This window comes from Heterodontus francisci, chromosome 17 (genome assembly GCF_036365525.1).
Source record: "Heterodontus francisci isolate sHetFra1 chromosome 17, sHetFra1.hap1, whole genome shotgun sequence".
Classification (NCBI taxonomy): Eukaryota; Metazoa; Chordata; class Chondrichthyes; order Heterodontiformes; family Heterodontidae; genus Heterodontus; species Heterodontus francisci.
This window is the reverse complement of record NC_090387.1, coordinates 1,259,570-1,403,748: the sequence shown is the minus strand read 5'-3', so window position 1 is coordinate 1,403,748 and position 144,179 is coordinate 1,259,570. Positions and strand designations below refer to the sequence as shown.

The 144,179-nt window shown below is 47.0% G+C and overlaps 1 protein-coding gene across 1 annotated transcript; it reads left to right on the top strand.

Annotated features, from left to right (window-relative positions):
* Positions 1–22,856: 22,856 nt before the first annotated feature.
* Positions 22,857–129,693, top strand: cdh15 (cadherin 15, type 1, M-cadherin (myotubule)). Its single transcript, XM_068049854.1, has 14 exons — positions 22,857–22,934; positions 70,466–70,636; positions 71,948–72,100; positions 72,180–72,324; positions 91,342–91,499; positions 98,614–98,742; positions 100,298–100,483; positions 106,603–106,856; positions 114,660–114,802; positions 116,175–116,411; positions 121,182–121,421; positions 125,754–125,890; positions 127,459–127,626; positions 128,930–129,693. The coding sequence occupies exons 1-14, from the start codon at positions 22,860–22,862 to the stop codon at positions 129,128–129,130; spliced, it is 2,397 nt and encodes a 798-aa protein (XP_067905955.1). The 5' UTR covers positions 22,857–22,859; the 3' UTR covers positions 129,131–129,693.
* Positions 129,694–144,179: the final 14,486 nt, after the last annotated feature.

Here is a 144,179-nt window from a genome sequence, read left to right as displayed (position 1 = left end):
TAAATCTATGCCCCCTGGTTATTGACCCCTCCGCTAAGGGAAAAGGTTTCTTCCTATCTAACCTATCAATACCTCTCATAATCTTATACACCTCAATCAGGTCCCCCCTCAGCCTTCTCTGCTCGAAGGAAAACAACCTAGCCTATTCAGTCTCTCTTCATTGCTGAAATGCTCCAGCCCGGGCAACATCCTGGTGAATCTCCTCTGCACCCTCTCCAGTGCAATCACATCCTTCCTATAGTGTGGTGACCAGAACTGTACACAGTACTCCAGCTGTGGCCTAACTAGCATTTTATACAGCTCCATCATAACCTTATATTCTATGCCTCGGCTAATAAAGGCAAGTATCCCATATGCCTTCCTAACCACCTTATCTACCTGTACTGCTGCCGTCAGTGATCTATGGACAAGTACACCAAGGTCCCTCTGATCCTCTGTACTTCCTAGGGTCCTACCATCCATTGTATATTCCCTTGCCTTGTTAGTCCTCCCAAAATGCATCACCTCACACCCCTCAGGATTAAATTCCATTTGCCACTGCTCCGCCCATCTTACCAGCCCATCTATATTGTCCTGTAATCTAAGGCTTTCCTGCTCACTATTTCCTGCTCACTATTTACGACACCAATTTTCATGTCATCTGCGAACTTACTGATCATACCTCCTATATTCACGTCTAAATCATTAATTTGAGAGTGAGAATGGAGAGTTAATAGTAGATAATGAGGAAATGGCGGATGAAATGAACACATATTTTGCTTCTGTCTTCACTATAGATTATACAAAATTCTGCCAGTAATAGCTGTAAATCAGCAGGTGGAAGGAAGAGAGGAACTTGGTGAAATTACAATCACCAGGGAAGCGGAGCTGGCCAAACTGATGGAGCTGCGGGCTGACTAGGCCCCGGGTCTTGATGGACTTCATCCTAGGGTCTTAAAAGAGGTGGCTAATGAGGTAGTAGATGTGTTGGTGTTAATTTTTCAAAATTCACCAGATCCTGGAATGGTTCCATCAAATTGGGAAGTAACAAATAGAACACCTCTATTCAAGAAGTGAGGGAGGAGGCAGAAAACAGGTAACTATAGGCCTGTTAGCTTGATGTCTGTCATTGGGAAGGTGTTAGAATCGATTATTAAGGAGATTATAGCAGGGCACTTAGAAAAACTCAAGGTAATCGGAAATAGTCTGCATGGTTTTGGTTCGAGTCATACCCAGCACAAAGGAAGATGGTTGTGGTTATTGGAGGTCAATCATCTGAGCTCCAGGATATCACTGTAGGAGTTCCTCAGGGTATTGTCCTAGGCCTAACCATCTTCAGCTGCTTCATCAATAAACTTCCTTCAATCATAAGGTCAGAAGTGGGGATGTTAGCTGATGATTGCACAATGTTCAGCACCATTCGTGACTTCTCAAATACTGAAGCAGTCCGTGTAGAAATGCAGCAAGACCGGGACAATATCCAGGCTTGGGCTGATAAGTGGCAAGTAACATTTGCACCACACAAGTGCCAGGAAATGACCATCTCCAACAAAAGAGAATCTAACCATCTCCCCTTGACATTCAATGGCATTACCATCGCTGAATCCCCCACTATCAACATCCTAGGGGTTACCATTGACCAGAAACTGAACTGGACTAGCCATATAAATACTGTGGCCAACATCCCCAGCATATACGCCCTACTGAGCCAGCGGCGCTTGAGATGGCTTGGCCATGTGAGCCGCATGGAAGATGGCAGGATCCCCAAGGACACATTGTACAGCGAGCTCATCACTGGTATCAGACCCACCAGCCGTCCATGTCTCTGCTTTAAAGATGTCTGCAAACGCGACATGAAGTCTTGTGACATTGATCACAAGTTGTGGGAGTCAGTTGCCAGCGATCGCCAGAGCTGGTGGGCAGCCATAAAGGCGGGGCTAAAGTGTGGCGAGTCAAAGAGACTTAGCAGTTGGCAGGAAAAACGACAGAAGCGCAAGGAGAGATCCAACTGTGTAACAGCCCCGACAACCAATTTAACTGCAGCACCTGTGGAAGAGTCTGTCACTCTAGAATTGGCCTTTATAGCCTCTCCAGGCGCTGCTTCACAAACCACTGACCACCTTCAGGCGCTTACCCATTGTCTCTCGAGACAAGGAGGCCAAAGAAGAAGAAGAGCAAGAGCAGGTCAGAGGCTAGGAATCCACCACCTGCAAGTTCCCCTCCAAGTCACACACCATCCTGACTTTGAACTATATTGCCATTTTTATTTATTTATTTTTATTTAGAGATACAGCACTGAAACAGGCCCTTCGGCCCACCGAGTCTGTGCCGACCATCAACCACCCATTTATACTAATCCTACACTAATTCTATATTCCTACCATATCCCCACCTGTCCCTATATTTTCCCTACCACCTACCTATACTAGGGGCAATTTATAATGGCCAATTTACCTGTCAACCTGCAAGTCTTTGGCATGTGGGAGGAAACCGGAGCACCCGGAGGAAACCCACGCAAACACAGGGAGAACTTGCAAACTCCACACAGGCAGTACCCAGAATTGAACCCGGGTTCCTTCACTGTCGCTGGGTCAAAATCCTGGAACTCCCTTCCTAACAGCACTATGGGTATACCTACCTCACATGGACTGCAGCGGTTCAAGAAGGCAGCTCACCACCACCTTCTCAAGGGCAATTAGGGATGGGCAATAAATGCTGGCCTGGCCAGTGACACCTCCATCTCATGAATGAATTAAAGAAAAGGGAAATCATGTTTAACCAATTTATTGGAGTTCTTTGAAGGAGTAACGTGTGCTGTGGATAAAGGGGAGCCTATTGACGTACTGTACTTGGATTTCCAGAAGGCATTTGACAAGGTGCCACATAAAAGGTTATTGTGCAAAGTAGGAGCTCATGGTGTCAGGGGTAACATATTAACATGGATAGAAGATTGGCTGGCTGGCAGAAAACAGAGAGTATACATAAATAGGTCCTTTTCTGATTGGCAGGATGTGCCGAATGGAGTCCCGCAGGGCTCTGTGCTGGGCCTCAACTTTTTACAATTTATATCAATGACTTAGATGAGGGGAGCGATGACATGGTAGCTAAATTTGCAGATGACACAAAGATAGGAAAGTATGTTGTGAAGAGGACATAAGGAGGTTCCAAATTGACATAGATAGGTTGAGTGAGTGGGCAAAAATCTGGCAGATGGAATATAATGTGGGAAAATGTGAAGTTGTTCACTTTGGCAGGAAGAATAAAAAAGCAGAGTATTACTTAAACAGAGAACGACTGCAGAATTCTGAAGTGCAGAGGGATCTAGGTGTTCTAGTGCATGAGTCACAAAAAGTTAGTATGCAGGTACAGCAAGAAATAAAGAAGACTAATGGAATACTATCCTTTATTACGAGAGGAGTTGAAAATAAAAGTAAGGATGTTATGCTTCAGTTATACAGGGCATTGGTGAGACCACATCTCGAATACTGTGTGCAGTTTTGGGCTCCTTATTTAAGGAATGATGTAAATGTGTTGGAGGCAGTTCAGAGAAGGTTTACTAGATTGATACCCGGAATGAGTGGGTTGTCTTGAGGAAAGGTTGGACAGACTGGGCTTGTTTTCACTGGAGTTTAGAAGAGTGAGGGGAGACTTGATTGCAGTTTATAAGATCCTGAACAGTCTTGACAAGGTAGATGTGGAAAGGATGTTTCCTCTTGTGGGTGAGTCCAGAACTCGGGAACACTGTTTTAAAATTAGGGGTCACCATTTTATGACAGAGATGAGGAGAAATGTTTTCTCTCAGAGGGTTGTGAGACTTTGGAACTCTCTGCCTCAGAAGGTGGTGGAGGCGAAGTCATTGAATATTTTTAAGGTGGAAGTAGATAGATTCTTGTTAGGCAAGAGAATCAAAGGGTATCGGGGTAGATGGGAGTGTAGAATTCGAGATACAATCAGATCAGCCATGATCTTATTGAATGGTGGAACATGCTAGAGGGGCTGAATGGCCTACTTCACTCTAATTCATATGTTCGTATTCACTTTATATGCAGATTAATTGCCCCAATGTCCCTGGTTGAGTCAATAATTTTGTCCGTGGTACAACATGTCAGTCGGTGCCTATCCCAGCAATCCAGAGAGTGATGACCATGTGGAACTTGCTTTCAAATGGACAAGTTGAGATGCAGTAAAATGGAAACTAGACAGTCAGACTGAGCCAGACAGACTGACTGAGCCAGACAGACTGACTGAGCCAGACAGTCAGACTGAGCCAGACAGACTGACTGAGCCAGACAGTCAGACTGAGCCAGACAGACTGAGCCAGACAGTCAGACTGAATCAGGCAGTCAGACTGAGCCAGACAGACTGAGCCAGGCAGTCAGACTGAGCCAGGCAGTCAGACTGAGCCAGACAGACTGAGCCAGACAGTCAGACTGAGCCAGACAGACTGAGCCAGACAGTCAGACTGAGTCAGACAGTCAGACTGAGCCAGACAGTCAGACTGAGCCAGACAGACTGACTGAGCCAGACAGTCAGACTGAGCCAGACAGTCAAACTGAGCCAGACAGACAGACTGAGCCAGACAGACTGAGCCAGACAGTGTAGTGCTGCCACCTCCTGGCCAGGGCCAGCTGAGAGCCGGGGCTGTGAGGTTCCAGCACAGCCTGTGGACAGGAGATGGTTTTGGAGAATTACATCATGTAAAGGGAGCCCGTGTTGGGGTGAGGAGTGGGAGGTGGTGGGGGGTGGGGGAGGAGGCAGGGTGTCAAGGGGGAGTGGAGGAGTGGGAGGGAGGAGGCAGGGTGTCGAGGGGGAGTGGAGGAGTGGGAGGGAGGAGGCAGGGTGTCGAAGGGGAGTGGAGGGGTTCGAGGGAGGAGGCAGGGTGTCGAGGGGGAGTGGAGGAGTGGGAGGGAGGAGGCAGGGTGTCGAGGGGGAGTGGAGGGGTTCGAGGGTGGAGGCAGGGTGTCGAGGGGGAGTGGAGGAGTGGGAGGGAGGAGGCAGGGTGTCGTGGGGGAGTGGAGGAGTGGGGGGGAGGAGGCAGGGTGTCGAGGGGGAGTGGAGGGGTTCGAGGGAGGAGGCAGGGTGTCGAGGGGGAGTGGAGTGGTTGGAGGGAGGAGGCACGGTGTCGAGGGGGAGTGGAGGGGTTCGAGGGAGGAGGCAGGGTGTCGAGGGGGAGTGGAGGAGTGGGAGGGAGGAGGCAGGGTGTCGAGGGGGAGTGGAGGGGTTCGAGAGAGGAGGCAGGCTGTCGAGGGGGAGTGGAGGAGTGGGAGGGACGAGGCAGCGTGTCGAGGGGGTGGAGGAGTGGGAGGGAGGAGGCAGGGTGTCGAGGGGAGTGGAGGAGTGGGGGGGCGGAGGCAGGGTGTCGAGGGGGAGTGGAGGGGTTCGAGGGAGGAGGCAGGGTGTCGAGGGGGAGTGGAGGGGTTGGAGGGAGGAGGCACGGTGTCGAGGGGGAGTAGAGGGTTTCGAGGGAGGAGGCAGGGTGTCGGGGGGGAGTGGAGGAGTGGAAGGGAGGAGGCAGGGTGTCGAGAGGGAGTGGAGGGGTTCGAGGGAGGAGGCAGGGTGTCGAGGGGGAGTGGGAGGGAGGAGGCAGGGTGTCGAGGGGGAGTGGAGGAGTGGGAGGGAGGAGGCAGGGTGTCGAGGGGGAGTGGAGGTGGGAGGGAGGAGGCAGGGTGTCGAGGGGGAGTGGAGGGATTCGAGGGAGGAGGCAGGGTGTCGAGGGGTTCGAGGGAGGAGTGGGAGGGAGGAGGCAGGGTGTTGAGGGGGAGTGGAGGAGTGGGAGGGAGGAGGCAGGGTGTCGAGGGGGAGTGGAGGGGTTCGAGGGAGGAGGCAGGGTGTCGAGGGGGAGTGGAGGAGTGGGAGGGAGGAGGCAGGGTGTCGAGGGAGAGTGGAGGAGTGGGAGGGAGGAGGCAGGGTGTCGAGGGGGAGTGGAGGGGTTCGAGGGAGGAGGCAGGGTGTCGAGGGGGAGTGGAGGGGTTGGAGGGAGGAGGCACGTTGTCGAGGGGGAGTGGAGGAGTGGGAGGGAGGAGGCAGGGTGTTGACGGGGAGTGGAGGGGTTGGAGGGAGGAGGGAGGGTGTCGAGGGGGAGTGGAGGAGTGGGAGGGAGGAGGCAGAGTGTTGAGGGGGAGTGGAGGGGTTGGAGGGAGGAGGCAGGGTGTCGAGGGGGAGTGGAGGGGTTGGAGGGAGGAGGCAGGGTGTCGAGGGGGAGTGGAGGGGTTGGAGGGAGGAGGCAGGGTGTAGAGGGGGAGTGGAGGGGTTGGAGGGAGGAGGCAGGGTGTCGAGGGGGAGTGGAGGGGTTGGAGGGAGGAGGCAGGGTGTCGAGGGGGAGTGGAGGGGTTGGAGGGAGGAGGCAGGGTGTAGAGGGGGAGTGGAGGGGTTGGAGGGAGGAGGCAGGGTGTCGAGGGGGAGTGGAGGGGTTGGAGGGAGGAGGCAGGGTGTAGAGGGGGAGTGGAGGGGTTGGAGGGAGGAGGCAGGGTGTCGAGGGGGAGTGGAGGGGTTGAGGGGAAGCAGAGGGTAAATTGCTGACCTTATGTCGAGTATCGGCTCCAGTGAGCAGTAGTGACATGTGCTGATATTCTGTCAGTTTACAGTGAGGACGAGAGGGGCCGTCCTGCCATTGTGTCACTGCTCATATTTTGATAAATAGCAGCATGTGGGAGAAACAAAATCCTGTAAAGCACAAGCAGTGGGATTGTCTAGACAGCTGCATCCACGTCATTGAACCTTGCGCTTTTGTGAGCAGTCTCACCAGCTCTCTCAGATCAGTGAGCTGTCTGACGAAAGAGGCTCTCCTGGGAGGAAGGGGACTTTGTCAACGTGACTCCAGGCTGCCCCTGGTTTGAGCTGCTCTCCTGCCCAGTCACTGGCACCTGCCAAGTGTGTGGAGGGGTTGGGGATGTCGGACTGGTGCAGGAGAGATGCAATATCTATTGCCAGGCCAGTGACATCACTGAAGCCCCTTGAGCCTGTTGCACAGCAACAGAAGGAGGTCATTCAGCCCTTCGAGATGGTTCTGTCATTCAGTTAGATCATAGCTGATCTGTGACACAGTCCCAATTACAAACCTTTGCTCCTTATCCCTTGATTCTGTCACCAAACAGAAACTCTCCTGGCCCAACCCTCACTTTTATATATATGATGATTTTAAATTTATACCCAGTAGTTACCAATTTATCAATCAGTGGGAGTACATTTTCCTCATTTATTGATCAGAACTCTTCATCAGTTTGGTCTTTTCTCTCACATCTACTCTTATTCATATTTGCTGCAATGAAAATATTCTCAGTTACTTTACTCACTTCTCAGTTCTAAGGCCTCCCTTTCCTCGGATCCACTCAATGACCCTCTCCCTGTTCATGGCACTGACATCTCACAATAAGGCAACCAAAACTGGGCAGACAATTCAAACCTAATTAGTGATTGTCGAGGTTTACAAAACCTCTTTACATGAATACCCTATACGTTATTTACATTAACACCCTATACATTATTTACATTAACCCACCCCATTGGGTTGTTCCCTTTTTATTCTTCCTACCAAAATGTAACAGCTAATGGTTATCTGACATCTACCAGTCCAATCGTAAACATAGAAACAGAGAAAATAGGAGCAGGATCAGGCCATTCAGCCCTTCGGACCTGCTCCACCATTCAAAAAAGATCATGGCTGATGGTCTAATTCAGTACCCTGTTTCCACTTTCTCCCCATATCCCTTGATCCCTTTGACATTAAGAAATATATCAATCACGATCTTGAATATATTTAATGACTTGTCCTCCACTGCCTTCTGCGGTAGAGAATTCCACAGGTTCGCCACCCTCTGAGTGAAGAAACTTCTCCTCATCTCGGTTCTAAATGGCACATCCTGAGACTGTGACCCCTGGTTCTGGACTCACCAGCCCTTGGGAACATCCTCCCTGCATCTAGCCTGTCCAGTCCTGTTAGAATTTTAGAGGTTTCTATGAGATCCCCTCTCATTCCTCTAAACTCCAGTGAATATAGGCCTGGTCGACCCAATCTCTCCTCATATGTCAATCCTGCCATCCCAGGAATCGTTAATCCTGTCTACAATTTCCTGAAGACACAACAGTCCTGCACACAGTTAACCGCACTCCTTGTTTTTGTGTTGTTTGTACATTAAACACTGCCTCCTGGAAGCAAGTAGAGATCACTCAGACATTGAAAAAAGCAGCAGTCCCAACACTAACCCCTGGAGCTCACTGCTGTGTACGTCTCTCCTGACTGAAAAATATCCATAATCACTACTCTGTTTCTGTCCTTTAACCAACTTCCTATCCATCCTGCCACATTCCCATTAATATTGTTAACCTTAATTTATCAACAAGCCTCTTGTGCATTTTTTTATTCATTCATGGGATGTGGGCGTCACTGGCCACACCAGCATTTATTGCCCATCCCTAATTGCCCTTGAGAAGGTGGTGGTGAGCTGCCTTCTTGAACCGCTGCAGTCCATGTGAGGTAGGTACACCCACAGTGCTGTTAGGAAGGGAGTTCCAGGATTTTGACCCAGCGACAGTGAAGGAACGGCGATATAGTTCCAAGTCAGGATGGTGTGTGACTTGGAGGGGAACTTGCAGGTGGTGATGTTCCCATGCATCTGCTGCCCTTGTCCTTCCAGTTGGTAGAGTTCGCGGGTTTGGAAGTTGCTATCTAAGGAGCCTTGGTGCGTTGCTACAGTGCATCTTGCAGATGGTACACACTGCTGTCACTGTGCGTCGGCGGTGGAGGGAGTGAATGTTTGTAGATGGGGTGCCAGTCAAGCGGGCTGCTTTGTCCTGGATGGTGTCGAGCTTCTTGAGTATTGTTGGAGCTGCACCCATCCAGGCAAGTGGAGAGTATTCCATCACACTCCTGACTTGTGCCTTGTAGATGGTGGACAGGCTTTGGGGAGTCAGGAGGTGAGTTACTCGCCGCAGGATTCCTAGCCTCTGACCTGCTCTTGTAGCCACGGTATTTATATGGCTACTCCAGTTCAGTTTCTGGTCAATGGTAACCCCTAGGATGTTGATAGTGGGAGATTCAGCGATGGTAATGCCATTGAATGTCATGGGGAGATGGTTAGATTCTCTCTTGTTGGAGATGGTCATTGCCTGGCACTTGTGTGGCGCAAATGTTACTTGCCACTTATCAGCCCAAGCCTGGATATTGTCCAGGTCTTTCTGCATTTCTACACGGACTGCTTCAGTATCTGAGGAGTCACGAATGGTGCTGAACATTGTGCAATCATCAGCGAACATCTCCATTTCTGACCTTATGATTGAATGTAGGTCATTGATGAAGCAGCTGAAGATGGTTGGGCCCAGGACAGTACCCTGAGGAACTCCTGCAGTGATGTCCTGGAGCTCAGATGATTGACCTCCAACAACCACAACCATCTTCCTTTGCACTAGGTATGACTCCAACCAGCAGAGAGTTTTCCCCCTGATTCCCATTGACTTCAGTTTTGCTAGGGCTCCTTGATGCCACACTCGGTCAAATGCTGCCTTGATGTCAAGGGCAGTCACTCTCGCCCCACCTCTTGAGTTCAGCTCTTTTGTCCATGTTTGAACCAAGGCTGTAATGAGGTCAGGAGCTGAGTGGCCCTGGCGGAACCCAAACTGAGTGTCACTGAGCAGGTTATTGCTAAGTAAGTGCTGCTTGATGGCACTGTTGATGACACCTTCCTTCACTTTACTGATGATTGAGAGTAGACTGATGGGGCGGTAATTGGCCGGGCTGGACTTGTCCTGCTTTTTGTGTACAGGACATACCTGGGCAATTTTCCACATTGCCGGGTAGATGCCAGTGTTGTAGCTGTACTGGAACAGGGGTGCGGCATGTTCTGGAACACAGGTCTCCAGTACTATTTCTGGAATGTTGTCAGGGCCCATAGCTTTTGCAGTATCCAGTGCCTTCAGTCATTTCTTGATATCATGTGGAGTGAATCGAATTGGCTGAAGTCTGGCATCTCTGATGCTGGGGACTTCAGGAGGGGGCCAAGATGAATCATCAACTCGGCACTTCTGGCTGAAGATTGTTGCAAATGCTTCAGCCTTATCTTTCGCACTGATGTGCTGGGCTCCCCCATCATTGAGGATGGGGATATTTGTGGAGCCACCTCCTCCAGTTAGTTGTTTAATTGTCCACCACCATTCACGACTGGATGTGGCAGGACTGCAGAGCTTAGATCTGATCCGTTAGTTATGGGATCGCTTAGCTCTGTCTATCGCATGCTGCTTACGCAGTTTGGCACGCAGATAGTCCTGTGTTGTAGATTCACCAGGTTGACACCTCATTTTGAGGTGTGCCTGGTGCTGCTCCTGGCATGCCCTCCTGCACTCTTCATTGAACCAGGGTTGGTCTTCTGGCTTGATGGTAATGGTAGAGTGGGGGATATGCCGGGCCATGAGGTTACAGATTGTGGTCGAGTACAATTCTGATGCTGCTGATGGCCCACAGCACCTCATGGATGCCCAGATTTGCATTGCTTGATCTGTTTGAAATCTATCCCATTTAGCACGGTGATAGTGCCACACAACACGATGGACGGTATCCTCAATGTGAAGGCGGGACTTCGTCTCCACAGGGACTGTGCGGTGGTCACTCCTACCAATACTGTCATGGACAGAAGCATCTGCAGCAGGCAGATTGGTGAGGACAAGGTCAAGTATATTTTTCCCTCGTGTTGGTTCCCCCACCACCTGCCGCAGACCCAGTCTAGCAGCTATGTCCTTTAGGACTCGGCCAGCTCGGTCAGTAGTGGTGCTACCGAGCCACTCTTGGTGATGGACATTGAAGTCCCCCACCCAGAGTACATTTTGTGCCCTTGCCACCCTCAGTGCTTCCTCCAAGTGCTGTTCAACATGGTGGAGTACTGACTCATCAGCTGAAGGAGGGCGATAGGTGGTAATCAGTAGGAGGTTTCCTTGCCCATGTTTGACCTGATGCCATGAGACTTCATGGGGTCCGGAGTCGATGTTGAGGCCTCCCAGGGCAACTCCCTCCCTACTGTATACCACTGTGCCACCACCTCTGGTGGGTCTGTCCTGCCAGTGGGACAGGACATACCCGGGGATGGTGATGTCAGTGTCTGGGACATTGTCTGTAAGGTATGATTCTGTGAGTATGACTATGTCAGACTGTTGCCTGACTAGTCTGTGGGACAGCTCTCCCAACTTTGGCACAAGCCCCCAGATGTTAGTAAGGAGGACTTTGCAGGGTCGACAGGGCTGGGTTTGCCGTTGTCGTTTCCGGTGCCTAGGTCGATGCCGGGTGGTCCATCCGGTTTCATTCCTTTTTATTAACTTTGTAGCAGTTCGGTCCAACTGAGTGGCTTGCTAGGCGATTTCAGAGGGCATGTAAGAGTTAATCCCATTGCTGTGGGTCTGGAGTCACATGTAGGCCAGACCAGGTAAGGACAGCAGATTTCCTTCCCAGTGAACCAGATGGGTTTTTACAACAATCGACAATGGTTTCATGGCCATCATTAGACCAGCTTTTAATTCCAGATTTATTAATTAAATTCAAATTCCACCCTCTGCTGTGGTGGGATTTGAACCCATGTCCCCAGAGCAATACCCTGGGTCTCTGGGTTACTAGTCCAGTGACAATACCACTACTCCACCGCCTCCCCTCACTTTATTCAAAGCGTTTTGTAAGTCTATATACACAATATCCAGTGCATTTACTTTCTCCATACACAGATGGAATTCTCTGTTTGGCTGTTCCCTACTACCTCAGTTTAGATTATCCCCTCGACGCAGACTGGGAGCTGCACCTGGGACTGTCCACCGTAACTAAACCAGTAAGCCATCAGATACATGGCAGCACGTGCAGTTATATAAAGGCAGAGTCAACCAGCAGTATGAGAACTGGGTCACAACCTCGTATCCACACTGACCTGAAGTGAGAGGGGAAAGGTTTAGGGGGGATATGCGTGGAAAGTTCTTTACGCAGAGGGTGGTGGGTGCCTGGAACGCGTTGCCAGAGGAGGTGGTAGACGCGGGCACGATAGCGTCTTTTAAGATGTATCTAGACAGATACATGAATGGGCAGGAAGCAAAGAGATACAGACCCTTAGAAAATAGGCGTCATGTTTAGATAGAGGATCTGGATCGGCGCAGGCTTGGAGGGCCGAAGGGCCTGTTCCTGTGCTGTAACTTTCTTTGTTCTTTGTTCTTCAGTGGTGCAGAGGAGGATCAATCCCCCAGTATCACAGTGACAGAGTTATAGGAGATGTGAAAAACTTTAATTGGTCAGGAGGGAACTGGGAGAGGAGATGATCGAGGTCGACAGTGAATGGAAATCTGGAGGAAAACTTCAAGTTCAAAGAAATAGCATGGAAGAAAATGGGACAGTACTAATGTCAATGAGTGAGAATTTCTATCAGGACGAGATAAAGGCAATCTCAGCCCTGTAATCCCTGTGTAACTAGTATCTCTCACCCTGTAATCCCTGTGTAACTAGTATCTCTCACCCTGTAATCCCTGTGTAACTAGTACCTCTCACCCTGTAATCCCTGTGTAACTAGTATCTCTCACCCTGTAATCCCTGTGTAACTAGTATCTCTCACCCTGTAATCCCTGTGTAACTAGTATCTCTCACTCTGTAATCCCTGTGTAACTAGTATCTCTCTGTAATCCCTGTGTAACTAGTATCTCTCACCCTGTATTCCCTGTGTAACTAGTATCTCTCAGCCCTGTAATCCCTGTGTAACTGGTATCTCTCACTCTGTAATCCCTGTGTAACTGGTATCTCTCACTCTGTAATCCCTGTGTAACTAGTACCTCTCTGTAATCCCTGTGTAACTAGTATCTCTCACCCTGTAATCCCTGTGTAACTAGTATCTCTCACTCTGTAATCCCTGTGTAACTAGTATCTCTCTGTAATCCCTGTGTAACTAGTATCTCTCACCCTGTATTCCCTGTGTAACTAGTATCTCTCAGCCCTGTAATCCCTGTGTAACTGGTATCTCTCACTCTGTAATCCCTGTGTAACTGGTATCTCTCACTCTGTAATCCCTGTGTAACTAGTACCTCTCTGTAATCCCTGTGTAACTAGTATCTCTCACCCTGTAATCCCTGTGTAACCAGTACCTCTCACCCTGTAATCACTGTGTAACCAGTACCTCTCACCCTGTAATCACTGTGTAACTAGCACCTCTCACCCTGTAATCACTGTGTAACTAGTATCTCTCTGTAATCCCTGTGTAACTAGTATCTCTCACCCTGTAATCCCTGTGTAACTAGCACCTCTCACCCTGTAATCACTGTGTAACTAGTATCTCTCACCCTGTAATCCCTGTGTAACTAGTATCTCTCACCCTGTAATCCCTGTGTAACCAGTACCTCTCACCCTGTAATCACTGTGTAACTAGTATCTCTCACCCTGTAATCCCTGTGTAACTAGTATCTCTCACCCTGTAATCCCTGTGTAACTAGTATCTCTCACCCTGTAATCCCTGTGTAACTAGCACCTCTCACCCTGTAATCACTGTGTAACTAGTATCTCTCACCCTGTAATCCCTGTGTAACTAGTATCTCTCACCCTGTAATCCCTGTGTAACCAGTACCTCTCACCCTGTAATCACTGTGTAACTAGTATCTCTCACCCTGTAATCCCTGTGTAACTAGTATCTCTCACCCTGTAATCCCTGTGTAACCAGTACCTCTCACCCTGTAATCACTGTGTAACCAGTACCTCTCACCCTGTAATCACTGTGTAACTAGCATCTCTCTGTAATCACTGTGTAACTAGTATCTCTCACCCTGTAATCCCTGTGTAACTAGTACCTCTCACCCTGTAATCACTGTGTAACTAGTATCTCTCTGTAATCACTGTGTAACTAGTATCTCTCACCCTGTAATCCCTGTGTAACTAGTACCTCTCACCCTGTAATCACTGTGTAACTAGTATCTCTCACCCTGTAATCCCTGTGTAACTAGTATCTCTCACCCTGTAATCCCTGTGTAACTAGTATCTCTCACCCTGTAATCCCTGTGTAACTAGCACCTCTCACCCTGTAATCACTGTGTAACTAGTATCTCTCACTCTGTAATCCCTGTGTAACTAGTACCTCTCTGTAATCCCTGTGTAACTAGTATCTCTCACCCTGTAATCCCTGTGTAACCAGTACCTCTCACCCTGTAATCACTGTGTAACCAGTACCTCTCACCCTGTAATCACTGTGTAACTAGTATCTCTCACCCTGTAATCCCTGTGTAACTAGTATCTCTCACCCTGTAATCCCTGTGTAACCAGTACCTCTCACCCTGTAATCACTGTGTAACTAGTATCTCTCACCCTGTAATCCCTGTGTGACTAGTATCTCTCTGTAATCACTGTGTAACTAGTATCTCTCACCCTGTAATCCCTGTGTAACTAGCACCTCTCACCCTGTAATCACTGTGTAACTAGTATCTCTCTGTAATCACTGTGTAACTAGTATCTCTCACCCTGTAATCCCTGTGTAACTAGTACCTCTCTGTAATCCCTGTGTAACTAGTATCTCTCACCCTGTAATCCCTGTGTAACCAGTACCTCTCACCCTGTAATCACTGTGTAACCAGTACCTCTCACCCTGTAATCACTGTGTAACTAGCACCTCTCACCCTGTAATCACTGTGTAACTAGTATCTCTCTGTAATCCCTGTGTAACTAGTATCTCTCACCCTGTAATCCCTGTGTAACTAGCACCTCTCACCCTGTAATCACTGTGTAACTAGTATCTCTCACCCTGTAATCCCTGTGTAACTAGTATCTCTCACCCTGTAATCCCTGTGTAACCAGTACCTCTCACCCTGTAATCACTGTGTAACTAGTATCTCTCACCCTGTAATCCCTGTGTAACTAGTATCTCTCACCCTGTAATCCCTGTGTAACTAGTATCTCTCACCCTGTAATCCCTGTGTAACCAGTACCTCTCACCCTGTAATCACTGTGTAACCAGTACCTCTCACCCTGTAATCACTGTGTAACCAGTACCTCTCACCCTGTAATCACTGTGTAACCAGTACCTCTCACCCTGTAATCACTGTGTAACTAGCACCTCTCTGTAATCACTGTGTAACTAGTATCTCTCACCCTGTAATCACTGTGTAACTAGCATCTCTCTGTAATCACTGTGTAACTAGTATCTCTCACCCTGTAATCCCTGTGTAACTAGTACCTCTCACCCTGTAATCACTGTGTAACTAGTATCTCTCTGTAATCACTGTGTAACTAGTATCTCTCACCCTGTAATCCCTGTGTAACTAGTACCTCTCACCCTGTAATCACTGTGTAACTAGTATCTCTCTGTAATCACTGTGTAACTAGTATCTCTCACCCTGTAATCCCTGTGTAACTAGTACCTCTCACCCTGTAATCACTGTGTAACTAGTATCTCTCACCCTGTAATCCCTGTGTAACTAGTATCTCTCTGTAATCCCTGTGTAACTAGTACCTCACCCTGTAATCACTGTGTAACTAGTATCTCTCACCCTGTAATCCCTGTGTAACTAGTATCTCTCACCCTGTAATCCCTGTGTAACTAGTACCTCTCACCCTGTAATCACTGTGTAACTAGTATCTCTCACCCTGTAATCCCTGTGTAACTAGTACCTCTCACCCTGTAATCACTGTGTAACTAGTATCTCTCACCCTGTAATCCCTGTGTAACTAGTATCTCTCTGTAATCCCTGTGTAACCAGTACCTCTCACCCTGTAATCCCTGTGTAACTAGTATCTCTCACCCTGTAATCCCTGTGTAACTAGTATCTCTCACCCTGTAATCCCTGTGTAACTAGTACCTCTCACCCTGTAATCACTGTGTAACTAGTATCTCTCACCCTGTAATCCCTGTGTAACTAGTACCTCTCACCCTGTAATCACTGTGTAACTAGTATCTCTCACCCTGTAATCCCTGTGTAACTAGTATCTCTCACCCTGTAATCCCTGTGTAACTAGTACCTCTCACCCTGTAATCACTGTGTAACTAGTATCTCTCACCCTGTAATCCCTGTGTAACTAGTACCTCTCACCCTGTAATCCCTGTGTAACTAGTACCTCTCACCCTGTAATCACTGTGTAACTAGTATCTCTCACCCTGTAATCCCTGTGTAACTAGTACCTCTCACCCTGTAATCACTGTGTAACTAGTATCTCTCACCCTGTAATCCCTGTGTAACTAGTACCTCTCACCCTGTAATCCCTGTGTAACTAGTATCTCTCACCCTGTAATCCCTGTGTAACTAGTATCTCTCTGTAATCCCTGTGTAACCAGTACCTCTCACCCTGTAATCCCTGTGTAACTAGTATCTCTCTGTAATCCCTGTGTAACTAGTATCTCTCACCCTGTAACCCCTGTGTAACTAGTATCTCTCACCCTGTAATCCCTGTGTAACTAGTACCTCTCACCCTGTAATCCCTGTGTAACTAGTATCTCTCTGTAATCCCTGTGTAACTAGTATCTCTCACCCTGTAATCCCTGTGTAACTCGTATCTCTCTGTAATCCCTGTGTAACTAGTACCTCTCACCCTGTAACCCCTGTGTAACTAGTACCTCTCACCCTGTAATCCCTGTGTAACTAGTACCTCTCTGTAATCCCTGTGTAACTAGTATCTCTCTGTAATCCCTGTGTAACTAGTATCTCTCACCCTGTAATCCCTGTGTAACTAGTACCTCTCACCCTGTAATCCCTGTGTAACTAGTACCTCTCTGTAATCCCTGTGTAACTAGTATCTCTCTGTAATCCCTGTGTAACTAGTATCTCTCACCCTGTAATCCCTGTGTAACTAGTATCTCTCACCCTTAATCCCTGTGTAACCAGTACCTCTCACCCTGTAATCCCTGTGTAACTAGTATCTCTCACCCTGTAATCCCTGTGTAACTAGTACCTCTCACCCTGTAATCCCTGTGTAACTAGTATCTCTCACCCTGTAATCCCTGTGTAACCAGTACCTCTCACCCTGTAATCCCTGTGTAACTAGTATCTCTCTGTAATCCCTGTGTAACTAGTATCTCTCACCCTGTAATCCCTGTGTAACTAGTACCTCTCACCCTGTAATCACTGTGTAACTAGTATCTCTCTGTAATCCCTGTGTAACTAGTATCTCTCACCCTGTAATCCCTGTGTAACTAGTACCTCTCACCCTGTAATCACTGTGTAACTAGTATCTCTCTGTAATCCCTGTGTAACTAGTACCTCTCACCCTGTAATCCCTGTGTAACTAGTACCTCTCACCCTGTAATCCCTGTGTAACTAGTACCTCTCACCCTGTAATCCCTGTGTAACTAGTACCTCTCTGTAATCCCTGTGTAACTAGTATCTCTCTGTAATCCCTGTGTAACTAGTATCTCTCACCCTGTAATCCCTGTGTAACTCGTATCTCTCTGTAATCCCTGTGTAACTAGTACCTCTCACCCTGTAACCCCTGTGTAACTAGTACCTCTCTGTAATCCCTGTGTAACTAGTATCTCTCACCCTGTAATCCCTGTGTAACTAGTACCTCTCACCCTGTAATCCCTGTGTAACTAGTACCTCTCTGTAATCCCTGTGTAACTAGTATCTCTCTGTAATCCTGTGTAACTAGTATCTCTCACCCTGTAATCCCTGTGTAACTAGTATCTCTCACCCTTAATCCCTGTGTAACCAGTACCTCTCACCCTGTAATCCCTGTGTAACTAGTATCTCTCACCCTGTAATCCCTGTGTAACTAGTACCTCTCACCCTGTAATCCCTGTGTAACTAGTATCTCTCACCCTGTAATCCCTGTGTAACCAGTACCTCTCACCCTGTAATCCCTGTGTAACTAGTACCTCTCACCCTGTAATCCCTGTGTAACTAGTACCTCTCACCCTGTAATCACTGTGTAACTAGTATCTCTCTGTAATCCCTGTGTAACTAGTACCTCTCACCCTGTAATCCCTGTGTAACTAGTACCTCTCACCCTGTAATCCCTGTGTAACTAGTACCTCTCACCCTGTAATCCCTGTGTAACTAGTACCTCTCTGTAATCCCTGTGTAACTAGTATCTCTCTGTAATCCCTGTGTAACTAGTATCTCTCACCCTGTAACCCCTGTGTGACTAGTATCTCTCACCCTGTAATCCCTGTGTAACTAGTACCTCTCACCCTGTAATCCCTGTGTAACTAGTACCTCTCTGTAATCCCTGTGTAACTAGTATCTCTCTGTAATCCCTGTGTAACTAGTATCTCTCACCCTGTAATCCCTGTGTAACTAGTATCTCTCACCCTTAATCCCTGTGTAACCAGTACCTCTCACCCTGTAATCCCTGTGTAACTAGTATCTCTCACCCTTAATCCCTGTGTAACCAGTACCTCTCACCCTGTAATCCCTGTGTAACTAGTATCTCTCACCCTGTAATCCCTGTGTAACTAGTACCTCTCACCCTGTAATCCCTGTGTAACTAGTATCTCTCACCCTGTAATCCCTGTGTAACCAGTACCTCTCACCCTGTAATCCCTGTGTAACTAGTACCTCTCACCCTGTAATCCCTGTGTAACTAGTACCTCTCACCCTGTAATCACTGTGTAACTAGTATCTCTCTGTAATCCCTGTGTAACTAGTACCTCTCACCCTGTAAACCCTGTGTAACTAGTACCTCTCTGTAATCCCTGTGTAACTAGTATCACTCACCCTGTAATCCCTGTGTAACTAGTATCTCTCTGTAATCCCTGTGTAACTAGTACCTCTCACCCTGTAATCCCTGTGTAACTAGTATCTCTCACCCTGTAATCCCTGTGTAACTAGTATCTCTCTGTAATCCCTGTGTAACTAGTACCTCTCACCCTGTAATCCCTGTGTAACTAGTATCTCTCTGTAATCCCTGTGTAACTAGTACCTCTCACCCTGTAATCCCTGTGTAACTAGTACCTCTCACCCTGTAATCCCTGTGTAACTAGTATCTCTCTGTAATCACTGTGTAACTAGTATCTCTCTGTAATCCCTGTGTAACTAGTACCTCTCACCCTGTAATCCCTGTGTAACTAGTATCTCTCTGTAATCCCTGTGTAACTAGTACCTCTCACCCTGTAATCCCTGTGTAACTAGTATCTCTCACCCTGTAATCCCTGTGTAACTAGTATCTCTCTGTAATCCCTGTGTAACTAGTACCTCTCACCCTGTAATCCCTGTGTAACTAGTATCTCTCACCCTGTAATCCCTGTGTAACTAGTATCTCTCTGTAATCCCTGTGTAACTAGTACCTCTCACTTTGTAACCCCTGTGTAACTAGTATCTCTCTGTAATCCCTGTGTAACTAATACCTCTCACCCTGTAATCCCTGTGTAACTAGTATCTCTCTGTAATCCCTGTGTAACTAATACCTCTCACCCTGTAACCCCTGTGTAACTAGTATCTCTCTGTAATCCCTGTGTAACTAATACCTCTCACCCTGTAATCCCTGTGTAACTAGTATCTCTCTCTCTGTAACCCCTGTGTAACTAGTATCTCTCTGTAATCCCTGTGTAACTAATACCTCTCACCCTGTAATCCCTGTGTAACTAGTATCTCTCTGTAATCCCTGTGTAACTAATACCTCTCACCCTGTAATCCCTGTGTAACTAGTATCTCTCTCTCTGTAACCCCTGTGTAACTAGTATCTCTCTGTAATCCCTGTGTAACTAGTATCTCTCTGTAATCCCTGTGTAACTAATACCTCTCACCCTGTAATCCCTGTGTAACTAGTATCTCTCTGTAATCCCTGTGTAACTAGTACCTCTCACTTTGTAACCCCTGTGTAACTAGTATCTCTCTGTAATCCCTGTGTAACTAATACCTCTCACCCTGTAATCCCTGTGTAACTAGTATCTCTCTGTAATCCCTGTGTAACTAATACCTCTCACCCTGTAATCCCTGTGTAACTAGTATCTCTCTCTCTGTAACCCCTGTGTAACTAGTATCTCTCTGTAATCCCTGTGTAACTAATACCTCTCACCCTGTAATCCCTGTGTAACTAGTATCTCTCTGTAATCCCTGTGTAACTAATACCTCTCACCCTGTAATCCCTGTGTAACTAGTATCTCTCTGTAATCCCTGTGTAACTAATACCTCTCACCCTGTAATCCTGTGTAACTAGTATCTCTCTGTAATCCCTGTGTAACTAGTACCTCTCACCCTGTAACCCCTGTGTAACTAGTATCTCTCTGTAATCCCTGTGTAACTAATACCTCTCACCCTGTAACCCCTGTGTAACTAGTATCTCTCTGTAATCCCTGTGTAACTAATGCCTCTCACCCTGTAATCCCTGTGTAACTAGTATCTCTCTCTCTGTAACCCCTGTGTAACTAGTATCTCTCTGTAATCCCTGTGTAACTAGTATCTCTCTGTAATCCCTGTGTAACTAGTACCTCTCACCCTGTAATCCCTGTGTAACTAGTATCTCTCTGTAATCCCTGTGTAACTAGTACCTCTCACCCTGTAATCCCTGTGTAACCAGTACCTCTCACCCTGTAATCACTGTGTAACTAGTATCTCTCTGTAATCACTGTGTAACTAGTATCTCTCACCCTGTAATCACTGTGTAACTAGTATCTCTCTGTAATCACTGTGTAACTAGTACCTCTCACCCTGTAATCCCTGTGTAACTAGTACCTCTCACCCTGTAATCACTGTGTAACTAGTATCTCTCTGTAATCACTGTGTAACTAGTATCTCTCACCCTGTAATCACTGTGTAACTAGTATCTCTCTGTAATCCCTGTGTAACTAGTACCTCTCACCCTGTAATCCCTGTGTAACTAGTACCTCTCACCCTGTAATCACTGTGTAACTAGTATCTCTCTGTAATCACTGTGTAACTAGTATCTCTCACCCTGTAATCACTGTGTAACTAGTATCTCTCTGTAATCACTGTGTAACTAGTATCTCTCACCCTGTAATCACTGTGTAACTAGTATCTCTCTGTAATCCCTGTGTAACTAGTACCTCTCACCCTGTAATCCCTGTGTAACTAGTACCTCTCACCCTGTAATCACTGTGTAACTAGTATCTCTCTGTAATCACTGTGTAACTAGTATCTCTCACCCTGTAATCCCTGTGTAACTAGTATCTCTCTGTAATCCCTGTGTAACTAGTACCTCTCACCCTGTAATCCCTGTGTAACTAGTACCTCTCACCCTGTAATCACTGTGTAACTAGTATCTCTCTGTAATCCCTGTGTAACTAGTATCTCTCTGTAATCACTGTGTAACTAGTATCTCCCTGTAATCCCTGTGTAACTAGTATCTCTCTGTAATCCCTGTGTAACTAGTACCTCTCACCCTGTAACCCCTGTGTAACTAGTATCTCTCTGTAATCCCTGTGTAACTAATACCTCTCACCCTGTAATCCCTGTGTAACTAGTATCTCTCTCTCTGTAACCCCTGTGTAACTAGTATCTCTCTGTAATCCCTGTGTAACTAGTATCTCTCTGTAATCCCTGTGTAACTAGTACCTCTCACCCTGTAATCCCTGTGTAACTAGTATCTCTCTGTAATCCCTGTGTAACTAGTACCTCTCACCCTGTAATCCCTGTGTAACTAGTATCTCTCTGTAATCCCTGTGTAACTAATACCTCTCACCCTGTAATCCCTGTGTAACTAGTATCTCTCTGTAATCACTGTGTAACTAGTACCTCTCACCCTGTAATCCCTGTGTAACTAGTACCTCTCACCCTGTAATCCCTGTGTAACTAGTATCTCTCTGTAATCCCTGTGTAACTAGTACCTCTCACCCTCTAAACTCTCGTCCACATATTTTGAATTGGTTCTGGGCAGGTGGACACCGCTGGAAATGCTGACATTCATTGTCCATCCTAAGGGACAGTTAAGAGTCAGCTACATTGCTGCGAGTCTGGACTCATATATTGTCCCAAACTGGGTAAGGACGGCAGATTTTCTTCCCTAAAGGGCATTAGTGAACTAGGTGGGTTTTTTCTAATAATCCGATAGCTTCATGATCAATTTTGCTAATTCCAGATTTCTACTTCCAGATTTTTGAGACTGAATTCAAATTCTCAGACTATCACAGTAAGGTTTGAACTTGTGCTCTCTGGATTATTAGTCCAGTAAAGAATGATTACACTGACAGATCAGATTTATAACAATTCCTTGAGCAACTTAGTACAAACTCTCATCAGTCCAGCAAACAGTAAATTCAGTGAGCAGTCACATTCCACCCTGGCCCCTCCTGGACAAAGCCAAGCATCCCTTTAACTCCTGCTGTTATGTGATTTCACTGTGTGGATACTGAGAATTGCAACTTAAAGGACAAGCTGTCTGACCCACTGTCCATTACCAGTTCTGTTTTCCTTTTAGATTTCATTCTACGTCTTTCCTTTTTCTTGATTTTCAGAAGTTCCCTGTTTGTGTTTGTGCAGCCTGATACCCTTGATATTCTTGTAATATCCAATGACGCCTCGTTTATATATATATTAATTTACACAAGACGATGACCATGTTTTACCCTCAGAAGTTTCAGTCAACAGTTGTTGGTCTCAGGATAGTTAATCATCAGTAACTGTGTCACTTCCAATTTGAGCATTAATAATTACAACAAACTAATCGTTCTGTTCAAGTTAAAATATCACAATCTGAGTGACTTGTTCGATGCCTGAATTGAGTGGGGAGGTTGGAGCTGGGGGCAGGGTGTGCACAGGTCCAGCAGCTTTGATGGGAGCAGCTGTTTTCCGTCTGTCTTTCTCTCCACAGTTGCTCTGTGTCAGGACACTAATATTTCAGTCTGCCTCTCACTCTCTCCTAAGCACATGTGCCGTCAGTCAATTGGTTTTCCTGGACCCTATGTAGCTCATCAGCTGTCAGTTAATTGGCATCCCAGAGGCAGCAGTCTCACACAGACCAGCTCCCACTCACTATATTTCTGTGGGGCTTTCTGTCGCACTCTTCGATGTTCCGTCTCTTCAGCTTTGGGATGTGGACTGAAACCAGCAGTCTTCTGCTGACTGTGGTTGCACTTCTGCAGGTATGTGTTGCATGTGCGTGTAAACACGTGTGTGTTAAAGAGTATGTGTGTTAAGGAACATTTGCTAAAGTGTGTGAGTTAAGGGCGGTGGGTGGGGTGCGTTTGGCGTTTGTGTGTGTTCACCGATCACCCCTGTGCTCGCTGACCTACTCCCGTTCAAACAATGTCTTGATTTTAAAATTCTCATCCTTGATTTCAAATCTCTCCATGGCCTCGTCCTCTCCCTATCTCTGTGATCTCCTCCAACATTACAACCCTCAGCAATCTGCACTCCTCGAATTCTGGCCTGTTGAACATCCCCGATTTTAATCACTCCACCATTGGTGGCCGCGCCTTTAGCTGCCTAGACTCTAAACTCTGGAATACCCTCCCTAAATCTCTAAAACTCTGGAATACCCTCCCTAAATCTCTAAAACTCTGGAATACCCTCTCTAAATCTCTAAAACTCTGGAATACCATCTCTAAAACTCTGGAATACCCTCCCTAAATCTCTAAAACTCTGAAATACCCTCTCTAAATCTCTAAAACTCTGGAATACCCTCTCTAAATCTCTAAAACTCTGGAATACCCTCCCTAAATCTCTAAAACTCTGGAATACCCTCCCTAAATCTCTAAAACTCTGGAATACCCTCCCTAAATCTCTAAAACTCTGGAATACCCTCTCTAAATCTCTAAAACTCTGGAATACCATCTCTAAAACTCTGGAATACCCTCCCTAAATCTCTAAAACTCTGAAATACCCTCTCTAAATCTCTAAAACTCTGGAATACCCTCTCTAAATCTCTAAAACTCTGGAATACCCTCTCTAAATCTCTAAAACTCTGGAATACCCTCCCTAAATCTCTAAAACTCTGGAATACCCTCCCTAAATCTCTAAAACTCTGGAATGCCCTCCCTAAATCTCTAAAACTCTGGAATACCCTCCCTAAATCTCTCCCGTCTCCACCTCGCTTTCCTCCTTGAACACACTCCTTAAAACCTACCACTTTGACCAAGCTTTTGGTCATCTGACCTAATAGCTCCTTCTGTGGCTCAATGTCATACTTTATTTTATAATGCTGTTTTATTAGATTAAATGTGACACATAAATATGAATTGTATGTGTGAGTGAGTGTGTTTAGGGGTGTGTGAGTTTGGTTTAAGAGTTTGTGTGTGTGTTTAGGGGTGTGAGTGTATATTTAGGGGTTTGTGTGACTTTTTTATTCTTTCATGGGATGTGGGCATCACTGGCGAGGCCAGCATTTGTTGCCCATCCCTAATTGCCCTTGAACTGAGTGGCTTGCTCGGCCATTGTGCATGTGTGTTTAGGGGTCTGTGTGTGTGTGTGTGTGTGTGTAGCATGGTCATACTTGTGTCAGATATTAAGTTTGCATCAGGTGATGTGGATTGAGTCCCTGGTAGTGTTTGTGATTGTGTTTGGACAGATCGATCACAGTCACACTTCACCCTGTGGGTGGAAAGTAACTTTGTACAATAGTGTAAACTGGCAGAGAGTGAGTCAGCAGACAGTTTTCATCTCTCCTCAATTTTATTTCCATTGACTTCAATAGAAGCAAGAATCGAGAGATTCTTTTCGAAATGCAAACTCCAACTCCTGTGCTCCGACACAAATCTCGAGACAGATTGAATGCAGTCACTGGGACTGGGCAGGACATGGAAATACAAAATATTTGGGAAAGATCAGCCTCCTGCACACTGCGGAACTGCCAGTGAAAGTGTGAGCCCAGGATCTGGCTCCATATAACAGGCAGACTGTGAATACAGGATCCTGCTCAGTTTTAAGAACATAGGAATAAGGCCATTCAGCCCCTTGAGACTCCTGCTATTCAATTAGACCATGGCTGATTTGTATCTTAATTCCATTTACCTGCCTTGGTTCTGTGACCCTCAACATCCTTGTGTAATATAAACAATCTCAGTTTTGAAATTTTAAATTGACCCCCAGCCTTAGCTTTTAGGGGAGAGAGTTCCAGATTTCCGCTCCCCTTTGTGTGAAGAAGTGCTTCCTGACATCACCCCGAATGTCCTGGCTCGAAATTTAAGGTTCTGCCCCTTGTTCTGAACTCCCCCCCCACCCCCCCCCCCTCACCCCGCCCCCGCTCCCCTCACCCAGAGGAAATAGTTTCTGTCTATCTACCCTATAAAATCCTTCAATCATTTTAAACACCTCAATCTCTTAATCTTCTGTACTCACAGGAATACAAGCCTAGTTTAAGAACATAACAAAAGATCATAGGAAATAGGAGCAGGAGTCGGCCATTCGGCCCCTTGAGCCTGTTCCACCATTCACTAAGATCATGGCTGATCTGATAGTGGCCAAAATTCCATTTGCCTTCCTAATTATTTGCTGTACCTGCATGCTAATGTTTTGTGATTCATGTACAAGGACACCCAGGTTCTGCAGTCTCTTTCCATTTAACTAATATTCTGTTTTTTTATTCTTCCTGCCGAAGTGGACAACCTCACATTTTCCCACATTATACTCCATCTGCCAAATGTTTGCCCACTCACTTAACCTATTTATATCTCTTTGCAGACATTTTATGGCCTCCTCACAACTTGCTTTCTTACCTGTCTTTGTATCGTCCACAAATTTGGCTACAATACACTCGGTCCCTTCATCCAAGTCATTAATATAGATTGCAAATAGTTGAGGCCCCAGCACTGATGCTGTGGCAGTCCACTAGTTAAGGTCTGACATCCTGAAAATGACCCATTTATCCCGATTCTCTGTTTCCAAGAGGATTTGAGTACAGGAGTAGTGAAGTCTTGCTTCAATTGTATGGAACCTTGGTTAGACTGCACTTGGAATACAGTGTGCAGTTTTGGTCCCCTTACCTTAGGAAGGATATTATTGCCATAGAGGGAGTGCAACGAAGATTCACCAGACTTGTTCCCGGGATGGCGGGACTGACCTATGAAGAGAGATTGGGGAAACTGGGCCTGTATTCTCTAGAGTTTTGAAGAATGAGAGGTGATCTCATTGAAACCTGCAAAATAATTAAAGGGATAGACAGGGTAGATGCAGCTAAGATGTTTCCCCTGGTTGGGGAGTCTAGAACCAGGGGACACAATTTCAAAATAAGGGGGAAGCCACTTAGGACAGAGATGAGGAGAAATTTCTTTACTCAGAGGGTTGTGAATCTTTGGAATTCTCTATCCCAGAGGACTGTGGAAGCTCAGTCATTGAGTATGTTTAAAGTAGAGTTTGACAGATTTCTAAATACAAATGATGTAAGGGGATATGGGGATAGTGTGGGAAAAAGGCATTGAAGTGGATGATCAGCCATGATCATATTGAATGGCGGGGCAGGCTCGATGGGCTGAATGGCCTACTCCTGCTCCTATGTTCCTGTTAGTTAGCCAATCATCAATCCATGCTAATATATTACCCCCACACAATGATCTCATCTTATTTAGTAACCTTTTATATGGCACCTTTTGGAAATCCAAATACACTACATCTACTGGTTCCCCTTTATCTACCCTGCTTGTTAGATCCTCAAAGAACGCTAATAAATCTGTCAAACACAATTTCCTTTCATAAAACCATGTTGACTCTGCTTGATTGTATTATGAATTTCTAAATGTCCTGCTACTACTACATTAATAATGTATCCAGCATTTTCCCAATGACAGATGTTAGGCTAACTGGCTTATAGTTTCCTGCTTTCTGTCACCCCCCTCCACCCACCCACCCCCCCCCCCCCCCCCCCCCGCCCCTTTCCTTGAATAGTGGTGTTACATTTGTGATTTTCCATCCTCTGGGACGTTTCCAGAATCTAGGGAATTTTGGAAATTTACAACAATGCATCCACTATCTCTACAGTCATTTCTTTTAAGACCCCAGGATGCAGACCATCAGGTCCAGGGAACCTGTCAGCCTTTAGTCCCATTAGTTTTCTCAGTACTTTCTCTCTAGTGATATTGATTATTTTAAGTTCCTCCCTCCCTTTTGCCTCTTGATTTTCTGCTATTCTTGGGATACTTTTTGTGTCTTCTACTGTGAAGACAGAGACAAAATATTTTTTCAAAGTCTTTGCCATTTTCTTGTTTCCCAGTCTCATCCTCTAAGGGAGCAACACTTACTTTAGCTACTCTCTTGCTTTATATATACTCGTAGAAGCTTTTACTGTCTGTTTTTATATTTCTTGCTAGTTTACTCGCAGACTCTAATTTTTCCCTCTTTTTTTCCGTCATCCTCTGCTGGTTTCTAAAATTTTCCCAATTTTCTGGCCTGCCACTAATCTTCACAGCATTGTATGCCTTTTCTTTCAATTTGATACCATCCTTAACTTCCTTAGTTAGCCACAGATGATGCAACCTTCTCACAGAGTCTTTCTTTATCAATGGAATATATCTTTGTTGAGAGTTATGAAATATCTCCTTAAGATGTCTGCCATTGCTTCTCTACTGTCTCTCTATGAAGAGAGACTGGATAGACTAGGATTGTTTTCCTTAGAGCAGAGAGGCTGAGGGGGGACCTGATTGAGGTATACAAAATTATGAGGGGCATAGATAGGTTAGATAGGAAGAAACTTTTTCCCTTAGCGGAGGTGTCAATAACCAGGGGGCATAGATTTAAGGTAAGGGGCAGGAGGTTTACAGGGGATTTGAGGAATTTTGTTTCACTCAGAGGGTGGTTGGAATCTGGAACACACTGCCTGAAGGGGTGGTAGAGGCAGGAACCCTCAACATTTAAGACGTATTTAGGTGAGAACTTGAAATGCCATAGCATACAAGGCTACGGGCCAAGTGCTGGAAAATGGGATTAGAATAGATCGGCTTGATGGCCGGCACAGGCATGGTGGGCCGAAGGGCCTGTTACTGTGCATATGACTCTATGACTTTTTAACTTATTTTCCCAGTCTACTTTAGCCAACTCTGTCTTCATACCCTTGTAATTGCCTTTATTTAAGTTTAAGACACTAGTTTCAGACCCAGACTTCTCATCCTCACACTGAATGTGAAATTCTATAATGTTGTGATCGCTCTTGCCTAGAGGATCCTTTACTACGAGGTAATTTATTAATCCAGTCTCATTACACATTACCAGGTCTAAAATAGCCTGCTCCCAGGTGTGTTCCAGAACATATTGTTCTAAGAAACTATCCCTAATACGCTGTATGAACTCATCCGCCAGGCTACCTTTGCTAATTTGATTCATCCAATCCCTACGAAGATTAAAATCACCCATGAATATTACAGTACCTTTCCTGCAAACCCCCATTATTTCTTGATTTATATTCTGATAGGAGGCCTATAAACTACTCCCGCCAGTGACTTCTCTCCTTGCTATTTCTTATCCCCACCCACACTGATTCTACATCTTTGATCTTCTGAGCTAAGATCATATCTCACTACTGTACTGATCTCATCCTTTATTAACAGAGCTACCACACCTCCTTTTCCTATCTTACTATCCTTCCGATATGTCAAATAGCCTTGAATATTTAGTTCCCAGCTTTGGTCACCTTGCAACCACGTGTCTGTAATGGCTATCATATCATACCTATTTATTTCTATTTGTTGTATCAATTCATCCATCTTGTTACGAATGCTGCATCATTCAGATAAGGAGCATTTAATTCTGTCTTTTTACCATTTTTTCCTACTCTGATTTGCTGGTGCACTCTTACGTTTGTACATTCTGTCCCTTCCTGTCACACTCTGGTTATCATTGCCTATTTCACTATCCTGCACTATTGCCTTGTCTTTTTTCATTAACTTTCTAAATTTCCCCTCACCTGAATCCTCGCCCTGACTATTTAGTTTAAAGCCCTCTCTACCACCCTAGTAATACAATTCTCCAGGACACTGGTCCCAGTGTGATTCAGGTGAAGCCCGTCCCAACAGAACAGCTCCCTCTTTCCCCAGCACTGGTGCCAGTGCCCCATGAATCAAAACCCATTTCTCCCACACAAATCTTTAAGCCACGCATTCAACTCTCTAATCTTATTTACCCTATGCCAATTTGCTCGTGGCTCAGGTAGTTTATGCAAAAGCAAAATAATTCAGATGCTGGAAATCTGAAATAAAAACAGTAACTGCTGGAAATACTCAGCAGGTCAGGCAGCATCTGTGGAGAGAGAAGCAGAGTTAATGTTTCAAGTGGATGGTCTTTCAACAATGAAAAGTTAGAGATGTAATAGGTTTTAAGTAAGTGAAAGGGGGAGGATGGGAAAAACAGCAAAATGGAAGATCTGTGATAGGGTGGAAGGCAGGCGAGATTAAATGACAAAAGGGTTCATATATTTCCTCTTGTGGGTGAGTGTTGCCCTTTTAGGACAGAGATGAGGAGAAATTTTTTCTCTCAGAGAGCTGTGCAACTTTGGAACTCTCTGCCTCAGAATGTGGTGGAAGCGGGGTCATTGAATATTTTGAAGGTGGAGGTAGATAGTTTCTTGTTAGGCAAAGGAATCAAAGGTTATCGAGGGAGTAGATGGGAGTGTGGAATTCGAGACACAAACAGATCAACTATGATCTTATGAATGGTGGAGCAGGCTAGAAGGGCCGAATGGCCTACTTCTGCTCCTAATTCATATGTTTGTATGTTCGTAGATGGTGCAAAGCCAAAGGGAGTGGTAATGGGACAGGTAAATAAAAAAAGATGTGCCTAGAAGACATGTGAATGGCAGAACGATCAACAGTTGCTATCCAGAAGCAAAAAAAAAGTAAAAGAGAGAAAAACCAAAACCAAAAATAGGAAACAAAATGAGGGAACAGGTTACAATCTGAAATTGTTGAGTCCAGAAAGCTGTAAAGTGTCTAATCGAAAGATGAGGTACTGTTCCTTGAGCTTGCGTGAGCTTCAGTGGAATAGTACAGGAGGCCAAGGACAGAGAAATCTGAGAGCAAGGAGCAGAATTAAAATGACAGGTGACCAGAAGCTTTGGGTCATGCTCGCAGAATGAACGGAGTGTTCCACAAAGCAGTCAGCTGATCTGCATCTGGTCTCCTCAATTACAGGGGAGGCGGTGGTGTAGTGGTATTATCACTGGACTAGTAACCCAGAGACCCAGGGTATTGCTCTGGGGACATGGGTTCGAATCTCACCACAGCAGAAGGTGTAATTTGAATTTAATAAATCTGGAATTAAAAGCTGGTCTAATGTTGGCCATGAAACCATTGTCAATTGTTGTAAAAACCCATCTGGTTCACTAATGTCTTTTAGGGAAGGAAATCTGCTGTCCTTACCTGGTCTGGCCTACATGTGACTCCAGACCCACAGCAATGTGGTTAACTCTTACATGCCCTCTGAAATGGCCTAGCAAGCCACTCAGTTGTACCTAACCGCTATGAAGTCAACCTCACATGGACTGCAGCGGTTCAAGAAGGCAGCTCACCACCAACTTCTCAAGGGCAATTAGGGCTGGGCAATAAATGCTGGCCTGGCCAGCGACGCCCAGATCCCATGAATGAATTTTTTAAAAAAAGAGCAGACTGCATTGTGAGCAATGAATTTTTAAAAAATCCTTTCAGGGGATGTGGGCATCACTGGCGAGGCCAGCATTTGTTGCCCATCCCTAACTGCCCTTGAACTGAGTGTCTTGCTCGGCCATTTCAGAGGGCAGTTCAGAGTCAACCACATTGCTGTGGGTCTGGAGTCACATGTAGGCCAGACCAGGTAAGGACAGCAGATTTCCTTCCCGAAAGGACATTAGTGAAACAGATGGGTTTTTTCAACAATCAATCACAGAATCACAGAATAATACTGTGCAGAAGAGGCCCTTCGGCCCATCGAGTCTGCACCGATGCATTAAAACACCTGACCTGTCTACCTAATCCCATTTGCCAGCACTTGGCCCATAGCCTTGAATGTTATGACGTGCCAAGTGCTCATCCAGGTACTTTTTAAAGGATGTGAGGCAACCCACCTCTACCACCCTCCCAGTCAGGGCATTCCAGACCGTCACCACCCTCTGCGTAAAGAAGTTCTTCCTCAAATCCCCGTTAAACCTCCCACCCCTTACCTTAAACTTGTGTCCCCTCGTAACTGACCCTTCAACTAAGGGGAACAGCTGCTCCCTATCCACCCTGTCCATGCCCCTCATAATCTTGTACACCTCGATCTGGTCACCCCTCGGTCTTCTCTGCTCCAGCGAAAACAACCCAAGCCTATCCAACCTCTCTTCATAGCTTAAATATTCCATCCCAGGCAACATCCTGGTGAATCGCCTCTGCACCCCCTCCAGTGCAATCACATCCTTCCAATAATGTGGCGACCAGAATTGCACACAGTACTCCAGCTGTGGCCTTACCAAAGTTCTGTACAACTTCAACATGACCTCACTGCTTTTGTAATCTATGCCTCGATTGATAAAGGCAAGTGTCCCATATGCCTTTTTCACCACCCTATTAACCTGCCCTTCTGCCTTCAGAGATCTATGGACAAACACGCCAAGGTCCCTTTGTTCCTCGGAACTTCCCAGTATCAGGCCATTCATTGAATACTTCCGTGTCACATTACTCCTTCCAAAGTGTATCACCTCACACTTTTCAGCGTTAAATTCCATCTGCCACTTTTCTGCCCATTTGACCATCCCGTCTATATCTTCCTGTAACCCAAGAGACTCAACCTCACTGTTAAGCACTCGGCCAATCTTTGTGTCATCCGCGAACTTACTGATCCTACCCCCCACATAGTCATCTATGTCATTTATATAAATGACAAACAATAGGGGACCCAGCACAGATCCCTGTGGTACACCACTGGACACTGGCTTCCAGTCACTAAAACAGCCGTCTGTCATCACTCTCTGTCTCCTACAGCTAAGCCAATTTTGAATCCACCTTATCAGGTTTCCCTGTATCCCATGTGCATTTGTTTTCTTGATAAGTCTCCCATGTGGGACCTTGTCAAAGGTTTTGCTGAAATCCATGTAAACTACATCAACTGCACTACCCTCATCTACACACCTGGTCACAAGCTCAAAAAATTCAATCAAATTTGTTAGGCATGACCTCCCTCTGACAAAGCCATGCTGACTATTCCTAATCAAATTTTGCCTCTCCAAGTGGAGATAGATTCTCTCCTTCAGAATTTTCTCCAATAGTTTCCCTACCACTGATGTGAGACTCACTGGTCTATCGTTCCCTGGCTTATCTCTACAACCTTTCTTAAATAGTGGGACCACATTAGCTGTTCTCCAGTCCTCTGGCACCTCCCCCGTGGCCAGAGAGGAATTAAAAATTTGGGTCAGAGCCCCTGCAATCTCCACCCTCACCTCCCACAGCATCCTGGGACACAAATCGTCTGGACCTGGAGATTTGTCCACTTTTAAGCCTGCCAAAACCTCCAATACCTTGTCACTCCCTATGACAATTTGCTCAAGAACCTCACAGTCTCTCTCTGAGTTCCATATCTACATCCTCATTCTCTTGGGTGAAGACAGATGTGAAGTATTCGTTCAGCACCCTACCAGTGTCCTCTGGCTCCACCCACAGATTTCCCCCTTGGTCCCTAATGGGTCCTACTCTTTCCCTGGTTATCCTCTTCCCATTGATATACTTATAGAATATCTTGGGATTTTCCCTACTTTTACCAGCCAGAGCTTTCTCATATCCCCTCTTTGCTCTCCTAATTGCTTTCTTAAGCTCCATCCGACACTTTCTGTACTCCACTAATGCTTCTGTTGATTTGCTCTCAATGATAATTTCATGGCAGCAAAACTGAGATCAGCTTTCAATTCCAGATTTTTACTAATTAACTGAATTTATTAAGTAATTGAATTTAAATTCCACCAGCTGCCTGAGTGGGATTTGAACCCATGTCACCAGGGCATTAGCCTGGGGCTCTGGATTACTTGTCCAGTGACATTACCACGATGCCATCATCTCCCCTTTAGTGTACTAAATTGAAAGTAAATGTAAATCCATGTTTCACCGAGCAGCAGTGTTTGAGGCCTTGGATGATGAAGAGGGAGGAGGTAAAAGGGAAGATGTTGCATCTCCTGCATTTGCCTGGAAAGGCGCCAGCGGAAGGGAAGGGAATGTTGGGGGTGATTGAGCAGTGGACTCGGACATTACGGAGGGAACAGTCCATTTGGAATTCTGAAAGGGGAGGGGAAGATGTGTTTGGTGGTTGCATCACGTCAGAGGCAGCAGAAATGGCAGAGGCCACTGAATATGAAGGCTGGTGGGGTGGAAGGCGAGGACAAGGAGAAGGGATGGGGTGAGTGCAAAAGTGCAGGAAATGTGATGGGTCGAGTGCCCCATCAATTACAATGGGGGGGGGGGATCCTCAGCTGAGCAAAAAGGAAGACATATTGGAAGCATTAGTATGGATGGTGACATTGTCAGAACAGATGCAATGGAGTATTTCCTGCATTTTCAGTTTTTTATTCCTATTTTATGCAATCTGCCTCAATTTAATCCTTTTAGCCTCTTTACATTTAAAGAATGTTTAAATGTCTGCAAAGTCTCCATGTTCTGTTTTCAACCTTCATCCTCAACTGTTAATGAGCCTCTTGGTCTGTGTCTGTCATAACAGCTGCAAAGTTAAATATCACATCAACTGGTGGTGGCTCCCAGGGGATAGTCTTGGAATCATTCCTCACCATCACTCCTCATCACCACTCCTCATCGTCACTCCTCACCGTCATCCTCACCATCACTCCTCACCGTCATCCTCACCATCACTCCTCACCGTCATCCTCACCATCACTCCTCACCATCACTCCTCACCGTCATCCTCACAGTGGCGCAGTGGTTAGCACCGCAGCCTCACAGCTCCAGCGACCCGGGTTCAATTCCGGGTACTGCCTGTGTGGAGTTTGCAAGTTCTCCCTGTGTCTGCGTGGGTTTTCTCCGGGTGCTCCGGTTTCCTCCCACATGCCAAAGACTTGCAGGTTGATAGGTAAATTGGCCATTAGAAATTGCCCTTAGTATAGGTAGGTGGTAGGGAAATATATAGAGGGATAGGTGGGGATGTGATAGGAATATGGGATTAGTGTAGGATTAGTGTAAACGGGTGGTTGATGGTCGGCACAGACTCGGTGGGCCGAAGGGCCTGTTTCAGTGCTGTATCTCTAAAACTAAAAACTAAAACATCACTCCTCACCGTCACTCCTCACCGTCATCCTCACCATCACTCCTCACCGTCACTCCTCACCGTCATCCTCATCACCACTCCGCACTGTCACTCCTCATTGTCACTCCTCACCATTGCTCCTCACCACCACTCCTCACCGTCACTCCTCACCGTCATCCTCACCATCACTCCTCATCACCACTCCTCATCACCACTCCTCACCGTCACTCCTCACCGTCACTCCTCACCGTCACTCCTCACCGTCATCCTCACCGTCATCCTCACCATCACTCCTCATCACCACTCCTCATCACCACTCCTCATCACCACTCCTCACCGTCATCCTCACCGTCATCCTCACCATCACTCCTCATCACCACTCCTCATCACCACTCCTCATCACCACTCCTCATCACCACTCTTCACCATCACTCCTCACCGTCACTCCTCACCGTCACTCCTCACTGTCACTCCTCATCGTCACTCCTCACCATCACTCCTTACCATTATCCTCACCATTATCCTCATCATCACTCCTCATCACCACTCCTCATCATCACTCCTCATCATCACTCCTCATCCTCACTCCTCATCCTCACTCCTCACCATCACTCCTCACCATCACTCCTCACCATTACTCCTCATCACCACTCCTCATTGTCACTCCGCACCGTCACTCCTCACCATCGCTATCAATCATTTGGAAAGAGGCATCAAGAGTACTCTCAATTTAGCTAATGGTGTGATGTTGTGCGGGTGAGTTAGGAATGTCGAGTAGATGAATAAGGTGCCAGTGATCTGGATTCACTGGGGGAATGGGTCTAAATGTGTGCGACAGCTGCCTGCAATGTGGATTAATGCTCTGTGATGCATTTGGGACTGGGTAATTCCAGGTTTTGCAATGAGACTGCAGAACAAGAGAGGGTGTCACTGCCAAAATATCCATGTTCCAAAGTCAGGAGGCCACAGGAGAAGCCAATGGGATATCGGGTGTGTAGCTCACACAGTTCAATATGAAACATGCTTTATATAGGGCCTCAGAATTCTGTTTCCAGTTTACATCCCCTCACATTGCGAAGGACTTTGGGGCTGTGGAGGAGATCGAGAAAAGGGAAACCAAAATTATACCGGAGTTTCTGGAGTCTCAGTCTCCGTGCTCTCTCTCTCTCTCTCCCTCCCTCCCTCCCTCTCTCTCTCTGGGCTTTCAGTCTCCATCTTCTCTGGACCTGTGACTTTGTGGGGATTTGATTGAGGTTTTGAAAGTAACAAAGGGAATAGATTGAATTCAGCTGGAACAGGATGGGAGGACTTTGGCTATCTGTATAAAATACAGAAACATAATAACACACTGATGGTGCACATAGACTTCACTGTGACAGCATGGGACAGGTTTGGTCAATCATATGTTCCCAACCCAAACAGCACCAGTAACCAAAAAACCAGCCAAGCAATTACAATAAACTAACCAACAAGCAACCATAAAACCAAGGCTTACAGCACAGGCCAAGACCATTCGGCCCATCATGTCAATTCTGGCTTTTCGCTATAGCAAGCTAAAATAAATCCTTTTGTCCTGTTACCTTCCTCTGGTCAAATACTTATCCAAATTTCCCTTAAAAAATGCAATGATCTCTGCCTAAAATACCATTATGGCAAAGTATTCCATACTCCAACACCTTCCAAGTAAAGAATGTTCTCCTAACCTCTCTCCACACTCTCCATTGTTGACTCCACCACCAGAGGGAATATTCTTTTCCTATTCACACCATCAAAATACTTCATAAAAAATTCAAACACCTCTATTAATTCTCTGCGCATTGACCAGAAACTTAACTGGACCAGTTATCTAAATGTTGTGACTACAAGAGCAGGTCATAGGCTGGGAATCCCGAGGCGAGTAACTCACCTCCTGACTCCCCAAAGCCTGTCCACCATCTGCAAGGCACAAGTCAGGAGTGTGATGGAATACTCTCCACTTGCCTGGATGGGTGCAGCTCCAACAACACTCAAGAAGCTCGACACCATCCAGGACAAAGCAGCCCACTCGATTGGCACCCCATCCACCATCTTCATATGAACATACGAATTAGGCCTTTCGAGCCTGCTCTGCGATTCAATAAACTCATGGCTGAACTGATTACCCACATTTCCATCCACCCCCGATAACCTTCCATCCCCTTGCTTATCAAGAATCTATCTCCCTCGGCCTTAAAAATATTCAAAGACTCTGCTTCCACAGCCTTCTGAGGAAGAGAATTCCAAAGACTCACAACTCTCAGAGAAAACATTTCTCCTCATTTCTGTCTTAAATGGGCGACCCCTTATTTTTTAAACAGTAACCCCGAGTTCTAGATTCTTCCACAAGAGGAAACATCCTTTCCACATCCACCCTGTCAAGACCCCTCAGGATCTTATATGTTTCAATCAAGTCGCCTCTTACTCTTCTAAACTCCAGCGGATACAAGCCTAGCCTGTCCAATCTTTCCTCATAAGACAACCTGCCCATTCCAGTAAACCTTTTCCCTAAGACAGATGTTAAGCTAACTGGTCTGCAGTTTCTAGCTTTCTGTCTTCCTCCCTTATTGAATAAAGGAATTACATTCGCTATTTTCCGATCTAACGGAACCTTTCCCGAATCTAGGGAATTTTGGAAAATTAAAACTAACGCAAGTTCCCCTCCAAGCCACACACCATCCTGACTTGGAACTATATCGCCGTTCCTTCACTGTCGCTGGGTCAAAATCCTGGAACTCCCTTCCTAACAGCACTGTGGGTGTACCTACCTCACATAGTGGTTCAGGAAGGCAGCTCACCACCACTTTCTCAAGGGCAATTAGGGATGGGAAATAAATGCTGGCCTGGCCAGCGATACCCACTTCCCACGAACAAATTTTTAAAAAAGCCTTTTCTGCTCCAGTGGGAACAGTCCCAGTACCTCCAGTCTCTTTTTAAAAAAATTCATTCATGGGATGTGGGCGTCGCTGGCCAGGCCAGCATTTATTACCCATCACTAATTGTCCTTGACAACTGAGTGGCTTGAAATATTGAAAATGCTGGTCCCTTTAATTAAACAGGACTCATTTCCGTGTTAATAGAGAGCAGGTGATGCTCATTATAGTTTTGCTGGGTTTTTGCCCTGTGGGTGAGTTCCTCTGGACAGGGAGTTAGTTCAGAAGGGAAGAGTAGGAACTGATATTTGGACTGAACTATGAATTGATAACAAAACAGTTGTGTATCGGGGATTGTCATCAGCTTCCTCATTTTGGTGAATAGCTATTTGCTTGTTTAACATGGCTTGCTAGGCTGTTCCAGAGGGCAGTTAAGAGTCAACCACTGTGGTCTGGAGTCACATGTCGGCCAGACCAGGTAAGGACAGCAGATTTCCTTCCCTAAAGGATATTAGTGAACCAGATGGGTTTTTGCAACAATCAATGATAGTCTCAGTAATGATGTCATGAAACTAGTTTTCAATTCCAGCTTTTTTATGAATTAATTGAATTTAAGTTTCACCAGCTGCTATGGTGGGATTTGAACCAATGTCCCCAGGACACTAGCCTGGGCCTCTGGATTACTAGTTCAGCAACATTACCACGATCATCACCTCAATCAACATCACAAAAAACAGATAGTCTGGTCATTGTCACGTTGCTGTTTGTGGGATCTTGCTGTGTGGAAATTGTCTGCTGTGTTTCCTACATTAAAACAGTGACAACACTTCAAACGTACATCATTGGCTGTAAAGTGCTTTGAGATGGCCAGTGGTTGTAAAAGGTGCTACATAAATGCAAGTTTTTTTTTTCTATTTAAAACTACTGGAAATGCTCAGAACCATTTTAATGTTTAATGGATGTGCTCTAAGGTACTGCATTACTATTTAAAATAATTAAGAAATTCTAATATTTGGAAATAATCTCTGGCCTTTGCTAAGGTTTATCTCCTTCCTGCTCAGTGATCCCCATCTGTCCTCAAATTCTGACTCTGGGGTGCAGTTCCTTTGGTAGCTTCAGCCAAAAAGCCATTTTTGTGTGTGAACCCACACCCTGAACATCAGTTGCCACTAAACTGGCCCAGTTAATTCACATTTGTACATTTTTGCCTCTCCAGCCCAGGTCCATAGCTTCCTGCCACATTTAGTATCACCAGCTTACAACATACACCAAGTACCCGGGATCCCGCTGGTCTCTGTAAGGCAGTGTCCCAATAAGCTCTGCATTTCATAGAATCTTCCAGCACAATAGGTCATTTGGCCCCTCTTTGGTAAAGCTATCCAATTAGTCCCGCTCCCCACTGCTCTTTCCCCATTCCCTATAAATCTTTACCTTCAAGTATTTATTCAATTCCCTTTTTGAAAGTTACTATTGAATCTGCTTCCACTGTCCTTTCAGGCAGCGCGTTCCAGATCACAACCTGTGTTCAAAAAAAAAATCTCCTCATTCCCCTTACAAACATACGAATTAGGAGCGGGAGGAGGCCACTCGGCCCCTCGAGCAGGCTCCGCCATTCAACAAGATCATCACTGATCTAAAAGTAACCTCAACTCCACATTCCCACCTACCCCCAAGAACCTTTCACCCCCTTGCTTATCAAGAACCCTTTTCTTCCTCAAAAGGCAGTGGAAGCAGAGTCTTTGAATATTTTTAAGGCAGAGGGAGATAGATTCTTGATAAGCAAGGGGGGTGAAAGGGTATTGGGGGTAGGTGGGAATGTGGAGTAATCAGTTCAGCCATGAACTTATTGAATTGCAGGGGGAATTTAGGGAGTTCGGTAGAAAGTTAAAAGACAGGACCTCTGGGGTTGTAATCTCGGGATTACTCCCTGTGCCACGTGCCAGTGAGGCTAGAAATAGGAAGATAGTGCAGCTAAACACATGGCTGAACAGCTGGTGTAGAAGGGAGGGTTTCAGATATCTGGATCATTGGGATCTATTCAGGGACAGATGGGACCTGTACAAGAAGGACGGGTTGCATCTAAACTGGAGGGGCACTAATATCCCGGCTGCAAGGTTTGCTAGCGTCACTCGGGAGGGTTTAAACTAGTGTGGCAGGGGGGTGGGAACCAGAGCAATAGGACAGCTAGTGAAATAAATGAGGAGGACATAGTAAATAAGGCCAGTAAGACTAAGAGGAAGAGCAGGCAGGGAGATGTTGCGGAGCACAGCGGGACTGGTGGTCTGAAGTGCATTTGTTTCAATGCGAGAAGTATAACAGGTAAGGCAGATGAACTTAGAGCTTGGATTAGTACTTGGAAATATGATGTTGTTGCTATTACAGAGACTTGGTTGAGGGAAGGACAGGATTGGCAGCTAAATGTTCCAGGATTTAGAAGCTTCAGGCGGGATAGAGGGGGATGTAAAAGGGGTGGGGGAGTTGCATTACAGGTTAAGGAGAATATCACAGCTGTACTGCGGGAGGACGCCTCGGAGGGGTCATGCAGCGAGGCAATATGGGTGGAGCTCAGGAATAGGAAGGGTGCAGTCACGATGTTGGGGGTTCACTACAGGCCTCCCAACAGCCAGCGGGAGGTAGAGGAGCAAATATGTAGACAGATTTTGGAAAGATGTAAAGGTAACAGGGTTGTAGTGGTGGGTGATTTTAACTTCCCCAATATTGACTGGGACTCACTTAGTGCTAGGGGCTTGGATGGGGCAGAATTTGTAAGGAGCATCCAGGATGGCTTCTTGAAACAATATGTAGATAGTCCAACTAGGGATGGGGCCGTACTGGACCTGGTATTGCGGAATGAGCCCTGCCAGGTGGTCAAAGTTTCAGTAGGGGAGCATTTCGGGAACAGTGACCATAATTCCATAAGTTTTAAGGTACTTGTGGATAAGGATAAGAGTAGTCCTCGGGTGAAGGTGCTAAATTGGGGGAAGGCTAATTATAACAATATTAGGCACGAACTGAAGAATTTAGATTGGGGGCAGCTGTTTGAGGGTAAATCAACATCTGACATGTGGGAGTCTTTCAAACGTCAGTTGATTAGAATCCAGGACCAGCATGTTCCTGTGAGGAAGAAGGATAAGTTTGGCAAGTTTCGGGAACCTTGGATAACGCGGGATATTGTGAGCCTAGTCAAAAAGAAAAAGGAAGCATTTGTAAGTGCTGGAAGGCTAGGAACAGACGAATCCCTTGAGGAATATAAAGACAGTAGGAAGGAACTTAAGCAAGGAGTCAGGAGGGTGAAAAGGGGTCATGAAAAGTCATTGGCAAACAGGATTAAGGATAATCCCAAGGCTTTTTATACATATATAAAGAGCAAGAGGGTAACTAGGGAAAGGGTTGGCCCGCTCAAGGACAGAGCAGGGAATCTATGTGTGGAGCCAGAGGAAATGGGCGAGGTACTAAATGAGTACTTTGTATCAGTATTCACCAAAGAGAAGGACTTGGTGGATGATGAGTCTAGGGAAGGGAGTGTAGATAGTCTCAGTCATCTCATTATCAAAAAGGAGGAGGTGTTGGGCGTCTTGCAAAGCATTAAGGTGGATAAGTCCCCAGGGCCTGATGGGATCTACCCTAGAATACTGAGGGAGGAAAGGGAAGAAATTGCTGGGGCCTTGACAGAAATCTTTGCATCCTCATTGGCTACAGGTGAGGTCCCAGAGGATTGGAGAATAGCCAATGTTGTTCCTTTGTTTAAGAAGGGTAGCAAGGATAATCCAGGAAATTATAGGCTGGTGAGCCTTACGTCAGTGGTAGGGAAATTATTAGAGAGGATTCTTCGGGACAGGATTTACTCCCATTTGGAATCAAACGAACTTATTAGCGAGAGGCAGCATGGTTTTGTGAAGGGGAGGTCGTGTCTCACTAATTTGATTGAGTTTTTTGAGGAAGTGATGAAGATGATTGATGAAGGAAGGGCAGTGGATGTTATCTATATGGACTTCAGTAAAGCCTTTGACAAGGTCCCTCATGGCAGACTGGTACAAAAGGTGAAGTCACATGGGATCAGAGGTGAGCTGGCAAGATGGATACAGAACTGGCTCGGTCACAGAAGACAGAGGGTAGCAGTGGAAGGGTGCTTTTTTGAATGGAGGGATGTGACTAGTGGTGTTCCGCAGTGATCAGTGCTGGGACCTTTGCTGTTTGTAGTATATATAAATGATTTGGAGGAAAATGTAGCTGGTCTGATTAGTAAGTTTGCAGACGACACAAAGGTTGGTGGAGTTGCGGATAGTGATGAGGATTGTCAGAGGATACAGCAGGATATAGATCGGTTGGAGACTTGGGCGGAGAAATGGCAGATGGAGTTTAATCCGGACAAATGTGAGGTAATGCATTTTGGAAGGTCTAATGCAGGTGGGAAGTATACAGTAAATGGCAGAACCCTTAGGAGTATTGACAGGCAGAGAGATCTGGGCGTACAGGTCCACAGGTCACTGAAAGTGGCAACGCAGGTGGATAAGGTAGTCAAGAAGGCATACGGCATGCTTGCCTTCATCGGTCGGGGCATAGAGTATAAAAATTGGCAAGTCATGCTGCAGCTGTACAGAACTTTAGTTAGGCCACACTTAGAATATTGTGTGCAATTCTGGTCGCCACACTACCAGAAGGACGTGGAGGCTTTGGAGAGGGTACAGAAGAGGTTTACCAGGATGTTGCCTGGTCTGGAGGGCACCAGCTATGAGGAGAGGTTGGATAAACTCGGATTGTTTTCACTGGAACGACAGAGGTGGAGGGGCGACATGATAGAGGTTTACAAAGTTATGAGCGGCATGGACAGAGTGGATAGTCAGAAGCTTTTTCCCAGGGTGGAAGAGTCAGTTACTAGGGGACATAGGTTTAAGGTGCGAGGGGCAAAGTTTAGAGGGGATGTGCGAGGCAAGTTCTTTACACAGAGGGTGGTGAGTGCCTGGAACTTGCTGCCGGGGGAGGTGGTGGAAGCAGGTACGATAGCGATGTTTAAGAGGCGTCTTGACAAATACATGAATAGGATGGGAATAGAGGGATACGGTCCCCGGAAGTGCAGAAGGTGTTAGTTTAGGCAGGCATCAAGATCTGCGCAGGCTTGGAGGGCCGAATGGCCTGTTCCTGTGCTGTACTGTTCTTTGTTCTTTGAATGGCGGAGCAGGCTCGAGGGGCCGAGTGGCCTACTCCTGCTCCTAATTCATATGTTTGTTTGGTTCTTTTACCAATTATTTTAACTCTGTCTTCTGGTTACTGACCTTCCTGCCACTGGAAACAATTTCTCCTTATTTACTATATCAAACCCCTCTTAATCCAAAATGCCTCAATTAAATCTCCCTTTAACCTTCTCTGCTCTCAAGACGCAATCCCAGCTTCTTCAGTCTCTCCACGTAACTGAAGTCCACCATCCCTGATAACATTCTAGTGAATCTCCTCCACACTCTCTCCAAGGCCTTGACATCCTTCCTAAAGTGTGGTGACCAGAATTGGACACAATCCTCCAGCTGAGGCCTAACCAGAGATTTATAAAGGTTTAATATAACTTCCTTGCTTTTGTACTCTCCGCCTCTGTTGATAAAGCCAAGGATCCCTCTATGCTTTTTTTAAACGGCCTTTTTAACTTGTCCTGCCACCTTCAAAGATTTGTGTACATACACCCCGAGGTGTCTCTGTTCCTGAACCCCCTTTAAAATTGTACCATTATTGTATATTGTCTCTCCTCATTCTTCCTTCCAAAACGTATCACTGCTCTGGATTAAATTTCATCTGCCATGTGTCTGCCTATTCCACCAGCCTGTCTCTTCATCTAAAAATAAGGAGTCGCCCATTTAAGACAGAGATGAGGAGACATTTTTTCTCTGAGGGTTGTGAGTCTTTGGAATTCTCTTCCTCAAAAGGCGGTCTTTGAATATTTTTAAGGCAGAGGTAGATAGATTCTTGATAAGGGGGTGAAAGGTTATTGGGGGTTGGCGGGAATGTGGAGTCGAGGTTACAGTCGGATCAGCCATGGTCTTGTTGAATGTCGGAGCAGGCTCGAGGGGCTGAGTGGCCTATTCCTGCTGCTAATTCATATGTTTGTTTGTCCTCCTGCAGTGTGTTAGTATTCTCTTCATTGTTAACTGCATTCCCATCAGCTTCTCTCAGTTTGCGCTGATAAGACTGAAGCTTCTACAGCAATCGAGGCAGATTAAGACCAAGAGGTTTGTGATATCAGGACCCTGTTGTGTATTATGTTCCAATGACAGTCGGCAGCCCCTCACAGTGGGGTGTACCACAGGCAGCACAAACAGTCTGTGCGTGAATCTCTCATGGAAAGTGGAGAATGTCAGCTGGCGACAAGCTGCCCTCTTGTATTTCTCAGTGTGTGGCACAGCGTGATATTCTTATCTTACAGCCTGTGGGAGATGGCCTGATTCCACATCTAAAAATACTGAACTCTGATCAAAAGAAGTCATCTTAAACTAAATTTAAAACATTTATTATTGCTTTGTGTTCAGATACACGTTGCCCCTATTTCTAATGAGTAGCACACTCCCTCCTGTACAATGTGAAATGTCCTAGGTATCTAACATATGAGTCCCACATCACTAACTAATTTCACTGTACCCTTGTGTGTCTCCTTAAACACGACACCCATCTCTCAGTCCAACAAGGCCTGTGTTTTCAACTTTCCACCTTATATTTTAATATATTTTTACTGCTAGTATAAGGTGACCTGAGTAACAACAACTTATATTTATATAGCACCCTTTAACAGTAAAACATCCCAAGGCGTTTCACAGAAGCGAAATTATAAAGCAAAATTTGACACTGAGCCACATAAGGAGATATTAGGGACGATGACCAAAAGATTGGTCAACAAGGTTGGTTTTAGGGAGCGTCTTAAAGGAGGAGAGAGAGATAGAGGTGAAGTTTAAGGAGGGAATTCCAGAGCTGAGGACTAAGACAGCTGAAGATACAGCTGACAATGGTGGAGCGATTAACATCAGGGATGTACAAGAGTGTTGATAACATTCCTGTGAACTGCCTTAGGATATTGACTATTTTAAAAGTGCTATATAAATGCAATTGTTAAACAATTGGCAGAGCAGAGAGATCTCAAAGGCTTGTAGGAAGGAGATGATTACAGAGACGAGGAGGGATTTGAAAACAAATTTGAGAATTTTAAAATTACATTGGGAAACAATGTAAGTCAGTGAGCACAGGGATGATGGGTGAACAGAACTTGGCATGAGTTAGAACATGGAAAATGGACACTGGCGTTTTGGATACGCTGAAGTTTACGGTGAGAAGAATATGGGAGCCTCGCCAGGGGAGCTTTGGAATAGTTGAATCTGGAGGTAACAAAGACATAGATGAAGGTTTCAGCAGTAGATGAGCAGAGGCAGAGTTGGGGTCAGGTGATGTTAGAGCTGGAAGTAGGCAGTCTTGGTGTTGGAGAGTATATGGGGCTAGAAGCTCAAATTGAGCATTCGGTTCTGATGGATTTAAACTGTCTGTGGTTTATGTTTATTGTTTAATGTTACATCAAAATTGTGAGAAATACAACTTTGCAGCAATTTTAATTTTCACAAACAGTAACAAGCTCAGTAGGAGCCAGTGTGAACTCTGTGTGTGGAATGGGGCCAAGTTTAATGAATGGGAGGTTAATCTGCTTTTAATTTGATGTGTCGCTGTCAGGAGCTGGAGTCTTGGACTGTGGGAGAGGCAGATTGAAACAGGAATTCATGTTTGTGGAAACAGGAAATGTTTGAGCAGAAACTATTACTCAAAAAGAGAGACGCATTAAGAGAGAGAAGGACACACTGCACAATAAATGTAAGAGATTAACCATCCCCGGAACCACAGCCATCCTTTCTCTTTAGACCATGCCCCAATTCTGGGGGCACAAACTGGAACACAAACACCTCACCTTGACTGTTGCATTCACGGTCTCCAATCTGCTCACTCTGATTCACCTGTCCAACAACCCATGTTATCTGTGCTGTGAGATATGGAGATGAGGAGGAATTTCTTCTCTCATAGGGTTGTTAATATTTGGGGAATTCTCGACTGCAGAGAGCACTGGAGGCTTGGTCATTGAATATATTCAAGGCTGAGTTAGACAGATTTTTGATCTACGAGGGAGTTGAGGGTTATTGGGGCCTGACAGGAAAGTGGAGTTAAGGCCACAGTTAGATCAGCCATGATCTTATTGAGTGGAGGAGCAGGCTCAAGGGGCCGAATGGCCTAGTCCTGCTCCTATTTCTTACGATCTTATGATCTTATCAAGTGAGTTATTCCAGTTTGGGAGGGGTCCTTTCTGGGCAGACACATAGCAGGAGATGAGCAGAGGATTCAGAAGACTTGCTGTGGTGGTCTTTAGCTGTCAACTAAACTAGCGAAACTCAGTGACTCCAGTGGAGTTGGCTGGATTTGTCCACATGCTCGGGGCTTCTTCTGGTTTGTAAATGGATCCAATGTCATTCCAAAAAGACATTAATAAACTTGAAGAATGAGCATATAATTGGCAAATGAATTTCAATATAGATAAGTATGAGGTATTATAGTTTGGTGAGAAAATAACAAAGAAATTACTTGGAAATATGAAGCTAAATGGGGAAGAGGTGTAATTGGATCTGGGAATACAAATACACAAATTACAGGTTAATAAAAGGCCATAATGAAAGCGAACCAGCATGAGGGTTTATTTCAAGAAGGATAGAATTGAAAAATAGCCAGAAATAAAAACAAGAAATGCTGGAAATACTCAGCAGGTCTGGCAGCATCTGTGAAGAGAGAAGCAGAGTTAACGTTTCAGATCAGTGACCCTTCATCAGAACTGACAGATATTAGAAACGTAAAAGGTTTTAAGCAAATAAAGTGGAGGTGGGGCAAAAGATAACAAAAGGGAAGGTGTTGATAGGACAGAGGGTCACAGAGAATAACTGACAAGGAGGTCATGGGGCAAAGAGTGTGTTAATAGTGTGGCATTAGTGCAGAGAGGGTGTTAAATGATACAATAATGAAAGCCTGAGCCACAAGCAAAAACATGAAAAAAAACAGTGGGCAGGCACATGGTAAAAAAAAATTGAATGATGAAACAAACTAAAATAAAATGAAATAAAAATAAAAAATAATAAGTGAAACCAAAAATAAAAATAAAAAGGGGGGCCCATCATGCTCTGAAATTATTGAACTCAATGTTCAGTCCGGCAGGCTGTAGTGTGCCTAATCGGTAAATGAGATGCTGTTCCTCGAGCTTGCTTTGATGTTCACTGGAACACTGCAGCAATCCCAGGACAGAGATGTGAGCATGAGAGCAGGGGGGAGTGTTGAAATGGCAAGCAACCGGGAGCTCAGGGTCCTGCTTGCGGACTGAGTGGAGGTGTTCTGCAAAGCGGTCACCCAATCTGCTTTTGATCTCTCCAATGTAGAGGAGACCACATTGTGAGCAGTGAATACAGTATACTACATTGAATGAAGTACAAATAAATCGCTGCTTCACTTGAAAGGAGCGTTTGGCACCTTGGATAATGAGGAGAGAGGAGGTAAAAGTGCAGGTATTACACCTCCTGCGATTGCAGGGGAAGGGGACGAGGTGTCGGAGGTAATGGAGGAGTGCTTGGTCCACTCCTCCAGAAGTAATTTTGTGAGGTGAAGGATGTGTTAACAAGAAGAAAGCTCAATCTTTTAAGAAGGAAAAAAGTCATAAGATGCTACATTCCATCAACTTTCCTGCATGTCTCAGAAACCTGGACAATACGTAAGGATCTGTGGAAGAAAATAGAGGCCTTTCGAATGTGGATGCTGAGACATTTGCTTAAAGTTCCTGAAACAGACCAGATGACAAATGAAGAGGTGAAATTGCAAGAGCAAAAAGAACTTTAAGATGAAAATGTCAGTATTTCGGCCATTTGATCAGAGTTGAAAAGCTACAGAGATCTCTTCGAGAGGGCCAAGTGGAGGGGAGTAGAAAGAGGATCGCCCTCAGTGTAGTTGGATGAGAGACGTCACAGAGCAGTTGCAGTCGAGCTACACTGGTTGTGTGAGGATGGTGCAAGATAGACAAACGTGATGTACCATGACAGCAGATCTCCTGGTAGGAGTAACTACAAGCAGCAGAACTGAAAAATAAAGAAGTTTTGCTAAACTTGTATCAAATCATGGTTAGACAGCATTTAGTGACTGTGAACCGTTCTGGTCAACATATTATAAAAAGGATTTAGAGGCACTAGTGAGGATGCAAAAAAGATTTACAAGGATATTACCAGAATTGCAAGGTTATACCTTTCAGGAAAGAATTAACAGGCTGGATCTCTCTTCTCCTGAAAAGAGATCGTTGAACATACGAATTAGGAGCAGGAGGGGGCAACTCGGCCCCTCGAGCCTACTCCACCATTCAAGAAGACCATGACTGATCTGATTGTAACCTCAACTCCACATTCCCGCCTACTCCCAATAATCTTTCACCTGAGGGGGAACCTTATAGAGGTCTTTAAAATTATAAAATGTTTTGATGGAATGGATACAGAGTGTTTCCGATTGTCAAGAAGAGCATAACTAGAGGCTAACTATATAAAATAGTCACTAATAAATCCAATAGGGAATTCAGAAGAATTGTCTTTAGCCAGAGAGTGGTGAGAATGTGGAACTCGCTACCACAGGGAGTGGTTGAAGAGAGTTGTATAGATGCATTTAAGGAAAAGCTAGACAAGCGTATGAGAGAGAAGGGAATCACAGGTTATGCGGATCCAGTTAGACGAGGAAAGATGGGAGGAGGCTCATGTGGAGCATAACTACCAGCATGGACTGGATGGGCCGAATGGTCAGTTTCTTTGCTGTATATTCTATGTCTACCAGAAAACCAAAGAATGATCCTTTGCTGGAACGTCAGAACTATGTGTCCTGGCCTGTCGGAAGACCTTACACAAATCAACGATTCTCGGAAGACCGCCATCATTAACAACGAGCTCAGTAGATTCAATGTGGACATTGCAGCACTTCAGGAAACTCGCCTCCCCGCGAGTGGCTCTCTAGCAGGGCAAGACTACACCTTCTTCTGGCAGGGCAGGGATCCTAAAGAACCAAGACAGCATGGAGTGGGCTTCGCCATCAGAAACTCCTTGCTCAGCATGATAGAGCCTCCCTCAAATGGCTCGGAACGCATACTGTCCATCCGACTGCTCACCACCTCTGGTCCAGTACACCTACTCAGCATCTATGCTCCAACACTCTGCTCCGCACCTGAAGCTAAAGACCAGTTCTATGAACAACTCCATAACATCATTAGCAGCATCCCCAACACCGAACACCTATTCCTGCTGGGGGACTTTAATGCCAGGGTTGGGGCCGACCATGACTCATGGCCCTCCTGCCTTGGGCGCTATGGCGTTGGAAGGATGAATGAGAACGGGCAGAGACTGCTTGAGTTGTGTACCTATCATAACCTCTGCATCACCAACTCGTTCTTTCACACTAAACCCTGTCACCAGGTTTCATGGAGGCACCCAAGATCACGTCGTTGGCACCAGCTAGACCTCATTGTCACAAGGCGAGCCGCCTTAAACAGTGTTCAAATCACACGCAGCTTCCACAGTGCGGACTGCGACACCGACCACTCCCTGGTGTGCAGCAAGGTTAGACTCAGACCAAAGAAGTTGCATCATTCCAAGCAGAAGGGCCACCCGCGCATCAACACGAGCAGAATTTCTCACCCACAGCTGTTACAAAAATTTCTAAATTCACTTGTAACAGCCCTTCAAAACACTCCCACAGGGGATGCTGAGACCAAGTGGGCCCACATCAGAGACGCCATCTATGAGTCAGCTTTGACCACCTACGGCAAAAGTGCGAAGAGAAATGCAGACTGGTTTCAATCTCATAATGAAGAGCTGGAACCTGTCATAGCCGCTAAGCGCATTGCACTTTTGAACTACAAGAAAGCCCCCAGCGATTTAACATCCGCAGCACTTAAAGCAGCCAGAAGTACTGCACAAAGAACAGCTAGGCGTTGCGCAAACGACTACTGGCAACACCTATGCAGTCATATTCAGCTGGCCTCAGACACTGGAAACATCAGAGGAATGTATGATGGCATGAAGAGAGCTCTTGGGCCAACCATCAAGAAGATCACCCCCCTCAAATCTAAATCGGGGGACATAATCACTGACCAACGCAAACAGATGGACCGCTGGGTTGAGCACTACCTAGAACTGTACTCCAGGGAGAATGCTGTCACTGAGACTGCCCTCAATGCAGCCCAGCCTCTACCAGTCATGGATGAGCTGGACATACAGCCAACCAAATCGGAACTCAGTGATGCCATTGATTCCCTAGCCAGCGGAAAAGCCCCTGGGAAGGACAGCATTACCCCTGAAATAATCAAGAGTGCCAAGCCTGCTATACTCTCAGCACTACATGAACTGCTATGCCTGTGCTGGGACGAGGGAGCAGTACCCCAGGACATGCGCGATGCCAACATCATCACCCTCTATAAAAACAAAGGTGACCGCGGTGACTGCAACAACTACCGTGGAATCTCCCTGCTCAGAATAGTGGGGAAAGTCTTTGCTCGAGTCGCTCTGAACAGGCTCCAGAAGCTGGCCGAGCGCGTCTACCCTGAGGCACAGTGTGGCTTTCGTGCAGAGAGATCGACTATTGACATGCTGTTCTCCCTTCGTCAGATACAGGAGAAATGCCGTGAACAACAGATGCCCCTCTACATTGCTTTCATTGATCTCACCAAAGCCTTTGACCTCGTCAGCAGACGTGGTCTCTTCAGACTACTAGAAAAGATCGGATGTCCACCAAAGCTACTAAGTATCATCACCTCATTCCATGACAATATGAAAGGCACAATTCAACATGGTGGCTCCTCATCAGAGCCCTTTCCTATCCTGAGTGGTGTGAAACAGGGCTGTGTTCTCGCATCCACACTTTTTGGGATTTTCTTCTCCCTGCTGCTTTCACATGCGTTCAAATCCTCTGAAGAAGGAATTTTCCTCCACACAAGATCAGGGGGCAGGTTGTTCAACCTTGCCCGTCTAAGAGCGAAGTCCAAAGTACGGAAAGTCCTCATCAGAGAACTCCTCTTTGCTGACGATGCTGCTTTAACATCTCACACTGAAGAATGCCTGCAGAGTCTCATCGACAGGTTTGCGTCTGCCTGCAATGAATTTGGCCTAACCAACAGCCTCAAGAAAACGAACATCATGGGGCAGGATGTCAGAAATGCTCCATCCATCAATATTGGCGACCACGCTCTGGAAGTGGTTCAAGAGTTCACCTACCTAGGCTCAACTATCACCAGTAACCTGTCTCTAGATGCAGAAATCAACAAGCGCATGGGTAAGGCTTCCACTGCTATGTCCAGACTGGCCAAGAGAGTGTGGGAAAATGGCGCACTGACACGGAACACAAAAGTCCGAGTGTATCAGGCCTGTGTCCTCAGTACCTTGCTCTACGGCAGCGAGGCCTGGACAACGTATGCCAGCCAAGAGCGACGCCTCAATTCATTCCATCTTCGCTGCCTTCGGAGAATACTTGGCATCAGGTGGCAGGACTATATCTCCAACACAGAAGTCCTTGAAGCGGCCAACACCCCCAGCTTATACACACTACTGAGTCAGCGGCGCTTGAGATGGCTTGGCCATGTGAGCCGCATGGAAGATGGCAGGATCCCCAAAGACACATTGTACAGCGAGCTCGCCACTGGTATCAGACCCACCGGCCGTCCATGTCTCCGTTATAAAGACGTCTGCAAACGTGACATGAAATCGTGTGACATTGATCACAAGTCGTGGGAGTCAGTTGCCAGCATTTGCCAGAGCTGGCGGGCAGCCATAAAGACAGGGCTAAATTGTGGCGAGTCGAAGAGACTTAGTAGTTGGCAGGAAAAAAGACAGAGGCGCAAGGGGAGAGCCAACTGTGCAACAGCCCCAACAAACAAATTTCTCTGCAGCACCTGTGGAAGAGCCTGTCACTCCAGAATTGGCCTTTATAGCCACTCCAGGCGCTGCTTCACAAACCACTGACCACCTCCAGGCGCGTATCCATTGTCTCTCGAGATAAGGAGGCCCAAAAGAGAAAGAAAAAAGAAAGATTCTATGTCTACCAGAAAACCAAAGAATGATCCTTTTGATCCAAGACAACAACCTTTAAATTCCTTGATCACAAGCTCTGGTAGTGTTAACAGACCCAGGAATACTGTGACTGAGAATAATATTATATCACCCACTAACCTCCTCTGTACAACTGAATAAACAGAACAAAGAGAGGGTCTGGATCAGCCCAGGCAGTCGGCTCACAAGAATGGATATGTAGAAAAAACCGTCTGAATTTAGCATTAAACTGGCAAACTCATTTCCAGGGAGGAGAGTTTGTGTGAACTCGAAATGTTTGGGGCAATTCTGTAAGAATTCTTTAAGAATTTCCTCTGTATCGAACCCGTTTTTTTCCCCCTTTTTTTTTAGGAAGGCTTTATAGTCCAGGCCCCTTTTATTTTTGTTGAGGGGGCCTTTATTCCTCAGGCCCCCTTTATATATATATATATATTAAATAAATAACTTTATTAAAAACAGATAAGTAATATAAAACTTAAATTAAAATGTCATTTTCAGCATCTATGATGCACTCCAGTCCCTGCGGTGCCCACCGGTCGTGGAAGGCCTCAAGCGTACCGGCGGACACTGCATGCTCCTTCTCCAGGGACACCCGGATGCGAATATCACGTCGGAAGAGGGGCAGGCAATCGGGGAGATCGGACCCACCCTTCCCCCCCACTGATGGCCTGCTGCCTGGACTTGTGAATTGCCACCTTGACCAGTCCAAGGAGCAGACCGACGAGGAGATCCTCCTCACGGCCCACCCCCTTTGCACCGGGTGCCCAAAGATCAGGAGCGTGGGACTGAAGTGCAGCCAAAACTTGAGGAGCAGCCCCTTCAAATACTCAAATAGGGGCTGCAACCTCGCACACTCCATATATACATGGAACACGGACTCGTCCAGGCCGCAGAAAGTACAGGCAGCCTGGCAGTCAGTGAACCTACTTAAAAGCCTATTGCACGGGACTGCTCTGTGCAACACCCTCCACCCCAGGTCCCCAATGTAAAGGGGGAAGACTCCCGCGTAGAGACACCTCCATCGGGGTTTCCCCTCGCCGCCAGATGGCAACGCGGATCGCCAGGGCGTGTCCGGCCGGCTGACGAGGGCGAGGAAGTGGAGAGTGTGCAGGAGCAGCCCGTACAGGAAACCCCTCCGCGCCGATTGGAATGGCACGGAGGGCATTTCTGAGAGGCAGCTCCAGTTGTGTGGGACCGGCTCCCGAGGAGGGTTTCGGGGCCTGGGTCCAATGAGCAGTTCCGGCTGAGCAGGGGTCAGCTCGGCTGGGAGCACTTCACACTCCCGAACCCCCTCGCCACCAGCAGTGAGGGGCGTCCCGGGGACTTCGGTCTATTCATTCCATCTGTTGGTCCATCCCCGGAGTCGGCCGCCCGGACAGCCAAGGCGCTCTCCTCCACCGGCGGGGGAGCGCCCTGACTGGAGGCGACCATGTTCCAGACTCGGAATAGATCCCGGTAAAAGACAGGCAACTCCCTCAGAGAGGCGCGGCTAACGGACTCCACTGGGAGCTGCGTGTCGTCTTGAAGGCAGTGACACTGGCAGAAAAAATACGTCGCCAGCGCACACCATCTGGAAGGACGCTCGACGTACAGGTATCTCTGCAGGGTCCGAAGGCGGAGAGTCGCAGCCTGGGTGCAGACGCACACCAGCGACTGACCGCCATCCTCGATTGAGAGACTCAGGACCGCGGCAGAGACCCAGTGTTTCCTCTTGCCCCAGAAGAAATCGAGGAGCTTCTTCTGGATCTTGGTGGCAAATACAGGGGGCGGGGCCAAAGTGACCAACCGGTACCACAACCGAGGCCACCAGTTGGTTCATAACCAGCGCTTGGCCCCTGTAGGAAAGCACTCGGAGCAGTCCTGTCCAGCGCCCCAGCCGAGTAGTGACTTTCGCCTCCAACTCCTGCCAGTTTGTCGGCCAGGCTTCCTCAGCGGGGCTAAGGTGGACTCCCAGATAGAGGAGGTGTGTGGTGCTCCATGCAAAAGGTGTTAGTTTCTATGGCAGGGAGTCCACCCGCCACTGACCCACCAGGATTCTGGTACATTTCTCCCAATTGATCCTCGTGGAGGACGCGGCAGAAAAGGTCTGCTGGCAGCCGCGCATCCTCCACAAGTCAACGGGATCTGTGACTGCGAGGAGCACGTCGTCAGCGTAAGCCGAGAGGACGACCCGCATGGCCGGCTCGCGCAGAGCCAATCCCGTCAACCTCCTGCGATGCAAGTGCAGGAATGGCTCCACGCAGATGGTATACAATTGGGGAGGCAGTGGCTTAGTGGTAATGTCACTGGACTAGTAATCCAGAGCCCAGGCTAATGCTCTGGGGACATGGGTTCGAATCCCACCACGGCAGATGGTGAAATTTAAATTCAATTAATAAATCTGGAATTAAAAGCTAGTCTAATGGTGACCATGAAACCATTGTCGAAGGTTTTAGTTTAGGCAGGCATCAAGATCGGCGCAGGCTTGGAGGGCCGAATGGCCTGTTCCTGTGCTGTTCTTTGTTCTTGTTTTTTGATTGTTGTAAAAACCCATCTGGTTCACAAATGCCTTTTAGGGAAGGAAATCTGCTGTCCTTACCTGGTCTGGCCTACATGTGACTCCAGACCCACAGCAATGTGGTTGACTCTTAAATGCCCTCTGAAATGGCCTATCAAGCCACTCAGTTATCAAGGGCCATTAGGGATTGGCAATAAATGCTGGCCTAGTCAGCGATGCCCACATCCCACAAACGAATAAAAAAAAACATTGGGCATCCCTAACGCACTCCTCTCCCGAAGCAAAGGGATGCTGTCAAGGACCCGTTAACTTTGACCAGACGCTCTGCGGTGGCATATAAAAGTCAGACTCGGGACACAAAATGCGGCCCGAGTCCAAACGTGTGCAGAGTCCCGAAATGATATTTGTGATCCACCCTGTTGAACGCCTTCTCCTGATCGTGGGAGAGAAAGGCGACTGACTGACCAGTCCTCTGGGAAAGATAGATCAGGTTCCGGACCCAGTGGATGTTGTCCTGGATGGACCAGCCCAGGACCGTGTAGGACTGGTCAGGGTGGATCATGTGGGCCAGCATGGAGCCCAGGTGGGTAGACATAGCCCGGGCAACGAACTTATAATCCATGCTCAGGAGGGAGAGCGGATGCCGGTTCTTAAGCAGGCGGAGGTCGCCCCTCTTCAACAGCAGGACGATGACTGCCCTGCGCCACGAGACGGGCATCTCCCCAGTCGCCAGGTTTTCCCCCAGGAACCCTGCGTAATTGCCCCCAAGGACATCCCAGAATGCCTTGAGGAACTCCATAGTCAACCTGTCCAGCCTCAGGGATTTGCCCTTTGACAGATGGTGGAGGGCGCCGGTCAGCTCTGCCAACGTGAGCGGAGCCTCCAATCCTTATGCGCCTCCGGACTGACCTACGGCAGGTTCTCCCACAAAACTCTGAGCATCCTCGCTGGACAGATCCGGAGAGAACAATGCACTGTAATAGGTACGGACCAGGAGGCCCATTCCCTTCAAATCCGTGACGGAGGATCCGTCGTCGACCAGCAACTCGACGAGCTGCTTTTGGACCCCCTCCCATTTTTCCAGCAAGTAGAAGAAGGGTGAGGCACGGTCCAAATCTTCCAGGATCTGGATTCACGACCTCACGTATGCACCTCGGGACCCTTCGAGCTGCAGGTCCCTCAGCGCGTCCTTCTTTTCTTTGTATGCCTGCCCATCGAGCCTGTTCCACTATTCAATCCAGCACTTCCTTGCTGGCTCTAGGTGTTGCCGCAATAAAGTTCAGCTGGAACTTGACAAGTGGTTGAATTTGAGGCTGATCATGTGGTCGGTCCGTGCCACCCTCAAGAAAGAGAGCAAAGGCGGGAAGAGCAGGTCAGAGGCTGGGAATTCTGCGGCGAGTAACTCACCTCCTGATTCCCCAAAGCCTGTCCACCATCTACAAGGCACAAGTCAGGAGTGTGATGGAATACTCTCCACTTACCTGGTTGGGTGCAGCTCCAACAACACTCAAGAAGCTCAACACCATCCAGGACAAAGCAGCCTGCTTGATTGGCACTCCCTATACCACCAACACACAATGGCAGCAGTGTGTACCATCTACAAGATGCACTGCAGCAATGCACCAAGGCTCCTCAGACAGCACCTTCCAAACCCGTGACCTCTACCACCTCGAAGGACAAGAGCAGCAGATGCATGGGAACGTCACCACCTGCAAGTTCCCGTCCAAGTCACACACCATCCTGACTTGGAACTATATCGCTGTTCCTTCACTGTCACTGGGTCAAAATCCTGGAACAGCTCTGTGGGTATACCTATCCCACATGGACTGCAGCGATTCAAGAAGGCAGCTCACCACCACCTTCTCAAGGGCAATTCGGGATGGGCAATAAATGCTGACTTGGCCAGCGACGCCCAAATCCCAGGAACGACTAAAAAAAAATCTGGCTCCTCCTCTTCCTCCCCTTTCTCCCTCCTCCCCCTCCTCCCCTCCCCCTCCTCTCCCAATGCCGAGTGGTCTGCACCTTCTTCTTCCAGCAGCTTCAATCCTCTCTGCAATGCGATGTTGTGCAAGGCACAGCAGACCACAACCATCCTGGAGACCCTTATTGCTGCATACAGAAGGGCACACCCAGATCTCTGAGGGACCTGAATCACATCTTCAGCAACCCAGTAGCTTGCTTCATGATCACCCTTGTGGTCATGTGACTCCTGTTGTATATCTGCTCTGCATCAGTTGTAGGGCTCCTCACAGGTGCTCAGAGGGTAGACCTTGTCTCTAAAGGGCCAACCACTCATGCTGTGAGTGATGTATAAACCTGTGTGAGATGTGACTGCCACAGAATGAATGAGTCAATGCTGCTACCAGGATATCTTGCATAGATAACCTTCCGGCGCTCGCAAACAAGCTGAACGTTGGGGAGTGGAATCCATTCCGATTGATGACCACTCTTGGCTGATTTGAGGGTCATGTGTGCAGCCAGTGACTCCCTGTACCTTTGTGAATCCAGGCACTGCAGCAAATCTGATAGCCCTTTGTGTCTGACTGACCTCATCAAAGTGGACATAAGTGACAGTCTTGGCACAAAAGGCATTGACGACCTGGGAGTATATTTGTGGGCAGTAGATTGTGAGGCCCTGGAGATGTTGCCAGCAGATCCTTGGCAGGAGCCAAAAGGGAAGAAATTCAGCTCTGTGGTGACCTTGATTGTCACTGGCAATGCATGTCTACTTGGTCCTCTTGGAAGGAGTTCTTGTTCCAGGAGGCTGCAATGAAAGCCTGAGCCTCCTGAGGCATCTCTATTCTGTCACGTCGAGGAAGCTGATTCTATGGTTGTTTACCCTGTGCTGGGGGTATTACCTCCTTCGAGCTGGAGTTCTCTGTCCATCCCCTCTGCTGTATAGAGTGGCTGCAGAGAAGGCAGATGCTGTTGGTGTATCTGCTGCTGTTGTTCCTCATCAGAGATCCTTGCTATAGCTGCATCAGCTGCTCCTATGCTGCAGGGAATTGCAGATAAAGGTGAGTAAAGTCCAAGAGAGGTGAAATGATTGGAAATCACCTGTGAAGCAGTAAAATCAGGCTCTCAAAACAACTGCTGTGAGCACAAACCTTTCACACAGGCAGGCCAGCAGCTATTCAGTTGCAATATTTAATGGCTTTCGAGCTTGTCAGTTTAATTGGTCAATGATTCACTGCTCTGCTCTCATCTTGTTAACCCTGATGAGTTCCACACATCTCAGCAAACCCGTGCGCTGGCTGTTATAGACAGAAACCGGGTTAAAGACTCAATTCATTGATTATTTGAATGACTTATTGACAACTCCACAGGGGATCCCCCACTGCCTCTGGTAAAACCTGGGAGTGGGCAGGATCATGTCATGTTTCCGAAACGTCAGCTTTTTGGGGGAATTTAACCTCCACCCGCACCCGAATCCACACCCACCCCTCAACCCCACCTTGGCAGTTATAATTGTGCCCTCTGTCTCTGTCTCTGTCTCTCTCCCTCTCTCTCTGCCCCCCCCCTCCTGTCTGTCTCTCCCTCTGTCTCTCTCTCTCTCCTCCCTCCTCCCTCCTTCTCTCTCTCGCTCTCCTGTCTGTTTGTCTCTCTCTCTCTCTCTCCCCCACTGTCTCTCTACTTTCCCCTCTGTCAGTGCCAACTCTCATACAGTAATTGGTGGGGGTCACGTTCCATGTACCAAGTAGTGTGATCCAGTACAGAATCGGTCTCCTCATTTGCTCATCTACATAATGCAGCTACTGTCAGCTGCCCTGGTTCCTGGTTTCTGATTTTTGGTCCATGGTCCCTGTCCCTGATCCCAGCTTCCATTATGTGACACAGTTTATTCCCTCATTGCAGGTTTGGATCAGTCCTTTTCACAGATGCTTGGTATATATTTAGACTTAGGCTGCCTCCTGGTCTGGTGTGGGTTTGCTCCAACAGTTAAGCTCATTTCCAGAATTCCCGGAGTTTCTCCAGGGTCTGTCCAGTAGTGTGCAGATTTCAGCTTCCTGTTTAACTGTTGGAATCTCTGTTAGTTCTGTATCAGATTGAGCTGAATAAATAAGGACAATGCATTCACTGTCTGCTTGAAACCTGTCACACTTACTCCAGTGTCAACTGTAGCTCAGCTGGTTGCACACTTACTTCTCAGTCAGATTGTTCTGGCTTTAAGTCCCACTCCAGGCCTTGAATATAAAAATATCGGCTGACACTCCCTGAGAGGGTGCAGTCTTTGGATGAGATGTTAGACTGAGGTCCCGTCTTCCCTCTCAGGTGGACATAAAAGATCCCAGGGCACGATTTTGGAAAGAGCAGGGGCATTCTCCCAGGTGGCCTAGCAAATGTTCATCCCTCAATCAACACCACAAAAACAGATTATCTGGTCTATTGTCACATTGCTGTTTGTGGGATCTTGCTGTGTGCAAATTGGCTGCTGCTTTTCCTACATTACAACAGTGACTGCACTTCAAACGTATTTCATTGGCTAGAAAGCACTCTATGATGTCTGGTGGTTGTGAAAGGCACTATAGAAATGCAAGACTTTCTTTTTTCCTCAGTCACACACCCTGTTGCAACATCCTTTTGCTCTCTCTTTCTCTCTTCCTCTTTCCCCCTCTCTCCCTTTCTCTTTCTCTCCCTCTCTCCCTTTCTCTTTCTCTCCCTCTCTCTTTCTCTCTCCCTCTCTCTTTCTCTCTCCGTCTTTCTTTCTCTCCCTCTGGGCACTTAGGAGGTGAAATCAGTTAATCCAATGTAACTGCAAACTAATCGGTACATTTTTAAGGAGGTGCAGCAACAGCGAGACATGGGAATGTACGTATATAAATCTTCAAAGGTGGCAGGACACGTTAAGAAGGCTGGTTGAAAAAGAATATGGGGATTCCTGGCTTTATTAAAAGAGGCACAAAGTACAAAAGGAAGGAAGTTTTATTAAACTTTTATAAATCACTGAGTTCCGCCCCAGCTGTAGAATTGTACAGGAGTAGTGAAGTCTTGTACAGAATCTTGGTTAGACTGCACCTGGAGGACAGTGTGCAGTTTTGGTCCCCTTCCGTTAGGAAGGATATAATTGTCATCGAGGAATTGCAACGAAGATTCACCAGACTTGTTCCCAGGATGGCGGGACTGTCCTATGAAGAGAGATTGGGGAAACTGGGTCTGTATTGTGTAGAGTTTTGAAGAATGAGAGGTGATCTCACTGAAACCTACAAAATACTTAAAGGGATAGACAGGGGTAGATGCAGCTAAGATGTTTCCCCTGGTTGGGAAGTCTAGAACCAGGGGACACAATATCAAAATAAGGGGGAAGCCACTTAGAACATTAGAACATTACAGCGCAGTACAGGCCCTTCGGCCCTCGATGTTGCACCGATCATCTGACCTACACAATTCCATTTTCATCCAAATGTCTATCCAATGACCACTTAAATGCCCTTAAAGTTGGCGAGTCTACTACTGTTGCAGGCAGGGCGTTCCACGCCCCTACTACTCTCTGCGTAAAGAAACTACCTCTGACATCTGCCCTATATCTTTCACCCCTCAACTTAAAGCTATGTCCCCTCGTGTTTGCCATCATCATCCAAGGAAAAAGTCTCTCACTATCCACCCTATCTAACCCTCTGATTATCTTGTATGTCTCTATTAAGTCACCTCTCCTCCTCCTTCTCTCTAACGAAAACAACCCCAAGTCCCTCAGCCTTTCCTCGTAAGACCTTCCTTCCATACCAGGCAACATCCTAGTAAATCTCCTCTGCACCCTTTCCAAAGCTTCCACATCCTTCCTATAATGCGGTGACCAGAACTGCACGCAATACTCAAGGTGCGGCCTCACCAGAGTTTTGTACAGCTGCATCATGACCTCGTGGCTCCGAAACTCGATCCCCCTACTAATAAAAGCTAACACACCATATGCCTTCTTAACAGCCCTATTAACCTGGGTAGCAACTTTCAGGGATTTATGTACCTGGACACCAAGATCTCTCTGCTCATCTACACTACCAAGAATCTTCCCATTAGCCCAGTACTCTGCATTCCTGTTACTCCTTCCAAAGTGAATCACCTCACAATTCTCCGCATTAAACTCCATTTGCCATCTCTCAGCCCAACTCTGCAGCCTATCTATGTCCCTCTGTACCCTACAACACCCTTCGACACTATCCACAACTCCACCGACCTTCGTGTCACCCGCAAATTTACTAACCCACCCTTCTACACCCTCTTCCAGGTCATTTATAAAAATGACAAACAGCAGTGGCCCCAAAACAGAACCTTGCGGTACACCACTAGTAACTAAACTCCAGGATGAACATTTGCCATCAACCACCACCCTCTGTCTTCTTTCAGCTAGCCAATTTCTGATCCAAAGCTCTAAATCACCTTCAACCCCATACTTCCGTATTTTCTGCAATAGCCTACCGTGGGGAACCTTATCAAACGCCTTACTGAAATCCATATACACCACATCCACGGCTTTACCCTCATCCACCTGTTTGGTCACCTTCTCGAAAAACTCAATAAGGTTTGTGAGGCACGACCTACCTTTCACAAAACCGTGCTGACTATCGCAAATGAACTTATTCTTTTCAAGATGATTATAAATCCTATCTCTTATAACCCTTTCCAACATTTTACCCACAACCGAAGTAAGGCTCACAGGTCTATAATTACCAGGGCTGTCTCTACTCCCCTTCTTGAACAAGGGGACAACATTTGCTATCCTCCAGTCCTCCGGCACTACTCCTGTCGACAATGACGACATAAAGATCAACAACAACGGCTCTGCAATCTCCTCCCTGGCTTCCCAGAGAATCCTAGGATAAATCCCATCTGGCCCAGGGGACTTATCTATTTTCACTCTTTCCAAAATTGCTAACACCTCCTCCTTGTGAATCTCAATCCCATCTAGCCTAGTAGGCTGTATCTCAGTAATCTCCTCGGCAACATTTTCTTTCTCTACTGTAAATGCTGACGAAAAATATTCATTTAACGCTTCCCCTATCTCCTCTAATTCCGCACACAACTTCCCACTACTATCCTTGATTGGCCCTGTTCTAACTCTTATCATTCTTTTATTCCTGATATACCTATAGAAAGCCTTAGGGTTTTCTTTGATCCTATCCGCCAATGACTTCTCGTGTCCTCTCCTTGCTCTTCTTAGGCCTCCCTTTAGATCCTTCCTGGCTAGCTTGTAACTCTCAAGCGCCCTAACTGAGCCTTCACGTCTCATCCTAACATAAGCCGCCCTCTTCCTCTTGACAAGCGCTTCAACTTCTTGAGTAAACCACGGCTCCCTCGCTCGACAACTTCCTCCCTGCCTGACAGGTACATACTTATCAAGGACACGCATTAGCTGCTCCTTGAATAAGCTCCACATTTCGTTTGTGCCCATCCCCTGCAGTTTCCGTCCCCATCCTACACATCCTAAATCTTGCCTAATCGCGTCATAATTTCCTTTCCCCCAGCTATAATTCTTGCCCTGCGGTATATGCCTGTCCCTGCCCATCGCTAAGGTAAACCTAACCGAATTGTGATCACGATCGCCAAAGTGCTCACCTACATCTAAATCGAACACCTGGCCGGGTTCATTACCCAATACCAAACCCAATGTGGCATCGCCCCTGGTTGGCCTGTCCACATACTGTGTCAGAAAACCCTCCTGCACACACTGGACAAAAACAGACCCATCTAAAGTACTCGAACTATAGTATTTCCAGTCAATATTTGGAAAGTTAAAGTCCCCCATAACCACTACCCTGTTACTCTCGCTCCTGTCAAGAATCATCTTTGCTATCCTTTCCTCTACATCTCTGGAACTATTTGGAGGTCTATAGAAAACTCCCAACAGGGTGACCTCTCCTCTCCTGTTTCTAACCTTGGCCCAGACTACCTCAGTAGACGAGTCCTCAAACGTCCTTTCTGCCGCTGTAATACTTTCCTTGATTAACAATGCCACACCCCCCCTCTTTTACCATCTTCTCTGTTCTTACTGAAACATCTAAATGCCGGAACTTGCAACATCCATTCCTGCCCCTGCTCTACCCATGTCTCTGAAATGGCCACAACATCAGGATCCCAGGTACCAACCCATGCTGCAAGCTCACCCACCTTATTCCGGATGCTCCTGGCGTTGAAGTGGACACACTTTAAACCAAGTTCTTGCTTGCCAGTGCCCTCTTGCGTCCCTGTAACCTTATCCCCTACCTCACTACTCTCAACATCCTGTACACTGGAACTACAATTTAGGTTCCCATTCCCCTGCTGATTTAGTTTAAACCCCCCCGAAGAGCACTAACAAATCTCCCCCCCAGGATATTGGTACCCCTCTGGTTCAGGTGAAGACCATCCTGTTTGTAGAGGTCCCACCTACCCCAGAAAGAGCCCCAATTATCCAGGAAACCAAAACCCTCCCTCCTACACCATCCCTGCAGCCACGTGTTCAACTCCGCTCTCTCCCTATTCCTCTCTTCGCTAGCACGTGGCACGGGCAACAACCCAGAGATAACAACTCTGGTTGTTCTCGCTCTAAGCTTCCACCCTAGCTCCCTGAATTTCTGCCTTAAATCCCCATCTCTCTTCCTACCTATGTCGTTGGTGCCTATGTGGACCACGACTTGGGGGTGCTCCCCCTCCCCCTTAAGGATCCCAAAAACACGATCAGAGACATCACGTACCCTGGCACCTGGGAGGCAACACACCAACCGTGAGTCTCTCTCGTTCCCACAGAACTTCCTATCTGTTCCCCTAACTATGGAGTCCCCAATGACTAATGCTCTGCTCCTCTTCCCCTTTCCCTTCTGAGCAACAGGGACAGACTCTGTGCCAGAGACCTGTACCCCATTGCTTACCCCTGGTAAGTCGTCCCCCCCAACAGTATCCAAAACGGTATACCTGTTGTTGAGGGAAACGGCCACAGGGGATCCCTGCACTGCCTGCTGGTTCCCTTTCCTTCCCCTGACAGTAACCCATCTACCTACTTCTTTTACCTGAGGTGTGACTGCCTCCCTATAACTCCTCTCAATAATCCCCTCCGCCTCCCGAATGATCCGAAGTTCATCCAGCTCCAGCTCCAGTTCCCTAACGCGGTTCTCGAGGAGCTGGAGTTGGGTGCACTTCCCGCAGATGCAGTCAGCAGGGACACTCTTGGCGACCCTTACCTCCCACATTCTGCAGGAGGAACATACAACTGCCTTCACCTCCATTCCCACTATTCTAAATTCCCAACAAATCTACTGAAAAACCAAAAAAAAAGTCAAAACTTGTTAGGTTAGCAATCCAAAGGACAGAACTTCTTAAATAAAAAGCTTACCTTTTCAACACAACAGAGTTCTTTTTTTTTGGTTAGAGGAGGAGGGTGGGTGGGAGACACTACACGTGTAGTGTCTCAGGTACTGCCACTGCCCAAATAAATAGTTTTCCCTTACCCAGCAGTCCCCTGGTCCTCCGAAACAAAAGGGGATTAACTTGTAACTTACTGAAATTGACCGCTCAGCTGTAAGTCCGCTCCGCACTCGTTCTGTCAAGCTGATCCTCGCAAAAAAGACAGAGGACAGAGATGAGGAGAAATTTCTTTCCTCAGAGGGTTGTGAATCTTTGGAATTCTCTACCCCAGAGGGCTGTGGAAGCTCAGTCACTGAGTATGTTTAAAGCAGAGATTGACAGATTTCTAAATACCAATGACAGAAAGGGTTTGTGTAGGAAAAAGGCATTGAAGTGGATGATCAGCCATGATATTATTGAATGGTGGAGGAGACTCGATGGGCTGAATGGCCTACTCCTGCTCCAATGTTCCTATTTTCATTTCTGGGCCCCACACATTAGGAAGGATATCAAGGCCTTGGAGAGGGAATGGAGGAGATTTACTAGAATGATACCAGGGATGAGAGACTTTAGTTATGTGGAGAGACTGAAGGAGCTGGGATTGTTCTTCTTAGTGCAGAGAAGGGTGAATTAATAGAGGTGTTCAAAATCATGAAGGGATTTGATAGAGTAAATAAGGAGAAACTGTTTCCAGAGGCAGGAAGATCAGTAACTAGAGGACACAGATTGAAGATAATTGTCATCAGAACCAAAGGCGGAGATGAGAATTTTGTTTACACAGTGAGTTTTTGTGATCTGGAATGCGCTGCCTGGAAGGGCAGTGGAAGCAGATTCAATAGTAACTTTCAAAAGGGAATTGAATAAATACTTGAAATGGGAAAATTTGCAGGGCTGTGGGGAAAGAGCAGGGGAGTGTGGGATTAATTGAATAGACCCTGTGCTGTTTAATTCTATGAACACAGCTTTCTTCCTTTTCATATAACTGTCTAATTCCCTTTTGAATGTTTCAATTGAATCTGCCTCCACCACGTTCTCAGGCAGTGCATTCCAGACCTTAACCACTCGCTGTGTGAAAACGTTTTTCCTCATGTTACTTTTGCTTCTCTTACCAAATACTTTAAATCTGTGCCCTCTCGTTCTCGATCCTTTCATGAGTGGGAACAGTTTCTCTCTGTTTACTCAGTCCAGACCCCTCATGATTTTGAATACCTCTATCAAATTACCTCTCAGCCTTCTCTTCTCCAAGGGAAACAGTCCCAACTTCTCCAATTTATCTTCATAACTGAAATTCCTCAACCCTGGAACCATTCTCGTGAATCTTTTCTGTACTCTCTCCAATGTCCTCACGTCTTTCCTAAAGTGCGGGGCCCAGAACTGGACGCAATACACCAGCTGAGGCCAAACTAGTGTCTTAGACAACATAGAACATAGAACAATACAGCACAGTACAGGCCCTTCGGCCCACGATGTTGTGCCGACCCTTTAACCTACTCTAGGCTCAAACTACCTACATACCTTTCATTCTACTATCATCCATGTACCTATCCAAGAGTCGCTTAAATGTCCCTAATGTATCTGCTTCTACTACCACCGCTGGCAGTGCATTCCACGCACCCAGCACTCTCTGTGTAAAGAACCTACCTCTGACATCTCCCCTAAACCTTCCTCCAATCACCTTAAAATTATGCCCCCTGGTGATAGCCCTTTCCGTCCTGGGAAAAAGTCTCTGGCTATCCACTCTATCTATGCCTCTCATCATCCTGTACCCCTCTTTCAAGTCACCTCTCATCCTTCTTCGCTCCAATGAGAAAAGCCCTAGCTCCCTCAACCTTTCTTCGTAGGACATGCCCTCCAGTCCAGGCAGCATCCTGGTAAATCTCCTCTGCACCCTCTCTAAAGCTTCCACATCCTTCCTATAATGAGGTGACCAGAACTGAACACAATATTCCAAGTGTGGTCGAACCAGGGCCTTATAGAGCTGCAGCATAACCTCGCGGCTCTTAAACTCAATCCCCCTGTTAATGAAAGCCAACACCCCATACGCCTTCTTAACAACCCTATCAACTTGGGTGGCAACTTTGAGCGATCTATGGACATGGACCCCAAGATCCCTCTGTTCCTCCACACTGCCAAGAATCCTGTCTTTAAGCCTGTATTCTGCATTCAAATTCGACCTTCCAAAATGAATCACTTCACACTTTTCCAGGTTGAACTCCATCTGCCACTTCTCAGCCCAGCTCTGCATCCTGTCAATGTCCTGTTGCAACCTACAACAGCCCTCCACACTATCCACAACTCCAGCAACCTTCGTGTCATCGGCAAACTTGCTAACCCAGCCTTCCACTTCCTCATCCAAGTCATTTATAAAAATCACAAAGAGCAGAGGTCCCAGAACAGATCCCTGCGGAACACCACTGGTCACCGAGCTCCATGCTGAATACTTTCCATCTACTACCACCCTCTGACTTCTATGGGCCAGCCAATTCTGCATCCAGACAGCCAACTTTCCCTGTATCCCATGCCTCCTTACTTTCTGAATACAAGTTCAACATAACTTCCTTGCTCTTGTACTCTATGCCTCTATTAATAAAACCCAGGATACTGTTTGTTTTATTAACCGCTCTCTCAACCTGTCCTGCCACCTTCAATGACTGATGCACATATACACCCAGGTCCCTCTGCTCCTGCACCCCCTTTAGAATTGTACCCTTTATTTTATATTGTCTCTCCATGTTCTTCCTACCAAAATGAATCACTTCACATTTCTCTGCACTGAACTTCATCTGCCACCTGTCTGCCCATTCCACCAACTTGTCTCTGTCCTTTTGAAGATCTACATTATCCTCCTCACAGTTCACAATGTTTCCAAGTTTCGTATCATCTGCAAACTTTGAAATTGTGCCCTGTACACTAAGGTCAAGGACATTGTTCCCTCTCTCTCACTCTCCCTCTCCTCATTCTCACCCTCTCCCACTCTCTCTCTCACTCTCCAATACTGTGTACAGTACTGGTCTCCTTATTTAAGGAAGGATGTAAATACTTTGGAAGCAGTTCAGAGAAGGTTTACTAGACTAACACCTGGAATGGGCGAGCTGTCTTATGAGGAAAGATTGGACAGGTTAGGCTTGTCTCTGCTGGAGTTTAGAAGAGTAAGAGGTGACTTGATTGAAACATATAAGATCCTGAGGGGTCTTGACAGGATGGATGTGGAAAGGATGTTTCCCCTTGTGGGAGAATCTAGAACTAGGGGTCACTGTTTAAAAATAAGGGGTCGCCCATTTAAGACAGAGATGAGAAGTTTTTTCTCTCAGAGGGTTGTGAGTCTTTGGAATTCTCTTCCTCAAAAGGCAATGGAAGCAGAGTCTTTGAATATTTTTAAGACAGAGATGGATAGATTCCTGATAAGCAAGGGGGTGAAAGGTTATTGGGGGTAGGTGGGAATATGGAGTTGAGGTTACAATCAGATCAGCCGTGCTCTTGTTGAATGGCAGAGCAGGCTCGAGGGGCTGAGTGGCCTACTCCTGCTGCTAATTTGTATGTTCGGATGTCCCTCTCTCTCTCACTCTCAGTCTCCCCCCCTCTCCCTCTCTCTCACTCCCTCTCTCCCCCCTCCCTACCTCTCTCACTCTCTTCCCCCTCTCTCTCACTCTCTCCCCCCCTCTCTCTCTCACTCTCTCCCCCCCTTCTCTCACTCTCTCCCCCCTCTCTCTCTCCTCTCTCTCTCACTCCCCCTCTCTCTCTCACTCCCCCTCTCTCTCTCACTCTCTCCCCCCTCTCTCTCTCACTCTCTCCCCCCCTCTCTCTCACTCTCTCCCCCCTCTCTCTCTCACTCTCTCCACCCTCTCTCTCTCACTCTCTCCCCCCTCTCTCTCTCACTCTCTCCCCCCTCTCTCTCTCACTCTCTCCCCCCTCTTTCTCTCTCTCTCCCCCTCCTCTCACTCTCTCCCCCCTCTCTCTCTCACTCTCTCCCCCTCTCTCTCTCTCTCCCCCCCCTTTCTCTCTCTCTCCCCCCCTCACTCTCTCCCCCCTCCCTCTCTCTCTCACTCTCTCCCCCCTCTCTCTCTCTCTCTACCCCCCCTCACTCTCTCCCCCTCTCTCTCACTCTCTCCCCCCTCTCTCTCTCACTCTCTCCTCCCTCTCTCTCTCACTCTCTCCCCCTCTCTCTCTCACTCTCTCCCCCCTCTCTCTCTCACCCTCTCCCCCCCTCTCACTCTCTCCCCCCTCCCTCTCTCTCTCTCACTCTCCCCTCTCTCTCTCTCTCTCCCCCCCTCACTCTCTCCCCCCTCCCTCTCTCTCTCACTCTCTCCCCCTCTCTCTCACTCTCTCCCCCCCTCTATCTCTCGCTCTCTCTCCCCCCCCTCTCTCACTCTCTCCCCCCTCTCTCTCTCCTCTCTCTCTCACTCTCTCCCCCCTCTCTCTCTCACTCTCTCCCCCTCTCTCTCTCACTCTCCCCCCCTCTCTCTCACTCTCTCCCCCCTCTCTCTCTCACTCTCTCCCCCCTCTCTCTCTCACTCTCTCCACCCACTCTCTCTCACTCTCTCCCCCCTCTCTCTCACTCTCTCCCCCCTCTCTCTCTCACTCACTCCCCCCTCTTTCTCTCTCTCTCCCCCCTCTCACTCTCCCCCCTCTCTCTCTCACTCTCTCCCCCTCTCTCTCTCTCTCTCCTCCCCCTCTTTCTCTCTCTCCCCCCCCCTCACTCTCTCCCCCCTCCCTCTCTCTCACTCTCTCCCCCCTCTCTCTCTCTCTCTCCCCCCCTCTCTCTCTCTCTCCCCCCTCTCACTCTCTCCCCCCTCTCTCTCTCACTCTCTCCCCCTCTCTCTCTCACTCTCTCCCCCCTCTCTCTCTCACTCTCTCCCCCCTCTCTCTCTCACTCTCTCCCCCCTCTCTCTCTCACTCTCTCCCCCCTCTCTCTCTCACTCTCTCCCCCCTCTCTCTCTCACTCTCCCCCCTCTCTTTCTCACTCTCTCCCCCCCTCTCTCTCTCTCTCTCTCTCTCTCCCCCCCCTCACTCTCTCCCCCCTCCCTCTCTCTCTCACTCTCTCCCCCCTCTCTCTCTCTCTCTCTCTCCCCCCCTCTCACTCTCTTCCCCCCTCCCTCTCTCTCTCACTCCCTCCCCCCCTCCCTCTCTCTCTCACTCTCTCCCCCCCGCTCTCACTCTCTCCCCCTCTCTCTCTCTCCCCTCTCTCTCTCCCCCCTCACTCTCTCCCCCCCCTCTCTCTCTCACTCTCTCCCCCCTCCCTCTCTCTCTCACTCCCTCCCCCCCCTCTCTCTCTCACCCCCCCCCCGCTCTCTCACTCTCTCCCCCCTCTCTCTCTCCCCCCTCTCTCTCTCCCCCCCCTCACTCTCTCCCCCCTCCCTCTCTCTCTCACTCTCTCCCCCCCCTCACTCTCTCCCCCCTCACTCTCTCCCCCCTCCCTCTCTCTCTCACTCCCTCCCCCCTCCCTCTCTCTCTCACTCCCTCCCCCCTCCCTCTCTCTCTCTCCCCCCCCTCTCTCTCACTCTCTCCCCCCTTTCACTCTCTCCCCCCTCCCTCTCTCTCTCACTCTCTCCCGCCCCTCTCTCTCACTCTCCCCCCTCTCTCTCTCACTCTCTCCTCCCTCTCTCTCTCACTCTCTCCTCCCTCTCTCTCTCACTCTCTCCCCCCCCTCTCACTCTCTCCCCCCCCCCTCACTCTCTCCCCCCTCCCTCTCTCTCTCTCTTCCCTCTCTCTCTCACTCTCTTCCCCCTCTCTCTCTCTCTCTCCCCCCCTCACTCTCTCCCCCCTCCCTCTCTCTCTCACTCTCTCCCCCCACTCTCTTTCACTCTTTCCCTCTCTCCCCCTCTCTCTCTCTTTGTCTCTTTCTCCTCTGCCCATCTCAATTCCAGTCTCTTGGAAATTATTAATTTGAATGAATGTGTTGATAATTCAGCTCTGTGATACACAGATGGGAACACTATGGGATTGTTTACTGGCATTTATTTTAAGAAAAGTTGGCAAAACTGCACAGGTTGGAAAAGGAGCCGTTCAGAATTTAAATATTAATAATTGATAGGCAGGCAGTGTGTGTTGCGTTAATAAACTGTAACACATTTGCGTCATTTAAAGAGATTGCTTGGACTTTTGGGAAAACTCTAAGAATATATTGCTCAGTAACACCTGTCATTCTTTCAGCTGCTGCTTGTCACCAACCCCTCCCCCAACAGCTTCCCACTGATCCCATGGAGAATGAGGAATGTTCCATTTAATTCCAAACACTTGCCTCCTGGTTCTTCGTTTCAAGCTCTTGAGTCTCACTGGCCACCCTTAACATCCCCGATACCCCCTCCCCGATACCCCCTCCCAGATACCCCCCCCCAGATACCCTTTCCCAGATACCCCCTCCCCGATACCCCCTCCCTGACCCTCCCTCCCTGACTCTCTCTCCCCGACCCTCCTTCCCCCGACACTGCCTCCCCTGACTCACCCTCCCCAACCCTCCCCCGACTCTCCCTTCCCGACCCTCCCTCGACTCTCCCTTCCCGACCCTCCCTCGACTCTCCCTTCCCGACCCTCCCTGACTCTCTCTATTCATCTCTATTTGCTGTTAACTCATTAATTTTATTCCGAATGCTTTGTGCATTCAGATACAAAGCCTTTAAGTTTGTTCTATTATTAAATTTCCCTACTCTTGTACGATTCCTTGGTGCAATATGATGTTCACACATTCTGTCCCGTCCTTTTATTTTCTGGTAACAATCAGCCTCATCGCTAACCTGCACTCCTAACTTCTCCTTTTAACTTGCTGTTTTTCCATGCAACTGAACCCTCTCCCCCACTATTTAGTTTAAAGCCCTATCTACAGCCCTAGTTACACGATTTGCCAGGACTCTGGTCCCAGCATGATTCAGGTGCAGCCCGTCCCATCGGAACAGCTCCCTCCTTCCCCAGTACTGGTGCCAATGTCCCACGAATTCGAACCCATTTCTCCCACACCAATCTTTGAGCCACGCATTTACCTCTTTAATCTAATTGACTCTTTGCCAATTAGCTTGTGGCTCAGATAGTAATCTGGAGATTATTACCTTTTTGGTTCTGCTTTTTAATTTTCCCCCAGCTGCTCATACTCCCTCCGCAGAACCTCTAACCTCATTCTAACTATATCGTCAGTACCTACGTGGACCACGACAACTGGATCTTTCCCCTCCCACTCCAAGTTCCTAATTGGCTATTCTTTGGTAGGTGGGAAAATTTATTGATGTGCTGTGACTTGTGGAGAAGTGGGACTGAATTAACAGTGCATTTCTCCCGCCTTGGTTATAACACATGGATAATGGGTTTCATCTTCAACACACAAACATGTTTATTGACAGTACAGGAGAGGTTACCTAACCTCTACTCCATATTTCCTGTAGCACAAATCTGTCCATTTTTTTGTAGTTCAGTTCAACAGTTGACTTTTATTTCATAATTCCTCCAGTTCATTTCATATTTCATCACCGTTCCCTCCATGAGTGTGACAGTCAGCTCTGGTACAGTCTATTCACCAGCTCCAGTAAGGCTACACAGTTTCTGAGAGTAATGTTTGAAGTTTGGTTATTAAAAATGCTGTTTCTATACTTTGTAACATTGAGTGAAAGGGCAAGTGTTGGTAGCAAAGTCTCTGTTACAATCAGCAGGAAACAGCCGAATATGTCAATATTTATGTTTTTTATGGTTTTTCTTCCTAGATTTGCAGCACAGTGACAGCTCAGTCACTACAGTCAGAGAGTGTCCCAGTTCTGTATCCATGGAGACTACAGCCAGCAACAGAAGGGTTAACGAGAGTTAAAAGAGCCTGGGTCATACCTCCCATTGCTGTCTCCGAAAATAGCAGGAGGATCCCATTCCAGCTAGTTCAGGTACAGGAACATCATTAGTCACTGTACGAATGTGAGTACCGAGCTCAGTGGGCATCGACTCCCCATGTCAACATTGCTCAGTACACAGTACTTTCAACAAATAGCAGCAAAAAAAATGAATTTCTCATTCATCTTAGCTCAAAGTCTCATTTCAGTACTGAGGGAGTGCTGCACTGTCAAAGGGTCAGTGCTGAGGGAGTGCTGCATTGTCAAAGGGTCAGTGCTGAGAGGGTGCTGCACTGTTGGACGGTCAGTACTGAGGGAACGCTGCGCTGTCGGAGGGTCAGTACTGAGGGAGCGCTGCACTGTCGGAGGGTCAGTACTGAGGAAGCGCTGCACTGTCGGAGGGTCAGTACTGAGGGAGCGCTGCACTGTCAAAGGGTCAGTACTGTGGGAGTGCTGCACTGTCGGAGGGTCAGTACTGAGAGGGTGCTGCACTGTTGGACGGTCAGTACTGAGGGAACGCCGCGCTGTCGGAGGGTCAGTACTGAGGGAGTGCTGCACTGTCGGAGGGTCAGTACTGAGGGAGCGCTGCACTGTCAAAGGGTCAGTACTGTGGGAGTGCTGCACTGTCGGAGGGTCAGTACTGAGGGAGTGCTGCACTGTCGGAGGGTCAGTACTGAGGGAGTGCTGCACTGTCGGAGGGTCAGTACTGAGGGAGTGCTGCACTGTCGGAGGGTCAGTACTGAGAGGGTGCTGCACTGTCAGAGGGTCAGTACTGAGAGGGTGCTGCACTGTTGGACGGTCAGTACTGAGGGAGCGCCGCGCTGTCGGAGGGTCAGTACTGAGTGAGCGCTGCACTGTCGGAGGGTCAGTACTGAGGGAGTGCTGCACTGTAGGAGGGTCAGTACCTAGGGAGTGCTGCACTGTCGGAGGGTCAGTGCTGAGGGAGTGTTGCACTGTCGGAGGGTCAGTACCTGGGGAGTGTTGCATGGTAGGAGTGTCAGTACTGAGGGAGTGTTGCACTGTTGCTGGCTCAGTGCTGAGTGCTGCATTTATATAGCACCTTAAACATGGAAAAATGTCCCAATGTGCTTCACAGAGATGTAAGGAAAATTCGTCATCCAAGCAAACGAAGGTGATGTTAGGAGAGGGTCCTGAATCTTGATGAGGGGGTTGGGTTTGAAAGGAGGACAGGGAGGTCAAGGTGGGGCTCAGTGCCCTTTGTTACTAGCAATTGTCTGACGACGTTTACAGAGTCACCTTAATAGAAGGGAGGAGAACGGAACTGAGACACATGCACAGAAAATGGGACAGGGAAAATAAAAGCAGATTGAGGCTGCAGATAAATTTTATTCATTTTGTCAACAGATTAAATCAGACAAGCTTCCCAGCAAGGTGATCTACAGCATTAAAGGACCTGGGGTAGATGAAGAGCCAAAAGGAATCTTCACCATTGACCCTGACACAGGACTTGTCTTCCTGACCACAGTACTGGACCGTGAGGAGAAGAGTAGTTATAAGGTAGGAAAACCGAGAGAGTGAGCAGAGTCTGAACAGGTCCAAAAAACCTGAAGTAACTGTCTGGGTTTGTTTTACACAGATCAAAGCCTACGCTGTCGATGAAACTGGAACACCGCTAGAAGATCCCACAGATCTGGAGATCATTGTTATCGACCAGAATGATAACAGACCCACCTTTGACCAGCAATATTTCATCGGACATGTTCTTGAGGGATCAGCTCCAGGTTAGTACCGTGGGATAGAAGTCCATTATTTGTGGTGACACGGACTGAAGTAGTTAAAATGTATATATACAAAAGCCTTGCCTCTTGTCCATCTCTCACACTTCAAAAAGCAGAGGGAAAACCAGTCATTTTCTGCTAGTTTTTCTGATCTTGTTAACCTGCTTTCCACCAAAATCAGCAACTAGGGATTTATAAGTAGCTGCCAATCTACACAAACGTTTTCTAGCAATTAGTCTCTAAATGACCTCAAGGTGTGCCTATTTATATCCATGTGGCTTCTTGGCTATGTAACTGCAAGACTCACTTTCTCTCATCTCTAAGTCTTTACACTCATCATGCTGCCAGAACTGCAACAACCTATCACATCTCAGAAAGGTCTGCTAGCCAGGTTGAACAAAGCTCCATCCCAGGAGTGGAATGTAACTCCAGAGCTCTGATATTCCATAGGACATCAGCTAGTTCTGTTAAAATGTGTCAGATATAAACTGTGTGGCACATCAAGCTTTGGAGAGGGGGCATACTTCAAATTCCTGTTTACCCACAGGGTGAGTTCCCAATCTCAGCAGATCCATTCCAGAAATGGCCATTGGCAGTGGAAGAGTTTAATTTGCTCTATGGTATGAACAGAGAGATCCAAATATTGTTTGTGCAGCCCAAATAACAGTTGCAGTATATCATGATGTTACTAATGAGGATTGTGGTCACCACTCCTCGCATCTCCTTTCCTGACTTGCCGTCTATTTTGATCTGATTGTACTCCAGTGAAGCACCTGGGATGGTTTTGTGTGTTAAAGGCACTTTATCAAAGTGTATTTGTTGTTCCTTTCACGTTGGTTCTGAGGATTGTGTGAAGATGTCACCAACGCTGTTCTCAACCCTGAAACAAAAGCAAAATACTGCGGATACTGGAAATCTGAAATAAAAACAGAAGATTCTGGAAATACTCAGCAGTTCTGGCAGCATTTGATTCGGCATTTTACAGCCTTCCAGACTCAACATTGAGTTCAACAATTTCAGACTGTAACCTCTGCCTCCATTTCTCCCCTTTCTTTTTGTGTTTATTATAGTGTTCGAGCAGAAGCTGTTGGTGATGATTCTGCTTTTCCATTCATTCCTCCTCTAGACACACCTTTTGTTTCTTTACTTGTTCCATTACCATCTCCTTTGGCCTTGTATCATCATCCCTTTTGTCATTTAATCTCTCCTGCCTTCGACCCTATCACAGATCATCCCGTTTTTTCTTTCCTTCCCTCTCTGTTCCCTCCCTTTTCTCTCCCCCTCCCCTTCTCTTTCCCTTCAATCCCCCCCACTCCCCCTCCCCTACTCTTCCCCCTCCCACACCCCTCTCTCCCCCTCCCACTCCATTCTCTCCCCCCCACCCCTTTCCTCTCTCCTCACTCCCCCTCCCCTCTCTCCCCCTGTCACTCCACTCTCTCCCCCCCACCCCTTTCCTCTCTGTCTCCTCACTCCTCCCCCCGTACCCCACTCCCATTCCCCTCTCTCCCCCTCCCCTCACTTCCTCCTACCTCTGTACTTGGTTAAAGCCTATTCCACCTCTAACTTTTTGCAGTTCTGACGAAAGGTAATTGACCTGAAATATTTCGCTCTCCACTGATGCTTCCAGACCTTCTGAGTATTTACAGAAATATCTGTTTCTATTTCTGTTATCAATCCAGTTTGGTCAACCAATCTCTCTGGAGTCGATCTCATATCCTGTCACCAACCCCTCCCCCACCCCAGTAAATTACGGTATTCCAGATTCCTTTAAGACATATTCAACATGAACATAGAGAGAGCAAACGGTCTAATGATAAAAGGGAGGACACTGACTGCACACACACAAATGGTGATGTGAATGATGCCTTGGGGTGAGAATTGGGGCTGTTTGAATAGACTTGGCTTGTGTTCCCTTGATCTGATCAAGGGATTTAAAATGATTAGATAAGGTAGATAGAGGAAACTCTTTCCTCTAATTCTGGCCTCTTGTGCATCCGCAATTTTAATCGCTCCACCTTCCGTTGCCTAGGCCCTAAGCTCTGGAATGCCCTCCCTACACCTCTCTGCCTCTCTCTCCATGTGGCCAATATGACACCCTTATTCAAGAAAGGATGTAAGGACAGTCCTAGCAACTACAGAGCAGTTAGTTTAACATCAGTGATGGGTAAGGGTCAGGGAAAAAAATCATCACACATTGGAGAGTTTTGAGTTAATTTTGTCATTTTATTTAGATACAGCACTGAAACAGGCCCTTCGACCCTTTGAGTCGGTACCGACCAACAACCACCCATTTATACTAATCCTACATTAACCCTGTATTCCCTACCACATCCCCACCATTCTCCTACCACCTACCCACACTAGGGGCAATTTACAATGGCCAATTTACCTATCAACCTGCAAGTCTTTGGCTGTGGGAGGAAACTGGAGCACCCGGCGGAAACCCACACAGTCACAGGGAGAACTTGCAAACTCCGCACAGGCAGTACCCAGAATTGAACCTGGGTCACTGGAGCTGTGAGGCTGCGGTGCTAACCACTGCACAATTAAGGAGAGCCAGCATGGATTTGTAAGAGGCAGATCATGCTTGACTAATCTAATTGAATTTTTTGATGAGGTTACGGAGAAGATTGAAGATGGGAATGCAGTGGATGTTGTTTATATGGATTTTAAGAATGCGTTTGATAAGTTACCACATAAAAAGCTGGTTAACAAAATTGAGGCTCATGGAATAGGAGGGTCAGTGTCCAATTGGATAAAAAAAATTGGCTTAAGGACAGAAAATTGCGAGTCGTGGTAAATGGTTGTTTTTCAGACTGGAAGATGGTAGACACCAAGGGTCAGTGCTGGGACCTCTACTTAATGGCACACTTCTAAAGAGTGTACAGGGACAGAGGGACCTGGGGATGCATGTGCATCGGTCTTTGAAGGTGGCAGGATATATTGAGAGAGTGGTTAGCAAAGCATATGGGATCTTGGGATTCATAAATAGAGGCATTGAGTACAAAAGCAGGGAAGGTCTGCTGAATCTTTAGAAAGTTCTCATTAGGCCCCAACTGGAGTACAGCATCCAGTTCTGGTCACCACACTTTAGGAAGGACGTGAGGGCCCTTGGGAGGGTGCAGAGGAGATTTACCAGAGTGGTTCCAGGGATGAGGGATTTTAGTTACTAGGTTGGTTGGAGAAGCTGGGTTTGTTCTCTTTAGAGTAAAGGAGATTGAAGGGAGATTTAATAGAAATGTACAAGATTATGTCAGGTTTAGATAAGTTAGACAAGGAAAAACTGTTCCCATTAACTAATGGTACAAGGATTAGGGGACACTGATTGAAGGTTTCGTGCAAGAGGTGCAGAGGAATATGAGGAAGAACGTGTTTACGCAGCAAGTGGTAATGACCTGGAACTCACTGCCCACGAGGGTGGTGGAAACGGAGACAATCAATGATTTCAAAAGAAAATTGGATGGGCACTTGAAGGAAATAAACTTGCAGGGCAATGAGGATCGAGCAGGGGAATGGGACTGATTGGATTGCTCTGCAGAGAGCCAGCATGGACTCAATGGGCCGAATGGTCTCTGTGCCGTAAATGACTCTAAGTTTGCTGACAACACTAAGCTAGGTGGTGCAATAATTACTATAGATGGGGGCAAAGAGTTGTAAAAGTATATTAATAGAATTCAATGTGGGAAAATGTGAGGCCATCCACAAGTTAGATCAGAGTATTTTCTAAATGGTGAGAAGTTAGGAACTGTGGGTGAGCAGTGAGATTTAGGGATCCAGGTACAGAAATCACTATAAACTAGTGGACAGATACAAAAAAATAATTAGAAAGGCTAATGAAATGTTAGCTTTTTATCTCAAAAGGGTTGGCTTTCAAAGGGGCGAGTGTTATATTACAGTTATATAAAACTCTGGTTAGACCCCTCCTCTGCTGGATAGTAGGCTCTGTTCCACAGGAGATGGATGATGATAAAATCATCACACTATACAAAAACAAAGGTGTGACAGAGGAGACTGCAACAACTATAGGGGCATCTCACTCCTTCATGTCACGGAGAAGGTCTTTGCTTGGGTCATAATTAAAAGGTTCAATTATCTTGCAGACCAAGTGTACCTGGAAGCGCAGTGCGGTTTCCATGCGGCAGATCTACTGTGGATATTGTTATGAAAGTGCTTCTGTTTTTGTTAAATATATTTTTTGAGGAATTCACAATCAAACTGAAGAAATGTTGGACCAGTTTTTTTTCAAGAGGGTCATCAAGAGGACGCTGAAAGGACTTGTTTGACAACAACATTTACTGGTTGTCACATGACTCAAATTAAAAATAGGACAGAAACCCTGGTAACTGGAAAAAAGTGTGCGAAGAAGTGACAGGTCAGAGGTGGGATTTCTGTTCCTGGCTTCACTTTTGAATTGTTTGGAGTTGAGAATGAACTGTTTAAATCAGCCTGTTCCATCTCTTTAAATAGCCTGCATAAAAAAGGAGAGAACTTCCAAGGAGAGAAGAGAATTCCCAAGGAAAGAAAGAAGACCACAACCCAGCTCAGCTTTCCAGCACCTCTCTAAAAGACCTTGAGAAGTCCACTGTGTCAACTCATCTCATCTCCTGTCTTTGAAGAAAAGCCTGTTAAATTAATTCTCGACACTGCCTGAAAAGAACTGTGCTAAAAGATCCCAGTGACCCATCTATGTGTACTCAGAGGCCAGACTGTATGACAGTTTTGGAACACAACATATCTCATCTGCTGTTTCTTCAAGAATGAGCAAGTTTTCAGCCCAAGTGTTTTTTTTTGTCTGTAACTGAACTCTAAACCGGTGTGTGTGTGTGTGTGTGTGTGTGTGTGTGTGTGTGTGTGTGTGTGTGAGAGAGTGTGAGTGGCTCAGGTAAAAAGGGAACTGTAATATTTCAATCTGTGTGTTTATGCTTGACTTCATTACTGGCTAAGACTTGTTTTTAATAAACTGATAATTTTGTTGTTTATTCAAGAAACCTGGTTGGTGTGTTTTATTCTTGGAAAAATAGAGTATATGATTGATCCTATTGGTAAGTGGAAAATTTTAAATAAATGTTGTGACTTGTGGAGAAGTGGGACTAGAACAAACAGTGCATTTCTCCTGCCTCGGTCCTAACATATAATCGGGGGTTCGTCTGGGATAAACCCAACGCCAAAACCGTACAATTCTAAGTGGGGTAATAATAATTGAAAAAGGAAAAGTAAAAAAAGAAGCAGGTTTCTTGTGTAATATAGTCTACACTACTGGAATCTCTTTAACAGTTGCTGTGACTTTTTTGGCGAAGGAGGATGTATCCCTGAGTGATTTGAAACAACTAAGGTTAAACTAAAGGATTTGGCCGAATTGTTGGTGTTAGAGTTAAAACCAAGAGCTAAGAAAGCAGACATAATTGAAGTAATAGCACAAATGAAAAAACTTGAGCAGGAACAGGAAATAGAAAAACTTAAGCTTGAACAGAAAAAGGAGGCAAAAATACTGAAAAAACTTGAGCTTGAAAGAAAATTGACAATGAAGAAGCTTAAATTTGCAAAAGAGGAAAGGGAAAAAGAGAGAGCATTTCAAAGAGAAAGAGAAGGAAGAGAATTCAAAGTTAAAAAGATGGAACTAAGACAAAGGGGTGGTCTTGACTCCAGTGTAAGTTCTGGTGAGGAAAGATCTGGCTCCAGCCCAGGACCCAGTGGAGCACTCTTTAAATTTGTACAAACCCTCCCTAAGTTTGAGGAAAGGGACATAGAGGCATTTTTCATTTATTTTGAAAAGATAGAAAAACAGATGAAGTGGCCAATGGAAAGCTGAAAACTGCTTATGCAAAGCAGGTTGATGGGCAGAGCTCATGAAGTTTATGACATTCTTTCTGAGGCTTTTGCAGATTATGAGATGGCAAAAAAGGCTATTCTCGCTGTGTATGAATTAGTCCCTGAAGCTTTCTGAGAGAAGTTTCGGAATGGGGGTAGTATATTGCGATGGATAGAAAATTGGTTGGCAGACAGGAAACAAAGAGTAGGAATAAACGGGTCTTTTTCCGAATGGCAGGCCGTGACTAGTGGGGTACCGCAGGGATCGGTGCTAGGACCCCAGCTATTCACAATATATATTAATGATTTAGATGAGGGAACTAAATGTAATATCTCCAAATTTGCAGTTGACACAAAACTGGGTGGGAGGGTGAGTTGTGAGGAGGATGCAGAGAGGCTTCAGAGTGATTTGGACGAGTTAAGTGAGTGGGCAAATGCATGGCAGATGCAGTATAATGTGGATAAATGTGAGGTTATCCACTTTAGTAGCAAAAACAGGAAGGCAGATTATTATCTGAACAGTTATAAACTGAGAGAGGGGAATATGCAATGAGACCTGGATTTTCTTGTACACAAGTCGCTGAAGGTAAGCATGTAGGTGCAATAGGCGGTAAAAAAGGCAAATGGTATGTTGGCCTTTATAGGTACATGGATGATAGTAGTATGAAGGGTATGTAGGTAGTTTGATCCAAGAGTAGGTTAAAGGTTCGGCACAACATCGTGGGCCGAAGGGCCTGTACTGTGCTGTACTGTTCTATGTTCTATGTTCTATAGCGAGAGGATTCAAGTACAGGAGCAGGGATGTCTTGCTGCAATTATACAGGGCCTTGGTGAGGCCTTATCTGAGGAAGGATGTTCTTGCTATAGAGGAAGTGCAGCGAAGGTTTACCAGACTGATTCCTGGGATGGTGGGACTGACGTATGAAGAGAGATTGAGTCGGTTAGGATTATATTCGCTGGAGTTCAGAAGAGTGAAGGGGGATCTCATAGAAACCTATAAAATTCTAACAGGACTTGACAGGGTAGATGCAGGAAGGATGTTCCTGATGGTGGGGGAGTCCAGAACCAGGGATCATAGTCTAAGCATACGGGGTAAAGCTTTCAGGACTGAGATGAGGAGAAATTTCTTCACCCAGAGAGTGGTGAGCCTGTGGAATTCGCTACCACAGAAAGCAGTTGAGGCCAAAACATTGTATGTTTTCAAGAAGGAGTTAGATATAGCTCTTGGGGCAAAAGGGATCAAAGGATATGGGGCAAAAGTGGGATCAGGTTATTGAGTTGGATGATCAGCCATGATCATAATGAATGGAAGAGCAGGTTCGAAGGGCCAAATGGCCTACTCCTACTCCTATTTTCTGTGTTTCTATCTCCAGAGATTGTCTGGGCAGACTTATATAGAATTTGAGAGGGTAAAGCACATTAATTTTGGTCGTTGGATGCGGCCACTAAAGGTCGAGGCCACGTATGAGAACCTTAGAGAACTAATTCTCCTGGAAAAATTTAAAAACTCACTCCCTCTATTCGTAAGAACCCATGCAGAGAACCGGAAGGTTTCAACAGCCAGATAGGCAGTGGAAATCGCTGATGATTATGAGCTTATTTATAAGCCCAAACCCTTTGTCCGTCACCCCCACAAACTCAAGAAGGATAGAAGGTTGCAGGGTGAAAGGAAGGCAAGTAGCCAGGGACAGGAAGGGACAGCTGGGAACGCCCCGGGATCTCCTCCTCAGCCCAGAAAGGAAGGTGCTGAGGATAGAAGTGAGGTCCGCAAGCCGAAGTGTTATCAGTGCCACAAGGCGGGACATCTTCGTTCAGAATGCTGGAAGTTTTGGGGTAAACCCATGGGACTTATTGTGGTACACAAAGCCAATACAGAGGAAGGGGCCCTGACCGAGAGTACGACAGATCAGGCTGTAGCTCTGACTGCAGCTGCAAGGCCAAGTACAAAAACTGCTGTGAGTGTGAGGGACGTGAACAAGATACCTGAGAGTTATAGGGAATTCTTGTCAAAAGGAAAAGTAACTCTTTATCCCTCAAGTGAAGCAGGTAAACCGATAGTTATACTTAGGGAGACAGGAGCCACCCAAACTCTTTTGCTCGGGAGAGGCATTATATTTCCACCAGAGAACGCACTGAGAATGCCAAGGTTTTAGTGAATGGTATTGGCGGGGAGTTTACAACCATACCTTTGTATCAGGTGCACCTAGAGTGTGACCTAATGTCTGGAACAGTAACTGTAAGAGTTGTCCATAGTTTGCCAGTAGACAGAGTTGACCTACTCCTGGGGAATGATTTGGCTGGAGCGAAGGTAATAGCTTCTCCAGTAGTCAAGGAAAAAGCACATGAAGTTATGGAGACAGAACAGTTGCAGGAAAAGGTTCCGGGAATTTTTCCTTCATGTGTAGTAACCCGAGCAATGGCTAAATAAGTTCCATTGTTGGAGGTAAAATTGGCATCACAGACAGATAGTAGAATATCTGAAATTTTCTTTGGGGATTTGGATAATCTGAAGGAAACGTTTAATAAATCTTCTCTGATCATGGCTCAGCAAGCTGATCCAGAGTTAAATAAAGTGGCACAATCAGCTCTGACAGAAGCTGAGGCAAAAGGAGTTCCAGAAGCATACTATATTAAAAATGGGATTCTGATGAGGAAGTGCAGACCTCCTCATAGACCTGCGGATGAAGAATGGACAGTAGTTCATCAGATAGTGATACCGCCAAAGTATTGCTGGGAACTATTAATGATAGCACACGAAATTCCTACAGCGGGACATGTTGGGATCTGGAAGACCAAATCACGTATAAGTCAACATTTTCACTGGCCAGGTCTTTCCAAGGACATGGTGCAGTTTTGTAAAACATGCCATACGTGCCAGATTGTGGGAAAATCGCAACCTGCCATAAAACCTGCACCTCTAATTTCCATACCAGTTTTTGGGGAACCATTCAGCAGGGTGTTGGTAGACTGTGTAGGACCTTTACCGAAAACAAGAGCAGGACACCAATATATACTCACTATCGTGAATATGGCTACTCAGTTGCCAGAAGCCATTCCCTCGAGACCAATTTCTGCTAAGGTAGTGATAGAGAAGTTAACCCAGATCTTCACGAGTTGTGGATGACCGATTAAGATTCAGTCAGATCAAGGTTCCAATTTTAGGTCTCAAATTTTTCAGGAAGTTATGGGTAATTTGGGTATAACACAGTTAAAGTCCTCAGCATACCACCCACAGACACAAGGGGCTTTAGAAAGGTACCATCAGACCCTTAAAATGATGATCAGGGCATACTGTCATGAATATCCCCACGACTGGGATAAAGGGCTAGAATTTCCTTTGTTTACCACTAGGGATTCACCTAATGAGTCGACCGGTTTTAGTCCTTTTGATTAAGTTTATAGACATGAGATTAGAGGCCCTCTAAAACTAATTAAAGAAAGGTTTTTAGAACAGAGGGACGAATCTTCTGTGCTAGATTATGTATCCGTGTTCTGGGAACAGCTCACGAGAGCCTGCAAAGTAGCTCGGGAACACCTTTAAGCTTCCCAAACAAACATGCAGAAATGTTCAGACAAGCATGCCAAGACCCGAACATTTCAACCAGGAGATGAGGTGTTAGTATTACTGCCTTTACACGGTGAACCGCTGAAAGCACGGTTCAGTGGTCCGTATCAGATGGTCAAGAGAATTGGTAAATTATTTGATTGACACCTCAGATCACCGGAAAAAGAATCGGCTGTTTCAATCAATCTGTTGAAACAATATCATCACCGGGAGGAGGATAAGCAAGAACAGCTATGGCAGGTAGTAGGGGCAGTGAAGGATGAAAGGGATAGTGAGGATGAGGCAGAAGGAGGCCTAGACAATTCTTAAAATAAACCTCCAACTATCCGGTTAGCTATTCCTGAATTGTTATGGAGATTGAACACTATGCTTTTATAATTAGATGCAGAACAATGAGAAGACCGAACAAGGTTACTCACAGCATTTAAAGGAGTCTGTAGGGATAAGCCAGGATGTACAACCTTAGCCACACATGATGTGGATGTAGGGCAATCCATTCCTATTAAACAGCATCCTTATTGCTTAAGTCCAGAGAAACCGGCCCAGGTAAAAGCAGAAATCCAATACATGCTGGAAAACCACCTAATTGAACCCAGTCAAGCAGCTGGAGTTCACCAGTAATATAAGTGCCTAAACCTGATGGGTCAACTAGACTCTGTATAGACAACAGAAAAGTTAATGCAGTCACAAAGGCAGACTCCTACCCAGTTCCTCACTTGGAAGACTGTATTGACAGAGTGGGCAGTGCCATGTTTCTTACAAAAATAGGTTTGTTAAAGGGATACTGGCAAGTTCCTTTAACACCCTGAGCTAAAGAAATATTGGCCTTTGTCACACCGGGCAGTCTTTTCCAGTGCCGAGTGATGCCATTCAGGCTAGGGGATGTCCCAGCCACTTTTCAAACACTAGTGAACCAAGTGGTAGCCAATGTTCCTAACTGTGTGGTTTACCTTGATGATGTGATGGTCTACAGTTCCACTTGGAAGGACCACTTAGAACAACTGGGGGGCTCTGTTTGGAAGATTACAGTCAGCTGATTTGGTGATAAACTTTGTGGAAAAATTCAAAAATCAGAATACCAGACTATTCCGATGGAGTTTACTATTACAGCCCTATCACTTAATGATTATCCACATTGCGGGACAAAATAATATGATTGCAGCTGCTTTATCTAGAAGCTAACTTTGCTTTGAGTTATCTGAGTGCAAAGATGGTACAAAGCAGAACTGTATTAGCTACAAGAAAATAGTGAATGAGTATGAGTGTGAAAATGTGTTTTCAAATTTTTCAGCTATTTTCGCCACACTTTGTAATGAAACGCATTTAAAAATGGCATTTTAATCCTCCAAGGGTGGCAGTGTTATGAAAGTGCTTCTGTTTTTGTTAAATATATTTTTTGAGGAATTCATTGTCAAACTGAAGAAATGTTGGACCAGTTTTTTTCAAGAAGGTCATCAAGAGGACACTGAAAGGACTGTTTGACAACAACATTTACTGGTTGTCACATGACTCAAGATAAAAATAGAACAAAAACACCTGGTAACTGGAGGAAATGTGTGCAGAGAAGTGACATGTCAGAAGGTGGACTTGATGTTTCCGGCTTCACTTTTAAATTGTTTGGAGTTGGGAATGAACTGTTTAAAAGGGATTGGAGTTTTAAAAGATAAACCTGAAGGACAGAACCCCAGTTCAGACCAGCCTGTTCCATCTCTTTAAATAGCCTGCACAAAAAGGGAGAGAACTTCAAAGGACAAAAGAAAATTCCCAAGGAAAGAGAGAAGACCACAACCCAGCTCAGCTTTCCAGCACCCCTCTAAAAGACCTTGAGAAGTCCACTGTGTCAACTCATCTCATCTCATCTCCTGTCTTTGAAGAAAAGCCTGTTAAATTAATTCTCAATACCACCTGAAAAGAACAATTCTAAAAGATCCCAGTGATAAGTCTATGTGTACTCAGAGGCCAGACTGTATGCTAGTTTTGGAACACAACATATTTCATCTGCTGTTTCTTCACGAATGAGCAAGTTTTCAGCCCAAGTGTTTTTTTTTGTTTGTAACAGAACTCTAATCAAAAATCCCTTTTATTTTTCTGGTTAACCGGTGTATGTGTGTGTGTGTATGAGGGGCTAAGGTAAAAAGGGAACTGTAATATTTCAATCTGTGTGTTCATGCTTTACTTCATTACTGGTTAAGACTTGTTTTTAATGCACCGATAATTTTGTTCTTTATTAAAGAAACCTGGTTGGTGTGTTTTATTCTTGGAAAAATAAAGTATATGACTGTGTCGGTAAGTGGGAAAATTTAAATATATGTTGTGGCCTGTGAAGAAGTGGGACTAGAATAAACAGTGCACTGCCTTGGTCATAACAGTATGATCTTCTCCATACGCCAGCTACAAGAGAAGTGTAGGGAACAGAGTATACCCCTTTACTTTACTTTTGTATATCTCACTAAGGCATTCGACACTGTCAGCAGAGCAGGACTCTACAAGATTTTGGAAAAAATTCGCTGTCCACCTAAGCTCCTCAGTCTCATCCACTCCTTCCATGACAACATGCACTGCACTGTACAGTTTGATGGCGCCATTTCCAACAGTTGCGGAGTGAAGAATGGAGTGAAACAGGATTGTGTCCTAGTCCCCCCTCTGTTTAGCATCTTCTTCTCTGTGCTCCTGACCTTTGCCTTCTCTGCAGATATGGAAGGAGTCTACTTGCACACTAGGTCAGACAGCAAGCTCTACAATCTATCAAGGCTGAAAGCGAAGACAAAAAACAAATCACATCCTGATCAGAGAACTCCTCTACACGGATGATGCTGTGTGTAGTCACTCACACGGAAACTTAGCTACAAAGACTCATAGACTGTCTCTCCCATGCCTGTAACTTGTTCTCCTTGACTATAAGCATTAAGAAAACCATGGTCATGGGACAAGGTGTTGATCACTCTAAATAACACCCCACTGCAAGTGGTTAGTAAATTCTGCTACCTTGGGTCCACAGTGACAGACAATCTGTCCTTTGATGTAGAGCTCGATACACACATAAGGGAAAGCAGTTACCACCTTTGTCCGACTTGCGGAACATGCATAGGATAACACCAAGCTGACCCTTAGGACCAAGCTGACGGTTTATAAGGTCTGAACACCTTGCTGTATGGCTGTGAAACATGTGTGACTTACAGCTACCAGGAAAAGAAGCTCAATAATTTCCATTTTCGCTGTCTGCAGCACATCATGGCAGGACAAAATCACAAATGTGGCAGTCCTCTCAAAGGCAGAACTCCCAGGTTTGTTGGCACTAATCAAACAGAGGTGGCTTTGGTGGATCGGACATGTCCGCAGGATGGAAGATGGTAGCATACCCAAGGATCCTCTGTATAGTCAGGTAGCCGGGGCTAGACAACCAGTGCGGCGCCTGAAAACTCCGCTTCAAGAATGTTTGCAAGCGTGACATGAAGGCTCTAAATGTCAACTATCACACCTGGGAGTCATGAGCTGGCAAAAGAGGGAAATGGTGACACATCCTGTGGACTGGCGTGCACTACCATGATGACCAGTTGCTACAGCGCCAATGTCAGGAACAACAACTCACATTGTCACTTGGCAGTTTCACGTGCAGGACTTGTGGCAGAACCTGCTTTTCAAGGATTGGCCTCCACAGCCATCAGCAAAGGTGCACCAAGAGAAGACACCCCACCTAAATGGATTGTTTGCTGCCTGTCCATCATCTTTCATAGATGGAAGGATGTCAACGGTTAGACTCCATCTGAAGAATCTGTGTTCAGTTCTGGGCACCGCACTTCAGGAAGGAGATATTGGGCTGAATTTTCCTAGCCCAGTGGAGAAGGGGTCGGGGGTGGGGTCTGGGGTTGGGGCGGCACAGTGGCGCAGTGGTTAGCACCGCAGCCTCACAGCTCCAGGGACCCGGGTTCGATTCCAGGTACTGCCTGTGTGGAGTTTGCAAGTTCTCCCTGTGTCTGCGTGGGTTTTCTCCGGGTGCTCCAGTTTCCTCCCACAAGCCAAAAGACTTGCAGGTTGATAGGTAAATTGGCCATTATAAATTGTCACTAGTATAGGTAGGTGGTAGGGCAATATAGGGACAGGTGGGGATGTTTGGTTGGAATATGGGATTAGTGTAGGATTAGTATAAATGGGTGGTTGATGTTCGGCACAGACTCGGTGGGCCGAAGGGCCTGTTTCAGTGCTGTATCTCTAATCTAATCTAATCTAAAAATAGAGGGGAGCCGCAATGGCTTCCTGATGCAGTCCTGTACTGGGGGAACTTTCCCGGGAGCTGGGAACTGGGTCGGTGGTCTCCATGGAAGTGGGCAGCCAATTAGAGTAATTAAGGCCATTTTGCACTGGCGCTGGTATTTTATTGATGTCGAAGGGCCCCCCGCCATGTGCAGAGGCCACCAGCTTAATGGAGGCAACCTCCCAGCTGCAGGCCAGGGGACATCAGAGCTGGAGACTCCAATCCCCAGTGACAGGGCCACAGGGATGAAAGGCTGTAGCCCCATCAGTGAATAGGCCAGAGGAGTTCCTCCTCCATCCTGATGTCCCTACCTGCTTTGGGAGTCTTCAGTGCAGCCCTTCTGTATTGACCAGCAACCTCCCAGTCCCTGACCTGCCTCAGCAGTGCCCACCTCACCCAGTGGGACTGCTGGCCCTTTGATTGGGCCTGCAACATCGGGAGCCGCCCACTATCCTTAATAGGACAGCAAATGTGGAGGCAGCCAGTTAGGAGTCTGCTTCCCTGAAGATTGCACCATTGGTCTCACTGCCAGCAAGTGCGGCTCAGGACCCCCATTTGGTCCCAACGTCAAGGTCCCAAAGCCCATGGGAAAATCCAGTCCATTGGCCTTGGAAGGAGTGGAGTGCAGATTCACCAGAATAATACCAAGGATTAAAGGGTTAAATTACGAGGACAGGTTGCGTAGACTAGGCCTGTATTCCCTTGAGTATAAAAATTAAGGGGTGATATAAGGTGATTGAGTGTCTGTAGTGCACTCCCAGGAGTGTGATTGCCCCTTTTTTGTTCTTCAGTTCAACCTGTATGGCCTCATTTGATGATCCTTCTATCATATCATCCCTCCTCACAGCTATAACTGTTTCTTTAATCAATATTGTGACCCCCTCCTCTATTATCCCCCTCTCTATCTCATCTGAAAACCCTGTAACCAGGAATGCTGAGCTGCCATTCCTGCCCATTCAGCAATGTCTCAGTGATAGCTATATATCATACTCCCACCTGTCAATCTGTGCTCTCAGCTCATCTGTCTTATTCCCTAGACTTCTTGTATTGAAGTACATACCATTTAGCACTGCTAAACTCCCTTCTTGTCTATTTTCTAGACTTTGTTTGTTTACTGTGTCTTCCAAACACACTTACTAATTTTCTGCCTTCCATTTTCAAATTTTCTTTTCTCCTTTCTGAATCTACTCTCAGGTTCCATCCCCCTGCCAAGCTAATTTAACCCCTCCCTAACAGCACTAGCAAGACCCAAAATTGGCTCAGAGGCAAAAAGCAAAAGGTAATGGTTGATGAATGTTTTTGTGGCTGGAAGGTTGTTTCCAGTAGGGTTCCGCAGGGCTCAGTACTAGGTCCCTTGCTTTTTGTAGAATATATCAATGATTTGGACTTGAATGTAAGGGATATGATTAAGAAGTTTGCAAATGGTACAAAAATTGGCCGTGTGGTTGATAATGTAGAAGAAAGCTGTAGACTGCAGGAAGATATCAATGAATCACAGAATGACAGAATTGGCACTGCATAGAAAGAGGCCATTTGGCCCATCAGGTCTGCACTGGTTCTCTGAAAGAGCCATTTACCTTCTCCCCATAGCCCTGCACATTCTTCCTTTTCAGATAACAATCTAATTCCTTCTTGATTGCCTTGATTGAACCTACTTACACCACACTCTCAGGTAGAACATTCCAGATCCTAACCAATCACTGTGTGAAAATGTTTTTTCTCATGTCACCATTGCTTCATTTGCCAATTACTTTAAATGCCCTCTCATTTTCGATCCTTCCACCAAATGGGAACCGTTTTTCCCTAGCTACTCTGTCCAGACCCCTCAGGATTTTGAATACCTCTATCAAATCTCCTCTCAACCTTCTCTTCTTCAAAGAAAACAGTCCCAAATTCTCCAATCTATCCATGTAACTGAAGTTCCTCATCCCTGGAACCATTCTCGTGAATCTTTTCTGTGCTTTCTCCAATGCCTTCACATCTTTCCTAAAGTGTGGCGCGCAGAACTGGACGCATACTCCAGTTCAGGCCAAATCAGTGTTGTATTCAAGTTTAACATAACTTCCTTGTTTTTGTACTCTATGGCCCGATTAATGAACCCTAGAATGCTATATACTCTCTCAACCTGTCCTGCCACCTTTAAGTGATTTATGCACATATACACCCCAGTCCCTCTGCTCCTGCACCCCTATTAGAATTGTACCCTTTATTTTGTAGGCTGCGTTTGCTGACAACGCAACTACTAGGTGGCGCTGCACTGGCACATGCGCAAAAGCAGCCTGTGCCACTAAAACGTCACAGTCTGCGACTCAGGCAGCTGCCAGAACTAAAGATGGCGCTGCTCAAATAATCACACAAAGGCAACGTAAACACATGGCAGCAGACAATGGCCAGAGAGAGCGAGCGAGCCAGTAAGTGAGTGAGCGGGCTGGAGAGGGAGAGAGCAAGCAGGCCGGGGAGAGAGCAAGCAGGTGGGCCAGGGAGAGAGCAAGCAGGCCAGGGGGAGAGCAAGCAGGCCAGGGGGAGAGCAAGCGGGCGAGCCTGGGAAGGAGAGAGCGAGCGGGCCTGGGAGAGAGCGAACGGGTGGGCCGGGGAGAGAGCGAGCGGGCCAGGGAGAGAGCGAGCAGGCCTGGGAGAGAGCGAACGGGCGGGCCGGGGAGAGAGCGAGCGAGCGGGCCAGGGAGAGAGCGAGCAGGCCTGGGAGAGAGCGAACGGGCGGGCCGGGGAGAGAGCAAGCGAGCGGGTGTGGGGGGTGGAGGGAGAGCGCACCTGCCACCACCAAGCTCTCTCCCTGCTTCCCCTACCCCCGCTCTCTCCCCTCTTCCTCCACCCCCGCATTCTCCCCACTCCCCCAACCCCGCTCTCTCCGGCTCCCTGCGTTAGGCGATGACATTATCTGCGCATGCACCAACCAGTCCTGGCAATGCGGAACGCAGCGCATGCGCAGAGATTATGAGCCGATCTGCGCATGTGTGCATTTTGGCACAGTCTGATGATGTCAGCTGCCAGCTGCATTGTCAGTATATATTTTGATTAAATTTCATTTGTCACCTGTCTGCCCATTCCACCAACTTGTCCATATCCTTTTGAAGTTCTACACTATCCTCCTCACAGTTCACAATGTTTCCAAGTTTCGTATCTTCCATAAATTTTGAATTTGTGCCCTGTACACCAAGGTCTAAGTCATTAATATATATATCAGCAAAGCAAGGGTCCCATCACTGACCCTTGGGGAACTCCACTACAAACCTTCTACCAGTCCAAAAAACATCCATTAACCACTACTCTCTTCCCTGTCACTCAGCCAATTTTGTATTCATGTTGCTACTGTACCTTTTATTCCATGAACTATAACTTTGCTCACAAGTCTGTTGTCTGGCACTTTATCTAATGCTTTTTAAAGTCCGTGTATACCACATCAACAGCATTACCCTGATCCACCTTCTCTGTTAGCTGAGCAAAAAACTCCAGCAAGTTAGTTAAACAAGAGTTGCTCTTCACAGATCCAGGCTGGCTTTCCTTAATTAACCCGCATTTGCCCAGGTGACTATTAATTATGTCCCAAATTATTGTTTCTGGAAGCTTCCCCACCACATAGGTTAAACTGACTAGCCTGCTGGGCTTATCTTTACACCCTATTTTGCAGAAGGGTGTAACATTTGCAATTTCCCCCAGTCCTGTAGCACCACTCCTGAGTCTAAGCAAGACTGGGAAATTATGGCCAGTGCCTCCATAGTTTCCACTCTCACTTCCCTCGGTATCCTTGGATGCATTTCATCTGGTCCTGGTGCCTTATCCACTTTAAGTACAGCTAGCCTATCCAATACCTCCTCCTTATCAATTTTAAAGCCTTCAAGTGTCTGAATTACTTTCTCTTTCACTGTGACCTGCACAGCATCTTCTTCCTTGGTAAAGACAGATGCAAAATATTCATTTAATACCTCGGCCATGTCCCATTTCTCCTTGTGTAAATCCCATTTTTGGTCGCTAATTGGCCCTACTCCACCTTTTTGCTATTAATATGACTATAGAAGACTTTGGGATTCCCTTTTATATTAGCTGCCAGTCTCTTTTCATGCTCTCTCTTTGCTTCTCTTATTTGCTTTTTCACTTCCCTTCTGAACCTTCTATATTCCGCCTGGTTCATGGTTGTATTGTGGACTAGTCAGGTGGGCAGAACAATGATAAATGGAGTTCAATCCAGATTCGTTTGAGGTAATGCATTCGGGGAAGGCTAACAAGGCAAGGGAATACACAAGAAATTGTAGGATACTGATAAATGTGATGGAATAGAGGGAACTTAGAGTGTATGTGCACAGATCCTTGAAGGTGGCTGGACAGGTAGATAAGGTGGTCAAGAAAGCATACAGGATACTTGCCTTTATTAGCTGAGTCTTAGATTGTAAGAGCTGGGAGGTTATGCTGAAACTGCATAAAATACTGGTTAGGCCACAGCTGGAGTACTGTGTGCAGTTCTGGTCAGCGCACTATAGGAAAGATGTGATTGCACTAGAGAGGGTACAGAGGAGATTTACGAGGATGTTGCCTGGACTGGAGAATTTTAGTCATGAGGAAAAATTAGTTGGGTTAGGATTGCTTGCTTTGGAACAGATGAAGTTGAGGGGACACCTCTTTGAAGTGTATAAAATTATGTGGGGTCCATAAACAGGAGACATAGATTTAGGGCAAGAGGTAGGAGATTTAGAGGGAATTTGAGAGGAAATATTTTCACCCAGAGGTGCTGGGGATCTGGAACTGTGTCTGAAAGGGTGGTAGAGGCAGAAACCTTCAACATTTAGAAAGTACTTGGATATGTACTTGAAGTGCCGTAACCTACAAGGCTACAGATCAAGAGCTGGAGAGTATGATTAGGCTGGATGGCTACTTGTCAGCCGGCACAGACACGATGGGCCGAATGGCCTCCTTCCATACTGTAAATTTCTATGATTATATAATTCAAAGGGGGTGTAACCTTCAAATTAGAAATAGGCTGTTGAGGTGTGAAGTCTTCACTAGGGTAGTGGAAATCTGGAACTCTCTTGCTCAAAATGCTGTTGATATTGAGGATCAAATAAAAATTTCAAAACTGAGATTGATGATTTTGGTTGGGTAAGGATATTCGGGGTTTGGAAGCAGGCGGATAGATGGAGTTAACACAGAGTCCAGCCATGATCTAATTGAATGACAAAACAGGCTCGAGGGGCTGAATGGCCTCTTCCTGTTGCTCCGACTGGGACCAGTGAATACAGGTGTGTTCTGGTGGACTGCACAGCAGATGTTCTCAGGTATGGAGAACCCAACTCACCTTCTGCATACCTGAGTGCTGGCTGCAGGTTGACCATATTTGGGCAGAATCGGATTGTTAATGCTCACTGAACTCTGTGGAATGTTCCAGGCACGCTGGTAATGCAAGTGACCGCCTCTGATGCTGATGACCCGCAGACTGATAACGCTGCTCTGGGATACTCGATAGTGGGTGATGGAAGAGGAATTTTCCGAATTGATCCCATGACAGGAGAGATCCGTACTGTTGGAGTGGGCCTGGATCGGGAGGTGAGAAAAATGTTAATAAGAACCCAGCCACCATGAGGGAACAGTGAAGAGCCCAACACATTGGTGGCATTAGTGTCAGAGACACCTCCAATGGGGTTTAATTTAGGAATGTTCCTTGACCAGAGAGTGGGGGGCTCAGTGTAAACTGCCCCACTCAGCTCTAAACAGCTGGATAAAGTGGGGCAAGGGGACTTGTATTTAAATGAGGTGTAGCGACATTCTCAGAAATGGTAAGCATCTGAAAACCCTCCAGCTGTGAATTCAGAGAACATATGTTTAGTTAACCTGCAAGTTTGGATCACTGGTGCACAGTGGATATTAAAACCTTCCATCTTCAGGGAGATTCTGACAAGATTCTATCTGGGGAATTAATAGCAAAGGTTAGATGTCAAGGAGCAAGAGGTGAAGTTGGAACCTGGGGTAGAAAATGGTTTAAAAACAGGAGAAGGCAGCAGCTGGAATGGGAAGTTTTCATGTTGGAAATAATTTTACCCAAGTTATCCCAGTTGTGCATTCAGGGCAGGCCTTGAACAGGTGTTGTGTCTCCTATTTGCATCCTCAATGGGAGGAATGCCCTGTGTTAGGCATTCTTGGATTTTATCTATAGTGGGTGGTGCAGAATGTGTGCGACTGCTGCTGCTATATTGGCTGCTTTGGAAGATGAAATTAATGCACTGAAGTGTGAAGTGGTGGTTCAATTTGGAAGGAAGAATGGTGTCAAAAATTATGAGGAGTCTGGATACAATGGAGAGGAAGGACATATTTCCTTTAGTAGAGAGGTCAATAACCAGAGGGCACAGATTTCAAATAATTGGCGAAGGATTAGAGGGAAGTTAAGGAGAAATTTTTTCTCACTGAGGGTGGGGGAGGGTCTGGAACTCACTGCCTGAAAGGGTGATAGAGGCAGAAACCCCATCACGTTAAAATAATTACTTGGATAAGCACTTGACGTGTCATAACCTACAGGGCTACAGACTAAGAGCCAGAAAGTGGGCTAGGCTGGATTGCTCTTTTTTTGGCCAGCACAGACATGATGGACTGAATGGCCTCCTCCTGTGCGTAAATCTTTCGATGTCACTATGTTTCTATAAATGAGAAGAGGCTCAGCCCGAATCTGGCGTGTGTTTGCTCCAACAGTTAAGCTTATTTCCAGAATTCCCAGAGTTTCTCCAGGTCTGTGCAGGAGTGTGCAGATTTCAGCTTCCTGATTAACAGCAGATCTGTATCAGAAGAAGCTGAGTAAATAAGGATAATGCATTCACTGGGCAGAATATTGTGCAGCCGTCAAGGGCGAGTATGGTGATGTGGGGGGAGGGAGACTCACAATACAGCTGTCTGTCTGAAAATCTGGCATTGTGACGTGGGTTCAACTGCCGAAGCAGTTCCGAAGAAGTCACTGACCCGAAACATTAACTCTGCTTCTCTTTCCACAGATGCTGCCAGACCTGCTGAGTGGTTCCAGCATTTCTTGTTTTTATTTCAGATTTCCAGCATCCGCAGTATTTTGCTTTTATTACATAAAACATTGGTTCGGCCACAACATGAGTGTTGAGTACAGTTCTGGTCACCTCATTACAGAAAGGATGTAATTGCACTCGAGAGGGTACAGAGGAGATTTACGAGGATATTGCCAGGACTGGAACATTGTAGCTATGAGGAAAGGGTTGTTCTCCTTGGAACAGAGAAGGCTGAGGGGAGATCTGATTGAGATGTACAAAATTTTGAGAGGCCTGGATAGAGTGGAGGTGAAGGGTCTATTTACCTTAGCAGAGAGGTCAGTGACAGGGGGGCATAGATTTAAAGTGATTGGTAAAAGGATTAGAGGGAGATGAGGAAATTTTTTTTCACCCAGAGGGTGGAGGGGTCCTGAAAGGGTGGCAGAGGCAGAAAACCTCAACTCATTTAAAAGGTGCCTGGATGTGCTCCTGAAGTGCTGTATCCTGAAGGGCTATGGACCAAATGCTGGAAAAAGGAACTAGACTGCGTGGCTGGATTTTTCGGCTGGCTCAGACACGATGGGTCAAGTGGCCTCTTTCTGTGTTGTAATCTTCCAATGATTCTAAATGGATGGCAGCCTCTCCTCCTCCCTTTGAAGGCTCTCTTGAGCCTCACTGCTCATCAGAGAAGGACTAGAAGCTGAAGGATCATCTGGGCTCCTGTTCCTTCTCTTAACTTGCCACTGCTGTGTTGAACTCATGGCCAAGCCAACGGTGTGCAGGTCTGTGCACATCTGTGGGATCTGGCTCTCCATGAGGGTCACCAACCTCTCAATGGAGGCATGTGGTCATAGGCCTGGGACATGGCAGCAGTAATGGCATGGATGGACTCCTCCATCGTCCGCTCATGGCTAAGCATAACCTCTGGTATTTCCGCCAGATGTTGCCTTAACTCTCTCTGCAACTCCAGCATGCTCTGTGCTGTCAACACCAGAGGCTCATCATTAGCCTGGGGTTCAGCATGGGCCTTGCCACACACAGAGGAGGAAAACCTTAGATTACAGGACAATATAGATGGGCTGGTAAGATGGGCGGAGCAGTGGCAAAGGGAATTTACTCCTGAGAAATGTGAGGTGATGCATTTTGGGAGGACTAACAAGGCAAGGGAATATACAATGGATGGTAGGACCCGAGGAAGTACAGAGGGTCAGAGGGACCTTGGTGTACTTGTCCATAGATCGCTGAAGGCAGCAGCACAGTTAGACAAGGTGGTTAGGAAGGCACATGGGATACTTGCCTTTATTAGCCGAGGCACAGAACATAAGAGCAGGGAGGTTATGATGGAGCTGTATAAAACGCTAGTTAGGCCACAGCTGGAGTACTGTGTACAGTTCTGATCACCACACTATAGGAAGGATGTAATTGCACTGGAGAGGGTGCAGAGGAGATTCACCAGGATGTTGCCTGGGCTGGAGCATTTCAGCTATGAAGAGAAACTGGATAGGCTAGGGTTGTTTTCCTTAGAGCAGAGAAGGCTGAGGGGGGACCTGATTGAGCTATACAAAATTATGAGGGGCATAGAATGGGGATATAGGAAGAAACTTTTCCCTTTAGCGAAGGAGTCAATAACCAGGGGGCATAGATTTAAGGTAAGGGACAGGAAGTTTAGAGGGGATTTAGGAAAAAAAGAAGCAGTGTTATCTCTTTGTTATCTCTTGCCCCACCCCCACCTCACTTGTTTATAATCTGTGACTTTTCTAATATTTGTCAGTTCCGAAGAAGGGTCACTGACCTGAAACGTTAACTCTGCTTCTCTTTCCACAGATGCTGCCAGACCTGCTGAGTGATTCCAGCATTTCTTGTTTTTGTGTTGACCAAGATCTCTCTGTTCATCTACACTACCAAGAATCTTCCCATTAGCCCAGTACTCTGCATTCCTGTTACTCCTTCCAAAGTGAATCACCTCACACTTTTCCGCATTAAACTCCATTTGCCATCTCTCAGCCCAGCTCTGCAGCCTATCTATGTCCCTCTGTACCCTACAACATCCTTCGACACTATCCACAACTCCACCAACCTTCGTGTCATCCGCAAATTTACTAACCCACCCTTCTACACCCTCTTCCAGGTCATTTATAAAAATGACAAACAGCAGTGGCCCCAAAACAGATCCTTGCGGTACACCACTAGTAACTAAACTCCAGGATGAACATTTGCCATCAACCACCACCCTCTGTCTTCTTTCAGCTAGCCAATTTCTGATCCAAAGCTCTAAATCACCTTCAACCCCATACTTCCGTATTTTCTGCAATAGCCTACCGTGGGGAACCTTATCAAACGCCTTACTGAAATCCATATACACCACATCCACTGCTTTACCCTCATCCACCTGTTTGGTCACCTTCTCGAAAAACTCAATAAGGTTTGTGAGGCACGACCTACCCTTCACAAAACCGTGCTGACTATCGCTAATGAACTTATTCTTTTCAAGATGATTATAAATCCTGTCTCTTATAATCTTTTCCAACATTTTACCCACAACCGAAGTAAGGCTCACAGGTCTATAATTACTAGGGCTGTCTCTACTCCCCTTCTTGAACAAGGGGACAACATTTGCTATCCTCCAGTCTTCCGGCACTATTCCTGTCGACAATGACGACATAAAGATCAAGGACAAAGGCTCTGCAATCTCCTCCCTGGCTTCCCAGAGAATCCTAGGATAAATCCCATCTGGCCAGGGGACTTATCTATCTTCACACTTTCCAAAATTGCTAACACCTCCTCCTTGTGAACCTCAATCCCATCTAGCCTAGTAGCCTGAATCTCAGTATTCTCCTCGACAACATTTTCTTTCTCTACTGTAAATACTGACGAAAAATATTCATATAACGCTTCCCCTAACTCCTCTGATTCCACACACAACTTCCCACTACTATCCTTGATTGCCCCTAATCTAACTCTAGTCATTCTTTTATTCCTGATATACCTATAGAAAGCCTTAGGGTTTTCCTTGATCCTATCCGCCAATGACTTCTCGTGTCCTCTCCTTGCTCTGCTTAGCTCTCCCTTTAGATCCTTCCTGGCTAGCTTGTAACTCTCAAGCGCCCTAACTGAGCCTTCACGTCTCATCCTAACATAAACCGCCTTCTTTCTCTTGACAAGCGCTTCAACTTCTTTAGTAAACCACGGCTCCCTCGCTCGACAACTTCCTCCCTGCCTGACAGGTACATACTTATCAAGGACACGCAGTAGCTGCTCCTTGAATAAGCTCCACATTTCGATTGTGCCCATCCCCTGCAGTTTCCTTCCCCATCCTACGCATCCTAAATCTTGCCTAATCGCATCATAATTTCCTTTCCCCCAGCTATAATTCTTGCCCTGCGGTATATACCTGTCCCTGCCCATCGCTAAGGTAAACCTAACCGAATTGTGGTCACTATCACCAAAGTGCTCACCGACATCTAAATCTAACACCTGGCCGGGTTCATTACCCAGTACCAAATCCAATGTGGCATCGCCCCTGGTTGGCCTGTCTACATACTGTGTCAGAAAACCCTCCTGCACACACTGGACAAAAACTGACCCATCTAAAGTACTCGAACTATAGTATTTCCAGTCAATATTTGGAAAGTTAAAGTCCCCCATAACAACTACCCTGTTACTCTCGCTCCTGTCGAGAATCATCTTCGCTATCCTTTCCTCTACATCTCTGGAACTATTCGGAGGTCTATAGAAGACTCCCAACAGGGTGACCTCTCCTCTCCTGTTTCTAACCTCGGCCCATACTACCTCAGTAGACGAGTCCTCAAACGTCCTTTCTGCCGCTGTAATACTCTCCTTGATTAACAATGCCACACCCCCCCCTCTTTTACCATCTTCTCTGTTCTTACTGAAACATCTAAATCCCGGAACCTGCAACATCCATTCCTGCCCCTGCTCTACCCATGTCTCCGAAATGGCCACAACATCGAGATCCCAGGTACCAACCCATGCTACAAGCTCACCCACCTTATTCCGGATGCTCCTGGCGTTGAAGTAGACACACTTTAAACCAAGTTCTTGCTTGCCAGTGCCCTCTTGCGTCCTTGTAACCTTATCCCTGACCTCACTACTCTCAACATCCTGTACACTGGAACTACAATTTAGGTTCCCATTCCCCTGCTGAATTAGTTTAAACACCCCCGAAGAGCACTAGCAAATCTCCCCCCCAGGATATTGGTACCCCTCTGGTTCAGGTGAAGACCATCCTGTTTGTAGAGGTCCCACCTACCCCAGAAAGAGCCCCAATTATCCAGGAAACCAAAACCCTCCCTCCTGCACCATCCCTGCAGCCACGTGTTCAACTCCGCTCTCTCCCTATTCCTCGCTTCGCTATCACGTGGCACGGGCAACAACCCAGAGATAACAACTCTGTTTGTTCTCGCTCTAAGCTTCCACCCTAGCTCCCTGAATTTCTGCCTTAAATCCCCATCTCTCTTCCTACCTATGTCGTTGGTGCCTATGTGGACCACGACTTGGGGCTGCTCCCCCTCCCCCTTAAGGATCCCAAAAACACGATCCGAGACATCACGAACCCTGGCACCTGGGAGGCAACACACCAACCGTGAGTCTCTCTCGTTCCCACAGAACCTCCTATCTGTTCCCCTAACTATGGAGTCCCCAATGACTAATGCTCTGCTCCTCTTCCCCCTTCCCTTCTGAGCAACAGGGACAGACTCTGTGCCAGAGACCTGTACCCCATTGCTTACCCCTGGTAAGTTGTCCCCCCCAACAGTATCCAAAACGGTATACCTGTGGTTGAGGGAAACGGCCACAGGGGATCCCTGCACTGCCTGCTGGTTCCTTCTCCTTCCCCTGACGGTAACCCATCTACCTACTTCTTTTACCTGAGGTGTGACTACCTCCCCATAACTCCTCTCAATAACCTCCTCCGCCTCCCGAATGATCCGAAGTTCATCCAGCTCCAGCTCCAGTTACCTAACGCGGTTCTCGAGGAGCTGGAGTTGGGTGCACTTCCCGCAGATGCAGTCAGCAGGGACACTCTTGGCGACCCTTACCTCCCACATTCTGCAGGAGGAACATTCAACTGCCTTAACCTCCATTCCCACTATTCTAAATTCCCAACAAATCTCCTGAAAAACCCAAAAAAAAGTCAAAACTTGTTAGCTTAGCAATCCGACGGACAGAACTTCTTAAATAAAAAGCTTACCTTATCAACACAACAGAGTTCTTTTTTTTTGGTTAGAGGAGGAGGGTGGGTGGGAGACACTACACGTGTAGTGTCTCGGGTACAGCCACCGCCCAAGTATATAGTTTTTACTTACCCAGCAGTCCCCTGGTGTAATGTCCTGTAACCGCTCTGAGACATCTTTGACCCTAGCACCAGGGAGGCAACATACCATCCTGGAGTCTCTTATGCGGCCACAGAAACGTCTGTCTATTCCCCTTACAATTGAATCCCCTGTAACTATTGCATTCCCACACTTTTTGCTCCTCCCCTGGAGGGCTGGGATTGGGGAATATGGAGTGACGGTGGGTAGGTTGGATTTATCTATGGACTTGTTGAGCTTTTTGGGCTTTTCCAGCTCCTGAAATCTCACCACTTGTTCCAACCGAGTCTGTGCAGCAACACGAGTGAGTGATGAATTCTTTCCTGAATGTTTCCTCTGTATTTACAGAATATTTCTGTGTACAATCTGACTCTACAAGTGGCGGATCTGTCGGGCGAAGGACTCTCCACTACTGCCACTGCAGTTATTTTCATCGATGACATCAACGACAATGCTCCAGAGTTTATCACCACTGAGGTTCGTGATGTCGTTCTGTCTGCCACTCATTTTAATTACTGAGAAACTTAGGCAAAGGGTTAAATTCAGGACATCAGCAAGGTGAAGGGTCAAGACCTATAGTACAGGACATCAGCAGGGGTAGAGCCGAAGCCCAGTGCAGGCTGGCTCAGGTTCAGAGTATCTGCAGTGTGGCACTTCTTGGTGTAATTGCCAAGATGAGCACAACCTGGGCACTCATTGCTGACCCTGCCAAACTTCAAGGGGTTGGAGGAGGTCTCGTGATTTAAATGCCTTTAGTGGACCTGAGAGGCCCTCCCAATGAAGAGGCCCAGGTCAGGAGGCTGCTGAGTCTCCCAATGAAGAGGCCCAGGTCAGGAGGCTGCTGAGTCTCCCAATGAAGATGCCCAGCTCAGCAGGCTGCTGAGTCTCCCAATGAAGAGGCCCAGGTCAGCAGGCTGCTGAGTCTCCCAATGAAGAGGCCCAGGTCAGGAGGCTGCTGAGTCTCCCAATGAAGAGGCCCAGGTCAGCAGGCTGCTCAGTCTCCCAATGAAGAGGCTCAGGTCAGGATGCTGCTGAGTCTCCCAATGAAGAGGCCCAGGTCAGCAGGCTGCTGAGTCTCCCAATGAAGAGGCTCAGGTCAGGATGCTGCTGAGTCTCCCAATGAAGAGGCTCAGGTCAGGATGCTGCTGAGTCTACCAATGAAGAGGCCCAGGTCAGCAGGCTGCTGAGTCTCCCAATGAAGAGGCCCAGGTCAGGATGCTGCTGAGTCTCCCAATGAAGAGGCTCAGGTCAGGATGCTGCTGAGTCTCCCAATGAAGAGGCCCAGGTCAGCAGGCTGCTGAGTCTCCCAATGAAGAGGCTCAGGTCAGGAGGCTGCTGAGTCTCCCAATGAAGAGGCTCAGGTCAGGATGCTGCTGAGTCTCCCAATGAAGAGGCTCAGGTCAGGAAGCTCCTGAGTCTCCCAATGAAGAGGCTCAGGTCAGGATGCTGCTGAGTCTCCCAATGAAGAGGCTCAGGTCAGGATGCTGCTGAGTCTCCCAATGAAGAGGCCCAGGTCAGCAGGCTGCTGAGTCTCCCAATGAAGAGGCTCAGGTCAGCAGGCTGCTGAGTCTCCCAATGAAGAGGCCCAGTTCAGGAGGCTGCTGAGTCTCCCAGTGAAGAGGCCCTCAGTTTCCCCCATGGCTTCCTTCACACAATGGCTGCTTTCAGAGACCTACACTTTCATCCGAGACTAGACCCCATGATGCCTCTGACATTCGTCCCTTGATTGTGTATTTGACCTGATCATATGGCAGGCCAGTTTGGAGTTCGCAGCTCTGGCCAGACCCTTCGTTACAATGGAAATGCTGACATGAGGTTGGGACTAGTTTAGTGTAACTAGGTCCTGGCCTAGTTTCTGGATAATCTGAATCGCTCCTACCAAAACTACAACAGGGGTACGATGAGGTTTTTGGGGTCAAGATATTTAGCTGATTCTGCTCAAATCCATCAGTTCAATTAAGTAGAAAAATATAACGTGTTTAAATAACTATTAGTTACAATTCCTAATAACCTCTGAACTTGGTTCTTGCAGTTCACTGCTGAAGTATCAGAGGACATGGTGGGATCAGAGATTGGCAAAGTCAGTGTGGAGGACAAAGATCAACCTGGGACATCGAACTGGCTTGTGGACTACACGATCATTGCTGGAAATGACCATGGACTGTTCAGCATCCGGACTGAGCCGGAGACCAACAGAGGCATTCTATTTGTTGAAAAAGTAATAGGGAAACAGCCAATCAAGAAGCAGTTTAGCAATTAGATTAATGTTTAGAAAACAGTGTGTCATCACTTTGGAGAGACTTGGACAGAATGCAGATGGTCTGTGTTCAAATCCAGCCCAGGCAGGTGGGGGGGATGGCTCCTCTCTCTCTCTCAGCCTATCAGAGCTGTGACTGATGTAGCTAATGGGCAGTAGATAGATTGTGTCTGGAGAGGTCAAAGGACAGATACAATAGTCAAACATGCTCCAAATTGGATGTAATTCTTCTGCTAGGGTTGACTCCAGATCTTCTATCTTCTAACTGCTAACAGCTTAGAAGTGAAATGATTAGATTATCCCCTGATCTGGGGTCGAGGGTTAGATCCTCTGCTGGTCTGGCCAAATGCCCAAGCTGATGAAGATCTGGTGAAGGATTTCACTCAGAACCGGGGTCTGAACTCTGGCCTTGTAAATGATGGAAATGTTTGGTTCAATGCTTCATAGTGTGGGACACAGCGAGGAGCAGTCCCAGGCTCCACTGTTAGCAGTTCTCAGCTGCAGCAGACATGAGGACTACAATTCACACATTCTACCTTCTGTATACTTGAGGTCATCTAAAACTCTGCAGCCTGTGTCTTAAGTCGCACCAAATCCTGTTTACCTGTCACCCCTTCGCTCACTGACCTACATTGCTCCAAGTTAAGCAATGCCTCAATTTTAAAATTCTCACCCTTATTTTCAAGTCCCTCCATAGCCTTGACCTTCCCTATCTCTGCAATCTCCTCCAGCCCCATGACCCACCAAGATCTCTTTGCTCCTCTAATTTTGACCTCTTCCACATCCCTGAATTTAATTGCACCACCTTTGGTGGCCATGCTTCAGCTGCCTCAGCTCAAAGCTCTGGAATTCCCTCCTGAAACCTCTCCGCCTCTCTACCTTTCTCTCCTCCATTAAGATGTTTCTTTAAAACCTTTATCAAGCTTTTGACCATCAGCCCTAATTTCTACTTATGTGGCTGTGACAAAGTTAAACTATCCCTCCTCATCCTTCTTGACCTGTCTGCAGCCTTTGACATACTTGATTGTTGCAAATGCTTCAGCCTTATCTTTCGCACTGATGTGCTGGGCTCCCCCATCATTGAGGATGGGAATATTTGTGGTGCCACCTCCTCCAGTTAGTTGTTTAATTGTCCACCACCATTCACAACTGGATGTGGCAGGACTGCAGAGCTTAGATCTGATCTGTTGGTTATGGGATCGCTTAGCTCTGTCTATCGTATGTTGCTTCCGCTGTTTGGCACTCAAGTAGTCCTGGGTTGTAGCCTCATCAGGTTGACACCTCATTTTGAGGTATGCCTAGTGCTGCTCCTGGCATGCCCTCCTGCACTCTTCATTGAACCAGGGTTGATCCCCCAGATTGATGGTAATGGTAGAGTGGGGTATTTTCCGGGCCATGAGGTTACAGATTGTGGTTGAATACAATTCTGCTGCTGCTGATGGCCCACAGCACCTCATGGATGAACAGTTTTACATTGCTAGATCTGTTCAAAATTTATCTAATTTAGCACAGTGATAGTGCCACACAACATGATGGAGGGTATCCTCAATGTGAAGACAGGACTTTGTCTCCACAAGGACTACTTTTTGTGGATAGGACATAGCTGGGCAATTGCCGGGTAGATGCCAGTGTTGTAGCTATACTGGAACAGCTTGGCTAGGGGCGCGGCTAGTTCTGGAGCACAGGTCTTCAGTACTACAGCCGGTGTTGTCAGGGCCTTTAGCCTTTGCAGTATCCAGTGCCTTCAACCATTTCTTGATATCACGTGGAGTGAATCGAATTGGCTGAAGACTGGCATCTGTGATGCTGGGGACCTCAGGAGGAGGCCAAGATGGATCATCCACTCGGAACTTCTGGTGGAAGATGGTTGTGAAGCTTCAGCCTTTTCTTTCACACTAATGTTCTGGGCTCCCCCAAAATTGAGGATGGGGATATTTGTGGAGCCTCCTCCTGTCAGTTATTTAACTATCCACCACCATTCATGACTGGATGTGACAGGACTTCAGAGCTTTGATCTGATCCATTGGTTGTGGGATCGCTTAGCTCTGTCTATCGCATGCTGTTTATGCTGTTTGGCATTCAAGTAGTCCTGGGTTGACACTTCATTTTTAGGTATGCCTGGTGCTGCTCCTGGCATGGCCTTCTGCATTCCACATTGAACCAGGGTTGAACCCTGGCTTGATGGTAATGGTAGAGTGAGGGATATGCTGGGCAATGAGGTCATCCAAAATTCTGTTGCCTGTGTGTTAACTCGTACCAGGTCCCATTCACTTATCACCCCTGTGCTCGCTGACACTAGCTCCCAGGTAAGCAATGCCTCAATTTTAAAATTTTCAAGCTTGTTTTCAAATCCCTCCATGGCCTCGCCCCTCCTTATCTCTGAAATGTCCTCCAGCCGCACAACTCTCTGAGATGTCTGCGCTCCTCTAATTCTGGTCTCATGAGCATTCCTGATTTTAATTGCTCCACCACTGGTGGTGGGGCCTTCAGTTGCCTAGGTCCTTAGCTATAGAATACTCTGCCTACACCTCTCTGCCTCTCTTCATCTTGTATGACACTTTTTAACCTACCTCTATCAATGATTTCAAAAGGAAATTGGGTGGGCACTTGAAGGAAATAAACTTGCAGGGCTATGGGGATCGAGCGGGGGAGTGGGACTGCCTGGATAGCTCCACTGAGAGCCGGCATAGACTCGATGGGCCGAATGCTGTAAATGACTCTATGATCAAGCTTTTGAACACCTACCCTAATATCTCCTCATGTCGCTCGATGTCATATTTTGTTTCCTCATGCTCCTGTGAAGCGCCTTGGGATATTTTGCTTTGTTAAAAGTGCTATATAAATATAAGTTGTTGCTGTACAATTGACCTCAGTGTCTCTGGACTCAGGACAGGAATAAGGGTCAGACAGGCAGGGGAGGGGAGAAAATCTGAGGCAATGAGGACAAAGTTGGAGAACCCAAGAAGTTAACCAGAGGGGTTTATTTTGCTGTCATGCTGAGCTGAACTGAACTGGAGGGGGACCAATATCCTTGCGGGGAGGTTTGCTAGTACTACTCGGGAGGGTTTAAACTAGCCTTGCAGGGGGGTGGGACCCAAAGTAGTAGTCTCTCCGATGAGATAGTTGAGGCAAATGTAGAGGTTAAAGCAAGCAAGTCCTAGGCAGGCCGGGCAGGGGCAGGACAGGGAGCGTGGAAGGTCTGATAGGCTAAACTGCATTTACTTTAATGCAAGAAGCCTTACAGGTAAGGCAGATGAACTCAGAGCATGGATTGGTACATGGGATTGTGATATTATAGTTATTATGGAAATGTGGTTGAGGGATGGGCAGGACTGGCAGCTCAATGTTCCGGGGTACCGATGCTTCCGGCGTGACAGAGGTGGAGGTAAGAGAGGAGGGGGAGTTGCACTATTGATTAGGGAGAACATCACGGCAGTACTTAGAGAGGATATCCCGGGGGGAATGTCCAGCGAGGCCCTATGGGTAGAATTTAGAATTAAGAAAGGGGTGATCACTTTGATGGGATTATACTATAGGCCCCCAATAGTCAGAGGGAAGTGGAGGAGCATATATGTAGGGAAATCACAGATAGGTGTAGGAATTATAGGGTTGTAATAGTAGGTGATTTTAACTTCCCTAATATTGACTGGGACTGCCTTAGTGCTAAGGGATCAGATGGGGAAGAATTTGTTAAGTGTGTCCAGGATAGTTTTCTGAAGCAGTATGTGGATAGCCCTACTAGAGAAGGGGCTACACTCGACCTCCTCATCGGAAATGAGGATGGGCAGGTGGTTGATGTGTCAGTGGGAGAGCACTTTGGGACCAGTGACCATAACTCTATTAGCTTCAAGATAGTTATGGAAAAGGATAGGACTGGTCCTCAAGTTGAAGTCCAAAATTGGGGGAAGGCTAATTTCGATGGCATCAGACAGGAACTCTCAAAAGTTGAATGGGAGAGGCTGTTTACAGGTAAAGGGACGTCTGGCAAGTGGGAGGCTTTTAAAAGTGAGATAGGAAGAGTTCAGGGCAGGCATGTTCCTGTTAGATGGAAGGGCAAGGCTGGCAAGTTTAGGGAACTTTGGTTGACGAGGGTCTGGTCAGGACATAGAAGGAGGCATATGTCAGGTAAAGGCAGCTGGGATCGAGCGAGTCCCTCGAGGAGTATAGGGGATGTAGGAGTACACTTAAGAAGGAAATTAGGAGGGCAAAAAGGGGCCATGACATTTCCCTGTCAGATAAGATAAAGGAGAATCCTAAAAGATTCTATAAGTATATTAAGAGTAAAAGGGTAGCTAGGGAGAGAGTAGGTCCCCTTAAGGATCAGTGTGGCAATCTACGTGTGGAGCTACGGGAAATGGGCGAGATCTTAAATGAATACTTATCGTCTGTACTTACCGTGGAGAAGGTCATGGAAGCTGGGGAGTTCAAGGGAGGGAACAGCAATATCCTGGAGCATATCAACATTACAAAGGAGGAGGTGTTTGAGGTTTTGAAGCACATTAAGGTGGATAAATCCCCAGGGCCTGACCAGGTGTATCCTCGGATGCTATGGGAAGCAAGGGAGGAGATTGCTGGGGCCCTGGCAGAGATTTTTGTATCATTGTTAGCCACGGGGGGAGGTACCGCAAGACTGGAGGATAGCTAATGTTGTGCTTTTATTTAAGAAGGGCAGCAGGGATAAGCCAGGGAACTACAGGCCGGTGAGCCTTACATCAGTGGTGGGAAAGTTATTGGAAGAGACAGGATTTATATGCATTTGGTAAAGCATAGTCTGATTAGGGATAGTCAGCATGGCTTTGTGTGTGAGAAATCAGGTCTCACGAATTTTTCGAGGAGGAGACCAAGAGGATTGACGGGGGCAGGGTGATGGACGTTGTCTACATGGACTTTAGCAAGGTCTTTGACAAGGTCCCGAATGGTAGGCTGGTCCAGAAGGTTCGAACATATGGGATCCAGGGTGAGCTAGCCAATTGGATACAAAATTGGCTTGGTGATAGGAGACAGAGGGTGGTAGTGGAAGGTTGTTTCTCAGATTGGAGGCTGGTGACCTGTGGTGTGCCGCAGATATCGATGCTGGGCCCTCTGATGTTTGTCATATATATTAATGATTTGGATGTGAATGTAGGGGGGCATGATTAGTAAGTTTGCAGATGACACCAAAATTGGTGGTATAGTGGACAGTGAAGAAGGTTGTCTAAGGTTACAACAGGATATAGATCAACTGGGAAAGTGGGCAAGGGATTGGCAAATGGAATTTAACACAGACAAGTGTGAAGTGATGCATTTTGGGAAGTTAAACCAGGGCAGGACATATACAGTGAATGGCAGGGCCCTGGGGAGTGTTGCTGAGCAGAGACACCTTGGGGTGCAAGTACATAGTTCCCTAAAAGTGGCAACACAGGTAGACAGGGTGGTGAAGAAGGTGTATGGCATGCTTGCCTTCATCGGCCGAGGCATTGGGTACAAGAGTTGGGACGTCATGTTAGAGTTGTACATGACGTTGCTTAGGCTGCATTTGGAGTACTGTGTACAGTTCTGGTCACCGCACTACAGGAAAAATGTGATTAAGCTAGAGAGGGTGCAGAAAAGATTCACAAGGATGTTGCCTGGTTTGGAGGGCTTGAGTTATAAAGAGTGATTGGATAGGCTGGGTCTGTTTTCCCTGGAATGAAGGAGGCTGAGGGGGGACATGATAGAGGTATATAAAATTATGAGAGGCATAGATAGGGTAGATAGCCAGAGTCTGTTTCCCATGGTAGGGGGTGAATAAAACTAGAGGGCGTAGATTTAAGGTGAGAGGGAGGAGGTTTGAAGGGGATCAAAGGGGTAAATTTTTCACACAAAGAATAGTGGGTATCTGGAATGAGCTGCCAGAGGAGGTGGTGGAGGCAGGAACAGTAGTGACATTTAAGAGGCATCTGGACAGGTACTTGAATGAGCAAGGCATAGAGGGATATGGAATTAATGCAGGGAGGTGGGATTAGTATAGATAGGCATTATGGTCGACATGGATGCAGTGGGCCGAAGGGCCTGTTTCTATGCTGTACGATTCTATGACTCTGTGACTCTATCTCTCTCAGAATCTCGATTATGAGAAAGCTGACAAACATATCCTGACTGTGGAAGCAAAGAACAAAGAGGTTGTCAGTCCTGGAGCACCTCAGACTTTCCGCTCCTCAGCTAAATTCACTGTGACAGTTACTGATGTGAATGAAGCCCCACACTTTGTGGAAGATCCCCGAGAACTGAGTGTGCCAGAAGGGTTAACAGCAGGAAGCTTTCTGACAGTCTACACAGTCACTGATCCTGACATAAAGCAACAACAGAATATCAGGTGAGGATATGACTGTTAATTGCTCAGTTCTCGCCCTGCCCCTAACTTTCTAATGCTCAGTCTGGATGTATTTCCCAGTCTGGGAGTCTCCCCCCATGACTGGGTGTTTTTCCCCTTGTCTGGGTGTTTTCCCCCGTGTTTGGGTATTTTCCCCATCTTGTTGTTTCCCCCATGTCTAGGTGTTTTCTCCCATGTCTGGGTAGTTTTTCCCAGTACCTGGGTGTTTCCTCTGTGTTTGGATATTTTACCCATGCCTGTGTGTTTCCCCCACCATCTCTGGCTGTTTCCCCCAGTATCTGGGTATTTTGCCTTTCCCCCCATGTCAAGGTCACTTCCCCCCCACTTCGTGAACGGGTGTTTTCCCCCATGCCTAGGTGTTTTCCAGGGTTATTTCCCCCCTGTCCAGGTGTAACCCTCCCATGTTCGGGTGTTCTCCCCCCACCCTGTGTCTGGGTGTTTTTCCCACACAGAATCATAGAAGGTTTAAGGCACAGAAAGAGGCCACTTGGCCCATTGTGTCTGCTGGCTGAAAAATGATCCACCTATTCTAATCCCACCTTCCGGCATTTGGTCCGTAGCCCTGCAGATTACGGTACTTGAGGTGCATATCCAGACTCCTTTTGAATGAGTTGAGGGTCTCTGCCTCATCTACCCTTTCAGGCAGTGAGTTCCAGACCATCACCACCCTCTGGGTGAAAAGTTTTTCCTCATCTCCCCTCTAATTTTTCGACCAATCACTTTAAATCTATGCCCTCTCATCACTGACCTCTCTGCTAGGGTGGATAGACCCTTCACCTCCACTCTATCCAGGTCCTCAAAATTTTGTACATTTCAATCAGATCTTCCCTCAGCCTTCTCTGTTCCAAGGAGAACAACTCCAGCCTATCCAATCTTTCCTCAGTGCTGCATTTTTCCAGTCCTGGCAACATCCTCGTAAATCTCCTCTGTACCCTCTCTAGTGCAATTACATCTTTTCTGTAATGAGGTGACCAGAACTGCACACAGTACTCAAGTTGTGGCCTAACCAATGAGTTATACAGTTCCAGCATAACCTCCATGCTCTTGTATTCTATACCTCGGATAATAAAGGAAAGGATTCCATATGCCTTCTTAACCACCTTATCGACCTGTCCTGCTACCTTCAGGGATCTGTGGACATTCACTCCAAGGTCCCTCACTTCCTCTACACTTCTCAGTATTTTCCTATTAATCGTGTATTTCTTTGCCTTGTTTGACCTCCACAAATGCGTCACCTCACACTTCTCCAAGCTGAATTCCATTTGCCACTTTTCTGCCCATCTGACCAGACCATCAATATCTTCCTGCAGCCTACAGCCATCCTCCTCGCTATCTACTACACGGCCAATCTTTGTGTCATCCGCAAACTTCTTGATCATGCCTCCTACATTTATGTCCAAATCGTTAATATACACCACAAAAAGCAGGGGACCCAGTACTGAGTCCTGTGGAACGCCACTAGAAACAGCCCTCCAGATGCTTAAAAGCCATCAACAATTACCCTTTGTTTCCTGCCACTGAGCCAATTTTGCATCCACCTTGTTGCATTTCCCTGGATCCCATGGGAATTTATTTTATTAACTAGTCTGCCATGTGGGACCTAATTAGGTCACAGCTGGAGTACTGTGTACAGTTCTGATCACCACACTATGGGAAGGATGTGATTGCACTGGAGAGGGTGCAGAGGAGATTCACCAGGATGTTGCCTGGGCTGGAGCATTTCAGCTATGAAGAGAGACTGAAAAGGCTAGGGTTGTTTTCCTTAGAGCAGAGAAGGCTGAGGGGGGACCTGATTGAGGTATACAAAATTATGAGGGGCATTGATAGATTAGATAGGAAGAAACTTAAGTGAAATTAGAGGGAACATTGGATGGAGGTCAATTTTTAAAAAGGGTGGCACAGTGGCGCAGTGGTTAGCACCACAGCCTCACAGCTCCAGCGACCCGGGTTCAATTCTGGGTACTGCCTGTGTGGAGTTTGCAAGTTCTCCCTGTGTCTGCGTGGGTTTCCTCCGGGTGCTCTGGTTTCCTCCCACAGCCAAAGACTTGCAGGTTGATAGGTAAATTGGCCATTGTAAATTGCCCCTAGTATAGGTAGGTGGTAGGGGAATATAGGGAAGGTGGGGATGTGGTAGGAATATGGGATTAGTGTAGGATTAGTATAAATGGGTGGTTGATGGTCGGCACAGACTCGGTGGGCTGAAGGGCCTGTTTCTGTGCTGTATAACTCTATGACCTTGTCAAAAGCCTAGCTAAAATCCATGTAGACCACATCAACTGCACTACCCTCATCTACCTTGTTACTTCTTCAACAAATTTGATCAAGTTGGTCAAATAAGATCTTCCTTAACAAATCCATGCTGAATATCCTTGATTAACCTGTGCCTTTCTAAGTGACAGTTTATCCTGTCTCTCAGAATAGATTCCAATAATTTGCCCACTACTGAGGTTAGACTGACTGGCCTGTAATTATTTGGTCTATCCTCCGCTCCCTTTTTAAACAGAGGTACAACGTTAGCAATTCTCCAATCCTCCGGCACCACAACTGTATCCAGTGAGGATGGAAAATGATGGTCAGATCCTTTGTCATTTCCTCTCTTGCTTCTTTTAACAGCCTAGGATACATTTCATCTGGTCCTGGAGATTTATCAACTTTCAAGGATGCTAATCCCATTAATACTTCCTCTCTCCCTATGTTTATCACATCCAATATTTCACACTCTTCCTCCTTATCTATAATATATGCATCGTCCCCTTCATTTGTGAAGACAGACGCAAAGTATTCATTAAGAACCAAACCAATAACTTCCGCTCCGACACATAGGTTACCTTTTTGGTCTCTTATGGGCCCTACTCTCTCCTTCGTTATTCTCTTCCTCTTAATGTATTGATTTTTTGGGTTCACCTTGATTTTGCTTGCCAATATTTTTTCATGCCCTCTCTTTGCTTTCCTAATTTCCTTTTTGATTTCACCCCCTCCACTTTCTATACTCCTCTTGGCTTTCTGTAGTATTGAGTTCTCGGTGTCGGACATAAGCTTTCCTTTTCTGTCTTATCTCACCCTATAGGCTCCTTGACATCCATGGGGCTCTTGATTTGGCCGCCTCACTCTTTTTCTTTGTGGGAACATGTTGACCCTGAACTCTTGAATCTCTGCTTTGAATGCCTCCCACTGTTCTGACACTGATTTACTTTCAATTAGCTGTTTCCAATCCACTTTCACTAAATCACTCCTCAGTTTAGTAAAATTGGCCTTGCCCCAATTGAGAATTCTAACTCCTGTTCTATCTCTGTCCTTTTCCATAATTATGTTAAAACTGACTGAATTATGATCACTACCACCAAAATGCTCTCCCACTGCCACTCCTTCCACCTGCCCATCTTCATTTCCTAAAACTGAGTCTAAAACTGCGTCCTCTCTTGTTGGAATTGCTACATGCTGGCCAAAAAGGTTCTCCTGAATGCACCTCAAGAATTCTGCTCCATCAATCCCTTTCACACTAAAACGATCCCAGTTAATATTTAGGTAGTTAAAGTCCCCTACTATTACTGCCCTTTGTTCTTGCACTTCTCAGAGCTTTGCCTACATATCTGCTCTTATATCTCCCTCTGACTGTTTGGGGGTCTATAGTACACTCCCAGCAGTGTGACTGCCCCTTTTCTGTTCCTTAGCTCAATCCATATTGCCTCATTCGGTGAACCTTCCAACGTACCATCCCTCTTCACAGTTGTAATAGTTTCCTTGACCAAAATTGCCATTCTCCTTCCTTTCTTATCTCCCTCCCTATCGCGTCTGAAAACCCTGTAACCAGGAACATTGAACTGCCATTCCTGTCCCTCCTTAAGCCATGTTTCTGTAATAACTATGATCTCATACTGCCACGTGTCTATCTGTGCCCTCAGCTCATCTGCTTTATTTGCTGTACTCCTTGCATTGAAATAGATACCCTTGAGCACTGCCAAACTCTTTTATTTTCTAACCCTCGTTTCCTCTGTCTTCCAGACTCACCCATTAATTTTTGGTCTTCCATTTTCATTTCTGATTTTGTCCCAGCTGAGTCTACCCTCAGGTCCCCATCCCCCTGCCAAACTAGTTTAAACCCTGTTCAACAGCACTAGCCAAACGTCCCGCAAGGAACTCAGTCCCGGCTCTGTTCAGGTGCAACCCGTCCGGTCTGTACAGGTCCCATCTCCCCCAGAGCCGGTCCCAATGTCCCAGGAATCTGAAGCCCTCCCTCCTGCACCATCTTTCCAGCCATGCATTCATCTGTCTTATTCTTCTATTTCTATACTCACTCGCGCGTGGCACTGGGAGTAATCCAGAGATTACTACTTTTGAGGTCCTGCTTGCTAATTTCTTACCTAGCTCCCTAAATTCTGACTGCAGGACCACATCCCTCTTTCTACCTATCTCATTGGTTCTGATGTGGACCACGACTGCTGGCTGTTCACTCTCCCCTTCAGCATGCTCAGTGACATCCTTGACCCTGGCACCAGGCAGGCAACATACCATCCTGGATTCACGTCTGCGGCCACAGAAACACCTGTCAGTTCCCCTGACTATTGAATCACCTATCACTATGGCTCCTCCAGTCTTCCCTGTACCCCCCTGTGCAGCTCAGCCACCCATGGTGCCATAGTCTTGGCTCTGGCTGCACTCCCCAGGTGAAGCATCACTTTCCTCTGTATTCAGAACTGAATACCTGTTGGAGAGTGAGATGCACTCAGGGGTCTCCTGCACTACCTGCCTGATTCTTTTTGACTGTCTGGTGGTCACCCATTCCCGTTCTCCCTGCATACTCTTAAGTTGTGGAGTGATCACATCTATAAACATGCTATCCACGTAGCTCTCATCCTCATGAATGCACTGCCATGTCGCCAGCTGCAGCTCAAGTTCCAAAACCCGGAGCTCAAGCTGCTTCAATTGACGACACTTCCCGCACAAATGGTTCTCCAGGATACGGGAAGCATCCAGGAGCTCCCACATAGTACAGGAGGTGAACTCCTGAGGTTGAAGCAGCCCTGCCATTCCTTTATTTATTAGTTGACCCTTTGCTATTGCAAAAAAAAACCTTACTGATACTACAACAGCTTAGAATTATTAATAAAACCTTACTAGTACTGATAAATCCTACTAAAAATCAATACAGTTCACTAGTTAAAATAACCATTTCCCTAAAACAAAATACCAGCTACTCACTTGTTCCTCATTATTAAGCTATTTACACACGCACCCTAAAAGTAGTGCACTAACCCACCCATTTAGAGCTATTCCCTCACAGCAGTTACTCACCAACCAATCACCTTGCAGCTTTCCTGTGACGTCACTGCTCACTTTGTTTTCAAACTCCGGTGTGCCTGGACTCCTCTCGGCTGCTCTCCCGGACGGTAAGTCTTCCAGCATTTGGTCCGTAGCCCTGCAGATTATGGCACTTGAGGTGCATATCCTTTCTTTTGGGCCTCCTTATCTCGAGAGACAATGGATACGCGCCTGGAGGTGGTCAGTGGTTTGTGAAGCAGCGCCTGGAGTGGCTATAATGGCCAATTCTGGAGTGACAGGCTCTTCCACAGGTGCTGCAGAGAAATTTGTTTGTTGGGGCTGTTGCACAGTTGGCTCCCCCCTTGCGCCTCTGTCTTTTTTCCTGCCAACTACTAAGTCTCTTCGACTCGCCACAATTTAGCCCTGTCTTTATGGCTGCCCGCCAGCTCTGGCGAATGCTGGCAACTGACTCCCACGACTTGTGATCAATGTCACACGATTTCATGTCGCGTTTGCAGACGTCTTTATAACGGAGACATGGACGGCCGGTGGGTCTGATACCAGTGGCGAGCTCGCTGTACAATGTGTCTTTGGGGATCCTGCCATCTTCCATGCGGCTCACATGGCCAAGCCATCTCAAGCGCCGCTGACTCAGTAGTGTGTATAAGCTGGGGATGTTGGCCGCTTCAAGGACTTCTGTGTTGGAGATATAGTCCTGCCACCTGATGCCAAGTATTCTCCGAAGGCAGCGAAGATGGAATATCCAGACCTCTTTTAAATGAGTTGTGGGTTTCTGCCTCAACTACCCTTTCAGGCAGTGAGTTCCAGACCCCCACCACCCTCTGGGTGAAAAAGTATTTCCTCATCTCCCCTCTAATTTTTCTACCAATCACTTTAAATCAATGCCCCCTCATCACTGACCTCTCTGCTAAGGAGAATAAACCCTTCACCTCTATCCAGGTCCCTCAAAATTTTGTACATTTCAGTCAGATCTCCCCTCAGCCTTCTCTGTTCCAAGGAGAACAACCCCAGCCTATCCAATCTTTCCTCACAGCTGCATTTTATTAGTCCTGCCAACGTAAATCCTCGCAAATCTCCTCTGTATCCTCTCTAGTGCAATTACATCCTTTCTGTAATGAGGTGACCAGAACTGCACACAGTACACAAGTTGTGGCCTAACCAATGAGTTATACAGTTTCAGCATAACCTCCCTGATCTTGTATTCTATACCTCGGATAATAAAGGAAAGGATTCCATATGCCTTCTTAACCACCTTATCGATCTGTCCTGCTACCTTCAGGGATCTGTGGACATTCACTCCCTCACTTCCTCTACACTTCTCAGTATTTTCCCATTAATCGTGTATTCATTTGCCTTGTTTGACCTCCCCAAATGCATCACCTCACACTCCTCCAAGTTGAATTCCATTTGCCACTTTTCTGCCCGTCTGACCAGACCATCAATATCTTCCTGCAGCCTACAGCTATCTTCCTCGCTATCTACCACACGGCCAATCTTTGTGTCATCTGCAAACTTCTTGATCAAGCCCTCTACATTTATGTCCAAATTGTTAATATATACCACAAAAAGCCGGGGACCCAATACTGAGCCCTGCGGAACACCACTAGAAACAGCCCTCCAGATGCTTAAAAGCCATCAACAATTACCCTTTGTTACCTGCCACTGAGCCAATTTTGTCTCCACCTTGCTTCATTTCCCTGGATCCCATGGGATTTTATTTTTTTAACCAGTGTGCCATGTGGGACCTTGTCAAAAGCCACATCCAGGTGTTTTCTCCCCTGTCCAGGTGTTTCCCCCCTCTATCTCTAGGTTGTTTTCCTCCATGTCCAGATTTATTTTCCGCCTGTTACCAGGTGTTTTCCTCCTATTTCTGGGTGTTTTGCCCCGTAACTGGGTGGTTTGTCCAGATGCAATGAAGGTTCACCAGGCTGATTGCTGGGATGGTGGGATTGTCCTATGAGGAGAGATTGAGGAGACTGGGCCTGTATTCTCCAGAGTTTAAAAGAATGAGAGGCGAACTCATTGAAGCATACAAAATTCTTACAGGGCTCGACAGGGTAGATGCAGGAAGGAGGTTTCCCCTAGCTGGGGGGAGGGGGAGGTCTAGAACCAGGAGACAGTTTCAGCATAAGAGGGAGGCCATTTAGGACTGAGATGAAGAGGAATTTCTTCACTCAGAGGGTGGTGACTCTTTGGAGGGCTCAGTCATTGAGTATGTTCAAGACAGAGATCGATAGATTTCTGGATATTAAAGATATTAAAAGAGATATGGAGATAGTGCAGGAAAATAGCATTGAGATAGAAGATCAGCCATGATCTAATTGAATGGCAGAGCAGGCTACTCCTGTTCCTGTTTCCTATGTTTTCCCCCCATCTGGGTGTTTTCTGCTGTGTCCAGTTGTTTTCTCTGTAATTCCGGGTGTTTTTCCAGTGTGTCCAGGTTTATTTTCCTCTATGTTCGGTGTTTCCCCCAGACCACTAACTTTGCCCTTTCCTATGTTCCAGTTACGGAATTCAGTATGATCCTGCCGATTGGCTGATTGTTGATGTGAACACAGGGGAAATAATTCTTCAGCAGAATATTGAGCGCAGGTCTCCGTTCCTGCTCAACCATCGATACACGGCCGTCATCACCGCCACTGACAGTGGTAAGAAGAGGGCAACGATAAAACAGATAATAAACAGCAAGTTACAACCAGACAGCAATAAACAGGGAATGACAAAACAGAGCAATAGAACAGTAAACAGAAAGAACACGTACAAACATTGCGCCTGTCATTCCTCACAGCAATGTCTTGATCAATCAGAGTCAAGCTGCCTGGTTTAAATTCCAAACAAAGCTTGGCAGTTAACTGTCAGTCATTGTAAACTGGTGTATTCTCCATGGCAACATCTCTACCAATCAGAGTCCACTTGCCAACCAATCAGCACTCTCCTCATACTATATAAAGTTCTTGTTTTCCCTTACATTGGTGTTCTTTCAGATTGTCCTGATGAGTGCAAGACATGAAAAGCTTCGACAACATGTCTCTATTTTCAGCAATCGTCAAGGAAATAGTAATTATTGTAACAGCAATAATAGTGAGAAACGGACTAATAATTAGAGTAATAAATAGTGGCAAGGCAGTAAACAGAGTATTTTAAGGATAGTTCCAGACTGGGAAATAGGGCAAGTAATTTGGGGAATTACATCAGCTGATGGCAGTCATCTTCTGGCATCTGATTCTATGCAATTGGAAAATGGACAGCTTTTTAAAAAAATCTTTGGACGAGTGACCAGGTTCCACAGTGAGTCCCATCCACCAACGCCCACTGCCACCCCTTCCCCTCCTTCCATTCCTCTCTCTCCCTCCTTTCCCCCTTCATTCCTCTCCCTCTCCCTCTCTCCCCTTCCATTCCTCTCTCTCCCTCCATTCCCCCTTCATTCCTCTCCCTCTCCCTCTCTCCCCTTCCATTCCTCTCTCTCCCTCCTTTCCCCCTTCCATTCCTCTCTCTCCCTCCTTTCCCCCTTCCATTCCTCTCCCTCTCCCTCTCTCCTCTTCCATTCCTCTCTCTCCCTCCTTTCCCCCTTCCATTCCTCTCTCTCCCTCCTTTCCCCCTTCATTCCTCTCCCTCTCCCTCTCTCCTCTTCCATTTCTCTCTCTCCCTCCTTTCCCCTTTCATTCCTCTCCCTCTCCCTCTCTCCCCTTCCATTCCTCTCTCTCCCTCCTTTCCCCCTCCCCCTCCATTCCTCTCCCTCTCCCCCGCCCCCCCTACCTTTCTCTGTCCCTTCCGCCTGCCCCTCTCCCTGACAGGAGGTAACCACTCCAGGACATGGCCATCTGTCCAAAGTATTTCCACATCCCTTGACCCCCCAGAAGCAGGTTATGGGCAGGGGATCTCGTCCCAACACGCACCCAGTGGGAATGCAGAATGTCTGGGCCACTTTGTTTTACTATAACGTAACTTCTGTTCTGAAGGAGGATTGGGCACGTTTCAGGTTTTTTGTAATTCTTTAACTTGTGCTGTTTGTGATCACAGGAGAGCCGCCACACACAGCAACAGGAACTCTGGAAATTTACGTGACTGAGGTCAATGATTTCCCCCCTGTCTTGTACCCACGCCTCGGCTTCATGTGTAGTCAGTGGGACAAGGATGATGGAGTCCTCCTCTGGGCAGTGGATGGTGACCTGGAGCCTCATGCTGAGCCCTTTCATTTTGAGATTGTTCCTGATAATTCCGAGTATTCCCAGAATTGGACGATCAGCCATCTAAATGGTGGGTGCATTGGTGCAGAGTGAGGGCGAAATGGATTGGGGCAACTTCAGACTCAGTAGGAGGACCTGCCACTGGCCATTGTTCTCAGAGAGGAAACTTTCCTCTGTATCTAACCCTGTGTTGTCCCTGTCCTGGGAGTGTTTGATGGGGACAGTATAGAGGGAGCTTTACTCTGTATCTAACCCTGTGCTGTACCTGTCCTGGGGAGTGTTTGATGGGGACACTGTAGAGGGAGCTTTACTCTGTATCTAACCCCATGCTGTCCCTGTCCTGGGAGTGTTTGATGGGGACAGTGTAGAGGGAGCTTTACTCTGTGTCTAACCCTGTACTGTACCTGTCCTGGGGAGTGTTTGATGGGGACAGTGTAGAGGGAGCTTTACTCTGTATCTAACCCTGTACTGTACCTGTCCTGGGGAGTGTTTGATGGGGACAGTGTAGAGGGAGCTTTACTCTGTATCTAACCCCATGCTGTCCCTGTCCTGGGAGTGTTTGATGGGGACAGTGTAGAGGGAGCTTTACTCTGTATCGGACCTGATAATTTCTATTTGACGACCACAACTTACAACCGCAACCACAGCAAGAATCTTAATTGAAAGTTAACACTTTGATTTATTATTAATTCTTCCTCTCTGTGTCTCTCTCTAGTCCCAGGGACTAAGGTCAATTAACCCAGCGTAGAAAAGAATCAAACTTATGCTCTCCATCACCCCTGTTCGTCCCTCAGACCTATACAAGTCCCTCAGCCAGTGCCTGAGGTGATGTGTCCACACTGCCTTCGCAACTGATGCCCCAGTTTTACCCTGATGAGGCACATTATATACCTGCAGCTTCTGTGGAATGTGATCGATCCCAAACCCAGACTTAAACCCAAACACGGACCAACCCTGATCCCTGACCGGATCCAGATCTGATCCCGACCTGATCCCCGACCTGATCCCTGACCTGATCCCGATCTGATCCCCGACCTGATTCGTGACCTGAGCCCGATCTGATCCCCGACCTGATCCTGATCTGATCCCCGACCTAATCCCTGACCTGATCCCCGACCTGATCCCTGACCTGATTCGTGACCTGAGCCCGATCTGATCCTGATCTGATCCCCGACCTGATCCCCGACCTGATCCCCGACCTGAATCCCTGACCTGATTCATGACCTGAGCCCGATCTGATCCTGATCTGATCCCCGACCTGATCCCAGACCTGAACCCAGACCTGATCCCTGACCTGATTCGTGACCTGATCCCGATCTGATCCCTGACCTGATCCCTGACCTGAACCCCGACCTTATCTCTGACCTGATTCATGACCTGAGCCCGCTCTGAGCCCAATCTGATCCCGATCTGATCCCTGACGTGATCCTGACCTGATCCCCGACCTGATCCCCGACCTGATCCCTGACCTGATACCCGATCTGATCCCTGACCTGATCCCGATCTGATCCCCGACCTGAACCCCGACCTGATCCTGATCTGATCCCCGACCTGATCCACGACCAGATCCCTGACCTGATCTCGATCTGATCCCCGACCTGGTCCCCGACTTGATCCCTGACCTGATCTCGATCTGATCCCCGACCAGATCCCTGACCTGATCTCGACCTGATCCCCGACCTGATCCCCGACCTGATCCCTGACCTGATCCTGATCTGATCCCCGACCAGATCCCTGACCTGATCCCGATCTGATCTCCGACCTGATCCCCGACCTGATCCCCGACCTGATCCCGATCTGATCCCCGACCTGATCCCTGACCTGGTCCTGATCTGATCCCTGACCTGATCCTGACCTGATCCCGATCGGATCCCCGACCTGATCCCCGACCTGATCCCCGACCTGATCCCTGACCTGATCCCAATCGGATCCCTGACCTGATCCCGATCTGATCCTGACCTGATCCCGATCTGATCCCTGACCTGTTCCTGACCTGATCCCTGACCTGATCCCTGACCTGATCCCTGACCTGATCCTGACCTGATCCCGATCTGATCCCTGATCTGATCCCTGACCTGAGCCCGATCCGATCCCTGACCTGAGCCCGATCTGATCCCTGACCTGTTCCTGACATGATCCCCGATCTGATCCCTGACCTGATCCCGATCTGATCCCTGACCTGATCCCGATCTGATCCCTGATCTGATCCCTGACCTGAGCCCGATCCGATCCTGATCTGATCCCCGACCTGATCCCAGACCTGAACCCAGACCTGATCCCTGACCTGATTCGTGACCTGAGCCCGATCTGATCCCGACCTGATCCCTGACCTGAACCCCGACCTGATCCCTGACCTGATTCATGACCTGAGCCCGCTCTGAGCCCAATCTGATCCCGATCTGATCCCTGACCTGATCCCGACCTGAACCCCGACCTGAACCCCGACCTGAACCCCGACCTGATCCTGATCTGATCCCCGACCTGATCCCTGACCTGATCCCTGACCTGATCCCCGACCTGGTCCCCGACTTGATCCCCGACCTGATCTCGATCTGATCCCTGACCAGATCCCTGACCTGATCTCGATCTGATCCCTGACCTGATCCCCGACCAGATCCCTGACCTGATCCCGATCTGATCTCCGACCTGATCCCCGACCTGATCCCTGACCTGATCCCTGACCTGGTCCTTATCTGATCCCTGACCTGATCCTGACCTGAACCTGACCTGATCCCGATCGGATCCCTGACCTGATCCCCGACCTGATCCCCGACCTGATCCCAATCGGATCCCCGACCTGATCCCGATCTGATCCTGACCTGATCCCGATCTGATCCCTGACCTGTTCCTGACATGATCCCCGACCTGATTCCTGACCTGATCCCGATCTGATCCCTGATCTGATCCCTGACCTGAGCCCAATCCGATCCCTGACCTGATCCCGATCTGATCCCTGACCTGAGCCCGATCTGATCCCTGACCTGTTCCTGACATGATCCCCGATCTGATCCCTGACCTGATCCCGATCTGATCCCTGACCTGATCCTGACCTGATCCCGATCTGATCCCTGACCTGAGCCCGATCCGATCCTGATCTGATCCCCGACCTGAACCCAGACCTGATCCCTGACCTGATTCGTGACCTGAGCCCGATCTGATCCCGATCTGATCCCTGACCTGAACCCCGACCTGATCTCTGACCTGATTCATGACCTGAGCCCGCTCTGATCCCGATCTGATCCCTGACGTGATCCTGACCTGATCCCCGACCTGATCCCTGAACTGATACCCGATCTGATCCCTGTCCTGATCCCGATCTGATCCCCGACCTGAACCCCGACCTGAACCCCGACCTGATCCTGATCTGATCCCCGACCTGATCCCCGACCAGATCCCTGACCTGATCTCGATCTGATCCCCGACCTGGTCCCCGACTTGATCCCTGACCTGATCTCGATCTGATCCCTGACCAGATCCCTGACCTGATCCCGACCAGATCCCTGACCTGATCTCGACCTGATCCCCGACCTGATCCCCGATCTGATCTCCGACCTGATCCCCGATCTGATCCCTGACCTGATCCCCGATCTGATCCCGATCTGATCCCTGACCTGATCCCTGACCTGCTCCCTGACCTGATCCCGATCTGATCCCTGACCTGAGCCCGATCTGATCCCTGGCCTGATCCCTGGCCTGCTCCCTGACCTGATCCCGATCTGATCCCTGACCTGAGCCCGATCTGATGCCTGGCCTGATCCTGACCTGATCCCTGACCTGATCCTGACCTGATCCCTGACCTGATCCCGATCTGATCCCCGACCTGATCCTGATCTGATCCCTGACCTGAGCCGGATCTGATCCCTGACCTGCTCCCGATCTGCTCCCTGACCTGCTCCCTGACCTGATCCCGATCTGATCCCTGACCTGATCCCTGACCTGATCCCTGACCTGCTCCCTGACCTGATCCTGATCTGATCCCTGACCTGATCCCTGACCTGATCCCCGACCTGATCCCCGATCTGATCCCCGACCTGATCCCTGACCTGATCCCTGACCTGATCCTGACCTGATCCCTGACCTGATCCCGACCTGATCCTGATCTGATCCCTGACCTGAGCCCGATCTGATCCCTGACCTGCTCCCGATCTGATCCCTGACCTGCTCCCTGACCTGATCCCGATCTGATCCCTGACCTGATCCCTGATCTGATCCCTAACCTGATCCCTGACCTGATCCCTGACCTGCTCCCTGACCTGATCCCCGACCTGATCCCCGATCTGATCCCTGATCTGATCCCTGACCTGATCCCCGATCTGATCCCTGACCTGATCCCGATCTGATCCCTGATCTGATCCCTGACCTGATCCTGACCTGATCCCTGACCTGATCCCTGACCTGATCCCTGATCTGATCCCTGACCTGATCCCTGACCTGATCCCCGACCTGATCCCCGATCTGATCCCTGACCTGATCCCGATCTGATCCCTGACCTGATCCTGATCTGATCCCCAACCCACTCCCTGACCTGATCCCCAACCCACTCCCTGACCTGATCCCCATCTGATCCCTGACCTGAATCCCAGCTGGATCCCCAATCTGATCCTTGGCCTGATCCCTCATTCAATCCTGAGCTAATCCTGGTCCGTGACTCGATCCCTGACCTGATCCAATATCCAGTTCCGTGTGTTTCCAGAACTTTTGATTCTGGATTTTGTGATATTGAATTTAGAACCCTGGGAATTATCGAGTGAATGTACTCATGGAGTGTGAGATTTGGGAGCTTGGTTACAGAGAGATTGGGATCCCGATAGTTTTCAGCTTTCTGCTCTCACTCTGACAGACACACACTCTCAGCTGAGGGCTCTGCAGGATGTCAGTGAGGGAACCTACAGCCTGCAGATTCGGGTGAGTGACTCTGGGGAGCCTCGTCTGAGCCAGGATCATATGCTGAACGTGACCGTCTGTTTCTGCAGTGTGAGAGGAGACTGCACGTCAAGAGTAGCTGCAATTATCGGTACCCATGTGGGGCTGAGCTTTGGAGCTGCGATGGTGATTCTCGCCAGCGTCCTGCTCTTACTCCGTGAGTATTACAGTCTCCTTGCTATCCCAGTCTGATCCATTCCCCAGTTTCTGTTTCACATCTTGTTCATGGTGTTACGCCTCCCAGCCATTGAGTTTAATGTGAATTCGATATCGAGCCCTTGTTACTGCCCTCAGTGTCCTGGAGCAGAAGTCTGATGGCCCAGTTAATTCCAATGCTCCGCCCAATAAATTATCCACGAGGATTTTAGCTGGAAGTGGGGCTCTGAGGGGCAAAGGAGAGCTGGGATGAGCTGGTGCATGAGGAGGTGATGAGTGGGTGGCTGCCACGGATGGAGGAAGATCCCAGCTGATTGGGGCCAGATTGCAGATCCCACCATCACCAGTAGTCATCTCAATTTCTGCTCAATGTTGGATTCTAAGAGGGTAATTTTAACCCTAAAAACGGGAGGGTTTGAGTCGGGTGTAAATATGATAAAAACCACAACCCAATGTCAACTTCCAGATTTATCAGAGGGGGGGCAGGGCTGTGGGTGACCAATCCGCTCCCAGGTGGCATGTTTGTTATTTGAATATTATAATGAAGCTTCAGCCTTAGATTTAATCTCCATTTTCATGCTGGCCTGTTGGGCTTCCTGGGCTTCAGCAAAACCAGCATCTAAAAGGAGGTGAGGGCAGTTAGATCCTGATGCTTCTGATTGCTCCATGGCAACCCCCCCCCCCCCCCCCGCAGCCAGGATCTCTCCCCGGCAGCAGCCTGCTGGATGCCACAGGCCCTCCCACCCAACAGTCAGCCGGACTCTCAATCCAGCTGCACCCAGGAAGCAGACAAAAAATATTAATCAGGCCCTGCCATTAAATTAGGTTTCCTGGCCGAGAAATAGCCACTCCCACCAGGCTACCTCCACACCTCCAGGTTAATATCAAAGGCACAGTCACCCTACATCCTGCCTTTCCAGAAGAGGCCCAGAGGCAGGGCTCAGCAGCAGGCTCGGGATGTCTGGCTCATTCAATTGGGCAACACCATCGACACCTGGACTGAAATTACTGGGGAGTGGGCACGAGGCTGATTGTCTCCTGCTTCACACCCAATGAACACACACTTCAGTCAACAAAAGAGAGTCAAAAAGAAACAATAAGGCACACTTATATAGCACCTCAGGACATCCCAAGCGCTTTATAGCCAGTGAAGAACTTTTGAAATCTTGTCACTGTCGCAATGCAAAATCATGGCAGCCAATTTCTGCACAGCAAGAGCCCGCAATAAGCAATGAGATAACGAGCATATCATCTCTTTCAGTAATGATGGTTGTGGGATAAGTACTGGCCCCAGGACACTGGGATAAACTTCCTTGCTCTTCGAAATAGTTCTGTGGGATCTTTTATGAGGGGGCAGGTGGGGCCTCGGTTTGAAGTCCCATCCGTAAGACAGTGTAGCATTCCCTCAGTACTGACCCTCTGACAGTGCAGCACTCCGTCAGTACTGACCCTCTGACAGTGCAGCACTCCCTCAGTACTGACCCTCCGACATTGCAGCACTCCCTCAGTACTGACCCTCTGACAGTGCAGCACTCCCTCAGTACTGACCCTCTGACAGTGCAGCGCTCCCTCAGCACTGACCCTCCTACAGTGCAGCACTCCCTCAGTACTGTCCCTCTGACAGTGCAGCGCTCCCTCAGTACTGACCCTCTGACAGTGCAGCGCCCCCTCAGTACTGACCCTCTGACAGTGCAGCACTCCCTCAGTACTGACCCTCTGACAGTGCAGCACTCCCTCCGTACTGACCCTCTGACAGTGCAGCATTCCCTCAGTACTGACCCTCTGACAGTGCACCGCCCCCTCAGTACTGACCCTCTGTGCAGCACTCCCTCCGTACTGACCCTCTGACAGTGCAGCACTCCCTCAGTTCTGACCCTCTCACAGTGCAGCACTCCCTCAGTTCTGACCCTCTGACAGTGCAGCATTCCCTCAGTACTGACCCTCTGACAGTGCAGCGCCCCCTCAGTACTGACCCTCTGACAGTGCAGCACTCCCTCCGTACTGACCCTCTCACAGTGCAGCACTCCCTCAGTTCTGACCCTCTGACAGTGCAGCATTCCCTCAGTACTGACCCTCTGACAGTGCAGCATTACCTCAGTACTGACCCTCTGACAGTGCAGCGCCCCCTCAGTTCTGACCCTCTGACAGTGCAGCACTCCCTCCGTACTGACCCTCTGACAGTGCAGCGCCCCCTCAGTTCTGACCCTCTGACAGTGCAGCACTCCCTCCGTACTGACCCTCTGACAGTGCAGCACTCCCTCAGTACTGACCCTCTGACAGTGCAGCACTCCCTCCGTTCTGACCCTCTGACAGTGCAGCATTCCCTCAGTACTGACCCTCTGACAGTGCACCGCCCCCTCAGTACTGACCCTCTGTGCAGCACTCCCTCCGTACTGACCCTCTGACAGTGCAGCACTCCCTCAGTTCTGACCCTCTCACAGTGCAGCACTCCCTCAGTTCTGACCCTCTGACAGTGCAGCATTCCCTCAGTACTGACCCTCTGACAGTGCAGCGCTCCCTCAGTACTGACCCTCTGACAGTGCAGCGCCCCCTCAGTACTGACCCTCTGACAGTGCAGCACTCCCTCCGTACTGACCCTCTGACAGTGCAGCGCCCCCTCAGTTCTGACCCTCTGACAGTGCAGCACTCCCTCCGTACTGACCCTCTGACAGTGCAGCGCCCCCTCAGTACTGACCCTCTGACAGTGCAGCACTCCCTCCGTACTGACCCTCTGACAGTGCAGCGCCCCCTCAGTTCTGACCCTCTGACAGTGCAGCGCCCCCTCAGTACTGACCCTCTGACAGTGCAGCGCCCCCTCAGTACTGACCCTCTGACAGTGCAGCACTCCCTCAGAATTGAAGCTCAAGATCAGCCATGATCGTATTGAATGGCAGAGCAGGTTCGATGGGTCATATGGTCTATTTCTGCTCCTATTTCTTGTGTTCCTGCCAAAGTGGACAACTTCACATTTTCCCACTTTAAACTCCATCTGCCACATTTTTGCCCACTCACTTAACCTATCTATATCCCTTCGCAGACTCCTTGTATCCTCCTCACAACTTGCTTTCCTACCTATTTCCGTATCATCAGCAAATTTGGCTGCAATACACTCGGTCCCTTCATCCAAGTCATTAATATAGATTGTAAATAGTTGAAGCCTCAGCACTGATCCCCGTGGCACTCCACTAGTTACATTTGCCATCCTGAAAATGACCCATTTATCCTGACTCTCTATTTCCTTTTAGTTATCTAATCCTCTATCCATGCTAACATATCACCCCCAACGCCATGAGCTCTTATCTTGTGTAGTAATCTTTTCTTTGGCACCTTATCAAATGTCTTTTGGAAATCCAAATACACTACATCTCCTGGTTCCCCTTTATCCATCCTGCTTGTTACATCCTCAAAGAACTCTAATAAATCTGTCAAACACGATTTCCCTTCACGAAACCATGTTGACTCTGCCTAATTGTTTGTGATTTTCTAGATGTCCTGCTACTACCTCTTTTATAATAGATTCTAGCATTTTCCCAACGACAGAACTTCGGCTAACTGGCCTATAGTTTCCTGCTTTCTGTCTCCCCCTTATCTTGAACAGAGGTGTTGCACCTCCCGACTTCTTAAAGCCTGTCCACCATCTACAGGGCACAAGTCAGGAGTCCGATGGAATACTCTCCCTTTGCCAGATGACTGCAGCTCCAACAACAGTCAAAAAGCTTGACACCATCCAAGACAAAGCAATCTGCTTGATCGGCACCCCATCCACCACTTTAAACATTCACTCCCTCCACCAACGACGCACAGTGGCAGCAGTGTGTACCATCTACAAGGTGCACAACAGTAACTTGCCAAGGATTGTTCGACAGCACCTTCCAAACCCGTGACCTCTACCACCTAGAAGGACAAGAACAGCAGATGCATGGGAACACCACCAACTGCAAGTTCCTCTCCAAGTCACGTACCATCTTGACTTGGAACTATATTGTCATTCCTTCACTGTCGCTGGGTCAAAATCCTGGAAGTCCCTTCCTAAAAGCACTGTGGGTGTACCTACCCCACATGGACTGCAGTGGTTCAAGAAGGCAGTTCACCACCAGCTTCTCAAGGGCAATTAAGGATGGGCAATAAATGCTGGCCCAGCCAGCAACGCCCACATCCCAAGAACAAATTTTTAAAAAGCTCCGTCCGGTTAGGGATCCGAAGGGTCTGAAAGACAGGAACTGTCTCCCTCGGCCCAGGGGAGGCCCCGTGGGTCATGAATTGAGGCCCATCTCAATGATCATGCTAACCTTTATTCTTTCTCTTTCTCCTCCTCACACTGTCACTGTTGCAGTTCTCATTCTGCTGGTGGCGGTTACTGACTGCCTTCACCGCCGATTCCATCACAAAGGACTCCTGGCTGCTTCCGAGGATGACATTCGGGACAACATTTTAAACTATGATGAGCAGGGAGGAGGAGAAGAAGATCAGGTCAGTGAGCAAATCACAAATGATAGTATATAATCCCCAAACAACATCAACATATACAATGTAACTGCAGGCAGTACTTACTGTGCATAGAAACCCAGTATATAATCCCACCCTTTTACATAATCCTCACCCCATACATAATCCCACCCTCATATAATCCCCACCACCGTATATAATCCCCATAATCGTATATAATCCCCACCAACGTGTATAATCCCCACCTCCCAAATATAATCCCTGCCATCATATACATTCCCCACCTCTCATATCTAATCCTCACAACCATATATAATCCATCACCATATATAATCCCCACCTCCATATATAATCCCTACCACCATATATAATACCCACCTCCCATATCTAATCCCAAGTGCATATAATCCCCATTTCCCATAGAAAAATCACACCACAGTAGATAAATCACCACCATATATAATCCCCACCCTCATATATAATTCCCATCCCCGTATATAATCCTCACCCCTGTATATAATCCCCACCTCCCATATCTAATCCCAACAGTATATAATCCCCGCCACCGTATATAATCCCCACCTCCCATATATAACCCCTGTCACCATATATATTCCCCACCACAGTAGATAATCTTCCCTGTGTATAATCATTGCCCCATATAAAATTCCTGCCCTCTTCACATACCCTCCCCATATATAATTTTAAATTCGAGATTGATACACTTTTGTTAACCAAAGGTATTAAGGGATATAGGAAAAAGGCTGGAATATGGAGCAAAGATCACAGATCAGCCATGATCACATTGAATGGCGGAACAGGCTCAAGGGGCTGATCGGCTTCCTCCTGTTCCTATAAGTGATCAGAGACAGAAAGTGAGAAAGCAAGAAAGAGAGATAGTCAGAGAGGGGCACATAGAGACAGACACACACACACAGACACACACACACACAGACACAACACACACACAGACACACAGACTCACACACAAACGAGAGAGAGAGAGGGACACAGAGACACATGAGTAAGGGGCATAAAGAGACACACACAAGAGAGACAGAGACAAATAGAAAGAAACACATGGAGAAGGACAGAGTGAGAGAGACAGACTAACACACAGAAAGAAGGATATAGACAGAGTGTGTGTGACTGAGAGTGAGGACACAGAGAGAGTGAGGAGACAGAGTGGGGTATTAAAGGCTCCCTAAATGACTGTAGCCTATTCTTGTGAAACAGTTAACATTCAGGGAGCTTGTACATGATCAGATCTATATTAAAGTTTAGCACAGCAGTCATCACTGATATTGAGGAATCATTAAATCTATAACTGCTACAAGTCTCTGGTGTGATTCCTTCTGTCCACTTTTCAATTACTGGTCAATTAATCTGTTTGGTAGTTTACAGCTTTTCCAAAGTCGGGGAAGATCATGGGATACTGTGTGAAATAACCAGCCACTAAGATACAGTAATGAGAGTTTCTGTTCGATCCCTGAGTATAACACCCTTCTGCCCTGGAAACATACTTTCAGATTTCCACACAGCACTAGGCTGCTACCCTGGCCTCTGTGTAACAGTTAATTTTTTTTTCCCAGGATGCCTATAACATTGACCAGTTAAGGAACCCAGATGAAATCTTGCCCTCAACTCCAAGCAGAGGAAAACAACCAATCAGAAGAGATGCTCCCTTCAATTATGGACAGCCGCAGTATCCCAGGAAACCCCCAGCTGACCCCAATGACATCAAGGATTTCATCAATGAGGTGGGTTTCCAAAGAGGGAGCTCGGAGGCAATGGGACAAACACTACAGCTTCGTTCTTACTAATTGTAAATAGTCTGCATCTGTATTATAAGCTCAATGCTTCCTGTACAGTTAGAATCATAGAATGTTTAAGGCACAGAAAGAGGTCACGTGGCCCATCGTGTCTGTGCTGGCCGAAAAACGAGCCACCCAGTCTAATCCCACTTCCAGCATTAGGTCCGCAGCCCTGCAGATTACAGCACTTGAGGTGCATATCCAGACTCATTTTGAATGAGTTGAGGGTCTCTGCCTCAACTATTCTTTCAGGCAGTGAGTTTCAGACCCGCACTGCTTTCTGGGTGAAAAAATGTTTCCTCATTTCCCCTCTAATCTTTCTACCAATCACTTTAAATCTATGCCCCTCGTCACTGACCTCTCTGCCAAGGTAAAAAGGTCCTTCACCTCCACTCTATCCAGGTCACTCACAATTTTGTGCATTTATTCAAATCTCCCCTCAGCCTTCTCTGTTCCAAGGAGAACAACCCCAGCCGATCCAATCTTTCCTCATAGCTGCATTTTTCCAGTCCTGGCAACATCCTCGTAAATGATGTACCACTAAGGGTCTCATTGGCCCGATGGGAAAAAGAGCTTGTTAAGTAGAGGAAACCAGCTTATTAACTGTAGTTATTGCAAAAGTAATCCAATTAAATTATCCTTATATGAAGTAGTGGTTTAACTTTTTCTATAATCATGGACATAGGGGTGGTAAGAAAAATGTATAAACAATAGCAGCTTGAAAGCTTGCACTGATATTGGAAAGATCTGCTCCACCTTTACTGAGCGCTGAACTGTAATGTGTTTGCGCCCTGATCTATCTATGACCTGATACGGGTGTAAGCACTGTTAAGTACAATTACATGAACTGTACGCTTAAAAATCTATGACACTCGATCTCAGTGGTTAGTATCATGGATTTGAGAAGTAGGTAGAATGTCTAATCATAAATACGAACAATCCTCAGACAGTCCTGTAGACTAAGCTCAATGCTTCCTGTGCAGTTACACTCTGCTGCTACTGTATACTGATGCTGATGTTACCTGTATAGTCCTATATCATGCCATGTTTCGACAGTGCCGTGTGCCACTGTCTCTCCCGGCAGTGCCGTGTGCCACTGTCTCTCCCGGCAGTGCCGTGTGCCACTGTCTCTCCCGGCAGTGCCGTGTGCCACTGTCTCTCCCGGCAGTGCCGTGTGCCACTGTCTCTCCCGGCAGTGCCGTGTGCTCTGTCCTTGTGCTCACTAATACTTCTCTTTTTGCCTGTGCAGGGATTGGATGCAGCTGATAATGACCCGAATGCCCCACCGTACGACACTGCTCTGATCTATGACTATGAGGGTGAGGGCTCTCTGGCTGAGACTCTGAGCTCCATCACATCCAGGGCTTCCGACTCAGACCAGGATTACGACTACCTCAGTGACTGGGGCCCTCGCTTTAAGAAGCTGGCCGATATGTATGGCGATCACTAACTCTCGGCCCTTCTGAGATCCCCATAGTTTCAGTCTGAGGAAATGTATTATTCTGACTGAATTACTAAATGTCTGAAATTATTCTCATTCTTTACCAATAATTTGGATGGGTTCCCAACTGAACTCTAAGCCACAACTCTGTGATATGGGACACTACAGTCAAACCTTTCATCTCAGGGGTCAGTGGGTGAGGGTGATATTGTACTGAATGTGTTGTAAACTTGGTCACATTGGCATTCCTTTCCATGCTAACAAACAAATGCTCAGCAGGTTAACAGGGAAAGGGACAGAGAGAGAGATGGAGATAGCGAGAGAGAGGGAGATCGAGAGGCAGAGACAGGGAGAGAGAGGGGCGTGAGGGAGAGAGAGATGGAGATGGAGCGAGACAGAGACAGAGAGAGAGAGAGATGAAGTCTGTACATAGAGAACAAGGCAGAGAGGGAACAAGTTCAGAGACAGCAGAGTGAGTTGGATGTTGTACAGTATGTGAGAGAAAGGATGGGGATTCAGTGGGGTACGGTGTGTTTGTGAAAGGCTGGGATGTTGGATGGGGTAGAGTGTGAAGAGGTGAGGAGTTGGATGGGGTACAGTGTCTGTAGGTGAGAGGGTGGGAAATTGGGATACAGTGTGTGCATGAAAGAGGGTCGGGTGTTGCATGGGGTACAGTGTGTGAGAGAGGGTGGGGAGTTGGATGGGTTACAGTGTGTGAAAGAGAGGGTGGGGAGTTGGATGGGTTACAGTGTGTGTGTGAGAGAGGGTAGAGAGTGGGATGGGGTACAGTGTGAGAGAAGGGTTGGGGAGTTATAGTGAGTGTGTGAGGGTAGGGAGTTGATTGGGGTACAGTGTGAGAGAGAGTGGGGGGTTGGATGGGGTACAGTGTGTGAGAGAGAGAGAGTGGGGTGTTGGATGGGGTACAGTGTGTGTGAGAGAGAGAGAGAGTGGGGTGTTGGATGGGGTACAGTGTGTGTGAGAGAGAGTGGGGTGTTGGATGGGGTACAGTGTGTGAGAGAGAGAGTGGGGAGTTGGATGGGGTACAGTGTGTGAGAGAGAGAGAGTGGGGTGTTGGATGGGGTACAGTGTGTGAGAGAGAGAGAGTGGGGTGTTGGATGGGGTACAGTGTGTGTGAGAGAGAGAGAGTGGGGTGTTGGATGGGGTACAGTGTGTGTGAGAGAGAGTGGGGTGTTGGATGGGGTACAGTGTGTGTGAGAGAGAGTGGGGAGTTGGATGGGGTACAGTGTGTGAGAGAGAGAGAGTGGGGTGTTGGATGGGGTACAGTGTGTGTGAGAGAGAGAGTGGGGAGTTGGATGGGGTACAGTGTGTGAGAGAGAGAGAGTGGGGTGTTGGATGGGGTACAGTGTGTGAGAGAGAGAGAGAGTGGGGTGTTGGATGGGGTACAGTGTGTGTGAGAGAGAGAGTGGGGAGTTGGATGGGGTACAGTGTGTGAGAGAGAGAGAGTGGGGTGTTGGATGGGGTACAGTGTGTGTGAGAGAGAGTGGGGTGTTGGCTGGGGTACAGTGTGTGAGAGAGAGAGTGGGGTGTTGGCTGGGGTACAGTGTGTGAGAGAGAGAGAGAGTGGGGTGTTGGCTGGGGTACAGTGTGTGAGAGAGAGAGTGGGGTGTTGGATGGGGTACAGTGTGTGAGAGAGAGAGTGGGGAGTTGGATGGGGTACAGTGTGTGAGAGAGAGAGAGTGGGGTGTTGGATGGGGTACAGTGTGAGAGAGAGAGAGTGGGGTGTTGGATGGGGTACAGTGTGTGTGAGAGAGAGAGTGGGGTGTTGGCTGGGGTACAGTGTGTGTGAGAGAGAGAGAGTGGGGTGTTGGATGGGGTACAGTGTGTGAGAGAGAGAGTGGGGAGTTGGATGGGGTACAGTGTGTGAGAGAGAGAGTGGGGTGTTGGATGGGGTACAGTGTGTGAGAGAGAGAGTGGGGTGTTGGATGGGGTACAGTGTGTGAGAGAGAGAGTGGGGTGTTGGATGGGGTACAGTGTGTGAGAGAGAGAGAGTGGGGTGTTGGATGGGGTACAGTGTGTGAGAGAGAGAGTGGGGTGTTGGATGGGGTACAGTGTGTGAGAGAGAGAGTGGGGTGTTGGATGGGGTACAGTGTGTGTGAGAGAGAGAAAGTGGGGTGTTGGCTGGGGTACAGTGTGTGAGAGAGAGAGTGGGGTGTTGGATGGGGTACAGTGTGTGTGTGAGAGAGAGAGTGGGGTGTTGGCTGGGGTACAGTGTGTGAGAGAGAGAGTGGGGTGTTGGCTGGGGTACAGTGTGTGAGAGAGAGAGTGGGGTGTTGGCTGGGGTACAGTGTGTGAGAGAGAGAGTGGGGTGTTGGATGGGGGACAGTGTGTGAGAGAGAGAGTGGGGTGTTGGATGGGGTACAGTGTGTGTGAGAGAGAGAGTGGGGTGTTGGATGGGGTACAGTGTGTGAGAGAGAGAGTGGGGTGTTGGATGGGGTACAGTGTGTGAGAGAGAGAGTGGGGTGTTGGATGGGGTACAGTGTGTGTGAGAGAGAGAGAGTGGGGCGTTGGCTGGGGTACAGTGTGTGAGAGAGAGAGTGGGGTGTTGGCTGGGGTACAGTGTGTGAGAGAGAGAGTGGGGTGTTGGATGGGGTACAGTGTGTGAGAGAGAGAGTGGGGTGTTGGATGGGGTACAGTGTGTGAGAGAGAGAGTGGGGTGTTGGATGGGGTACAGTGTGTGGGTCAATACACCCAATACAAGTTGTGACCCTATCGGGTTTGATCTTGACATGATCTGTTTTATATTGCATTGTTTGTTTGTGGATCAACACCAACATGCTGGGTGTTGAGCTGATTGAGACTCGAGAACTTTCCATTTTATCTGTCATGATTTCAGCACCTTTCGTCGTGTGCATCTGTTGCTGAGCTTTCTATTATATGATCTGTTCTTTACGCATGTCTGTATAAAATTTCATCAGCCTTTGGTTTTACCAACTCACAAACTTTGTCTGACTTATTCTGTCATTTCTTGGCTGCCTCCTTTGATTCTGCTGTCTCTTGTTTGGTATCGTCTGCAAATCTGGCCAATTCGCCTTTAGTTTTTAGGAACATAGGAGCAGGAGTAGGCCATTCAGCCCATCGAGCCTGCCCCGCCATTCAATATGATCATGGCTGATCATCCACTTCAATGCCTTTTTCCTACACAATCCCCATATCCCCTTATGTCATTTGTATTTAGAAATCTGTCAAGCTCTACTTTAAACATACTCAATGACTGAGCTTCCACAGCCCTCTGGGGCAGAGAATTCCAAAGATTCACAATCCTCTGAGTAAAGAAATTTCTCCTCATCTCTGTCCTAAGTGGCTTCCCCCTTATTTTGAAATTGTGTCCCCTGGTTCTAGACTCCCCAACCAGGGGAAACATCTTACCTGCATCTACCCTGTCTATCCCTTTCAGTATTTTGCAGGTTTCAATGAGATCACCTCTCATTCTTCAAAACTCTACACAATACAGACCCAGTTTCCCCAATCTCTCTTCACAGGACAGTCCCGCCATCCTGGGAACAAGTCTGGTGAATCTTCGTTGCACTCCCTCTATGACAATAATATCCTTCCTAAGGTAAGGGGAGCAAAACTGCACACTGTACTCCTGTAATCAAATCCTCTTAGATAAAGGCTAACATACCATTAGCCTTCCTAATTGCTTGCTGCACCTGCATGTTAGCTTTCAGTGACTAATTGACAAGGACACCCAGGTGCCTTTGTACATCTACACTTTCTAATCTCTTACCATTTAAGAAATACTCTGCACATCTGTTCCTCCAACCAAAGTGGATAACCTCACATTTTTCCACATTATATTCCATCTGCCACGTTCTTGCCCACTCACTAAATCTGTCCAAATCCCTTTGAAGCTGCTATGCATCTTCTTCACAACACATATTCCCACCTAGTTTTGTGTCATCGTGAACTTGGAAATACTACATTGGTCCCCACATCCAAATCATTGATATATATTGTGAACAGATGGGGCCCAAGCACTGATCCCTGCGGTACCCCACTAGTCACAGCCTGCCAACGCGAAAATGAGCCGTTTATTCACACTCTCCACTTTCTGCCTGTTAACCAATCCTTAATCCATGCCAGTATATTATCTTCTATCCCATGTGCTTTAATTTTGCTGACCAATCTCCCATGGGGGACTTTTTAAAAAGCCTTCTGAAAATCCAAGTATACCACATCCACCGACTCCCCTTTATCAATTCTGTTCGTAACATCCTCAAAAAACTCCAACAGGTTTGTCAAACATGATTTCCCATTTATAAATCCATGTTGACTATTCCCAATCAGATCATTATTATCCAAGTGTCCATTTATCACATCCTTCAGAATAGATTCTAGCATTTTCCCAATGACTGATGTAAGGTTAACAGGTCCGTAATTCCGTTTTCTCTCTCCCTCCCTTCTTAAATAGTGGGGTGACATTTGCTACCTACCACTCTGCAGGAATTGCTCCAGAATCTATAGAATTTTGGAAGATGATCACCAATGCATCCACTATCTCCATAACTACCTTTCAACACTCTTGGATGTAGAATATCAGGTCCTGGGGACTTATCAACCTTCAGCCCCATTAATTTCTCCAATACAACCTTCTTACTAATACTAATTTCCTTCAATTCCTCATTCTCCCTAATCCCTTGGATCTCTAATTCTGGGAGATTTCTTATATCTTCTTCAGTGAAGACAGACACAAAGTCTGGGCGGCACAGTGGCGCAGTGGTTAGCACCGCAGCCTCACAGCTCCAGGGACCCGGGTTCGATTCTGGATACTGCCTGTGCGGAGTTTGCAAGTTCTCCCTGTGTCTATGTGGGTTGTCGCCGGGTGCTCCGGTTTCCTCCTACATCCAAAAGACTTGCAGGTGTTAGGTAAATTGGCCGTTGTAAATTGCCCCTAGTGTAGGGAGGTGATAGGGAATATGGGATTACTGTAGGGTTAGGAGAAATGGGTGGTCGTTGGTCGGCACAGACTCGGTGGGCCGAAGGGCCTGTTTCAGTGCTGTATCTCTAAATAAATAAAAAAATAAAAAAATCTAAATAAAGTAATCATTTAGCTTCTCTGCCATTTCTCTATTCCCCATTATAAATTCTCCTGATTCTGCCTATAATGGACCTATAATGCCTATATTTGTCTTAGCCAAACGTTTCCTTTTTACGTACCTGGAGAACCTTTACAGTCCGTTTTTATATTTTTGCTAGCTTACATTCATATTCTATTCTCCCTTTATCAGTTTCTTCATCCTCCTTTGCTGTATTCTAAAGTCCTCCCAATCCTCAGGTTTACTCCTATTTCTGGCAACTTTAAAGGCCTTTTCTTTTAATCTTATACAATCCTTAATTTCCTAACAGCTGCTGCCAGACCTGCTGAGTGGTTCCAGCATTTCTTGTTTTTATTTCAGATTTCCAGCATCCGCAGTATTTTGCTTTTACCTTAATTTCCTTTGTTAGCCATGGTTGACTGCCTTTACATTTGGGTTTTTGTACTTTGAAGGAATGTATAGTTGCTGTAAACTATGTAATAATTCTTTAAAGACTATCCATTGCCTATGTACTGTCATAACTTTTAATGTATTTTCCCAATCCACCTCAGCCAATTTGCCCCTCATACCTTCATAATTTCCTTTGTTCAAACTTAACACCCTTGCTTCAGATTGAACTACCTCACTTTCAAACATAATGTAAAATTCTGTCATATTATGGTCACTCATCCCTAAAGGTTCTTTTACAACAGGTTTGTTAATTAGGCCTTTCTCATTTCCATAAAACTAGATCTAAAATAGCCTGTTCTCTAGTCGGTTCCTCAACATACTGCTCTAGAAAACCATCCCTAATACACTCCAGAAACACATCCTCCACAACATTAGTTCTCATTAGGTTTACCCAGTCTACATATATGTTTGTCATATATATTAATGACTTGGATGTGAATGTAGGGGGCATGATTAGTAAGTTTGCAGATGACACCAAAATTGGTGGTATAGTGGACAGTGACGAAGGTTGTCTAAGGTTACAACAGGATATAGATCAACTGAGAAAGTGAGCAAGGGATTGGCAAATGGAATTTAATGCAGACAAGTGCAAAGTGATGCATTTTGGGAAGTTAAACCAGGGCAGGACATATACAGTGAATGGCAGGGCCCTGGGGAGTTGAGCAGAGAGACCTTGAGGTGCAAGTACATAGTTCCCTGAAAGTGGCAACACAGGTAGACAGGGTGGTGAAGAAGGCGTATGGCATGCTTGCCATCATCGGCCGAGGCATTGAGTACAAGAGTTGGGACGTCATGTTAGAGTTGTACATAACATTGGTTAGGCTGCATTTGGAGTACTGTGTACAGTTCTGGTCGCCGCACTACAGGAAAGATGTGATTAAGCTCGAGAGGGTGCAGAAAAGATTCACAAGGATGTTGCCTGGTTTGGAGGGCTTGAGTTATAAAGAGTGATTGGATAGGCTGGGTCTGTTTTCCCTGGAGCGAAGGAGGCTGAGAGGGGACACGATAGAGGAATATAAAATTATGAGAGGCAATAGATAGGGTAGATAGCCAGAGTCTGTTTCCCATGGTAGGGGTGACTAAAACTAGAAGGCATAGATATAAGGTGAGAGGGAGGAGGTTTAATGGGGATCAAAGGGGTAAATTTTTCACACAAAGAATAGTGAGTATCTGGAATGAGCTGCCTGAGGAGGTGGTGGAGGCAGGAACAGTAGCGACATTTAAGAGGCATCTGGACAGGTACTTGAATGAGCAAGGCATAGAGGGATATCAATTAATGCAGGCATGTGGGATTAGTATAGATAGGCATTATGGTCGGCATGGACGCGGTGGACCGAAGGGCCTGTTTCTATGCTGTACGACTCTATGACTCTATATGCAGATTGAAGTCACCCATAATTACTGTATTACTCATGCCACTTGCTTCTGTAATCTGCTGATTAATACCATGCCCCACACTACCACTACTGTTTGGTGGCCTATAAACAACTGCTACCAATGTTTGCTCACCCTTGCTGTTTCTTAGCTCCACCCAAACAGATTCCAGATTTTGTTCTTCTGATCTGAGATCCTCCCTTACTAATTTACTGATCCCATCCCTTATTATCAGTGCAACACCACCTCCTTTTCCTTTTTGCCTGTCCTTCCTTTTGAATCCAGGTCATTGAAATCAATTAGAAACTGTACTGATCCCAACTTGGAATCCTTATCCCTGAGACACCCCACTCAGTACCTCCCTCTCCCAGTCTAACTCCTCTACCCTTCAGCCAATTTCTGATCCATTCCAAGCAGGAATGAGGAGAGGCAATATAAATTAAATGGTACAATTGCAAAGTAGATCCAGGAACAGACACACTTGGGGATGTATGCACAAAATCTTTGAAGGTGGCAGAACAAAAAGGCTTTTAAAACAGCAAATGGGTTGCTAGGCTTTATTAATAGAGGCACAGAATACAAAAGGAAGTGATGCTAAATCTTTATAAAACACTGGTTAAACATCAGCTAGAGAATTGTGTGCAATTCTGGGCACCACACTTTAGGAACGATGTCAAGGCCTTAGAGAGGGTACAGAGGAGATTTACTCGAATAGTACCGGGGTGAGAGACTGGAAAAGCTGGGGTTCTTCTACTTACAGCAGACAAGGTTAAAGAGAGATTTAATAGAGGCATTCAAAATCATGAAGGATTTTGATGGAGTAAATAAGGAGAAACTATTTCCAGTGGCAGGAGGGTCAGTAACCACAGAACCAGTGGGGAGATGAGGAGAATCATTTTTGTTTTACACAGCGAGTTATTATGATCTGGAACGCGCTGCCTGAAAGGCAATGGAAGCAGATTCAATAGTAACTTCCAAAAGGGAATTGCATAAATACTTTGAAGGAAAAAATCTGCAGGACGATGGAGGAAAGAGCAAGGGAATGGGACTAATCGGATAACTCTTTCAAAGAATGGTATCAGCTCGATGGGCCAAATGGTCTCCTTCCTGCTGTATCATTCTATGATTCCACAATTCTAACCCGAATTAAACAAACAGCCTTTCATTTAGAACTTTATCAAATGCCTTTGGGAAGTCCAAATGCACATGTTGTGGAGATTACGGTCAACTTGGGGTGAAGTCGAGGAGGCTGTTCAGGAACTGGCCCAACCTCCGTTGTGCCAGCTGCTGTTTACCAAGTTATTGTTGTGATGATCTCAAGTTTACTCCTGGTAACCAATTCCATGATCTTACGTGGAACTGAACAGCCTTGCCTCTGTTTCAAACATGAGCATCATATTATCCAGTTTCCAATCTACCAGTACCTTCCCAATGCCAAGTTCTCTCTCCCGCTGTGCACATTGTTTTCTTATTTTATTTCACTCACTCTATCTCCCATTCCCTTGGTTTCTTTCTCCGTCACTCTCTCTTGTGCTCATTCTCTCTATCTTTCTGTCACACTGTCTTTTGCTCCCTCTCTGTCACACTGTTTCTCTTTATCTCTGTCACTCTCTCTTGCCCTCTTTTGCATTTTAACACTTTTCTCTTTCAGACTTGCTCTCTCACACTCTCTTGCTCTTATCTCCTGCTCACTCTTCCAGTCTTGCTAGCTGTCGCATTCTACCTCTTGCTCCCTCTCTATAACAGTCTCTCACTCATTTTCTCTGTCGCACACTCTTGCTCTCTTACTTTCTTATTCATGCTCTCATACTCTCTCACTTTCTAATAAGTACTATAGTCGTTTGGTAGGGTTGAAGGTTATAATTTGGATCCTTAGCCAATCCCAGCTAGCCTAAATCAAACAGGTCATTTTATTGCAAAATTGAATAAAACAAAAGAAAGCAATCAGAGATGGTGTTGAACTTGTACACATTGTCATGTTTTGGGTGCTTTTCGATTTAAGGTATTATCAGCTGCTTCCTACAGTAATTGCCTCACTTTAACTGAGTCTCTTAGCTAGTGTGAGTCAGCTGGAGCCAACACACAGGGCGTGTCCCACTAGGATTGCACAGTAGCTCAGTGCTAAATGGTTACAGCTTGATGTCACAGCGTTGGATCATGGTATTCCGGTAAACATTCCTGACCTCCCCCAGCTGTCGGCAGTGGATTCCAACCGGTAACTCTATCCTCTCCGATCTTCCCTGCTCGGATGACTGAGATACTTGTCTGAGGATGTGGGAGATTCAGCATTGGAATGTGTGTCCTGCTGCACCCCTTCCTATCCTATAATATTAACCCCACTCTCCTTCCACTCAGTGTTCGACAGCTTGGGCCAGTGGTGAGGGCAGCCATGCTCTCCTGTAACTCATTCTCCCAGGTCTGTCCATCTGTATCTAGTGTGAGGACAAAGGATTTCAAATCCTACCCTTAACCACATCTGATGCAGAGTCTATCCGGCTCCAAGTAAGCGAGTTTATTGACATTTTATTTTGAATTTAAAGTTCACTCTGGTGATGAACCATCAGCCTACACCAGTGGTTTAACTCATGGGACCTGCTATTCAAATACACTTTATCGATAGGCAATTGGATTCAAAGTGAAATGTGATAACCAATTACCTTTTGTCAAATTACCTCTTCCAGAAACACAGCCAGGTCAGTTAAATCCACACTCACTGCTCCAGTCTGAAACATTCTGAGAGTCAGTGACTCTCTGCAAGGAGGAAAACCTAATATCGAAACTGGTTCAATGTTGTTTACCTTATACACTCGTTTCCTGCTGCTTGCTTGCCTGTCTACTAGATACAGACTCTGCCTCATTTAAATGCTGCAATCAAGTCTGCTCTTTTGTCGAGTAAAAAGACCCAGCTCTCTGAGGTTGTTGTGGTAACTAAATGTTTTTAATCTCTGTGTTTATCAGTGGTCTTCTGAACCTTTTCCAGGGCCTCTCTCAACATGTGAGAGGACGAAGGTCAGCTCAGGAAAAGGGTCTGCATATGGCTGAGAATTATAGAAACTTACAGCACAGGAGGCCAGTCAGCCCATTGTGCCTTTGAAAGAGCTATCCAATTAGTCCCATTCCTCTTGCTATCTCCCTATAGCTCTGAAAACTTATCTGTCCTATCAAATCCTTTTATCATTTTAAACAACAGTATTAGATCATTCTTCAATCTTCTAAATTCAGGGGAATATCCAAATGTACTTTATGTAACCTGGCCTCCTAAATTAACCCTTTTAGCCCCGGTATCATTCTGGTGACTGTGCTGTACCTCCTCAAAGGCTAATGTATCTTCCTGAAGTGTAGTGCTCAGAACTGACCTAAACCTTATGATACTATGATCACTGTCCCCTAAATGTTTCCCTACTGACACTTGATTCACGTGTCTCACTTCATTCCCAAGATCCAGTAATGCCTCCTTCCTCTTTGGACAGGAAACATACTGATGTAGAAAATCTTCCTGAACACACATCTGAAACTCTTCCACCCCGCCACCCCCCCCACCCCCCCACCCCTCTCTGTCATTTACACTATTATTATTCCAGTCTATATTAGGAAAATTCAAGTCCCCCATTATAACAACTCTGGAAGCAAAGAAGGGTAAAGGGACAATTAAGAGGTGTTCAAAATCATGAAGGGTTTTGATAGTTTATGGCACATAAAGAGGCCACTTGGCCCATCGTGTCTCTGCTGGCTGAAAAATGAACCAGGCAGCCTAATCCCACTTCCAGCATTTGGTCCATAGCCCTGCAAGTTACGGCACTTCAGGTGCATATCCAGACTCCTTTTAAATGAGTTGAGGGTGTCTGCCTCTACTACCCTTTCAGGCAGTGAGTTCCAGACCCCCACCAGCCTCTGGGTGACAAGACTTTTCCTCATCTCCCCTCTAATCCTTCTACTAATCACTTTAAATCAATGCCCCCTCGCCACCGACTTCTCTGCTAAGGTGAATAGGCCCTTTCCATCCACTCTATCCAGGCCCCTCACAGTTTTGTACATTTCAATCAAATCTCCCCTCAGCCTCCTCTGTTCCGAGGAAAACAATCCCAGCCTATCTAATCTTTCCTCATAGCTGCATTTTTCCAGTCATGGCAACAACCTCGTAAATCTCCTCTGTACCCTCTCGAGTGTAATTACATCCTTTCTGTAATGAGGTGACCAGAACTGCACACAGTACTCAAGTTGTGGCCTAAACTAATGTTTTTATATAGTTCCAGCATAACCACCGCCACCCCCCCCCCCCCCCCCCCACCCCACCACTATTATATTCTATGCCTCGGCTAGTAGAGTCATACAGTCATGTATGGCTCAGATGGAGCCCATTTGGCTCATCGAGTCCATGCCATCTCTCCATGGAGCCAACCAGTCAGTCCCACTCCCCAGCTCGATCCCTGTAGCCCTGCAAGTCAGGTGTCCATCCAACTTCCTCTTGAAGTCATTGATCGTCTCTGCTTCCACCACCCTTGTGGGCAGCGAGTTCCAGGTCATTACCACCCGCTGCATAAATAAGGAAAGGATTCCATATGCCTTCTTAACTACCTTATTGACCTGTCCTGCTACCTTCAGGGATCTGTGGACATTCACTCCAAGGTCTCTCATGAAATAAGGAGAAACTCTTTCCAGCAGCAGGAAAGTCAGTAAGAGATCACAGATTTATAGTAATAGGCAAAAGAACAACAGGGGGAGATGAAGAGAATAATTTTATACAGTGAGTTATTTTGATCTGGAATGTGCTACCTGAAATTTGCAGGGCTGTGGGGAAAGGGCAGGGAAATGCAACTAATTAGAGTCATAGACAGATACAGCACTGAAACAGGCCCTTCAGCCCACTGGGTCTGTGCCAACCATCAACCACCCATTTATACTAATCCTACATTAATCTCATTTTCCCTCTCACATCCTCACCTTCCCTCAATTCTCAAACCACCTACCTACACTAAGGGCAATTCTTACAATGGCCAATTTACCTATCAACCCACAAGTCTTTGGCATGTGGGAGGAAACCAGAGCACCCGGAGGAAACCCACACGGTCACAGGGAGAACTTACAAACTCCGCACAGGCAGTACCCAGAACTGAACCTGGGTCGCTGGAGCTGTGAGGCTGTGGTGCTAACCACTGTGCCACCCATTGGATAGCTCTTTCAAAGAGCTGACACAGGCATGATGGCCTTTTTTTTTATTATTCTTTTCATGGGATGTGGGCGTCACTGGCCAGGCTAGCATTTATTGCCCATCCCTAATTGCCCATGAGAAGGTGGTGGTGAGCTCACTTCTTGAATCGCTGCAGTCCATGGGAAGGGAGTTCCAGGATTTTGACCCAGCGACAGTGAAGAAACGGCGATATAGTTCCAAGTTAGGATGGTGTGTGGCTTGGAGGGGAACTTGCAGGTGGTTGTGTTCCCATGCATCTGTTGCCTTTGTCCTTCTAAGTGGTAGAGGTCAAGGGTTTGTAAGGTGGTATCGAAGGAGGCTGGGCAAGTTGCTGCTGAAAGAGGTGTGCGTACAGTAAAAGAATTATTGAAGAACAAGGATGTTCAAATTGTACTTCTGTGCTACCATTCAACCCCACTCCAAAATGGGTTAGTGCCATGTGAACTCCTCATGGGAAGAAGACTGAAAACTCACCTACCTAGTCTCACACATTTACTTTTGCCAAAAGTAAGAGAGGATGACTTGGAAAAAATGAGGAAGAGAAAGGATAGAGATCAAAGAGGATACAGAAATCAAAGTTGGAATCGCAACAAATGTCATAAAGCACGAAATCTACCTCACATCCAACTAGTAGAGTCAGTTGGGATCCAAGACTAAGATAGGTACAGAGAAGTGGTGGAGCAAACACCACATCCAAGGTCCAGAGAGAGCATGGCATGGTGAGACGAAATAGACGTGCGTCGGTGGCCATACAGAAGCAGCTTCCTATCCAAGGAAATCAGCTATCTCTAAAATCTAATGGAACAGAGATGCTGCATTCATCCACCAATCCAGAAGACAAACTGTTTGAGGAACCTGAGTCATCTACCAATTCCAGTCTTGTTCAGCAGATTCAGCAAGACCACTCAGACGACTCGAAACCTCAATCCCCTTCAAATGAAAAGATGACTTGTTAGGGTAGACTTGTGAAGCACCACAACAATTGTCTGTGTAACAAGTGTAAGTCAGAGAAGTGGTGGGTGGTGGGGTCGGGTGGGAAGGGGAGATGTAGTATAATGTGGACATTGTGTTGTTACTGGGTTAAATATGTTGATCATGCTGTAAACCTCATCACAGGAAGTGATGTAACACCACATATGTGGAACCCTCGTGTATAGGCTTGGAAGATGTTAACCATAGCAGTAAGATGTGTTTAATAAAGTTCCCATTTCTTTTAATCCATCTGACTCTTCAGATATTCTGCACTAGACTAACAGTAAGAACAATATTACAATATCATCCAAAAATTTTGAAATTGTGCCCTGTACTAGGTCTAGGTCATTGATATACATCAGGAAGAGCAAGGGACCCAACACTGACCCCTGGGGAAACTCCACTACAAACCTTCCTCCAGCCTGAAAAACATCCATTAACCACTAAAATAAAAGCAAACTACTGCAGATGCTGGAAATCTGAAATAAAACCAAAAAGTGCTGAAAATATTCAGCAGGTCCGGCAGCATCAGTGGAGAGAGAAACAGAGGCAACATTTCAGGTCAATGACCTGACGGAAACGTGGTTGAGGGATGGGCAGGACTGGCAGCTCACTGTTCCGGGGTACCGATCCTTCCGGCGTGACAGAGGTGGAGGTAAGAGAGGAGGGGGAGTTGCACTATTGATTAGGGAGGACATCACTTAGAGAGGATATCCCGGGGGGAATGTCCAGCGAGGTCATATGGGTAGAACTTAGAAATAAGAAAGGGGTGATCACTTTGATGGGTTTATACTATCGGCCCCACAATAGTCAGAGGGAAGTGGAGGAGCATATATGTAGGGAAATCACAGATAGGTGTAGGAATTATAGGGTTGTAATAGTAGGTGATTTTAACTTCCCTAATATTGACTGGGGCTGTCTTAGTGCTAAAGGATCAGATGGGGAAGAATTTGTTAAGTGTGTCCAGGATAGTTTTCTGAAGCAGTATGTGGATGGCCCTACTAGAGAAGGGGCTACACTCGACCTCCTCTTAGGAAATGAGGATGGGCAGGTGGTTGATGTGTCAGTGGGGGAAGCACTTTGGGACCAGTGACCATAACACTATTAGCTTCAAGATAGTTATGGAAAAGGATAGGACTGGTCCACAGGTTGAGGTCCAAAATTGGGGAAAGGCTAATTTCGATGGCATCAGACAAAAACTCTCAAAAGTTGAATGGGAGAGGCTGTTTACAGGTAAAGGGACGTCTGGCAAGTGGGAGGCTTTTACAAGTGAGATAGGAGGAGTTCAGGGCCGGCATGTTCCTGTTAGATGGAAGGGCAAGGCTGGCAAGTTTAGGGAACCTTGGTTGATGAGGGATATTGAGGGTCTGGTCAGGACAAAGTAGGAGGCATAAGTCAGGTATAGGCAGCTGGGATCAAGAAAGTTCCTCGAAGAGTATAGGACACACTTAAGAAGGAAATTTGGAGGGTGAAAAGGGGCCATGAGATTTCCCTGGCAGATAAGATAAAGTAGAATCCTAAAAGATTCTATCAGTATATTAAGAGTAAAAGGGTAGCTAGGAAGAGAGTAGGTCCCCTTAAGGATCAGTGTGGCAATCTATGTCTGGAGCTACGGGAAATGGGCGAGGTCTTAAATGAATATTTCTCGTCCGTATTTACTGTGGAGAAGGTCATGGAAGCTAGTGAGTTCAAGAGGGGGAACACTGATATCCTGGAGCATATCAAGATTACAAAGGAGGAGGTGTTTAAGTATTTGAAGTGCATTAAGGTGGATAAATCCCCAGGGCCTGACCAGGTGTATCCTAGGATGCTTTGGGAAGCAAGTGAGGAGATTGCTGGGGCACTGGCAGAGATTTTTGTATCATCGTTAGCCACGGGTGAGGTACCAGAAGACTGGAGGATAGCTAATGTTGTGCTTTTATTTAAGAAGGGCAGCAGGGATAAGCCAGGGAACTACAGGCCGGTGAGCCTTACATCAGTGGTGGGAAAGTTATTGGAAGGGATTCTGAGACAGGAT

Coding starts and splice junctions, on each gene's coding strand:
- cdh15 (XM_068049854.1), top strand. CDS start 22,860: ATGTTCCGTCTCTTCAGCTTTGGGATGTGGACTGAAACCAGCAGTCTT. Junction 72,325..91,341: donor TCTTGAGGGATCAGCTCCAG/GTTAGTACCGTG, acceptor GGAATGTTCCAG/GCACGCTGGTAATGCAAGTG. Junction 98,743..100,297: donor CAGAGTTTATCACCACTGAG/GTTCGTGATGTC, acceptor TGGTTCTTGCAG/TTCACTGCTGAAGTATCAGA.